The 144,179-nt window shown below is 37.7% G+C and overlaps 2 protein-coding genes and 1 non-coding gene across 7 annotated transcripts in view; 1 reads left to right on the top strand and 2 right to left on the bottom strand.

The window, feature by feature from the left end:
- Nucleotides 1-214, bottom strand: part of LOC129558559 (double-headed protease inhibitor, submandibular gland-like) — a 5,299-nt gene extending 5,085 nt beyond the window's left edge. The window contains exon 1 of the mRNA XM_055429811.2: nucleotides 75-214. Coding sequence (XP_055285786.2) covers nucleotides 75-141 — 67 coding nt within the window. The 5' untranslated portion in view covers nucleotides 142-214. The remainder of the gene's footprint in view (nucleotides 1-74) is intronic.
- Nucleotides 215-11,794: 11,580 nt separating this feature from the next.
- On the bottom strand, nucleotides 11,795-96,432 carry SPINK5 (serine peptidase inhibitor Kazal type 5). Of its 5 annotated transcripts, none has more exons than XM_055430708.2 (34): nucleotides 96,312-96,432; nucleotides 94,988-95,019; nucleotides 90,830-90,957; nucleotides 89,209-89,281; nucleotides 79,199-79,326; nucleotides 76,777-76,843; nucleotides 69,254-69,381; nucleotides 67,525-67,606; nucleotides 66,044-66,171; nucleotides 64,773-64,854; nucleotides 63,550-63,677; nucleotides 63,030-63,111; nucleotides 62,566-62,693; nucleotides 59,409-59,457; nucleotides 54,257-54,384; nucleotides 52,581-52,668; nucleotides 47,199-47,326; nucleotides 45,463-45,544; nucleotides 44,358-44,485; nucleotides 43,702-43,765; nucleotides 40,781-40,908; nucleotides 39,152-39,248; nucleotides 37,510-37,637; nucleotides 35,791-35,863; nucleotides 34,762-34,889; nucleotides 34,559-34,613; nucleotides 31,889-32,016; nucleotides 31,011-31,083; nucleotides 30,223-30,312; nucleotides 29,986-30,113; nucleotides 28,974-29,073; nucleotides 21,027-21,157; nucleotides 18,583-18,661; nucleotides 11,795-12,101 (listed from the first exon to the last, which is right to left on the bottom strand). In XM_055430708.2, the coding sequence occupies exons 1-34, from the start codon at nucleotides 96,364-96,366 to the stop codon at nucleotides 12,093-12,095; spliced, it is 3,255 nt and encodes a 1,084-aa protein (XP_055286683.2). In that variant the 5' UTR covers nucleotides 96,367-96,432; the 3' UTR covers nucleotides 11,795-12,092. The 5 variants fall into 5 exon arrangements, with proteins under 5 accessions (XP_055286683.2, XP_055286682.2, XP_055286684.2 ...); XM_055430707.2 differs by having other exon boundaries at nucleotides 45,463-45,547; XM_055430709.2 differs by lacking the exon at nucleotides 30,223-30,312 and having other exon boundaries at nucleotides 45,463-45,547.
- A 22,747-nt stretch (nucleotides 96,433-119,179) lies between these two features.
- On the top strand, nucleotides 119,180-119,290 carry LOC129559629 (U6 spliceosomal RNA). The gene has a single exon (XR_008686582.1). It is a non-coding gene; the product is annotated as a U6 spliceosomal RNA (small nuclear RNA).
- The last annotated feature ends 24,889 nt before the right edge of the window (nucleotides 119,291-144,179 follow it).

Below are 144,179 nucleotides of genomic sequence, written 5' to 3' on the forward strand. Positions count from 1 at the left end.
TCTATAATTAATGAAGGCCAAATATACTACAGGTAACATAAGAGAATGAATATTGAAAAGGAATCCTAACTCACCAGGTGGAGTGACAGCCCATGTCAAGGCTGCCAGAGCAAGGATGGCAAAAGTAGTGATGCTGTTCATAGTGATGATGAATGATTGTATTTGAGAGCCGCTGCCCTGAGTCAAGAAGTTCAGAGAGAAACAGACAAAAAGCAGTCTGACAGATGCATGTATATATACACTCAGAGCAGGGTTCTACCCTCATTAAAATTGGTCTTTGCAGTGATGATTGGCTGTTAATCCAAGCAAGGTTGTTTCTTTTCATTTGTCAAAGAAATTATCTTGAGTTATAGACAGTTGGAATAGTTACACCCTGATAGCAATTACCAGATGTTTTCCATAATAAGCCTTTGATCTCTCAGCAGATATAATGGCAAGGCTCTATTTGAGGATAAATAAAGTCATAGGTGAAGTGAATAGCAAATAGACTTTTAAATGACATGTAAAAAGATTTTATGGATATGTGAAATGCAAGAATGTTGAAATAGATCAGAGAAGCGATGAGGACATTTCTTTAAAATGTACTGTAGTAGACAACATTAATAGCACCATAAACCTTGCTTTTCTAGAGAATGAACACACTTTACAACATTCTGTGAAGGCTTGTTAAATGATTAACCTTATGAAATGTGAAGACGAGTATTATTGCTATTTTGCAAATAAAATAACAAAATCAGAAATTAAGTATATTCTTTTTAGTCACATTCTTAACAGTTAGGAGAGCTGGTCCCTTCCAATTCTAGGCCTATACTTTAAAAAAACAAAAACAAAAAACTAGGATATACTACTTCGGTCACTGAAATGGATATTTGTAATAAAAACCCATACTTCAACATGTTATCTCATGCCTTTTAAGATCATACCGTGATATTGTGTGTGACCCATTCTCCTGTACCCATACCTATAAATATTCTGTTTATCCACATGACCAGCATTTTTTCAGTAACACAGGCCCAATGATTTCTAATTATTTAGCATTTTCACCTCTATTATTTCTTGTGGTCTTCACATCAGCTCTCCAGAAGACAGAGTTAATATAAAGGAAAAATTCATTCTCAAAGGACAGATTCAGAGATTAAAGGAAGTAAGCAAATTCCCCAAAATAGACAGCTATTGTGATCTTCACTGAAACCAGATCTTCCAGTTACAGATCTTACTGTCTTCCAGTAATGACTATTTGTTTCTAATTTTTTAAGATATGTTTCTCTCATTCATACTTTCCATTTTCCAATACCACCTCTTTTCTCTCTGAATTCTACAGTTTAAGTTTATTGTAAAAATTTGAATACTTATATTTCACGTATATTTCAAGGCTTCATCAACATTTGAAATATGTATACCACAATGAAGTGCAGTCCAGAAGGTTTTCTGAATGGGGTAAATGGTCATATTTCCAGGTTGTAGTGAAACATCTGTTTAGAGGGACTGTGTTCTAAGTAGGTAACAGAAATGAGAACAGTGACTCACAGGATGTGAGAATTGGTGAGTTCCAGAACAAACATCAGGATCCATGGTCTTCAGACTTTCTGTTGTTGCTGTTTAGTGGCTAAGTTGTGTCCAACTCTTTGCGGCCCCTGGACTGCAGCACACCAGTCTTCCCTGTCCTTCACCATCTCCCAGAGTTTGCTCAAGCTCATGCCTATTGAGGCAGTGATGCCCTCCAGCCATCTCATCCTCTGTCACCCCCTTCTCTTCCTGCCCTCCATCGTTTTCAGCATCAGGGTCTTTTCCAGTGAGTTGGCTCTTCGTATCAGGTGGCCAAAGTATTGGAGCTACAGCTTCAGCATCAGTCCTTCCAATGAATATTCAGGACTGATTTCCTTTAGGATTGACTGGTTTGACCTCCTTGCTGTCCTAGGGACTGTCAAGAGTCTTTTCCATCACCACAGTTCAAAAGCATCAATTCTTTGGTGCTCAGTTATGGTCCAACTCTCACATCTATACATGACTACTGGAAAAACCATGGCTTTGACTGTATGGACCTTTGTTGGCAAAGTGATGTCTCTGCTTTTTAATACGCTGTCTAGGTTTGTCATTTTTGTTATTGTTGTCAAATTTAAAAAGAGAACTTTTTCCACACTCAAATGTACTTTTATGAGGCAAATGATAAACAAGCAGTTTTGTTTTATTTTTAAGCTAACTTAAATGGAAGCAATATAGGGCTCAAGAGTACCTGCATTTCTACCTTGCGCTTCAAGGTTCTGTGGAAATCAATTTGGAAAAGAAAAAAAGAAAGTGAGGCCCTAAGAGGAAGAGTACCATGATGAGGCCATTCAGTGAATCCGATCACCTGATAAGAGTACAGGATTCTTCCTGCTACTTCATATCTTCTCGCAAGCACACAGCTCTAAATCAACATGTCTGGCCTGACTTACTTTCCCAAATAAGGGGACAATAGAGGATGAGATGGTTGGATGGCATCACTGACTTAATGGAGATGAGTTTGAGTAGGCTCTGGGAGTTGGTGATAGACAGGGAAGCCTGGTGTGCTGTAGTCCATGGGGTTGCAAAAAGTTCAGACTGAACTGCCTGACAAGGTCTGCAAAGGGAGTGCCAGGAAGGAAAGCACCAGGTACAGGATATAATTTGCATAGAGTTAAGGGGTGGTAGGTCTGGGATGTAATTTACATAGTGTCAGGTTAGTTTTGTGAAATACAGACTATGAAACACTAGACTTAAAAAATTTTTTTTGATAGGGCAGTCAAGAAAAAAGCATTCTTAGTGAAATTTTCATACTTTGTGTTGCCATTTCCTACTGTGCTTATATGTCTTTGTTATATAATATCAATTTTTCAATAATATTTTTACCTCATCCTATGATTTCTCTTCAAGGTTGATCATGACTATTTAATGAGAATATACTATCAGTCACAGTGAAAATAAAGCATCATTTTACTAAACATTTTTTTTTAAAAATAAAATAACTAAAAGAATATAAAACTAGGTGTTACTAACTCTTTCATGCCCATTTATGTTTCTTCTTTAGTCTGTTCTTTGTTCCCTTTACTTTCCTTGTTCTCGGGAGAGGAAAAACTCCATTTCTATTTTTGCTGCAATACTAGGAGTAATATTTTACCTATTTTTATGTTTTTGCCCAGTTTATTTTCACACACCCTCTAAGGCAAAAATTCATATCATTTTTTGCAAGCTTTGTGCTAGATGGTGAAGGAAAGATACAAAGAAAGCTAGTTAATAGCTTTTAACTACTGCTTGAGTTGTTGATGCTATGTTACTATTTCTTGTTTGACATACTGACATTAAAATGACTGTATCAAGATTCCATTCTTCTTTAGAGTCTTATCTTGGGCTTCCAGTTAAGTGCTAATATCAGGGGGAAAGAGCTCTACCAGAAAATCTTCAGCGGGCAATTATAACTGGAGGTTATCCAACTGCCTACCCATCTGAGAGCCTGGCACAGCGTCTGGGCAGAGATCGGATGTGGCATTTCCTGCTTGATTCATCAATGCCTGTCTTGTGACCAGAGGCTGGGACCTAAGCAAATATCCTTTGTAAGCACAATTGTCGACAGCTCATTTTAGAGACTTCTGCAATGGAGTTTTGGCAATTTTTCTTATTTAAAATTTTAGGAGCAAAAAGAATCGAGATAAGAATATACTAGCTGGCAGTTTTCTGTTTCATTACGATTCCCAGGACTTCATGTTAAGTCATTAGAATTTACTTTTCATTGTTAATTCTGTTACTCTTTGCTAACAAATCTGCATATGTACTTTCTCCTGCCACATACGCCATAGATTTGGAATTGAAGTATTCCACAAATGAACAGAAGTGAATTTCTGTAGGTAATGAACAGTTTTCTAGAGTCACTGGATATAAACACCACCCTTTTGTCTGAAAACATAATCGGATGGATAGTTATTTGCATAAAAATTGTAGAACTATGGCTCATGAGGCCAGAGGGAGTGGTGTAAGGGACATGAAATTAAAAACCATTTACTTGAATTTATATCTCACTTACTCCCATCTGGGTAAGCTCAGAAAATCATCTCCTCTCTTTTGGCTTTAGGATTCTTACATATTAAGCATGCTGGATAAATCATGGGTAGTTTTCTTCTAGCTCTGTCAATCTAGGAGTTTATCAACCTGAAATAAAATAATTGAGATTTTCTTTATCACTATCATATATTTAGCTGATTAAGAGCAGTTAATCAGTTGAAAGTAAGGTTAATTATAAAAATATACTTCATGGCTTTTATTTTTTTTTTCTGTGCTCCTACTGCTTTTCCATTCCTCTTTAGCTTCAGCCTTTTCTAATATTTCTGAGAAATATCTCCTGAATCTAGCCTTTGTCTGGAGAGGAGATACATTTTATAAGTTCATATTTTCATTTAACTAGCTTGTTACCAGCCATCATTGCCAGCAGTTTTTGAAAAGTCCTTGTAGGCTTTATATCATTGTCAGTAACTAAAAGGGCCTGTTCTAAATTTCCTTTTAAAACTCTAAATGAGTATAGCTTTACCCAACAACTTTAATAAGTAATAGCTCCAAGTTAAGTATTACAGTATGTATGAACTACAAAGAAAAGCAAGAATATTAAACCATCTCTTCTTCTCTTAAAGCAGTCACAGTCTAGTGAGAGAGACAGACTTGTAAATAAGCAACTAGGAAACAGAAACAGCTGTTAATCTGGGTGTAGGGAGTAGAGGTTATGGGAGCATAAGAGAGGAATAATTAATTCACATTCACAGGGGAAAGAAGTTGTGGAAGGTTTCTAGAAAAAAAGCTGCACCTTTAATGAGGTGAGAATAAATTTATCCTAGAGTTTAAAGGAATGAACCTTATGAGATGTAAGGAAAAAATGGGAGAAGGACCAGAGGTGAATAAAAAGGATATGTTAGGAGAGGACAGATATAAATAAATTCCAGGAAATTATTCAAGGGTAGAAGGGAAAGAGGATAATAAAAGAGCTGAGACTAAGGAGGTAGACAGAGGCCTTACATGTCAGGGGGAATTTGGTATTCATCTTGTGGGCTAGAGAAACCACTTAAAGCTTTTATGCATAATACTACCAAATTTGGGTTTCAGATCAGTACTCTGCAGGGAGATCATGTATAAAGTTGTTACAGTTAGTCATAAAAGGATGGTGGCTAAAACCAAAGAGTTAATAAATTTAGTGATAACTGAATCGAGGGAAAAAGGGAGAAGAGAAGACAGTGCCTTGGTTTCAGGTTTGTCTTGTTTTACTGTGCTTTAGTGCACCCTGACTGCTTAGTAGGAATTTTCCAAAAAACAAGCAAAAAAGTTAAACTGGGGAATTAAGCAGATCTGTGTTTCAAAGAGGTCATTGGAAGATTTTTTTTAAGAGAGGGCTGTAAAGGATGGTGACAAGCACGTCTGTTAAGCTATTGAAAAAGTCCACTGAAAATGTGGACTAAAGAAGGTTTAAAATTCATTAAAGAAAAAAAAGTTAAAAAGTAAAATGTCTTTAGGCTTGAAAGATACTTAAAAGGACTGTAATAGGACAGAGTGTATAGAATAGCCTGGAGGAAGACAGCACGTCATCCCTCAAAATAATCCACAAGGAACTACCATCTTGTGAAAAGTCCCTCAAGGATGACTAATGTTTTATTAGATTTTTTTCCCTATGACCGATTTTCAGATGAGCAAGTCTTTCTCTCTGTTCTCCCTTCATGCTTGAAGAGTGACTTATGGACACATATTATTTATATTGAACTTTAATTACACTATTGGAAAGAAAAAGGTATTTCTGTGCCAGGATGGTACCAGGGAAAGAATAAGATGTCTTGTTATGCTCTTTACTATGAGGGAAACAAATATTATCCATTACTGGTAAAGGTCACAGGGAGTGTTATTTGAGGGTGCGTTCACTTCATTTACCATAATCTGCATTATATATGAGCCTGGCCTTGGTCAAAGTCAACCAGCAAGGCCACAAAGAGTGTTGGAATGGGGTACAAATGTGAGTCTGACTATATGCTTGTCTCAGTTTTAGGCACATATTAAATGTTTAAATGTCAACATTTGTTACTTTTTATTATTATTTTCATCGAATAAGAAGTGTGGTTTGTATGTAAATGTATAGAAAGGAGCAAAGAGAAGACAACTACTAATAACTTACAGAGAAGGACAAGAGATTCTTTTTTAAAAAAATAGAAATGTAGTTAATGTACAATATCACATTAGTTTCCGGTATATAGCAAAGTGGCTTGGTTATCTATCTATATAGATATATATTTTTCAGGTTATTTTTCATTAAGGTTACTGTAAGGCATTGAATATAGTGCCCTGAACTACAGTAAATCCTTGTTGCTTGTTTATTTTATGTAAAGTGTCTGTGTGTCTGTGTGTTCAGTTGCTCAATTGTGTCTGACTCTTTGTGGTAGACTGTAGCCCCCCAGGCTCCTCTTGTCCATGGAACTTTTTAGGCAAGAATACTGGAGTGGGTTGCCATTTTCCTCCTCCAGGGGATCTTCCCAACCCAGGGATTAAATCCCTGTTTCTTGCATCTCCTGCATTGGCAGGCAGATTCTTTACCCTGCGCCACCTGGGAAAGCCCTTATATGCAGTAGTCTGTATCTGTTAATCTCGTATTCCTCATTTATCCCTCCACCCCTTCCTTCCACCTTTGGTAGTTATAATTTTCTTTTCTAGGTCTGTGAGTCTGTTTCTGTTTTGTATGTAGATTTACTTACATTCTTTTTTAGACCTCACATATAAGTGGTATCATATAATACTTTTTTCTTTGTCTGACTTAGTATGATATTCTCTAGGTCCATTCATGTTGCTGTAAATGGCAGTATTTCATTCTTTTGTGGCTAATATCCCATTGTGTATATATAAGGAGATCCAACCAGTCCATTCTAACGGAGATCGATCCTGGGTGTTCATTGGAAGGACTGATGCTAAAGCTGAAACTGCAATACTTTGGCCACCTCATGCGACGAGTTGACTCACTGGAAAAGACTCTGATGCTGGGAAGGGTTGGGGGCGGGAGGAGAAGGGGACGACCGAGAATGAGATGGCTGGATGGCATCACCGACTCTGTGGACATGAGTTTGAGTGAACTCCGGGAGTTGGTAATGGATAGGGAGGCCTGGCGTGCTGTGATTCATGGGGTCGCAGAGAGTCGGACACGACTGAGCGACTGAACTGAACTGAACTGATATATATATAAGCCACATCTTCTTAAACCAATCATCTATTGATGTATACTTAGGTTGCTTCTACGTCTTGGCAATTGTAAATAGTACAGCTGTGAACACTGGGGGTGCGTGTGTTTTTTTGAATTAGCATTTTTGTCTTTTCTGGCCATATACCAAGGAGTGAAATTGCTGAATCACATGGTAGTTCTGTTTTTAGTTTTTAAGAAACCTACGTACTCTTCTCCATAGTGGTTGAGCCAGTGACATTCCCACCAACAGCATACAGGTGTTCCCTTTTCTCCGTATCCTTGCCAACGTTTGTTATTTGTATGTTTTTCAATAATAGCCATTCTGGTCAGTGTGAGGTGATAATTCATCCTGATTTTGATTTGCATTTCCCTAGTGATTAGTGATGTTGAACATCTTTCCTTGTGCCTGTACACCATCTGTGTGTCTTCTTTGATAAAATGTCTGCTTAGCTCTTCTGTCCATCTTTTGATTGGGTTTGTTTTTTTTTAATGAGATGTTTGTATATTTTGGAAATTCCTTGTCAGTGACAATGTATCCAAATATATTCTCTTGTTCCCTAGATGGTCTTTTTATTTTGTTGACACTATCTTCGCTGTGCAAAGATATTTAAGTTTGGTTAGGTCCCATTTGTTTATTTTTTCTTTCTTTTCCTTGGAAGACTGATGTAAGAAAATATTTCTGATTTATATCAGAAAATGTTTTGCCTATGTTCTCCTCTAGGGATTTTATGCTGTTATATTTACATCTTTAAACCATCGAAAGTTTATTTTTGTGTATGGTGTGAGGGAGCCTTCTAATGTCATTGATTTACATGTAGCTAAAGAGACAGATTCTTAACCATTACTGAGCTACAGCCCACAGGTCAAACTTGGCCCACCACCTGTTTTTCTAAATACAGTTTTATTAGAACACAGTTGTGCATATGAACTTACATAATGTAAATTCATATATTTCTACAACAGCAGCAGTGAGTGGCTGTGACAGGGACTGCGTGTCTCACAAGGTCTGTCTGGCTCTTCAGTGGAAAATTTGTTGGCCTGTGTACTGAACTGAACTGAGCTGAGTCTACGCAAGTGCTCTCTGTACTTGTTTCTGAAGCCTTGAGAGAGACAGGGAGACTTCAGGTGAGTTCCTTACAGGAAATATAAGGAGTGTGACAGTGGTAGTTCTCGGAAAACCCACATTCTGCAAATGAAATCTGAAATATCAGTTATAGAGAAATGCGTCAGTCTGTGGTAGTGACAGGAAGAGATAATAGAAATAGTTTGGCTTTCTTTAGTTCCATTTCAGGATCGTTTGTCACTTCCTGGTTTAGAATTTTAGGCCTGGTTTGGGAAACCTCAGTGAGATGGGTCTGGTCTTCATTTGCCTCCCACATGGATATCAAGATATAATTCAGGAAGCAGCCCAGAAATTAGTTTACTTAATGCTTAATGCAGCTATTTTCTTGTGACCCTTTGGACACAGGTGAAATTTTATGTTTGCCTCCAGGTTGTGTCTCCAAAATAAACAACTTTCATTTTTTTTAATCCCAAGGGCTGGAAGAAGCACAAGCTGGAATCAAGATTGCTGGGAGAAATATCAATAACCTCAGATATGCAGATGACATCACCCTTATGGCAGAAAGTGAAGAGGAACTCAAAGGCCTCTTGATGACAGTGAAAGAGGAGAGTGAAAAGTTTGGCTTGAAGCTCAACATTCAGAAAACGAAGATCATGGCATCTGGTCCCATCACTTCATGGGAAATAGATGGGGAAACAGTGGAAACAGTGTCAGACTTTATTTTTTGGGGCTCCAAAATCACTGCTGATTGCAGCCATGAAATTAAAAGACACTTACTCCTTGGAAGAAAGTTATGACCAACCTAGATAGCATATTAAAAAGCAGAGACATTACTTTGCCAGCCAAGGTTCATCTAGTCAAGGCTATGATTTTTCCCGTGGTCATGTATGGATGTGAGAGTTGGACTGTGAAGAAAGCTGAGCGCCGAAGAATTGATGCTTTTGAACTGTGGTGCTGGAGAAGACTCTTGAGAGTCCCTTGGACTGCAAGGAGATCCAACCAGTCCATTCTAAAGGAGATCAATCCTGGGTGTTCATTGGAAGGGCTGATGCTAAAGCTGAAACTCCAATACTTTGGCCACCTCATGCGACGAGTGGACTTATTGGAAAAGAGTCTGATGATAGGAGGGATTGAGGGTGGGAGGAGACGGGGATGACAGAGAATGAGATGGCTGGATAGCATCAGTGACTCGATGGAGATGAGTCTGAGTGAACTCCAGGAGTTGGTGATGGACAGGGAGGCCTGGCATGCTGTGGTTCATGGGGTTGCAAAGGGTCAGACAAGACTGAGCGACTAAACTGAAGTGAACTGAATGTGTTCCACACAGTCACATCCTTAACCCCAACTCCTGAGCCTCCTTGGTCCCCATTCCATTCCTGACCTCTGTATCCCACTTCACCCTTGACTTTCACTGGGTCCTTAGGCGTTTCTCCATTCCTATGTCTCATCCAGTTCTAGACTACCCTATCCTTCACTTCACAGTATCCCTGAGCCACACTCTTTCCTTGGTGCTCAATATGGTTGTCAAAGTCTGCTTAAGTCTCAACTGTGCGATAGCATAGTCTTTTGTGCATGTAACTTTATGACCATAATCACGATAATGATCCAAGGAGTACAAGGAATTTGCTGTTTTTATCTCAAAATATTCATAGTGATATAATAAAGTAACTATTTCTCAAACAATTGTATATCTTGGTCAGGAAAATAGTCTTTTTGGATTTCCCAGAAATAACCAGGAAAACGATACAATCTCATATGTTCTAGAATCTTAAAACCCATTCTGTATGTCCTGGAATTACCAAAGAAAATAGTAGTGTTGTTTTCTCACTTTTTCCCCCCAAAAAATGGCTCTGTGTTTTCATGCTTGAAAAATGATATGTAAGCCTTCTTTGTTTTTTCTTAATGATATAGGGAATGATTTATCTTCACTTCAGTTAAAAAGGACAAAGATCACAAAATTTTGCTATAATTGGCTTAGTGGCAGCTTATCTAAAAGAAAAAGGACAGCATAATAAATACAAAATTAACTTCCCAAATCCAGGTAAGCCAACTATTCCTGGCACAGCTCTAGAGCTAAGAACAGTTTGAAGCACAATGGGTTGCCCGTAGCTTCCTCCATCTACCATCTGAGCCACCAGGGAAGCCCAAGTCCTTGCATCAGGAAGATCCCCTGGAGAAGGGGATGGCAACCCACTCTTGCCTGGGGAACCCGATGGATGGAGGAGTCTGGCAGGCTACAGTTCATGAGGTCGCACAGAGTCGGACACAACTGAGTGACACACACTTTTACTTTCCTCCATCTATAGTGTGTTCAGCATCGGCCCAGAATCTGCATGTGAACAGTAACTAGGTACAAGCTGTAGCAAGAGTGTGAGCTTGACAGTGTTTCAGCACTGAGGCAGGAGCTTACACACTGTCTGTCCCACTCGTGTCTAGTGCTTGCTTCCTCTAGTGGATTTCTCGTGTGTGATAGGTCACTAGTAGCTTCCGGCTACAGTAGCTCATGAGCACTTGAAATGTATCTGGTCCAAATTGCAACGTGCTAAAAGTCTAAAATACATACCATTATCAAAGACTTAGTAACAACAAGTTTATATTGATTATATCATGATTATAATATTATGTATTTTGAAATGATAATAGTTTTGATATATTGGGCTACATAAAATATATTCCTAAAATTTATTTTACCCATTTCTTTTGTAGCTACTAGAAAATTTGAAATTACACATGTAACTACTATTATATTTCTACTAGTCAGTGCTGCTCAGACTTGCATACATTGGTTACTCTTGTTGCATTAGTCTTCCCCCAGACTATGTATGGGTTCAAGGCTCTGATACAGAAAATTATCAAGAGGTAGCATGATTCAGTTCAGTCGCTCAGTCATGTCCGACTCTTTGCGACCCCATGAACTGCAGCACACCAGGCCTCCCTGTCCATCACCAACTCCCAGAGTCTACCCAAACCCATATCCATTGAGTTGGTGATGCCATCCAGCCATCTCATCCTCTGTCGTCCCCTTCTCCTGCCCCCTGTCCTTCCCAGCATTAGGGTCTTTTCCAATGAGTCAACTCTCCACATGAGGTGGCCAAAGTATTGGAGTTTCAGCTTCAACATCAGTCCTTCCAATGAACATCCAGGACTGATCTCCTTTAGGATGGACTGGTTGGATCTCCTTGCATGATCACTCTGAGAAATTACTAATTTGTGTAATTGGATGAGACCCAAGTAACTGAGATAGTTATGCTATCCATGGAAATACAGAAGCTAGATAGAGGAGCTGGTAAGGTGACAGTGAAGGTGAGGTTGAGACATAGCTGGTTGTTTGACTTTAGATAGCTGTTGGCTGCCTAGGAGCCCTTACCTCCTCACCTCTCTTCTAGACATTTCTTCCAAACTCTGAGAGCAACTAGAATTTGAGAAAAAGATTAAAGAAAAAAAGGGTATAGTTAAGTGAGTTCCTTAAAATAAAAAAAAAAAATCCTATTATCCAGACAGTGACCAAAAAATCCCAGAAATGGCATTCTGCTGGGTTTACTTTTATTGAGCAAGCAATTGAACAGACAGCATTGTGATCAGGAGGCTTCCACAGCACAAGCTGGTTAAGATGTCTCTGTGCCCTTAGATCACAGAATCTAGGAGGAAAGAGATGGAGTAGACTCAAAGTCAGTGAGTCCATTCCCCCAACAGTTCTGTATTGCTTTCTATTGTAAATAAGATGAGCTCTGAAGAATTCTTTGTATATACAGATGGTGAAGGTAGGTCATTCAGAATTGGGGTACACATTTTCCCTCATGGCTTTTACCAACTTTTGCATCATTTGACCTAGACAAGAAGATGAAGAGGTTAGATGTTAGAAACTCAAAGACATTTTAGAAATGCTAGCTATACATTTATGATTGTAACATAGTCAAAGAAATCCGTAGATTCCTGCATTCTGCCAAGAATACAGGATTTTAAATCACTTTCACATTTTAATTGATTAAATGAGTATTTATTGAGTATCTAGTACATTTTATCTATTGAGGTGGATGCAAAAATGACCTCTGCTCTTGATTACTTGTGACTGTCATGATAATGAAAGAAGAAAAGTGTCATTCATATCTTTTCAAAAAGGAAGAAATTGAGCTTCAGAGAAGTTCATTGACTTGCCAAGGTCTCGCATTTGGTCAGGACTTAAGTCTAATTCCTCTAACAATTAATGCTTTACTATTATAGTCTTGAGAGTCCCTTGGACTGCAAGCAGATCCAACCAGTCCATTCTAAAGGAGATCGATCCTGGGTGTTCATTGGAAGGACTGATGCTAAAGCTGAAACTCCAATACTTTAGCCACCTCATGCGACGAGTTGACTCACTGGAAAAGACTCTGATGCTGGGAAAGGTTGGGGGCGGGAGGAGAAGGGGACGATGGAGAATGAGATGGCTGGATGGCATCACCGACTCGATGGACATGAGTTTGAGTGAACTCCGGGAGTTGGTGATGGACAGGGAGGCCTGGCGTGCTGTGATTCATGGGGTGGCAAAGAGTAGGACATGACTGAGAGACTGAACTGAACTGAACTGATTACAGTTTTAGGCCATAAGCATTTAATTAGATATCTTCGTGCCTGACTCATTCATGTATATTCTTAAAATCAACATTTAAAAAAATCAACAAATAAAGAGACTTTTTCACGAGTTGAGAAAGAAGCCAAAAAAAAAAAAAAATTAAGTCAACATTTAAAGTTTTTAAAGTGGTAACTGCATCTTGTCTGTTGGTACTACCTGGAATACTCACAGCATTATTATTACAAATTCAAACCTCTGTTTTAGTTCTCACATTGAACCCATTGCTTTGATTTGAGTTGGTAACTTAAGGTCTTGTTGAATCCTTGAAAATCTTTGTCATGGAGTTGAGAATAGTCATTTCTTCATCTTAAAATAGTATTGATATTTTTCTTAATATACGGATTTCCTTCCAGTATAGCTAATCTTTATTTAGTTCAGATAATGCCTTTTCTAGAGCCCTCGGTTTTCAGAATCTCCTGACAACTAAAGGATGGTGGCAGAGCACAAGAAATGAAATCAGGTCTACAGTGGACCCAGAACTTTGAACTTGTGGTAAATGGCAGGATTTCTCCCAGGCTGATTTTCTTTAAAATGGCAAAGATAATGATCCCTGCTCTAAATACAGATCTACTATGAGGATGCAAAAGGAAAGAGCACAGGGAACTCTCTAAAGAGTTACATAAATCTTAGAAGCTACCATATAATGAAAAGTATTTCTTAGAATAGGAAGTAAAAGTTGGGTTTTCAGTATATTTTTCCAGGAAAGTTGTGACTATCGGGTCTTTTATTCATTGCTGGGATTCTAGACTCTCTTAGAGAATCATCTACTCATGAACTAGGTTCAGGCCATAAGTTTCAACCTCTAGGATTTACACCCATAATAGTTATCAGAGCAATGCTGGGCCATGACCCACCCATACCACCTTGGTGTTTCCAAGATCACATAACAATCATACAGCCGGAACCGAATCCATGCCCGGGACGCCTCTTGCTCTAAAGATTTGTTCCATCAGATAAAACCTTAAGTAATATCCGTTATATAACTCCAGTGGAAAGAAAACACCCTCAAATGAAAGGAAGGAACTTACAAAACGTTTTGTTCTTATCTCTGGCAAGATACTTCATTATTTGAATAAAAACATCTTAGTATTATTTTATGGCAAATGCCTCATAAAGTAGTTTTCACCAAGTTGTCTACGTGAGATTACAGCAAGGCATTGTCTAAGGTGTGGTCTGTAGGACTTGCATAAAGATTATTTTTACCTTCCTGTTTTGAGATATACGTGACCAGATGTGTTTGTAAGATGGGGAGACAGTATATTCTGGCAATAAAATGAGAAGCAAACCACTAACAGTTTATATGTAGTAAGATAGCAAACACCATATAGGGACTAGGGCAAAAGTTTAAAACCTCTCTTTATACATGTGTAAAGACCCAGAGTAGACAACTGACTTTTTTAACCCAGAAGAAGAAACAGCAAAGATCTCCTCATTTCATTCCAGTCCCCTGCCTTCCAGCTGCCAGTGTAAAAGCAGAAAGACCTAGTTTATAACTCTTTTGTTTTTCCACTTTCCCATATCAGTGCTTACTGAGTAGTTCTTCTGAATATGGTTTCATCTAGTGTTGCTTGAGATCCTCAAATGTGGTAGAAGCGTTATTGTCAAAGCGTTATTGCCAAATGCTTAAAAGTATTTACTAAAAATTTTCAGTAACTCAGTGAGAACTTTGGTTTACATATTTATGTGATTTGCCAAAGGTCTCATACATGAAAAACACCAAAACTCTGAACTTATACTTATCTGGTAAAAAAATTTTTCTCTTATTTGAAACTTCCTAATATTTTTACCCAAGTCAAATACCTCTTGCTTGAGGAGGAGATTACTCAAATGCCATCACCAGGGACAATGTTAAACTCAATACGGTAGTTCTCTTTACCCCCAAGGTATACATTCCAAGACCCCCAGTGGATACCTGAGACCATAGATATACTGTGTGTAAACTAAATCTCATATATATTGTTTTTTCCTATACCTACACACCTATGATAAAGTTTAATTTATAAGTTAGGCATAGTAAGAGATTAACAGCCATGAATCTAAACAGAACATTATGTGAATGTAGTCCCCCCCCCAAATATTTTATTTCACTGTACCCACCCCTTTTGTGATGATACAATACAATGCTTGTGTAATTGAGATGATGTGAAAGAGGGAGGTTTTGTGACATAGCACTAGGCTATCACTGACTTTCTGAATACATCAGCCAGAGGATCATCTGCTTCAAGCGATCCTGTATCATCAAACTGTGATGGTGTGCATGACTGCTTGCCAGGAGCTGATATCCATGGTTAGGAATCTTTGATAGCAAAAGGTTTTTTTGAGGAAAACTTTTGAAATGATATTGTAGTTAGAAGTTGTTGCTCTTTCTGACTCAAAGTGTTGCTGCAGAACTTGCAATCCTTTGGTGATCATATGGGTGACTTTAATGCTGGCTTCCATTCAAGGATTATACACCATAATTTTGCCTGAATATCTGTACAGCATGAAACACTGGAAAATTTTGCCAATGTTTACATTGCTGGTTCTACGTCTGTTTCTTCCTTGTCTTCCTCTCCCTCTGCTGATGACTCAGTAAGTTCTTCTAGTTCCTCATTGTTGGATATTTGTCGATGGCCTTCAACATGTTCTTCCACTTCATCAAGCACATCAGAATATCCTTCTCCATCAACTTGTCTTGTCCTGTGAATGAATTTCCTAACTTCTCCATCAATCCCCAGGAAGCCTTTAAAATGATTCACTCCATTCATTCAACTTCACTCCATTCATTTTTCCAGAAAGCATTTATACTTTCTGGTTCCAATTTAGCCATTGTAACTTTGAGGAATGTTACTGTGTCAGCAATAGTGAATGATTTCCGGCAGTGTTTTTTGTCCAGATGAGGGTCTGCATCGATTGCTGATCAAATGTAATTAAACACCAGGCAGGTGTATGTGACTTTGACAAACTCAACAATGCTCTGATCAAGGGGCTGAAGCAATGAGTTGTATTTAGAGGCAAAAATACAACCTCAGTGTTTTTATTTTCATAGCAGATAGATTCAGGATGTCCAGGTGCATTGTCTTTTATTAGTAGTATTTTAAATTCCAATCTTTCCTCTTCCAAGTATTTTTAAATTTCTGGGATGGTGCACTGGTGGTGTAAGTGTTAGTCGCTCAGTCGTGCTCGACTATTTGCGACCCCATGGACTACAGCCCACCAGGTTCCTCTGTCCATGAGATTTTCCAGGCAAAGATACTGGAGTGGGTTGCCATTTCCTTCTCCAGGGGATCTTCCCCACCCAGGGATCGAACCTGGGTCTCCCGCACTGTAGGCAGATGATTTACCGACTGAGCTACCAGAGCACTGTTGGTACTATTCCATAAATAAGATGACTGTCCCCATGCTTTCTGATTTTGTTACCAGAACATGGGCAGTTAATATTTGTTCTTCAGAGCAAGTGTGTTATTTGCTCTTCACACTTTGCTGGGCTTAATCCCCTGTGGCATTACTACATAGTAGCAGAGTTAATCTGTCCTTCCCTGCTTTTATGACTTGGTGCCTCCTTTGTGCTTCTGTCAATGTGGTTCTATTGGATATCGTCTTTCAGAGGAGCCTGGTCTCATTGTAATTGAAGACGTGACTTGAATGATGGTCTTTCTCTTGAATTAACCTTTCAACTCTTCTAGAAATGTGGCAGCAGCTTCATCATGGCAGATGCATCCAGTCCACTCATTTTTATATTTTTCAGTCCAGACCTATTCCTGAATCTGTGTAACCATACTTTACTTATAGTAAATGGCTTGGTGTCACTAATTTCAGGGGATTCCTTGCTGAAATCTCATTATAGTCTTAATGCTTTTTGGCCAAACACCTTGTCACCAGTCACAACTCATTTGCTGTTCATGTCTTCCATCCAACAAATATAATGCCTTTTCCATCTTAACTAAGCACTTATCACATAATGTGTCTTTAACTTTTGCCATTTGAGATGGAGCAGCAAAACTAAAATAAATTTCTTTCTCCTTCTTCACAAATTCATGGATAGAAGATTCATTTCTACAAAAGTCCTGAGCAACCTCAGCACATAATTTTTTTCTTTCCTTATTAAGTTAAGAACTTCCACTTTGCATATAAAGGAACTTTTTGGCCTCTCTTTGGCATATACGAATTGCCAGTGTCACTACCCTTGGACTCTTAGGGGCATTATTTAGCAAAATAAGGGTCTCTGGAACAAAAGACTGTGATATTGCAAGAGTTGATCTGATAATCTAGATAGCTATTAAGTGACTAGGAGATGGGATGTGCTGGACAAAGGATGATTTACCTCCTGGGTGAAATGGAACAGGAAGGTGCAGGATTTCATCATGCTACTCAGAATAGCAAATGATTTAAAACTTATGAATTATTTATTTTTGGAGTTTCCCATTTAGTATTTGTAAACTTTGGGTAACTAAAACTATGGAAAACAAAACCTCAAATAAGGTGAGATTACTGTAAAGTGTGTCAAAACATCCTTCAGTTCAGTCACTTAGTCATGTATAACTCTTCGCGACCCCATGGACTGCAGCACACCAGGCTTCCCGGTCCATCACCAACTCCTGGAGCTTGCTCAAACTCGTTTCCATCAAGTCGGTGGTGCCATCCAACCATCTCATCCTCTGTCATCCTCTTCTCCTTCTGCCTTCAATCTTACCCAGCATCAGGGTCTTTTCAAATGAGTTAGTTCTTCATATCAGGTGGCCAAAGTATTGGAGTTTCAGGTTCCAACGAATATTCAGGACTGATTTCCTTTAGGATGGACTGGTTAGACCTCCTTGAAGTCCAAGGGACTATCAAGCCTCTTCTCTAGCATCACAGTTCGAAAGTATCAATTCTTCTGTGCTCAGTTTTCTTTATGGTCCAACTCTGACATCTATACATGACTACTAGCTTTTACTAGATGGACCTTTGTTGACAAAGTAATGTCTCTGCTTTTTAATATTACTGTCCATGTTGGTCATAACTTTCCTTCCAAGGAGCAAGCATCTTTTAATTTCATGGCTGCAGTCACCATCTGCAGTGATTTTGGAGCCCAAGAAAATAAAGTTTGTCACTGTTTCCATTGTTTCCCCATTTATTTGCCATGAAGTGATGGGACCAGATGCCGTGATCTTAATTTTCTGAATGTTGAGTTTCAAACCAGTTTTTTTACTTTACTCTTTCAATTTCATCAAGAGGCTCTTCAGTTCCTCTTTGCTTTCTGCCATAAGGGTGGTGTCATCTGTATATCTGAGGTTATTGATATTTCTCCCAGCAATCTTGATTCCAGAAACATCCTTATAGGGACTTAAAAGGTCAATTAAACTGTTGGGGAACAGTTTAATGCAAAGTACAAGGATAGAAAGTTTAAGTTTGCTTCTATCTCTGTCTGACCTCTCTTGGCCTCTGTATCATAGATCACAGAAAATAAAAGCTACTCTAAAGAAGAGCTGGTGACATTATGTACATTGCTCATAAACAGTCTGTTATTAATCCCAGTAAACTATAAACATTTAGAAATGTTAACTACTATATTTTTATTCCCACACATTTCAGTAATTAATTATCTTCACAATGAAGGTAGTTCTGGGGTTACCTGACCTACTGTCATCTCCCTGGCCAGAGAAACATCCGTCACTTAATACAAGAGAAACCGAACCACCTGGTTCTAAGACTGATTCTGAACGCCCGAGTACTCACGCCAAGAGGTGGTGTTTCTTTGATGCTATTCTCCTCGCACCTTCCTTTACTGCGTATGTGTGTATTCGTTTGGCGTATTCTAAAACAGAACAGGAAGTTTCAAAGCTGGGAAAACTCACAGTTATAATGAAAACAAAACAAAACACAACCAAGCATCAAAATGAATGACATTTGGGCATCAAATCAGAACTGAAATCAGGAGTAGGAATGGTATCCATTTTCTAGTAGGCGTCATTCAGGTTTATTCTCCCTCTTCTGATTTAAGTCCATATTTTTGCCCCAGGCCTGGATCTATTTCATCATACTTCATTCTCCTATATACTATATATTCATGAAATTGTTGAATGTTAGAAATAATGGCAACCCACTCCAGTACTCTTGCCTGGAAAATCCCATGGATGGAGGAGCCTGGTAGGCTGTAGTCCATGGGGTTGCAAAGAGTTGGACACGACTGAGTGACTTCACTTTCACTTTTCACTCTCAGGCATTGGAGAAGGAAATGGCAACCCACTCCATTGTTCTTGCCTGGAGAATCCCAGGGATCGCAGAGCCTGGTGGGCTACCGTCTATGGGGTCGCACAGAGTCGGACACAACTGAAGTGACTTAGCAGCAGCAGCAGCAACACAAAAGCCATTATTTTATAGAGGAGAAAACTGGATCCCAGAGAGGAGTTTGACTTTATTTGATATCTATAATGTGACTTGGGGATTAGAAAATAGGATACATTTTACAAAATAAGTTTTACATAAATATATATAAATTATGTATATATTTTATAAAACATAAGTATATGTTATTGTGAATTTTATACTTGGAAAGAATCTTAAGATATATGAATTTTAATGCCTTTCTCATAAGAAATATTATATAGGAAACATTTACTTGTTTGCTTTGGTGATAGGAAACTAACTGTCTATCAGGACAGTTCATCTGGTCTTTGAACAATGCAAAAGTTGAAATTTCTTCCCTCTAGCTTCTTCTAAGACCTCAGAAACCAGTAATGTTCCATCTTGCCTGGGGCAGCCTAAATCTTCTCTTTATAACATGTACTTTCAGTTCTTTAGCTAAACAATCCATATTGAGGCATCCTTTATCAGTATTTTTATCATGGGCATTTCTGTAATTTATAAAGTTCCTTTGAAAAAAGTATAACTCATTATAGGTTTAAACAGTTAATGGAATGCTTGCAGAGCATTGACTGGACAATTTAGGGCCTGGCATTTACAGTAAAGAGAAACTGAAGAATTTCTGGGAGGGAATAAGACACATATAGTAACAGATTCATTAACAGTTTTACTCATCCCTTAAATGTTTAAGACATTTAAGAATTAAGATTCCTAGTTATTAAACTGTGTAATATCCATGGATGGACTTCAAGAGATTTATGTGCCCACAGATATTATGCATACAGATTTTTAATGTTTCATCATTTTTTCTTTTGTAGAAAGAGGTAACTTTCTCCATATTATCAAGGGAATCTTTGATCTCTTTTTGTATACCTTTGATATAACAGTAGTGTAGTAGACAGAAAAGCAAACTATATTTAAACCCAAATCAACAAGGTTACAATCCAGTCCATTCTACTTCCAAAACCTTGTCATTTTAAACAGATTACCTGGACTCTCTGAGCCTCAGATTAACCTTCTGTACAATGAAAATAATACCACTCTATAGTAAGTAGTGAGGATTCAGTGAAACTGAGAACATTAAAGTGTCTTACCTACAGATATAACACATAAAGCACTCATATTCAAATTTTAGTCTACATATATGAACTGTAGACTGTTTTTTTCTTTTGTGAGTTAGTTGATTTTAAAGAAATAAATGTAAATTCAAATATCTTTCCAGAATTGAAAAAGAGAATATCAGGCCCATCTTAATATTCTGGGCCTTGTTTATAGTGTTCTAAGAAGGACAGGATGAACAAACAGGGACTGCATGTTCCTGAGGTGGGATGTGGTAGAAAAGGCAAGATTTGCCACCATGCCCTTATTTAAAGCTGGAGAAACAAAGGCTGGAAACAGGTAGAGAATGGAGGGAAATCTGTGACTGGAAGCTAGTCATAAGGTTATTAGAGATTAGAGCCTGGGCTGACTCTGTACAGCAATGATTGTCAACTTTTTTCTCTTTACACGAAGTATATATGATGTTCACACTCCCATGAGTGACCATGGGCTTAGAGAGAATTCCTCTAATTACGTTGTAACCCCACCACTGTTTCCTTTCTCTTCCACTCAGTAAAGTATATGAACAATTCTATTAAAGGGATACCCATAGATATTCTCTATTTTATGCATGAACAAGAGCATTCACAACCTCTGAATTTTAAACTTCTACGATTAGTTGCAGTACCTTGCATTCATATCAGTACTCTACTGTGGGTCAACACTGTTGTTGAGAACCTCTACACTAGAAGATGGACTAGGTGGACTTGTATACTTACAGATTTTCATGGCAGAGCATGCAGGGATTGTTGTATGTCTGGCCGTCATCACCACAGACAGGCTGTAAATTCTTTGGACAAAGGTAACCCATCCTGGGTAATATTCGGTAGTGTTTGCACATCTCAGAATTCTGAACAAACAAAACATAAAGTAGATTTGTTCAGTGGCACTTAAGAGATATGGACTTGGTGAAAACCTCTTTATTTCCTCAATCATGTGTGACTAAACAGTCAGTAAAGGAACTGTAACATAGGTTATACAAACTCATATATTCATTTCACATCACTGTTAGGTAACCTCCTGGGTTTAGCTTCTTTTTTACTAAAGTAGCCAAACCAAGATACAAGGAAGAACAAAGCAATTAGAAAGCAGAAATCCTGCAAGACAGTGCTGTGCTTTGGAGAAGGCAATAGGCACCCTACTCCAGTACTCTTGCCTGGAAAATCCCATGGATGGAGGAGCCTGGTGGGCTGCTGTCTATGGGGTCGCATAGGGTCGGACACGGCTGAAGCGACTTAGCAGCAGCAGCAGTGCTGTGCTTAGTCGCTCAGTCATGTCTGACTCTTAGCAACCTCCTGGACTGTAGCACGCCAGGCTCTTCTGTCCATGGGGATTCTCCAGGCAAGAATATTGGAGTTGGGTTGCCATGACCTCCTCCAGGGGATCTTTCCAACCCAGAGGTAGAACCCTGGTCTCCAGGTTTCCCGCGTTGCAGGTGGATTCTTTACCATCCAAGCCACCTAGGCACAGATAAACTGAGGTATACCCATAGGGAGAAAATTCCCATGCAAAAAATAACACCTTTTTTTTCCCCTTTTAAATGAAGATATTGGTTATATACAATCTAGAAAGGAAAGACTCAAAATAAATGCTAGGTAATTACATGGATTTTTGAGTTCCAGCTCTGCCACTAACTAAAGGAGTGATTTACCTGACTTCTGTGAGCCTTAGCTTCTCATCTGAAAAACATGAGTAATAATACCTCTTGCCTCATATTGTTGTTTTAGGGAATCAAATCTGATAATGTACTTATATGCATACATAATACAGTGTTTGGCACATACTAAGTGCTCAGTATATGATAGCTGTTAGTTTCCTAAGGTATAAAATACATAAATGTTTCATGTAGAAAGAGGAGCATATTTGTTCTTAGTAGTTTTTTGGAACTGTGAGTTTCATGATGATGATAATAAATTTATTAATCTTAAAAGAAGCAGAAAAAGGAAAAAACACAGAAATTTTAAAAATAGGATTATGGAAGACAAATTCAGTGGTGTCAAAAATTACATTAAGTATTAGTAGGACTAACTACTCCAGATAAAGAACAGAGACTCTTAGTGGGGAGTAACAAAATGACTCAATTTATAATATTTAAAAGAAGTATACTTTATATCTTTATATTTCAACTAATAGGGTGAACATAAAAGGTTGGAAAATAGATATGTGCAAACACTCATCACACAAAAGGAGATATAGCTATATTAATATCACACAGTAGAATTTGGATAAGAACTAATGGCAGAGATAAAGAAGAGGATTTCTAATTATAAAATAGTAGATTCCATAATTAACAATCTCAAACATTTATGTACCTACAGTATAGTCTTAAGATAATGAGGCAAAAATTAACTGAAAGGAAAAAAAGGCAAATTTATCAAACTTTACGTTTATGTTTAACATACTTCTTTTTGTAATTAATACCACAGACACAAATATCAAAATATGTATTTGAAAAACAATATAATCAGCTTGACCACAATGATATTTGTAGTTCTCTACATCTAACAACTGCAGACTACATATTCTTCTTAAGTAGACATGAAATTGTTGCCCAAATAGAACCAAATTCTGGGTCATTAAGCCAGTATTGATAAATTTGAAAACTGAAGTCATAAAATGCAAGTTTTAGGATCACAGTGAAATAATTTAGTAATATATATGATAGCTATGAAACTCCTAGGTATTTAGAAGTTATGCGACATACTTCTAAATAAATCATGACTCTAATGTAATCATAATGGAATATAGAAATGTTTTTAACTGAATGATAATGAAAATAAAAAATACTCAGTAGTTAATGCAGTAATTTGAAGGAAAGTTTTAGGTAGATATGTAATTAGAAAAAATCTTCAAATCAATCTAAACCTCCATCTCAAGAAGCTAGCAAATAATAGGCAAAATAAGCTCAAAGAAAATAGAAGAAAATGAACAAATTTATGAAATAGAAAACAGAAGGCCAAGTGGTTGTTTGAAAAGATTAATAAATTGATAAACTATTTGAAAAATTGATAAAAGTCAAGAAACACACATTACCAATATTAAAAAGTGGTGCCTTATATATAGATATTAAAAGGATAATGTGAAAATGTTATGAATAACTGAATGTCAATAAATTGACAACTTAAGAAATTCCTTGAAAACTAATTTTGGAAACAGACACTGAGTAGATATTTAATAGTAGTATATCTATTGATAATCATTTCAGAGGTATAAAGAAGTATTTGCTAATTTGTGTTCTAAAATAATTCAGACATCTAAAGGGACTGCTTTAGATTGAGGTGAGGTCCATATCAATAGAGATATTCAGGGAGAGTTTAAACAAGCATCTTCTGTAAGTCACTGGCAAAGATAGGACTGAACCAAGTATATCCTTAGTATTTTTCAGGTATTTGCCACTCCAAGGTTGAAAACTACCAAAATAAAGCGTGATAAAGTAGCAACAAGCAGAATTATGCACTTCTTTTCTTACATAGTACATCAACTCTGAACAAATTATCCACCTTCAAAATAGACCTAGGATTCAGCTACCTCTTATGGCCTCCACTACTACCACCATAAACTAGCCTGTCTGGTTACTGCTGTGGCTAACTAGCTGTCCAGCTTTTGCTCTTGCCTTCCTGCAGTGTATTTTCAATACAGCAGGCGCAGTTTCCTTTTAAAACATAGATCATGTTACTCTTCTTTTCAAAGCCTTCATTCAGACTAATAGACAACATCCTTAAAATGGTCCACACAACCTTACATAACAGGGCCTCCTGTTATTTTAATGACGTCTTCCTGTATAATTCTCACTGAGGTCACTCCGTGTCAGCTGTACTGGGCTTCTTGCCATACTGTAAGCCCTATCTCAAGGCTTTGCTGTTCCTCTTCCTGGAATATTCTTCCCTCAGTTACATGTATGGAATTAATCTTCCTAGGAGGTGCAAATGGCACCTTCTCAGGGAGCTCTTTTCTGTACAAGATACTTAAAATTGTATCTCATTTTTCTATTGACTCACATCATCTGTGATCTATATTTTTCCAATATAAACTCTCTAAGTGTAGAGAGTTTTGTCTGTTTTGTTTATGGCTATCATTCTCATAAGGCTTCTCTGTTGGCTCAGTGGTGAAGAATCCGCCTGCCAGTGCAGGAGCCTCAGGTTCAATCCCTGGGTCAGGAAGATCCCCTAGAGAAGGAAATGACTACCCCCTCTAGTATTCTTGCTTGGGAAATTCCATAGACAGAAGAGCCTGGCGGGCTGCAGTCCATGGGTTGCAAAAGAGTCGGACACAACTTAACGACTAAACCACCAGCACCACCATTTTAATCATACATATAGTAATGCTTGGAAAATAACAAGTGCTCGATAATTATTTGTAGCATGCATAAATGATGGCTAAATGACAAACTGAATGAAGAATGTTGTTCTCTTCTCCAAGAGAAAGCTGGGCTCAAAACCAGGTTACACAGGAAGAAGCACGATATTTAGTTGTAAACTTATGATAGGTATACTTTTTCTTTATGACTATTATACCGCAGTAAAATGTTAAATAACAGATTTTATTATAATAGCCAAGATACACACACACACACACACACACACATAGAAACAATAGGATATTATTCAGACATGAGAAAGAAGAAAAGCCTTCCTTTAATGACAACCTGGGTGAACCCTAAGGATGCTATGCTAAGTTAAATAAGTCAGACGAAGAAAGACAAATACTGTACAATAAAGCCAATCGCATAGAGACAGAGAATAGAATGGTGATTACTAGGGGATTGGAGAAAATAAGGAGACATTGGTCAAAGGGTATAAATTTTTAGATACAATTTATGGCACTCTAATATATGGTGTGGTGATTATAGGCAATCAGTTCAGTTCAGTCACTCAGTCGTGTCCAACTCTTTGTGACCCTGTGGACTGCAGCATGCAAGGCCTCCCTGCATCAGTCATCATCATCTCTTAGAGTTTACTCAAACCCATGTTCATTGAGTCGGTGATGCCATCAACCATCTCATCCTCTGTCATCCCCTTCTCCTCTCACCTTCAATCTTTCCCAGCATCAGGGTCTTTTCAAATGAGTCAGCTCTTCACATCAGGTGGCCAATGTATGGCAGTTTCAGCTTCAACATAAGTCCTTCCAACGAACGTTCAGGACTGATCTCCTTTAGGATGGACTGGTTGGATCTCCTTGCAGTCCAAGGGACTCTCAAGAGTCTTCTCCAACACCACAGTTCAAAAGCATCAATTCTTCAGCACTCAGCTTTCTTTATAGTCCAACTCTCAAATCCATACATGACCACTGGAAAAAGCATAACCTTGACTAGATGGACCTTTGTTTTCAAAGTAATGTCTCTGCTTTTTAATATGCTGTCTAGGTTAGTCATAACTTTTCTTCCAAGGAGAAGTGCTTTTTTATTTCATGGGTGCAGTCACCATCTACACTGATTTTGGAGCCCAAAAAAATAAAGTTAGCCACTGTTTCCACTGTTTCCCCATCTATTTGCCATGAAGTGATGGGACCAGATGCCATGATCTTAGTTTTCTGAATGTGGAGCTTTAAGCCAACTTTTCCACTCTCCTCTTTCACTTTCATCAAGAGGCTCTTTCTTTTTCACTTTCTGCCATAAAGGTGGTGTCATCTGCATATCTGAGGTGATTGATAGTTCTCCCGGCAATCTTGATTCCAGTTTGTGCTTCATCCAGCCCAGCATTTCTCATGATGTACTCTGCATATAAGTTAAATAAGCAGGGTGACAATATACAGCCTTGACATACTTCTTTTCCTCTTTGGAGCCAGTCTGTTATTCCATGTCCAGTTCTAACTGTTGCTTCCTGACCTGCATACAGATTTCTCAAGAGGCAGGTTAAGTGGTATGGTATTCCCATCTCTTTCAGGATTTTCCACAGTTTATTGTGATCCACATAGTCAAAGGCTTTGCCTTAGTCAATAAAACAGAATTCATGTTTTTCTGGAACTCTCTTGCTTTTTTGATGATCCAGCAGCTGTTGGCAATTTGATCTCTGGTTCCTCTGTCTTTTCTAAAACCAGCTTGAACATCTGGAAGTTCACGGTTCATGTATTATTGAAGCCTGGCTTCGAGAATTTTGAGCATTACTTTGCTAGCGTGTGCGATGACAGCAATTGTGCAGTAGTCTGAGCATTCTTTGGCATTGCCTTTCTTTGGGATTGGAATGGAAACTGACTTTTTCAAGTCCTGTGGCCACTGTTGAGCTTTCCAAATTTGCTGGCATATTGAGTGCAGCACTTTCACAGCATCATCTTTTAGGATTTGAAATAGCTCAAGTAGAATTCTGTCACCTCCACTAGCTTTGTTCATAGTGATGCTTCTTAAGGCCCATTTTACTTCACATTCCAGGATGTCTGGCTCTAGGTGAGTGATCATACCATCGTGATTATCTGGGTCATGAATATCTTTTTTGTACAGTTCTTCTGTGTATTCTTGCCACCTCTTCTTAATATATTCTGCTTCTGTTAGGCCCATACCATGTCTGTCCTTTATTGAGCCCATCTTTGCCTGAAATATTCCCTTGGCATTTCTAATTTTCTTGAAGAGATTTCTTGTCTTTACCATTCTATTGTTTTCCTCTAATGCTTTGCATTGATCACACTGAGGAAGGCTTTCTTATCTCTCCTTGCTATTCTTTGGAACTCTGCATTCAAATGGGTATATCTTTCCTTTTCTCCTTTGCTTTTGCTTCTCTTCTTTTTCACAGCTATTTGTAAGGCCTCCTCAGACAGCCATTTTGCTTTTCTGCATTTCTTTTTTTGGGGGGATGATCTTGCTCCCTGTCTCTGTACAATGTCACAAACCTCCGTCCAGAGTTCATCAGGCACTCTATCTATCAGATCTAGTCCCTTAAATCTATTTCTCACTTCCACTGTATAATTGTTAGGGATTTGATTTAGTTTATACGTGAATAGTCTGGTGGTTTTTCCTACTTTCTTCAATTTCAGTCTGAATTTGGCAATAAGGAGTTCATGATCTGAGCTCCTGGTCTTGTTTTTGCTGACTGTATAGAGCTTCTCCACCTTTGGATGCAAAGAATATGATTAATCTGATTTCGGTGTTGATCATCTGGTGATGTTCATGTTCTGAGTCTTTTCTTGTGTTTTTGGAAGAGGGTGTTTGCTATGACCAGTGCCTTCTCTTGGTAGAACTCTATTAGCATTTGTCCAGCTTCATTCTGTACTCCCAAGGCCAAATTTGCATGCTACTCCAGGTGTTTCTTGACTTCCTACTTTTGCCTTCCGGTCCCCTATAATGAAAAGGACATCTCTTTGGAGTGTTAATTTTAGAAGGTCTTGTAGGTCTTCATAGATCCATTCAACTTTAGCTTCTTCAGCATTACTGTTTGGGGCATAGACTTGCATTACCATGATATTGAATGGTTCGCCTTGGAAACGAACAGGAAAACTATAGGGAATAGTAATGTGTAATATACTCAGAGTTTGTGAGTAGACTTTAAATATTCTCACCACAAAAAAGAAATGGTAATTATGTGAGGTGATGGAGATGTTAGCTAACACTATAGTGGTAATCATTTTATAATCTATAAGTCTATCAAATTAATATGTTGTACACAAGTTTACATATAATGTTACATGTCAACACACATACAATAAAGGCTTTGCAATGGCTCAGCAGGTAAAGAATCTCCCTGCAATGCAGGAGATGTGGGTTTGATCCCTGGGTTGGGAAGATCCCCTGGAGAAGGAAATGACAACCCACTCTAATGTTCTTGCCTGAAAAATCCCATGGACAGAGGAGCCTGGTAGACTACAGTCCAAAGGGTCTCAAAGAGTCGAACACAACTGATCAATTAAGTGCACACACAGCACAATAAATCTGGGGGAAAGGAGCAGATTTTGTGGCTGGTACTTCTCCATGCTTAGGGATCCCTAGTCTGATTTACTAGAAATTTGTAATTACTATTTTGTTAGTGTAACTCATCTGTTATTGTACTTGATTTGGGAAAATAGAAAAAATTCATGTTTGATATCTTTCTTTCTTCTTTTTTGGGTCATCACGCTAGGTGCTAAAGTCTCCCTTCTAGGGACCAGTTTGAGATTGACCTTTGTGAATGAATATACTTCATGCTCTTATATCTTCTTCTTTCTACTCCTGGCCTTGACAAAGCTCTAAAAAAGCAATCCCAAATAGGGTCAGTGTAAATATGTAAATTTAAGTATGTCATTTTACACTTCTTATAAGTGTATAATAAGTATAAATATGTTCAGCATCAATTTCCAGGTTATTGGGAAAAGGACTAGGTTTGGAGGGGGAGTAGAAAGTGGGTGAGGAGCCTTTCTGGTCTGCTGAAATTATAGGGTTGAGACTCCTAACTACTTATTTGACTGCATGTGCCAGAAGTTACATGCATTGTACACCCACTTTTTAAAATTTCAAAATAAATTCATTTAGAGCAAGACTGATAATCTCAAAGAGCACAGAATAATGCACCAGTGAGTAATCTGGAGACTTTTACTAAGCATGAACTCCACAGATTCCTTGAAAGGACTTGAGGCTGTACTGAATCAGTCTTTCCTAGGCCTTTACATGAAATGAGGTTTATGGAGGGCAAGTAGCAACTGCAGTGCCCCCCAACCCCCAGAATAAGTGAATTAATAAATAACTTTTTAGAAACAGCAGTTCTTACCAGAGTAGAAATGGAAGAATCTGGGCTGTCTTCCTCTTCAGAAGATCTAAAATGGGATGGTTTTTCTTCAAATCTTATCCTTTCCAAAGCTTCTTTTTCACTAGAAAAGAAGACAAAAGTAAATTTACGTCCACAAGACTGGCTCCTGTAATTTCTAGTTGGAAGTTAAACATTTCTAATAAAATATGATGGAACCACAGAACATTGAATGAGAAAGTGGCCAGGAAGACCTGTTAAGAAAAGTACACAACTGGGAGCTGGCTTGGCACTCCCTTCACTTAACAGATGTGTGACCTTGGACAAGTTGTTTAAAGTATCCTTTCTCCAGGGGATCTTCCCAACCCAGGGATCAAACCTGGGTCTCCTGCATTGCAGGTGGAGTCGTTACCATCTGAGCCACCAGGGAAGTCCCATAAAAAGATGATAGTTTTGGTAATTCCTTCCTCAAGGAATATACTGTGAGGAGCTAATATATACATATATATATTATATATATAATATATATATAACTGTTGTGTTCATAGTGTTGTTTTCAGAACCATCATCATCCATCATGTCCATAGATCCCCAAATATAGTTGTTCATCAGAATAACTAGAAACCCTTTTGAAAAAACAAATTCCTTAGCCTTGGAGACTCTAACTTATTTTGAAGGACTAATCTTTGTGTGTGCATGCATGTGTGTGTGTGTGTGTGTAAGACCTCTCTTACGTATGATCTAGTTGTAGAACAGATTTGGAATAATTTCTTGTAACTATGATCCTGAGGGTTGGAAAACATTTTTTAAGTGACATATCTAGTAAATATCATGATTAGAACTTCCATCTGGATTTCCTGTCTTCAAGTCCAAGTGTTCTTTCTCCTGTACCAGGTGTTGTCAGCTTAAAAGCGTTTCATCTAAAGACTTGGTTTAAAGCCTGCATGGATTCATGAGCACATGAGTGTTTAATCAACAGTCTCTTAAAATGCAGTCCCCTTACTCGCTGAAGCGGGTGCAGGATCCTATTACTCACAAGATACTTCTGCACATGTAGCACTTGTTTTTGTATAACTTTCCATCAGCACCAAGCACAGGGTCATTCTCTCTAGTGCACATGAGCTCGTCATTCCTCACTTGCTGTCGAAAGTTACTGCACTCATCCTAGAAAATAAGAAAAGGGAAGTGGGCATGCCTTTTTCCCTTTGTGACTTGGTTACTTTCTTAAACTTGGTTTTAGGAGTTCCTCTCTTGGCTCTGGTCTCAGACTCACTGCACTTATCCTGGCAATGGAGGCCAAGGAACGCCCAGACTCTCTAAACTTCCCATCCTCCGCTTCATTCCGAACCTCTCTGCACTGGTCCTGGAAATATAGGGAAACATAAAACAGTACTTGAAAGATCTCCTCGTCTTGCTCGCCCTTTCCATCAATCTTTCTTTTCCTCTACTTTTCACGGGAGATACACTCTTGACCAGAGGACAATCCCACAGTTGTCTGACTCTATGTCATTATCACTGGTGAAAGACTGACTGAAGATGTCTTCTTTGTGATCTTGAAAAGCAAATAGAAAAGGCGGCATCAGGCATGTGCACTACTGATTCACTGATGCTCAGAAGACCCTCTGGAGAAAATGGGAAAGGCATCAAGGAGAGACGCTAAAAGAGAGACTTTGAGACTAATTTATTTTACATAAATTGTTAAAAATCAATGTCAACAAGCAACATGAAGCCTCATTTCACATTTAAAGTGTCAGACATAAGCATGCAGTTGAGGTGGTAAGGAATTTTACCCACTATTTTTCAGTCCACAATTCTCCCAAACAGGAGAGACCAAAGCAATAATCGATACACATTGCAGGAGAATTCTCTATAAAATTGAGAAAAAACATTAAACTTCAAAGCCAGGAGATAAATCTTATTATAACCCAACATGACAATATTGGCAAAATCAACTTTCTTTGAAGCAGAAGATTAGCAACTTTATTATCCAAAAAGTGAAGGAGAAGACAAGAATCTGAGGATGAAAGGTAAAATAGTTATCTTCGTATCTTAAAAAATAACCTTTGCATCATTTGAGGGCTTGGCTCTTGATCTTTCTTCTTCATTCTTTTTTCTTTCATTAGCTTCTCGCTCACTGAAAAATTTTATGAAAGGGATAGTTTTTCCAGAGTTATTATTGAATTGTTTAACCAAATATTTCTCTAATTCTAAACATTAGACTATCTAACACTGTTTTCTAATATCTAAAAAATGCATGATACTTTTTAAACAAATAAGTTCTGATCATTGGGGTTTTCATAATATATTTGTGACAGTGCTGTCAACTTTCATAAACCCAGTTTCTAGACTATCATCTAGAGTGATATACATCTGAAGGGTCATTACATTTTTTCCTAATAGGATTATTTATGACTCTCAGGTAGAGAGTTGCTTCATTTCTCCTTTTTATTTTCTTATTGAATTACAATAAAACTCTCCTGTATTGATTGTTCTTTATATTGCTATTATGCTTTAAAGTTTATAAACATTTAAAAAATATTATCTCCTTGAATCCCTACCAAAACTCTATTGTGTAGTCATTATTCTCTTTGTATACAGGAGGAATTGAGGCTCTGCAGAGTGAACGGATTTGTCCCATGTCACTTATCTGAGACACTTCCTCTTTGAAGGAAGTGTCAAGGTCAGTGATGTTGGCATGATACATCAGGGTGTTCTCCTATCCCAGCTGCTCCTGGAATGATTATGCTTCTCATAATATTCAAAATAGAAATTTCTTATGGAAGTGCTTTAGAAACTTACTGTCCTCTTCTAAACTGAGGAGCTATTAGTATATATTTTTAATGTGTGATGCCAAACACCATAAGTTTTAAATCAAAAGGAACTGATTTCTGGGAAGCAGACACAGCATATCAAACTGATTCATGAACCTCTCTACTCACAAGATGCTCTGACACATAGCACACTTGTTGGCATGGATCTTGCCATATGGGCCTCGAACAGGGTTGTTTTCTTTGGTGCAAATAAGCTTTCCATCTCTCACCAAGTTCCGGAATTCATGACACTGATCCTGCCAATAAGAACAACAACAAAAAACAGATGTTTCTACAATCATCTGATCTTTAAAACAGAAAATATGATTGGTTGGTTATATGTAAACTCATAACTGTTGAGGAGGAAAATACAAATCTGGAGCAAGTAAAATTTTAGAGATGAAATGTATTTTAAAGCAGCGGTTCCCAACCTCTTTGGCACAAGGGACCAGTTTGTGGAAGACAGTTTTTCCATGGACTGGGGCTTGGGGGATGGTTTTGAGATGATTCAAGCACATTACATCTATTGTGTGCTTTATTTCTGTTATTATTACATTAGCTCCACTTCAGAGCATCAGGCATTAGATCCCGGAGGCGGGGGACCCATTTTACGAGCACTATGTTCAGTATCTGCTTAAGAAGTCTGAATCCTCTCCAAAGCATCCCTTTCAAATACTTGTCAGCCCCAGTGGAATTTCACTACCACCTAAGGCAGCCTGTGCCATTTTTATATAGTTTCACTGGGTTGAACCCCAAATCTGTTGCACTGCACCTCAACTCATTACTTCACACATTAAAAAGCCCTAGAATGAATTGAAAGACACCCTTTGGCAAGGCAACATATAAACATCTAAAGTTTTAGCTTTGTTCCTCAAGAACAAAATTTTTTTAAATTGTTTCATCAAATCTGTATTATATTCTTAGCATTTTGTTGTATGTGGTAATGGATTTCTTTTGGTTGTCATTAAAAAATCTATAAGATAAGCACACATTATCCCCATTTTCCAGATGAGAAAAAAAAAGTTCACAGATATAAGTGATTAAAATCAGTGTTGGAACAGAGGTCAGAAACCTATTAATAACCAGGCTATAGATTCCTTGCCTTCTTTGCCTTTACATGGCAGAAGATAAGATTCCTGGTACATCTCTAAGAACATGGAACTAGCTGCCTTCTTTACTCCTTGAAACATAAGAACCTTAAAAAGAAGGCAATGGAACTGGGCCCACAGGATTTGACCCCTGCTGAAATTTTTGAACATCCATAGACGTTTGTCTTAAACTTTTTTTTTTTAAGCCCAAAGAGTTACACTATATGGGAAGATTATCTTTAAAAATACTATCAATAACCTAGATTGGAATTACCTTTCTTTAAATTGTGGTACCATGAACAACTCCAGACCTATTTTTCTCTGTTTAATAGCAGTTGAACTGTTCTCTGGAATTGAATGCCTGGTCAACAAATGAAATGTCTCATAGCCATCATTTTTAAATTTGCTAGAATTTTTTTTTCCTCTTCCAGGTGCCTAAAGTGCCACATACATCTGTGTTTGTGATAGCACCCACATGAATAAATTGTAGCCTTTGCTCTTTGGGTGCAAATCTCTAGCTCTTCTATTTGTTATCTGTGGGTAGTTAACTTCTCTGAATTTTTTCCTCAACTGTAAAATTGGAACACCACCACCTACTGCATTGATTGTGGGCAGATTTAAATATGATGGTGCATGTACTTTGTAAAGCTTATTTTAGTTTGCATTTGTAGATTGGACTGTAGCTTTCTTTTCGCCACAGGCACAAAAAATATCTGGGTATTTTCTATACGTACATATAGTTTTTTTCCTTGCTTGAAATTCCTGAAATAGATATTGTAAACTTGAAAGAAATTTACCAATCTAGAATAGATGTCCAGTAGAGATCATTTGAAGTTGTACAATAAAGTATTTTCTCAAAGCCATTGATCTACCAACATATGGGTAACAGATATTCCCAATATATTTTTCAAAAATGGCCACTACTACTAATGTTCCATTTTGCTTAGTCAGTATAAAACGAATGAAAAGTTGCCTCTTTAGTGGGAAACTTTCCTGGGGAAATTTCACTCTTTTACTTTCCTCAGTCCATCGATGGATTAGAAGAGGTTGCATGGTGTCATCGTCTCTGTGCTGGTGTTCTAAAGCATTGAAGTTTATTTTTAAAACCCCAAATTGAACACAAGATGGCACTAGAGTGCCAAGTCAAGAATTTACCATCTGGAGCTCCAAGCTTTTGATCCTTTTCTTGTTTGTAAATTTGGCATCTGTTTACATAATTGTTTTTAAACTTCAGGGGGGAGATCAAGTTGATAATAACAATAATTTGACAAGTGCCATTGTTCCTATAATGTGTGGTAATGCATCGGAGTTGCCCTGAGGACAATTAAATTCCATGCTATTTCTCTGAATATCTGTTCATGTCTTTCTTGTTTATCATCATGTTCACAACTGGGGCAGAGTATGCTTTCCACAATACGCATTCTGTTTATCTGTTGAATAAACCGAGCTTGCAACCACTCAAACAAATTTAAGTATGAGCATGCTCAGGTGACACTAATGGTAAAGAATCCACCTGCCAATACAGGAGATGCAAGAGACGTGGGTTTGATTCCTGAGTCGGGAAGATCCCCTGGAGAAGAAAATGGCAATGCCCTCCACTATTTTTGCCTGGGAAATCCCATAGACAGAGGAGCCTGGCGGGCTGCATCCACGAGGTTGCAGAGTTGGATGTGACGGCAGTTGAGCACAAGACGTGTCCAATGCATGTTACCTGTTTTTCACTGTCCTTTCCGGTGGTGTTTGTTTTTTCAGCTGCTTCCCTTTCCCTTGAAAAGAAAAATGAGAAGAAACGTTTCAACCAAAATGAACAAACACCTCAGGTATGCTTAAAAAAAAAAATGTTGTCTTGAACGGATGAGTGATTATTTACTTTAAGACTCAACAATTAAAAGCTCCTTTTTGAAAAATACTTACAGCTTTTCCTTACACATAGCACACTTGTTACCATGTGTCTTGCCATCTGGACCCCGTACAGGGTCGCTTTCTCGGGTACAAATAAGCTTTCCATTTTTCATTTGACTTCTAAACTCATCGCATACATCCTGAAAAGAAGGAAAAATTATATTGGAGATGGCTATTTTCACATAGTATTTGACTGAGCTTGAAAATTTTGAAGATCTTGACTAAGGAGTTGGGCAGCCACCTAATCTTGTTGTGGGAGGCTCTTTACTGGACCAGAGAGGTGTCCAAGTGGTAATTTCTGAAGATGAATTCCATCTTCAACCTTAATTCCTGCTTGCCATGTAAGGTTACATATTCCAGAAATGATCACTTGGACACCTCTGTGGTCCAGTGTAGAGCCCCCCCCCCCACAGCAAGTTTAGGTGGCTTTATAACCAGGTTACTTTAGAATGGGATGATTATCCTGGATTATTTGGGTGGGCCCAGTGTAATCAAAAAGATTCTTATGATTGAAACAGGAAGGCAGGAAAACCAGAATCAGAATGATACATTAAAAAAAAAAAAAAAAAGGCAAAGAAAAAGATCTTCTCAGAAACTCCAGCAAGGAAAGCAGCCTTTCTCTGACACCTTGGGTTTAACACAGTAAGACCTGTTTAGGACTTCTGAACTCCAGAAATGTATGATGCTAAATCAGGATTGTTTTAAGTTACTGTTGGTAATAATTTGTTATAGCAGCCAAACCTCATTTTCCCCATCTATAAAATGAGATTGGGAAAATCTTAGTTGACCAGGCTATTGAGATAATTAAACAAACTACTCTTTATAAAAGTGTTTTATAAAGTGTTAGGCTGGAAAATTTCCATTTGGTGTTAAATTTCCGGACTGAACAAGTTATCAGTGATATTCACATCCATGATGACTTCTGAGCTTCTAAGCACAAGAACTTGACTGGCAACACTGGCATGCTCTTTCCACATTTTTGATAGTCAAGTAATGACTTACAGAAAGACCATTCTTGCCAAAACCTAGCTAATGATTCACCTTTCCTGATGCTGAATCAGTCCCATTTGATCTGTAGCCAGATGGCTTGTTTTTTTCCTCTGCTTCTCTTTGCCTAAAAAAGAAAAGAGTTCAGTAGTCATGTTGTTAACACATATCCAGGTTTGGAAGAAGCCTAAGAGTTTATATATCCTAATCCACCTTCTTCATAGAGAATCTCTCTGTACCTCTCAGAGATGGACAGTCACCTTGGGTATTAAGAAGCTCCCCATTACAAGATAGATATTCTAGGGAGATCAACTCAGTTAATCTCGAAGTCTCCTTTATATATGTCCAAATTAATCTCCCTGTAGCTTTCATCCTTACTTCACATCCTCAGGAAAGCATGGAACAAGCCTGCTAAATCCATTATCTCTCCCTGATATTAATCCTTCAGATATTTAAAAGCAAGCTTCAGATCTTCAAGTCCAGCTTCCTCAGTTCTTTCACCTTTTTTCCATAAGTTGTAGTTTTAATTCCTTTCCAATTCACCATTCTTGTTCCTTGATTTGTAGGTCAGTCTAAGCTTCCCTGGTGGCTCAGATAGTAAAGAATCTGCCTGCAATGCAGAAGACCCAAGTTTGATCCCTGGGTTGGCAAGATCTCCTGGAGAAGGAAATGGATGGCAATCCACTCCAATATTCTTGCCTGAAGAATTCCATGAGCAGAAGAGCCTGGTAGGCTATAGTCCATGGGGTCACAAACAGTTGGACATGACTGAGTGTTTAGCATTAATATTTCAATTTATCTAGGTTATCATTGGATCCCAAGGTAGAAGACAAGTGATATAGGAAGTGCCTTAGGAGTATGGTTTGGGGGGTTTTTTCTTTAATCTTTTACCTTTCTGATAAAATATTTATGCTAGTGGTTCCTAAGTTTTCATGTACATTAAGAATAACCTGTGAGATTTTAAAAATCAGATTCACTGTCAATCCCAACAGTTTTACTGACAGTATCTACATTGAGATTCAGTAATCTGACTTTTAATAAATCCAGGTGATTCTGATCCAAGATCCAAACAGTACAGAACTCTGGTACATGTATATCTCTTTCAAAGTTTCATTTGGCTTTATGCTTAAAAGAAATGTATATGAATATATATATAACATGAATATATGTGTGTGTGTGTATCTTAGGGAGCTCCCTTTTCATATGTAAGAAATACGTTATATGACTTAGGTTCTCTCAAACAACCTAGAGGGGTGGGATGGGGAGGGAGGTGGGAGGAATGTTCAAGTGGAAGGGGACATGGGTAAACCTATGGCTGATGGATGTTGATGTTTGGTAGAAACCTATACAATACTGTAAAGCAATTATCCTTCAATTGAAAATAAAATAAAAATAGGGAAGTGGTAGTCAATGTAACCTGAAGATTCAAACAAACATAAAGTCATGGAACCTTAACAAAATACTAGGAAAAAGAGACTACCTGTAATGATTCAGTCTGGTGGAATTCAATTTACAGTCACGGATCTGATAACAAATCTCCAGTGGCTTATAGTTCACAAAATTATGGTACAAAATAGAGTAGGAATCAGCCACAGGTTAGCTGCCCTTGCTTGGGCTCATTGTTCCTTAGGGGATTCAGAAGGAGATAATATTTGAGAATTAACAGAAAGGGTAGTTTTCATGAAAGAGACTACAGGCAAATGAGAAACAGCCATTAATTCGGGAGGAATATGTGGCTATCTTTTAGACAAGCAGGTTGAGAAAAGTACTTACAGTATCTCTTTACACATGGTACACTTGTTGTTGTATGATTTGCCATCTGCGTCACGGACAGGATCACTCTCGCGAGTGCAGCTGAGTTTTCCATCTTTCATTTTTTCCCGATACTCCGCACATTGGTCCTGAAAAGCGAAAAGAGAGCAGGCCCCCTGGATGACTTGGTCTGCTGTATGTTTATTAAGTTTGTTAAATAATCTGAGTCAGAATTTCTTATCCATCTCCTCTTATACAGCACGTAACACCTAGGATTGCTGTCAACAGAAGGGGGGCTAGAATCATCCATATTCTAAGAGGGCAGCTGTCATGGGTAATGTTGCTTTTAAGGTTTTACACAAGGAAATTATAAAGCTGGCTGGGATTTAACTGGGATTCCAATTGGGATTTAATTGGGATTCCAATTGGGATTTAATTGGGATCAAAGGGCAGCAGATTATGGCCTACAACACTAATCTGCCCTGCTGTCTGTTCCTATATAGGAAGTTTTATATATAAAACTTGAAATACACCTTCACTCATTCATTTAAGTATTATTTAAGGCTGATGTCCCATCGACATGGCAGAGTTGAATAGTTGTAACAGAAACTGTGTAATCTGCAATGCCTAAAATATTTGCTATCTGGCCTTTTACAGAAAAAAAAAAAATTGCTGACCTCTAATGTAGATAGAAGAGAGAAAGACGTGCTAGGAGAAAGCATAAAATCTTGCAAAATGCCAAAGAATACAGGCTTCAGTAAATTATAGACAAGATAGACAAAGGGTCTTAACAAGTCTATACTTGAGAGTAAGAACTCAACCTCCTACAGGAGGAAATATGCACAAAGAGAAAAGCCAAAATTTTTCAAAGGCAAACACTGGGCCTATGTCAGATCTGGAGTCAGAGAGAGTCTTGACATCCCCAGGGCATATGACTGGCGATAAGATGGCTGTGACCATGTCATACGACTAAAGACAAAGTGTCTGTGATCTTAGCAGTTGTGTTCACATGCCTGAGGAGTGGGCTTGTATGCAACATTGTCATAGTGACATTTAAAACGTCTCAGGAAATGTGCCAACACTTGCCTAAGTTACTGTACCCCTATAAGAGTACTGCTCAGTAAGAGAAACTATAGAGTTGAGTGAGATGAAGTGATTTATTCGATGCTTTGCAAGTCCAGGTGGCAAAGGTAGGATCATACCCTAAACTATCTGACTCAAAAACCTATGCTCTTTCACTATATTATCCTGTCTTGGAACAATAGCAAATATACCTCCAAAAAGTGTCTCCAGTCAGAGAGAGAGCCTAAAGAAAGGAACTGAAGAGCACATGATGTGGAACATCATTACATTTATGCCACTTACTCTCCTAGGATCATGCATTGGCTTCAAAGCTAGATGATAGAAAGAGGAGTCAGGAGACTGGGATCAGGTCATCGTGTTAATTATTTTCAAGTTCAGAGAAGTCAGAGTGAGCCCTAGAGAAACTAAAAACTGCTTGGATATTACTCTGCAGTCATAAGGGGAAATCCCCTGTCCTTCCAAGGATGCTCACCAGCTCAGTGCTGTGTACACTCATAGCCTTTGACCACAGGCTCTGCCATGGCCCCAGTGCCACTGAGTTGAGCCCACTCTGGTTACGGAACTTAGAGGCAGCTCTCACCTTAGCTTTCCCTCCTCCTCCACCACTGGAACCATGGCCCGCAGCATTCCGCTGATCTTCCTCTTCTTTTCTCTTTCTTTCTTCATCTTCTTTCTGGCTGAAAATTAGAAAGTGGGAGGTAGGGAATAATAGATTACAGAGAGTGGAATGCATTTCTACGAGTTTCTCATCCTACGACCAAATTAGGTTTTTATAGAATTCACCAGCATTTACCGAACATCTGTTACATTGCAGGCCCTCTTCTTCGAAAATAGAAAAATGCATTATATTGTATCCCTTTGCCTGGAAGACTCTTATTGCAGTAGAAGAAAACTAGCATTTACGGAACCACAAGCAAGACTTGGTGAGCAATTAATTAGCATTTTGTAAATGCTCATGTGAATCTCCAGAGGGATTTCTCTCAAACACCTCATATTAAAGAGGTCCCAACATAATTATTTCCTCTACCAAATGTGTTCTTCGTCCTGCATTCTCCTTCAGAGAGAGCAAAACACTGGCGCCATCCCTACTGCTCCCTCTTCTTCAGCTCACAGAGCTGTTTACATTGGTTTCACTTTCCTGCGTCTCCCATGTTGATGTACTCACCTTCTGTTCTAGCTCTGTGCTCCAGTTACCTCTTGCTGGATTACTGTAATTCCCTACTACCACCAACAGCATTCTGAATTTTGGTACCTTGCTTTTCTTTTTACTGCTAACATATAAATCTTCCAAAAAGGAACCACATTTATGCCACTTACTCCCCTGGCTGAAAAATTTTAGCAACTTGCCACTATATACAGAATTGACTTCAAAATCCACTATCTGGCATTCAAAGCTGGTGAAGTGGATAAGTTCTAACTAAAATGATTTGCTCTTTTATGTACATACTACGCCTTCCTTAATTTTAGATTTTACCTATGCTGTTCCCTGTTTTATCCTCATTCCTTCCTGTACTGTTCACATATTATCCAAATTACCAGATCCAGTTTTATCCCTCCATAAAACTTTCTATTAACTCTCCCTTTCCTGAGCTACCATAACACATTGTATACATCATTTTTCATTTAGCAATTACTCCTTTGTATTATATTAATTTATTCCCATGTCTAATCCTTACTGAACTATATCATTTCTGGTAATACTATTTCATTCATCTTTGTATAACTACTATACATGTAAACATTCTAGATGTTCAGCAAATGACTGTTAAATGACAAATATTTCAGATTTACTTCCAAACCTTATGTATAGAGATATCTTTAATTTCTTAAAAATGTGATTTAAAAAAAAAAAATGTAGGTAGAGGAGTCAGATTGGTAGTAAAATCTGTGCACTCTTTCCACTGAGGATTACAAAATAATCCAGAGAAGGGATCCACCTGACAGCAAAGGACTTAGAATTTTATCAAGAAAGATGGTGTGATCCACTGTGAGGCATTGCCCCAGAGCTAATGGAGAATGTAGTATAATAATTTGGTCATCTATTGTCTGTTTCTGGAATTGTGAATCTGAGCCTCTGTAAAGAGTCACCCTAAAATGATTTACACATGATCATTTGTTGCTTTTACAGTACATGTAAGGAAAGGACCAACACTATATATTATCCTCCCAGCTCTGCCACCCACAGCATGGACTTCATCTGCACACTCACAAGACTGCTTTGCACATGGCGCACTTGTTGCCGTGGGTCTTGCCATCTGGGCCACGCACAGGGTCATTTTCTCGAGTGCAGAAAAGATTTCCATTTTGAAGAAGGCTCCGAAATTCACTGCATGCATCCTAAAAGGAGGAGAAAAGGCAAGAGTTTGGGTATTTTCTTGAAAATAACTCTGCTGGGTCCCTACTAAGTGCTTCCTGGGGGAAAAAAGGGGAAATGAAAATGACCTATGAATGTTTCTTTCTGGCAGTTGTTTTGTTCAATTCCTACTAAAGACCACAGGACTTAAAAAGAATTTCCTGTTTCTTTTTGCTTGAGATTTAACTTGGAACTCCAGACTGAACCTGGCAGTCACACATAAGCAAGAATCTCTTAATAAACTGGGTTCTCAGAGGATTGGACACAATTCTTAATCAAGACTTTATTGTCTATCTCTATTATATTACAATGCAATAAAAACACTGTATATAGCATAGAATTTTAAAGAATTAAGGTTTAGGTAGAACTTGGAAGTTCACCTGATATCCCCTTTATGTCACGCCTGCCAATAAGTTGTGTAATTTGCACTGGAACACCTGTAGTGATAAGGAGTTCATTACCCTCCAGATAATTCATTCCAGAATTTCCCACAAATTAGCCATGTGCTACTTAGAAGGCTCTTGAAAAGGAACTCTAATCACTCTTATAGGAGTGATATTATTCATAGGGTTTTATTTTTCTGAGATGTCACAGCAAATAGGATGAGCGTGTTCCTTCAAACCAGTAAGCAAAGTCAATATATCTTACTTCCTTCAGAAAAACTGAAGATATTTTTCTTCTTCCACCCGGACTCCTTCAAATATCTGGAGAAAGTCCTCTTGTCCTTATCCCATAGCAAAGCATCCCAGATACTTCAGTCATTCTGTTCTAGTCTTTTTCAGTCATTTGCACCATTTCTCATTCTGATTTCTTTCCCTTTCCTAAAGAATTTCACATAATATTCCAGTGTAGAACCTAATATAGAACTTAATGCTCCTGCAATGCATTTTTGCTTCTGTACTTTGCTTGCCGCTTGTAGAACCAAAGTTAAGGTTGTTTTAAGTAAAGATCCCTAGAATTGTTTGTTGAATAAGGATGAGAGAGGATTCCTAGGAAGACAGCAACCTAAAAGAACAAGTTAATCTTAAACACCAGAATGTGGGCGGTTGTGACACAGAGATCAGGCAAATAGGTCAAAGGGCCAGATGGGCTTATCTCGTTAAACCACCAGGAGGTGAGATATACAGCTGTGTGTAGAGTGTGGAAAATTACTGTGTGTAAAAAGATTACTATGTGTGGATGTTTTAAAACTAATATGGTTTGAAAATGCTATATAACCCCTTGGCTCTGAGTGCTCAGGGTCCTTGTTGAAACCCACTGCGTTGGGCAGACACTTGGACCCCTTTAGCTGGAAATAAACCTCACTGTGTGTCTTGCATTATTGTGAGCGTCCTCTGTTCCTTTGAGGGAAGGGCAATTCCGGACCCTAACACCAGGTGTGTCCAGACAAACCCAGTGTGTTGATGGCTATTTAATATTATTAGTTAGATTTTTAATCTGTTACCCTGAGACCTTGGGTGAGGGGTCTTGCCCTCTCTGTGCCTCAACTGCCTTTTCTATAAAATGAAAATAATATTAATTCCACACAGTTAAAATAATAATGGCCAATATTAAGTATTCAGTACATGTGCTGAATTGTCATGACAATAATGTGAGATAATATATTTCTACACATATCTACAATGACTGACATCTCGGAAGTACTCAGTAAATTTATGAGGAATTGAGATAGACTAAGTAAACACTTAAGATCATATAATTAATTACCAATGGCAAGTAAGATTGACTTTGTATTTTTTTCTGTATCTTTTAGTTCAAATCGAAACTCAGTGAAGACAAGAGTGACTTTTCCTAGCTCTGCTTCACGGTTCACTGCCAGATTCCCTAACTGGTCATATTTAGCAAAAGAAATATGAGAGGATAGTTTATTGGTAGTAGCTAATGTGAAATCAGAAATCATCTGATGCCAAAGACTAGTCTCCTGCTGATGTTGAAAAGGAAAGCATATGAGCTAATATTTTTTAAATTCAGATTCTCAATTGTGGGAAATACAATTGTAAAACAAACCAAATCATTCAGAATTCCAAGTGATATTTCTGAGAGATTATTTTTAACATCAATAGTTTTTGATGGGGGCAAGGAAATGACCACAAACCTGGAAAAATCTACCTGGAGTCAGTACTTTTGGAACCAAGAACATATTATCTGGGAATGTTGCTCTAATGTTTGCCCAAATGCTGGCCCCAGAAATAATGAAAGCAAGGGACACTCCTGGTTTGACCAAATGTGTTCATCTAAAGCTCCATGTTGTATAGAAGTAATCCTAGGTTTGGTGTCATGAAGTCCAAGTTTGAATTCTGTTGTTCCCATTTTTCAAGTGTGAGAAATTTGGAAAAACAAAGATTCTGATACCAATACTCTCACTTCCTTTGTACGCAAGTTCTTCCTCTCTCTGGATTTTAAATCTTCATTTAAAAATAGGGCAATGGAGTAAATTAGAAGTTTGCAGACTATGGCCTGTGAGCAAAACCTGGCTCACCACCTTTTTGTATAAATAAAAAGTTACTGGAAATTTTTATTTATGCAAAATAAATGCCCATTTGTTTGCACATTATCCACGGCTGCTTTAGAGCTACAGTAGTAGAGTTGAGTAGTCGCGACAGAGACCGAATAGTCGCAACCTAAAATATCTACTGTCTGACTCTAAGAAAATTTTATCAACCCCTGGACTCACTGAACCTTGAGTTCTCGCACATAGGCCTTCAGTGATCCCATGAGTTATTTTTAAAGAGAAACTACAAAGCTTCATTGTGGTATGAAGCTTCCAGGATAACTACCTTTTCAGCTTCTCTCTTAGCTTTTCTAGATTTAGCTGCTGCTTTTTCTTTTTCTTCTTGCTGGCTGTAAGAGAAAGGCAGGGGATCAATCCATTCCTAGTACCCAGTACATATTATCCTAAAGGGAATCTCTCTAGATAGACATATTCCATTACTTCTATCTCTTATTTTTAGTGTTACCTAAAGACACAGGTGTTGTGGCCAACCAATAAATACATTTTCACTGCTCTACTTCTTTTGGAAATCAAAGATGGGGTCCTTCCTCCCAGGAAGCAATGAGGATACTTAAAAAATTGATGAGATGATACGGTACTTTCAATTTGTTAGCACACAATGATTACATCTTTGGATTATTCATGACAGTTTGTATGCAGAACAAAAATGGCCAATCCTTGTATGCCATTAACTCTGGGGGAGTTTCCCCTTAGTACATGGTCCCCCCTTAATAGCAATTCAAGTACGTTTCAGAACACTGAGAACACTACAAAGAAATGCACGAAGTAGACAGCTTTGTAATAGTAAATCCCCGTACTCAGTGAAAAGGTCACCTTCACTGTCTACCTCAGAAAGGAAACCTTCAACATGCTCGCTCTCACCCACCACATCCTCTATCCTCTCCAGCACTTAGGAGGACCAGTGACCGCAGCTCTACTCACAAGAGGGCCTCACACATGGAGCAAGTGTTGCCGTGGATTTTCCCATCGGGGCCCTCAATGGGGTCGTTCTCTCTGGTGCACGGAAGTTGTCCATTCCTCATGTAGCTGCGATATTCACTGCACAGCTCCTGCCAAATGAGGGAGGAGTTAGGCATCAGGTAATGAAATATTGAATGCTTCCTCCACGTTACCCCTTTGAAAACTAGGATATAATGCCCCAAACATAACGGATGCATCAAGATGGTGACGCAGAAGGTCAATACTAGACAAGACACATTATTTGGAATATAAGATTACTGTCACTTATCTCATTAGAAAACCTTCAACTTAATCCAAATATTATTCTGGGCTAGGCACTGTGAGAGATTAAAAACAGTAATTTATTGTCCCTTTCATAAAGCACACATTATTTGAAATATAAGATTACTGTCACTTATCTCATTAGAAAACCTTCAACTTAATTCAAATATTATTCTGGGCTAGGCACTGTGAGAGATTAAAAACAGTAATTTATTGTCCCTTTCATAAAGCAGTTTGTGGTTGGCAGAATATTAGCTCCTGACCCGAAATCTGTCCAAATCTTGATATCCAGGACCTATGAATATGTTTCAGAGCAAAGGGGACTTGGCAGATGTGAATAAGTTAAGCACCTAGAGATGGGGATATTATCATGGATTATCTTAGTGTGCCCAATGAAACCACAGGGGTCAAACCTTAAAACTGGACAAGTTAAGACTGAACAGTAAGAGGGAGCTGTGCCTACAGAAGAACAACTAGAGATGCAGTGTTTAAGGATGATGCAAAGAGTCCAAGACCCAAAGCACATGAAAGGCCTCTAGAAGCTAGAAAAAGCAGAGAGACAGGCCCTCCTATAGAGATTCCAGAAAGGAACACAGCCCTCCCAACCCTGTGATTTAGCCCCTTGGGTCCATGTCAGAGTTATAACCTAAATAATCATAAAATCATAAGTTTGTAATGTTTTAAGCTAGTAAATTTCTGATAATTTGTCAGAGAAACAATAAAAATACTAGTACATGGGGCCTCTCTCTCCCTTGCCCAGAGAGAATGGGGTGTTCATGCAGCTCCAAGGACCTGAAACAGTTACCTGTGCTGCTTCTCTCTTAACTTTCTCAGTCTCGGCTTTCTCCTTTTCTTCCTCGCCAACATTTTTCTTCTCTTCTTCAAGTCTGCTGCAATAAAAAAAGAAGAAGATACAAACTAAATTCAGTTTTCCATTCTCTTTGGTAATATATTTTAAAAAGGAATGAGAGTTTTCCAGACCAAAAATCAGATTCAGTCTTCAGTACAAATTTATCCAATCAAGAGGTGCTAATACTTTGCCCAATAATGCAGATAACTTCAGTAGTTAACACTTGCCCTTAAAAATACAAAACTAGTATTTTTTTTATCAGTATGTGACCCTTGGGTGGACTTTTTTCTATCAGTCAGTGACTTCAATTAATGATCTGAAAAAAAGCAACAATTGCCTTGATTTTTCAAAATTGCTATCTAAATAATTACAAGTATAATGATGACACTAAGGAGTGATACAATCCTATGATGGACCCATAATCAAAATAAACCATGTCTCACTATAAAATTAAAAATTTAAATATTATTTTAATGGAATTAAAATTCAATTGTGAGTTCAAGTTTTAGAGTATAATAATGATTCAAGTCCAAGAAGATTTGACAGCTGATATTTTGAGGGAAATCATAAGCCTAAGATTTTGACATTCTAGCTATGTCCTACTGACATGTACCATTATCAGAACTGGACAAATCCTTAGCTTATATCACTTCTAGTATAGTCATTAATACAGCACTAGCTAATCAAGCATGTGAGAGGAGAGCCCTGATTTCTTGAATCTCAGGCACTGTTTAATCTACTGGCTGCCTCTGTCAATCTTTCCTCTAAGGAACTATGTGAATATACTTATATTAGACCAAAACATGTGAAAGTTAAGGGGCAATAACTCTGCACCTCTTTAAACAGGTATATTTTTTAAGTGTTTTTTTCAGCATTTATTTTAGAGTGGGGCTCACTAGAGGACTGAGAATCTGAGGAGGAGAATCAGAGGTGACAATGATTGCACTTCTATATTGTCCAGCACAGTGGAGCTCTGGCCCCACTCAGGAAAACAGTGACCAAGAGGAACATGGATATTTCTTAAAAAGAAGAGAGTTCAGTAAACATCTATTATGTGGCCCTAAGTCTTAAGGCTTTCAATCTTTACAGTAATTCACTTATACAAATACTTATTTCATATGGTAATAATGTATATGGTAATGACCCTGAAAAGATAAATACAATCCATTCTGTTCCATTTTTTGTTCAGGCTATTTTAGAAGTGTTTACACATTGATCCCAGAGACCTCTGTTCAGCTGGTTTTCCCTTAACCAGTATCCGAATATACTCAAGAATCATAAAATGTCAGGGGTGGGAGAAGAACCAAAGATATAATCCCACCCAGATCATCCAATTTCTGCTTTTGGTTATGAATGATGATTGTCAAGCGTTAAAAACAGTTAATCTCACCCAGATCAGTCATCAAACTTCTGGTCTCTTTTTGTTACAAATGATGATTGTCAGGTGTAAAAATATATTTGCACTAAATTAAGACTCTTCCTATGCTTTAGGTAGAAGATAGAGAGATAGCTGAACAGAGAATAACATTTGTCACTGTGATTCAGTGTTACTTAATGTCTTTTAAATATGCTTTTAAAATTGTCTAGCATCCAAGTAATAGTCTATATCCTACACATTTATGAAGACACTGAGACACAGGGCTCATAAGTCATGAAGAGCTTGAAGGGGAGAGAAGAGCGTAGACACTCACAACAGGCTTGCACACATGGCACACTTGTTTCCATGCATTTTGCCATCCGGGCCACGGACGGGGTCACTCTCTCTGGTGCATATGAGCATTCCGTTCCTCACCTGGCTCTGAAACTCACTGCAGAGTTCCTGGAAAATGAAGAAAACATGCTCTCAAAGAGTGGTTTTCTACCCTCTCTACACTTCTGTCTGTCTTGAAGAATAACTAATGCAGAGTAAGAAGAAAAAAGTAATTACATGTAGCAGTAAATCAAAAGCATTTAAAAAGTTTCTATCATGGACTCAAAATCGTGCTGACTCTCTAGTGGATCTGAAAATGTTTAATGTCAGCATCCTCTTGAGGGTACTTACAACATAGGTGCAGAAGAAGGCTGATAAAATTGGTGGAGATCAATATAAAATATATATGTTTATGATGTGTTGCACATCACAGTCTATAAAAGCTCGGAAAAATCAAAGGGGAGGAGACTCAGGCCTAGAAGGGGAGGATTCCTAGAAAAACTTAGAATATTACTGGGCCTTCATGAGAAGGAAGGAAATCCTGCCATTTACAATTTGGATAAAATGAGTGTATTCTCTCTGACATAAATCACAGCAAGATCTTCTATGACCCACCTCCCAGAGTAGTGGAAATAAAAGCAAAAATAAACAAATGGGACCTAATTAAACTTAAAAGCTTCTGCACAATGAAGGAAACTATAAGTGAGATGAAAAGACAGCCTTCAGAATGGGAGAAAATAATAGCAAATGAAGCAACTGACAAAGAATTAATCTCAAAAAATATACAAGCAGCTCATGCAGCTCAATACCAGAAAAATAAACTGCCCAATCTAAAAATGGGCCAAAGAACTAAACAGACATTTCTCCAAAGAAGACATGCAGATGGCTAACCAACACATGAAAAGATGCTCAATATCACTCATTATCAGAGAAATGTAAATCAAAACCACAATGAGGTACCATCTCACGCCGGTCAGAAAGGCTGCTATCAAAAACTCTACAAACAATAAATGCTGGAGAGGGTATGGAGAAAAGGGAACCCTCTTACACTGAGGGATTACACTTAGTGGGAATGCAAACTAGTACAGCCACTATGGAGAACAGTGTGGAGATTCCTTAAAAAATGAAATAGAACTGTCATATGACCCAGCAATCCCACTGCTGGGCATACACACTGAGGAAACTAGACTTTAAAGAGACACGTGTACCCCATTGTTCATTGCAGCACTGTTTACAATAGCCAGGACATGGAAGCAACCTAGATATCCATTAGCAGACAAATGGATAAGAAAGTTGTGGTACATATATACAGTGGAATATTAGCTATTAAAAAGAATACATTTGAATCGGGTCTAATGAGGTGGATGAAACTGGAGCCTATTATACAGAGTGAAGTCAGAAAGAAAAACACCAATACAGTATATTAACACATATATATATGGAATTTAGAATGATGGTAACTATGACACTATACGTGAGACAAAGAGACATGAAGAACAGACTTTGGACTCTGTGGGAGAAGGCAAGGGTGGGATGATTTGAGAGAATAGCATTGAAACATGTGAAATAGATGACCAGTCCAAGTTTGATGCATGAAACAGGGCACTCAGAACTGGTGCACTGGGACAACCCACAGGCATGGGATGGGGAGTGGGGTGGTTCAGGATGAGGGACACATGCATACCCGTGGCGGATTCATGTCACTGTATGGCAAAAACCACCACAATATTGTAATTAGCCTCCAATTAAAATAAATAAATTTTTAAAAAATTAAAATCTCCCGCCAATGCAGGAGACATGGGTTCGATCCCTTGTCTGGGAAGATCCCACATGCTGCGGAGCAACTAAGCCCTTCACAACTATGAAGCCTGTGCCCTAGAGCATGGGAGCCATAACTACTGAGCCCATATGCTGCAACTACTGAAGCCCATGTGCCCTAAAGCCTATGCTCTGCAACGAGAGAAGCCACCGCAATGAGAAGCCTGTGCCCCACAACTAGAGAAAAGTCCGAGAGCAATGAAGACCCAGCACAGCCCCCAAAATTTAAAAACAAAATTTTTTAAAAAATGAGTTATGAAGCTGAAATAATATAAAATTTAGTAGTCATTATAGTGTACAGCAGTAAGACTATGTGACAGTATATTGTCCAACTGTTGGCCTTGACCTCTCTCTACTTTAGTCTCCTTAACTGTCAATTTATTACGATATCAATAAGCATCATATATTAGATCAATAAATGTCATATCATAGAGTCAAAAAAAAACCCTTGAATGTATTATGCTAAGTAAAATAAGTCAGAGAAAGACAAATACTACATGGTATCACTTATCTGTAGAATCCCCAGAAGCCAAAATTCACAGCAATAGAAAGCAGATGGTGGTTACATGTGTGTTTGTCTGTGTGTGTCTGTGTGTGTGTGTGTGAGCGAGAGAGAAAGTAATCAGAAGTACAGACTTGCAGATTTAAGATGAATATATTCTAGTTCATGGTGATTATAGTTAAGAATACTGTATTATATACTTATAAGTTCCTAAGAGATCCCATATTCTCCATACAGAAAACAGTTGCAATTATGTGACATGATGGAACTTTTGCTAATGCTATGGTGACAAACATTTTTCAATTTATAAGTGTCCGGCATATACACCTTCAATTTACCCAATGTTATAATCCAATTGTATCTCAATAAAGTTGGACATTTTTAAATTAAAATAATGTGCCCAAAAAACAAATATTATGACCCTTCTTTTGTCTTTAAAAGGCTGAAAAAGAAAAGACATTCCTAAGCTTAGAAATACATATCTGAAATAAAGATATGTGGAGAGAAAAATATAGGTACGATACCTAGAGAAACTGACAACTCTCTGGGAGTTTCTTAAAGTACAGGGATGGGAGATGCATATTTGAAACAGAATAACAGTGGCAATGGAGAGAAGAAGATTGTGTTAAGACCATTCAAAAAACCTATGAGGATTTAGAAACTCTTCAGACATTATGGATAAAATACTTTCAGTTCTGAATTACTAACAAAAAGATGGTTACAAGTAACAAAACATTATTAAGAAAATGAGTCAGTTTAGAGGCAAACGTTTAGGCTGTGTCAACTATTCCCCCCCCCCAAAAAAAAAACAATTATTAGAATTATACTTTAGCAGCTGTTGTTAGGAAATAGAATAAACAAAGGTAAACCTGTGAAAGACTTATGCGAGAGTAGACACAGAGTTTGCTCTGCTACTTGCAAATTGTAAAATTATAAAATAATGTGAAGTCGATATAGTCAAAGGATTTACTGAATAATCATAACTGAAGGTGGGAATACTGGTATTCCTTCATAGCTGGATAATGACAAACATAAAATATGATAATATATGTGCACTTTGTTTTGTAAATTAAACTAATGTGAACGATAGGGCTCTTGTACCCTGTCTTTGAAATAAATAAGAGGTAGAACAATTAGAGATGCAGTGTTGTCAGCTTTGAAGATAATGGAGAGAGTCCAGGAATCAAGGAACAACAGCCTCTAGAAGCTAGAAAAAGCAAAGAACAGGACCTTTCATAGAGATTCCAGGAAGGAAGCCAGCCCTATTACTTAGCCCCTCGGGATCCATGCCAGATTATAACCTCAATAACCATATGATTATACATTTGTGCTTTTTTAAGCTACGAAGTTTGTGGTAATTTGTCAGAGAAACCATAAAAAAAAAATCTAGAATGCAGGTTTTAGTTTCTTTGGATAAAATATGTAGATGCATCTATATGTTACAATTTAAAAATGCTATAATTGAGAATAATAGATAACAGAGCTATTACATCTATGGAATAAATGGCAAAAATCTTTAAGGAATAGAAAATACTTAATCTGAGTCATGAGAAATGGTCAGAATTTTGACAGCTGGTGGAAATAAACACTCATGACTGAGTAGGAAGAAAGTCACATAGAAGGTAGAGTTCATTGTATGTACAATACTAAGGACCTAATATGTGTGTAGAACTATGCTGTTATTCTTGGGTAGGTTTCTGGGGACTCCATAAACATAATATACATAATAATAAGAAGGAAATGGTAACCCACTCCAGTATTCTTGCCTGGAGAATCCCATGGATGGAGAAGCCTGGTAGGCTACAGTCCACGGGGTCGCAAAGAGTCGGACACGACTGAGTGACTGAACAGAACAGAACAGAACAGAACTATATTATTATTTTATAAATGAGACAAAAATGCATAGATGTTAACTGTCTGACCTTACTGGTAGGGAGGTGGAGTCAGTATTGAACCCTGACAGTCTGAATCCAGAGCCCAGGACTCTAACCACAGTGTTCTTGAGTTCACAGGCTGGGAAGCCAGGACTCAATGCCTGGCATGTACATGAAGCAACCAGGTGACCAGTACGGCACTGGATAGAAGAGCGGGAAACTGGGTCTGAGAGGTGACAGAGATCAGGTTCCATATAGCATTTTCAGTCACTAGAAGGACATTGGTTCTTACTCTGAGTGAGATGAGAAGCCACTGGGTGACATAAATAACCTGCCTTACATGTGTAAATAATTAGTCTTTCTTCAAAGTAGGAACCAAAGATGAGAGCAGAAAAAGCAGTCAGAAATGAGATCGTCCAAGTTACATAAGAATAAAGGAAAGGAGTGATGAAGACCGGAAGCACAGCCTTCAGAAATATCACACATGGAGGTAGGGGGCAATATCTAAAGAGCAGTATAGGCTTCAGAGCCAGAACATGTGGTCCAGTTGTTAGCTCCCAAGTTACTGTGTGTGTGTATGTACGTATGTATATATACACACACTTATAGTCATTAAATATATATTTCCTAACTTGTTACCTAAGCCTCCAGTTCCTTTTTTAAAAAAAAATACAGATAATAGTATATACCTTGAATGGTTACTACAAAGATCAGTTATAAAATTTTATACAACAGGTCATACAGTAGCCACTACATAATTAATAGCCATGACCACCATCATTGTTGTCATCATCATGTGAGATGTTATAGAATGTAAACTTGAGGCTGAAAGATGCTTTTAAGTAATTTTCTCAAGATCTTACAGAGAATTAACTGGGATTTTGTTCTAAACTAAACATTCTACTACAAAACAATGTGGAGAAAAGTCTAAACTCTTCCTCTGTTGGTTTACATTCAGATACATTTTTCCAGGATTACTATAATTCACACGGTCAGTGGAGGAAAGGGTGGTTATCTTCTTAAATGCACAAGCACTAGATCAGATATGAGATAGATAAGCTGAGTAAAGAAGAAGTATGAGGATCCAAATATAGCTCCTCAGTTTGCAGTCACTGAGGATAGTGGGAGCAGAAGCCTTGCCCAGAGAGAATGGAATATTTATGTGGCTCTGATGACGTGAAACAATTACCTGTACTGCTTCTCTCTTAACTTTCGCAGACCCGGCTTTATCCTTTTCTTCATTGCTACTATTTTTCTTCTCCTCTTCTTCAAGTTTGCTGCAATAAAATACAGAAGATACAAGCTAAATGCAATTTCTCATTCTCTTCAGAAATATATTTTAAAAAGGAGTAATAATCTTCCAGACCAAATATCAGATTTAGTCTTCAGTACAAATTTATCCAATCAAGATGTACTAATACTGTGCCCAGTAATGCAGATAAATTCAGTAGTTTACAATCATCCTTAAAAAAAATAAACCTAGTATGCTTTTTTATCAGTATGTGAACCTTGGGTAGTATTTTTTTCGGTGAGGCAGTGACTTCAATCAATGATCCGGAAAAAAAAGTCACAGTTGCCTTGATTTTCTTTTTAATTTTTAAAAATTTTTAAAATTGCTTTTTATATCTAAATAATTCCATATTAATGATGAGAGAAAGGGGTGATACCATAGCATATGAGGGGCTTATAGTGGCAATGAACCATGTTTTAATATAGAATTAAAAATTGTAATATTATTTTCATGGAATTAATATTCAAATTGAAATTCAAGTTTTAGAGTATAATAATGATTCAAGTCCAAGAAGATTCAACAACTAACATTTTGAGGTCAATCATGAGCCTAAAATTCTGACATTCTTATTATTTTCTACTGACATATAGCATATCAGAGCTGGAAAAATCCTTAGCATTTATCACATCTAATATAGTCATCTAATACAGCACTAGAAAATCAAGCAGATAAGAGGAGAACCCTGATTTCTTGAATCTCAGGCACTTTTTATTGACTCTCCCTCTTAATCTTTCCTCTAAGGAACTATGTGAATATACTTAGATTAGACCAAGACATGTGAAAGTTAAGGGGCAATAACTCTGCACTTCTTTAAACAAATACTATTTAAATATTTTTCAGCATTTTAGTGTAAGGCTTTAGAGGATTGAGAATCTAAAGAGGAGGTGAAGCAGAGGTAGTAATAATCCATCTCTGTATTGTCCTACACAATGGAGCTCTGGCTCCACTCGGAAAAACAGTGGCCCAGAGGACCTGGACATGGCTAAAGAGGAAGACTTTTAGTAAACATCCCTCATGGGGCCTGCCTCTTACAGATTTCAGTCTCTTACAGTAAGCCACTTAGCAAAGCATTTATTTCACCTGCATATGGTAATCCCCCTGAAAAGATAAATGCAATCCATTCTATCCCATTTCTTGTTTAGGCTATTTTAGAAGTGTGTACACACTGACCCCAGAGACTTCTGTTCAGCTGGTTTTCCCTTAACCAGTATCTAAGTATACTCACAGAATCATAATATGTCAGGGGTGGGGGACCAAACAGTTAATCTCACCCAGATCATCAAACTTCTGGTCTCTTTTTGTTACAAACGATGATTGTCAGGTGTTAAAAACATATTTGCACTAAGTTAAGGCTCTTTCCATGCCTTAGCTGGAAGATAGAAAGATAGCTAGCTGAACAGAGAATAACAATGTCATTGTGTGATCCAGTGTTATTTAATGTCTTTTCCATGTGCTTTTAAAATTGCCTAGCATTCAAGTCATGGTCTATATTCTACACATTTATGGAGAAACTGAGACTCAGGGCTGATAAATTATAAAGAGAACGAAGGGGAGAGAAGAGCGTAGACACTCACAACAGGCTTGCACACATGGCACACTTGTTTCCATGCATTTTGCCATCTGGGCCACGGACCGGGTCACTCTCCCTGGTGCATATGAGCATTCCGTTCCTCACCTGGCTCTGAAACTCACTGCAGAGTTCCTGGAAAATGAAGAACAGACACTCAGAGTGGGTTTCTACTCTCCCTACACTTCTGTCTGTTATGAAGAAGTAATGCAGAGTTAAGGGAAAAAATAGTGATTATGTATAGCAGTAAATCACTAAGCATTTAAAAGTCTTCTACTGTGGACTCAGAATTGTACTGACTGTATAGTGGATCTGAAAATGTTTAACGTCAGCATTCTCTTGAGGGTGCTTACAATAGAGGTGCAGAGGAAGGCTGATAAAATTGGTGGAGATCAAAATAAAATACATATGTTTATGATGTGTCACACATCACAGTATAAAAGCTAGGAAAGATCAAAGGGGAGGAAGTTCAACAGGCCTAGAAGAGGAGGCTTCCTGGAAAAAATGGGAATATTACTAGGTCTTCATGAAAAAGAAGGAAATCCTGACATTTACAACAATTTGGACAAAACTTGAGTGTATTATGCTAAGTAAAATAAGTCAGAGAAAAACAAGTACTGTATAGTATCACTTATCTGTGGAATCCCCCAAAGCCAAATTCACAGAAACTGAATTAGATGGTGTTTACTGTGTGTGTGTGTGGGAGAGAGAGATAGAAAGTAATCAAAGGATACAATCTTACAGTTATAAGTTCTAGTTCATGGTCATTATAGTTAACAATACTGTATTATATATGTAAAAGTTCCTAAGAGAATAAATGTTCTCCACACAAAAATCAAATGTAATTATGTGACATGATGGAGTTGTTCACCAAGGCTTTGGTGGCAAGCATTTTCCAATTTATAGGGCACTAAATCAACAAGCTATACACCTTACCCAATGTTGTGATTCAATTATATCTCAGTAAAGCTGGACATTTTTAAATGAATGTGCCCCCCCCAAAATAATATTATGAGCTTCCATTTATCATTAAAAGGCTAAGAAAGAAGAGAAAAAACATTCCCAAACTAAGAAATAAAGACATATCGGAAATAAAGATCTGGGGAGAACAAATAGGAGAGTATGATGCCTGGAGAAACTGACTGACATCTTTATGAGAGTTACTTGAGAGTCCAGGGTTGGAAGATGCATATTTGAAACAGAAGAATAACAGTGGGAGTGGAGAGAAGGAGGAATGTGTTAAGATCATTCAAAAAAGAGGATTTTAGAAACTGATCAGACATTCTGGATAAAACAAATTTTCAATTCTGAATAACTAATATCAATAAAAAGATCATTCCAGGTAACAGAGTTATTGAGAAAATTACTCAGTATAAAGGAAAACTTTTAATTTCTGTTGACTTCCCCCCTCCCCAAAATTATTAGGTTTATACTTTTGCAACTCTTGTTAGGAAACAGAATAAAGATAAACTTTCTATAAGACTATTTGAACTGTGGTGGTGGAGAAGGCTCTTGATAGTCCCTAGGACAACAAGGAGATCCAACTAGTCAATCCTATAGGAAATCAACCCTGAATATTCATTGGGAGGACTGATGCTGAGGCTGAAGCACCAGTAATTTGGCCACCTGATGCAAAGAACTGACTCATTGGAAAAGACCTTGATGCTGGGAGAGATTGAAGGCAAGAGGAGAAGGGGACGACAGAGGATGAGATGGTTGGATGGCATCACCAACTCAATGGACATAGTTTGAGCAGCTCCAGGAGTTAATGATGAACAGGGAAGTCTGGTGTGCTGCAGTTCATGGGGTCTCAAAGAGTTGGACATGACTGAGCAACTGAACTGAACGGAGAGAAATCCAACAGAGTTTGCTCTGCTACTTGTAAAAATGTACAATTACAAAATCATGTGATGTAGATTCAATAAAGAATCAAAGGATTTACTTAATAATCATAATTGAAGGTAGGAATACAAGTATTCATCCATAGATGGATCCTGACAAAAATAAAATATGATATTATATGTGCACTTTGTTTTGTAAATAGAACTAATGTGGATAGGTGAAGTATAGTTGATTTACAGTGTCATGTTCAGTTCAGTCGCTCAGTCGTGTCCGACTCTCCGCGACCCCATGAATCACAGCACACCAGGCCTCCCTGTCCATCACCAACTCCCAGAGTTCACTCAAACTCATGTTCATCGAGTCGGTGATGCCACCCACCCATCTCATTCTCTGTCGTCCCCGTCTCCTCCCACCCCAATCCCTCCTAGCATATTAGTGTACAGCAAAATGAGTCAATTATATATATACATATATAACATATATTATGTATTTATATAAATATAAAATATTATATATATATATATATAAAATACCAAAATCAGATTGATTCTATTCTTTGCAGCCAAAGATGGAGAAGCTCTATACAGTCAGCAAAAACAAGACCGGGAGCTGACTATGACTCAGATCATGAACTCCTCATTGCCAAATTCAGACATAAATTGAAGAAACTAGGGAAAGCCACTGGACCATTCAGGTATGACCTAAATCAAATCCCTTACAGTGGAAGTGACAAATAGATTCAAGGGATCAGATCTGATAGACAGAGTGCCTGAAAAACTATGGATGGAGGTTTGTGACACTGTACAGGAGGCAGGGATCAAGACTATCCCCAAGAAAAAGAAATACAAAAAGGCCAAATGGCTGTCTGAGGAGGCCTTACAAATAGCTGTGAAAAGAAGAGAAATGAAAGGCAAAGGAGAAAAGGAAAGATATACCCACTTGAATGCAGAGTTCCAAAGAATAGCAAGGAGAGATAAGAAAGACTTCCTCAGTGGTCAATGCAAAGGAAAGCAATAGAATAGGAAAGACTAGAAACCTCTTGAAGAAAATTAGAGATACAAAGGGAACATTTCATGCAAAGGTGGACTCAATATAAGCTCAGAAATGGTATGGACCTAACAGAAACAGAAGATATTAAGAAGAGGTGGCAAGAATACACAGAACTAAGCAAAAAAGATCTTCACGACCCAGATAATCACAATGGTGTGATCCCTCACCTAGAGCCAGACATCATGAAATGCAAAGTGAAGAGGGCCTTAGAAAGCATCACTATGAACAAACCTAACAGAGGTGATGAAATTCCAGCTGAGCTATTTCAAATCCTAAAAGATGATGCCATGAAAGTGCTGCACTCAGTTTGCCAACAAATTTGGAAAACTCATCAGTGGCCACAGGACTGGAAAAGGTCAGTTTTCATTCCAATCCCAAAGAAAGGCAATGCCAAAGAATGCTCAAACTACCACACAATTGCACTCATCTCACACGCTAGCAAAGTAATGCTCAAAATTCTCCACGCCAGGCTTCAACAGTACATGCACTGTGAACTTCCAGATGTTCAAGCTTGATTTAGAAAAGGCAGAGGAACCAGAGATCAAATTGCCAACATCTATTGGATCATCAAAAAAGCAAGAGAGTTCCAGGAAAACATCTACTGCTTTACTGACTATGGCAAAGCCTTTGACTGTATGGATCACAATAAACTGTGGAAAATTCTGAAAGAGATGGGAACACCAGACCACCTAACCTGCCTCTTGAGAAATCTGTATGCAGGTCAGGAAGAAACAGTTAGAACTGAACATGGAACAACAGACTCTTTCCAGATAGGAAAAGGAGTACGTCACAAGGCTGTATATTGTCACCCTGCTTATATGCAGAGTACATCATGCGAAATGCTTAGCTGGATGAAGCACAAGCTGGATTCAAGTTTGCCGGGAGAAATATCAATAACCTCAGATATGCAGATGACACCACCCTTATGGCAGAAAGCAAAGAAGAATGAAAGAGCCTCTTGATGAAAGTGAAAGAGGAGAGTGGAAAAGTTGGCTTAAAGCTCAACATTCAAAAAACTAAGATCATGGCATCTGGTCCCATCACTTCATGGCAAATAGATGGGGAAACAGTGACAGACTTTATTTTGGGGGGCTCCAAAATCACTGCAGATGGTGACTGCAACCATGAAATTAAAAGATGTTTACTCCTTGGAAGACAAGCTATGACCAACCTAGACAGCATATTAAAAAGCATAGACATTACTTTGCCAACAAAGGTCCATCTAGTCAAAGCTATGGTTTTTCCAGTTGTCATGTATGGATGTGAGAGTTGGACTCTAAAGAAAACTTGAGTGCCGAAGAATTGATGTTTTTGAACTGTGGTGTTGGAGAAGACTCCTGAGAGTCCCTTGGACTGCAATGATATCAAACCAGTCCATCCTAATGGATATCAGTCCTGAATATTCATTGGAGGGACTGACACCTAAGCTGAAAGTCCAATACTTTGGCCACCTGATGCAAAGAACTGACTCATTTGAAAAGACCCTGATGCTGGGAATGATTGAAGGCAGGAGGAGATGGGGATGACAGAGGATGAGATGGCTGCATGACATCACTGACTCAATGGACATGAGCTTGAGTAAACTCCAGGAGTTTTTTATGGACAGGGAGGCCTAGCATGCTGCAGTCCATGAGGTCACAAAGAGTTGGTCATGACTGAGTGACTGAACGGGACTGAAATTTTATATACAGAGAGAGTTCCCTGTACTATACAGTAGGTTCCTGTTAGTTATCTATTTTATTTATAAAAGAAAAGAAAATGAAGTCGCTCAGTCGTGTCCAACTCTTTGCGATCCCATGGACTGTAGCCCTCCAGGCTCCTCCATCCATGGAATTTTCTAGGCAAGAGTACTGGAGTGGGTTACCATTCCCTTCTCCAGGGGATCTTCCTGACCCAAGGATTGAACCCTGGTCTCCCTCATTGCAGGTAGATGCTTTACCATCTGAGCCACCAGGGAATCCTAGTTTTTATATATAGTAATGTGTATATGTCGCTCCCAATCTCTCAGTTTACCGCCCCCCCGCCCCGCCAACTTTGCCTCTTGGTAGCTTTAAATTTGTTTTCTACATCTGTGGCTCTATTTCTGGTTTTTAAATAGGTTTATTTGTACCACTTTTTTAGATTCCACATATAAGAAATATCATATGGTATTTGTCTTTCTGTGCCCCATAAAAATTAAACAGGGGAGCATTTATGCTGAGATACCTAGAGTGTTACTGTAGAGAAATCATGTCAGGGTATAATATAAGAATTTGTGAGAAAATTACCTTTGCATCTTCTCTTTTAGCCTTTTCTCTTGCTCTGTCTTCTTGCTGACTGTAAGAAACAGGAAAAAAGAGAAAAGAAATAAATCTTAATATGGTAGATTCTTAACACTCACAGGTTGATCATTCATTGCTTTCATTATTCTCAAGCAACTCCAATGATCCAGTTATAGTAGGTGTTATTTCGTGCTGTGATTCATGGGGTCGCGGAGAGTCGGACACGACTGAGCGACTGAACTGAACTGAATAATTAGAATGATTTATTTCATCTCAAGAGAATGGTATTCAAGAAATAATCACTTAATTAACAAGGAAACCTATTTAACTTCTCAGCAAATTACATGCAATAGGACTTTCTTACTTGCTGATTCTTTTGCATTTGCAAAAGGTGCAAAACTCTTCATGCAAGTCAAGGTGTTAGTGGCTCAGTCCGACTTTTTGCTACTCAATGGATTTTAGCCCACCAGGCATCTCTATCCATGGAATTCTCCAGGCAGTAATGCTGGAGTGGGTTGCCATTCTCTTCTCCAGGGCATTTTCCAGACCCAGGGATTGAACCTGGGTCTTCTGCGTTGCAGGCAGATTCTTTACTGTCTGAGCCATCAGGGAAGTCCCCCTCCAAAAAAAACTCTTGAAAAAGTGGTAATATTTAGCTTCTGGGAGGAGTATAGCATGATGATTAAGAAGAAAGATTGTGCAGCACAATTGAACAAGAAACACAGAAAGGGTCAACCTGTCTGTGTTTTTGTCATCTTTAAGTGCGGGAGATAGAGTGCAAGGATTGGAGAAGTAATGAGAATATTTCTCTCATAGGACTGTTGTGAGCATCACATGAGTTGATACATGCAAAGCAATTAGAGTAAGTATCTGGTATATAATAAAGGGATTGATAAAAGGGATCAGAATCTCAGCATTGTCAACATTATTGAAAATTAACTCTCCAAGAACAGGCATATGTTTCAATGAGAGTAACAGCTCTTAGCCATTTTGGAAAAGTAACAGTGTTGCAAATTGAGTTTAATATGCTCAGTCTAGAGCATAATTTGATCTATAATGCAGATAATCCAATCATGTTATAGAGACAAAAATAATTTTTATATGTTACAATCAGCATAAATTCTCATTAATCAAATTAAAACTTAAAAAGTTTAGAACTCTATTTGTATATGCTATTAAAGTGTGCAAGAAATGACTATGGAGGAAAGTATGATTCTTAAGAAAGGCAATAACATATCCTTAAAATATGAGATAATAAAATTTTAATTGAATAAATAATTTTTACATTGATGGAAGAAGCTAATTAAAATAGCTCCAAAATTGTGGAGTTTCTTAAACTTCATTATTTGAAAACTGATCCAAACTTATACTATGAATCTAAGTTGTCTGTAAGATTTAACACATTTTCCTTTCATAATGAAAAGTTAGGGGAAACAGCAGAGATGACCACTAGGTGGCAGTCTTACTTCCTTATCGCTGAAAGATTACTATTAAGGAAGAAAGAAAGTGAAAGTGAAGTCGCTCAGTCGTTTCCGACTCTTTGCGACCCCATGGACTGTAGCCTACCAGGCTCCTCCCTCCGTGGGATTCTCCAGGCAAGAGTATCAAGGATAATAGACTGAAAAAGCCTAAATACATGTAAATGTTACTACCAAAAGTTGATAATGGCTTTGCTAAATAATTATACCCTGTCTACACCCTACAATGAGAAATCTTATCATTTTCTTCGTTTTTCCTGTGCCAAAATTTATGTCATCCTCATCTTCTCTAGGCCTTAATATTTTTTCATCTATAACTTGTGATGATACCAAACCCATTACATATGGTTATTGTGAGGATTAAATGAGATTGGGCAGCAAAGCCCTCAACAAGTATATGCTGATTATATGCATTCAAGGTCCATCAAGGCTATGGTTTTTCCCGTGGTCATGTATGGATGTGAGAGTTGGACTGTGAAGAAAGCTGAGCACCGAAGAATTGATGCTTTTGAACTGTGGTGCTGGAGAAGACTCTTGAGAGTCCCTTGGACTGCAAGGAGATCCAACCAGTCCATTCTAAAGGAGATCGACCCTGGGTGTTCATTGGAAGGACTGATGCTAAAGCTGAAACTCCAATACTTTGGCCACCTCATGCGACGAGTTGACTCACTGGAAAAGACTCTGATGCTGGGAAAGGTTGGGGGAGGGAGGAGAAGGGGACGACCGAGAATGAGATGGCTGGATGGCATCACCGACTTGATGGACATGAGTTTGAGTGAACTCCAGGAGTTCATGGTGGACAGGGAGGCTTGGCTCGCTGTGATTCATGGGGTCGCAAAGAGTCAGACACAACTGAGCGACTGAACTGAACTGATGATAATTATATAGTTATTGTTGTGATTTCCATGTAACAGATTTTTTTTAATGCTTCCATGGCTCGCTCACACTATGGGACAAATCACCTGGGTTATATTGCCCTCAGCTAGGGAAGATGGAATGACTGAGTCCTTTCAGAAATTCTAGGCATATAGAAAATAGAGTATCCCTTGGGACAAAGAGCAAAAGACTTAAGGAAAATCATTGACTCCAGTTTAAGAGGACATGCCACGTTGTCTATTGAGAATAGAGTCATACTTTAGTCCCTATAAATGGGGTATTGAACTCCTGCACAATAAAATCATCATTCCTGAAGCAGTCCTTCTCTAACTATTGCAGAGTTCATCTTCATGTTGTATCCAAATCTGTCTCCCTGTATTTCTCATCAGTTTTAATCCTGTTGCTTGCGGTCACACCAAAACAAAAAATTCCTAAAATCCACTATATACCATAATGATATCAATATATGTAATCTCATGTATTTCCTCTTTCACTTAATAATCCTTCAGAAAACTAAAAGCATTTAATGTGGTTTTCACAGAGTAGTCTCTTCTCTGAAAAAAAGATCTTTCTGAAATGTCATGAAATGATTCTGCATTCTTTGTGTCACAGAAGTTATCATCTGAAAATTCTCCATTTGTTTTTTAGTTTTGGATTTTTTTTGTTTTTGTTTTTCAGTTCATTTAAATGTGACACAGAAAAAAACGCTAGCTATGCCTAAGAGGAAAATGTGTTATTCATAATTATTTGAAAACTTCCCTTAGCAGTTTCCTGTCCCCACTGCCTCAGAAGCCCTGGGCTCTACTCACAAGAAGGCCTCACACATAGAGCAGGTGTTGCCATGCATCTTCCCATCTGGGCCCTGGATGGGGTCGTTCTCTCGAGTACAGAGAAGCTGTCCGTTCTTCCTGGATTTGCGGTATTCACTGCACAGCTCCTGTGAAATCAAGGAGGGAAGTCTGAGCTGTTGAACACAAGTTGGATCAGTTGCAAAAAATCCTGAAGTTGAGACTTTTTTCCTCAAATGGGGTTCAGCAGTTGGTAAATTTCAGAATAACTCTGAAGACACAAGCAATTTTAAATGATGGAAGTAATAGACCCTCAGCCTAGAAACAGTTATCCATGCACATGTGTGCATCCACACATAAACAAAAACACAAACACACACTGTCTTTGTGTTTCATGTGGCTTTAGAGAATTTATGGGTGCCCCGAATGCCACCTATGGATCCCCGGTCCATATGCCTCTGACTTGTTGCAGAAGGTCCTCTTACCTCAAAGGAAGGTGTAGTCTCAGTTTGTCTTTTATTTCTTGATTCACCTTCCTTCTTTTTCTTTTCTTTTTCTTCTGCTTGGCTAAAAGAGAGTCATTTAAAGAGAAATGAGTAAGAATTCTAGAATATCCAGATTGAAAGTTATCTAAAGTACTCAAATATTTGATTATTACAGTTGATATATATTATGAACTATGTATGAACTGTTGGGCATATTGGTATGTTTGCTAGTGATCTGTCACATGATTTCAGATGATTTCATATCCCACTCCACAAGGGTGTGACCCTTGTTTCAGATCATTTACACTCCCATGGGAACTCAACCAGCAAGTGATATGCAGGAATCATCCTTGGATTATTACAACATTGTGCTAAAATGTGCCCCCCCCCCACACAGATACGAACGCCATTGACAAGAAACAGACACAATTTAAGAAAGAGAATAAAGCTCCAAAAGAGAGAGAGATGAAGTAGAAAGGACAGAACCCTCCCTCATTTTCCCAGCAGCAGCTCTACTCACAAGAAGGCCTCACACATGGAGCAGGTGTTGCCATGCATCTTCCCATCTGGGCCCCGGATGGGATCGTTCTCTCTGGTGCACGGGAGTTTCCCATTTCTCACAAACTGGCGGTATTCACTGCACACCTCCTGCCAAAATAGAGAAGGTAATCTAGAAATACATTTCATCCCCATTCAAAGCATCTCCACTGGTAGAAACTAATCTTTTGAGTCCAGGACTTTAGCTGTGTTTCTCTCAAATATAAAATTCAACTCAAGGAGCAAAACTCATGACTTGCTAAGAGATGGAAACACACAAGACATCAGAGGATGCGTGATAAAAGAGGGAGGAAAGTAAACTCTACTAAACATAGGAGAAAATAAGCACAAACATACAGGTCCAAGAAAATCTGAGAACTCAAATGTTGGCACCATGAAATCTGATTGTGGAAATCAGGGAAGATGTTTTCTGGGAATTCGAATAACTTGAGTGAGACTTTGAAGAGTAAGTAGGATTTTCCTGGTTAAGAAATAGATTGAGAAATATACATTTTAGATTGCTAAAATGAGCTGAGGGGCACATGTTGGAAACTACACGGCATATATAGCAGCACATGAATTTCTGAATGGCAGTAAGGAGCCAAATAAGAGAGCTAAGGCGATTAAAATGCATCCATTAGTTGATAATGAGTTATTTGTGCATTTTAAGAAAATAAGTATTATGATCTGGTTGATATTTTGAAACTTTAGTCCAGCTGTGTTAGGGAAAATGGCTGGATAAGAAAAAAGGAATTAGAAAGGGAGGATTAGACTTTTATCATTTAAACAAGTTACGATAACTTACACAGGGCCATGAAAATGAATACTGTAGCATTTCAAAGGTAAAAACCATGTTTTTTCCAGGTGTGCAAGGTATGTTTAACCCAACTCAGAGGTGAAATTTCAAAAATTCACCTGTAGAAAATACACACCAAGTGTTTCCGAAAACAGTAGCAAAAGCTAGCCCAGTATGTTACATGACAAAAGTAGAACTAGCACTCTTTTTTTTTTTTCTCCAGAGTGCAAATAAGTCCTTTTCATTGTACAGAGTTAGTCTCTGAAGCAGCAAGAATTGATCAGTCTCCCACAGCATGCATCTCAATGTCATTTCTAGATTGAAGGGTTAAGATTTTTCTGGGGATTTTTGCAGGGCAGTATGCCAGCATTTAGGCTCTTTGAAGTGTGTTCAAATTATAGTCTACTCACTGCATATGAGGGTGCTTTTCCAGATTCTCTTTCACTTCTTGCTTTTGCTTCAGCCTTTTTCTTTTCTTCAGCTTCTGCTTGGCTGAATGAGGGGGTGGAAAAAGGACAGATCCATAGAACCAAACCCAGGCAATGGCTTCTCCATGTCCCTACACTGCTAATCTGTCCTCCCGCCTTAGGAAGGAGCAAATTGGCCCCTTTATCACTACATATTAATGAGAAATAACACACAACACATTATGGTAAAGTACCATATCTTCTTCATAGTTTCTGCTTAACATTGAAATAAAGATAGCAATACTTGTGGCTTTGGGAGACTTGCTTTCTGAAAATTACCTTTCTTGACTATGCTCAGAAAAGGAACATCATCAGCATTCATCAAGGAGATACCAAAACTAGTAGTTGGTGACATTATACCTTGTGGCTGAAAGTGGCCTTAACAAAGCACACTGACTGGTCCCCTTGTTTCACAGAGACAAGGGGAAGTAGTGAGGGCTTTGCTTATAATCTGAGGATACGACCACAACTAACCAAGAGCTTTCATCTCAAGTCTATGTTCAATCTACCACCTCATGTATTCCCTAGCTTTTATTAATTCAATTTATGTGTACTGCCTACTCATGACTGTGTTCTCTATAAGGAAATGTAGGGTGGATAGAAAAAGATTAATAATTGCCACACCTTGACAAGACAAATGAGCCTTAGTTTGTTTTGTACAATGGAATTGTATGATATGTACAGCTAACTGATGGTATTTCAACCATACACGGTTGTCAGTCAAAACAACAGGTCACACTAAATGTAGTGAACTACTTAATCTGAACTCAATCAAATCAACTGAGCCCAATTTTGAAACCAAACTCAATTATAACTTACTGAGAAATGTCACATTATAAAAAGCAACATGTACTGTTCTTTTATGAGTTCATGGATGTTTCATGGACAACTTCAATAATCAATTTCTGCAGTTTATGTGTTAATTTTGGGAAGACTAAATGCCTATAAACTTGTACAACAGGTTCACAATATGAAGCTTCAGCAGTAGGAGAATTTGATATTTGTGTAAATCAGGATGTTCCAGTGCTAAGGAATAGATTTGGGGGGAAACAGACATCTTGGCATAATTAGCTCTAGATACTTACTCCCACCTCTATTATTAACATTCTCTGTGTAACTTCTTCAGCTCCCTCCCCAATTCTGAAAACAGGCTAGTTCTATTAAATCACTGTAGGATCCTTTCACTCCTCAACATTCTAAAAGTCTGTACTCACTAGAAGGCTTGACACATGGAACACAGGTTGCCATGCATTTTCCCATCTGGTCCACGAATAGGGTCATTTTCTCTGGTACAGAAAAGTACTCCATTCTTGGCACGATCCTGATACTCACTGCACAGTTTCTGAATAATGGAGATCAGACAGTTTAGAGATGGTTCTTTGTTTATAAATGTATGATATTCTTTATCAAAGATGTTAGAAAAGAGGAATTAAGAATAAAAAAATTAAACTTTTAGGATTTAGAATTTTCTAAAATTTTTGTGATATTTCTCCTTAAAAGAGTCATTCACTTAGTATTCAACAGATGTATTAAGTTAGAGAGATTAAATATGAATGTGATTTGGCCCTTTTATGTTGAATGAAGAGGATAAGGGATTACAATATAAAAAGCTAAGGGATATGACACATGTCTAAATTAATTGTGCACCAGTATAAAGGAAAGAATGATTCAAGGAAGTTCCCAGAAGAATTTATACATGAGTTGTATCTTTAGAATGTGCCTAGGAAAGCAATGTGGCAAAAAGTGTACTCCAGGAGGAATTATGATATGCAAAGGCAGAGGTGTAAAAGAACAGGTTATTTTGAGATAATCTATCATAGCCATGAGTACAGTGGCTAAAGAATTATCAGGACCCAAAGAGGAAGGTTTGGGAACTGGTCAAAAGGAGAATTTGAAGATAAGTCAGAATCAGACCATTAAACTTTGAAAAGACTTCTGCACTTTATTCATAGGAAACAGGAAAACAATATTTATAGCAGAGAAAAATCTAATCAGATTTTTGTTTTAAAAATATTATCCAGTCAGGTGTGTGGAGGGTTTAAATGACTAAAGACTGAAGTTAGGGAAACTATAGAAGACAAGGGAGGGCGGGAGGGAAAGGGAAGGAAGGAAAGTAGGAAGAAAGGAAAAGAGAAGAAGGAAGAAATTGAAAATGAGACATAAAAGGATAGCTGGGGGGCATTTGATAGCTAAAATTAAAAGGCCTTTGTAACATAGAATTGAAGGGAGAAAGCAATTGAAACTGAGACCTTAACAATAAGAGTTGCATGAAGACAGAAGGGGATTAAGGTAGTGAGCTATTTTAAGTAGAGTTTCTTCATGGAATGAAATGGTCCAATATACTTTACATTAGATTTCCATAATGCCATTGGTTCATGGATGTTTCCTACTCTGAAAACAGTATGGAAGATGAATCTTGAGGACTGAGGAGGATGCTGGCTAGAAGTAGAGACCAGGCAGGATGCCTATGCATCAGTGCAAAGGAAAGCTGGTAGGTATCTGAGCTAAGATGGTGAGTGAGTGAGTGAAAGTCGCTCGGTTGTGTCCGACTCTTTGCAAGCCCATGGGCTACATACAGTCCATGGAATTCTCTAGGCCAGAATATTGGAGCAGGTAGCCATTCCATTCTAGAGGAAAAGACACACACACACACACCCATAAAAGTCGTAACTAAGTTGATCAAACTCATCCTTACCTCAGTATCTCTTTTAACTTTTTCATTAGCCTTTCTCAAGTTTTCATCTGCTTTATTTTTTTCTTCTGAAAATTGCCATTTGCTGGAGACAGAAACGAAAATAAGGGAATGAATATAGATGTTTTGAATCTTCAAGCAGCAAAACAGTCATTTAGATGCAGGTAGAAATAACCAAGTGTTCCTGAGTTTTAGAACAAACATTTTCAAATCACCCTAAAGCCCTTGATTAAATTGAAATCTTTACTATTTTCCCAAAGAACCCCTTTCATTTTGCCTTCAAGTTTGCTGTTTGCCATTTCTTCCCATTGTAGCAATCTTTTTTTTTTTTTTTGTCATTTCTCTTTTAAATCTCCCCCAGCTTAAATTCTACCTTCTTTAAGAAGACATCCCATACCTCAGAGTGGAAATAAGTTATACATCTTTTACTGTGCTTTCATTTTGGACACTCTTCTTTTATAGGACAGTTTTCATTCTCCTTGGCAGAGAGAGTGTGTGTGTGCGCACACACACATGTGCATACGCATCCATGTATTGCTGTTAGCCTTAAACTTCTTGAGAGCAGGGATCTTTGTCCATACATTCATCCATTATTTATTCAACATTTGGTTAGTAATTATTTTTTGGCAAGCATTAGATAGTACCCTGGACATATAGTATAGTAGTTCGCGATATGAGCACATACTCTATCTTCTTAGAACTTACAGACCAGTAGAGCAGAGTGATGGTCAATAGATAGTCCTAGAAATAATTATACAAATATAAACTATTCTTATTGTTATGAAATTATTAAATGTTATAAAGATTGAATTTAATCAGTGATTTTAACAGATCTTATCCAAGGAAGTATAATTTTGATATGAAATACGCAGAAGAGACATTAGCTGACCAACAGAAGAACTAGCAGTTCAGAGGAAAGAGCTTATAGAGTTCAAGGATCTGAAAGAAAGGGTGATGAGATCTTTGCTGAGCCTTCTTTATATGTGTCCTAATTTAGGTGTTGTGGTTTGTTCTTTTCCCAGGGCCAGATGTCCAAGATGAAAAGATAGAGTTAATCTAGTTCACATATGAACATGAAATTTTTGTGGGCATCCCATCTATTCTGCCACAGTGGGGTAATGTATGTATGTGTGTGCTCAGTTGCTTAGTTATATCCAACTCTTTTGTGACCCTAAGGACTGTATAGCCCTCCAGGCTCCTCTGTCCATGGAATTTCCCAGGCAAGAATACTGGAGCAGTTTGCCATTTCCTACTGCAAGGGATCTTCCTGACCCAGGGAACAAATTCACTTCTCTTGTGTCTCCTGCATTGGCAGTCAGATTCTTTACCACTGCACCACCTGAGAAGCCCTAATGCGGTAATTACTGAAGGAAAATAATCAGTCCGGTGCCTACTTTTAACTCTCCATCTGTACATAGGGTTGCAAAAAGTGGGACATGACTGAGAACACATACACTGTGACCAGCTCACAGGAAGGCTTACAAAGGTTATAGGAAGAAATGTTAACAAGTATTGTGTGATCCAGTCATCTTACTGGAAACTAGAATCCACTTGTATTAAAAAAGAAATATTAGAGCTTGCTTGTTAGGTGGTATTATGATTTGTAGAGGACACTACATTACTCAGAAGTTCTCAAAGCAAATCTTCCCATAAAAACTGTTCTTGTCCATCATTTTAGTCAATCTTCACTTCACCTTTTGAGTCACTCCAAAGAAACCACATCTATACTTACAAAATTTCAGCACACAGGGCACATTTGTTGCCATGTATCCTGCCATCAGGGCCACGGACAGGGTCACTTTCCCGTGTACAGAAAAGTCTTCCATTCCTCACTTGGTTTTCATATTCCTTGCAAAGATCCTATTAAAAAGACAAGTAATTACATTTAGTACCTTTCTACCCTTTAACCTAGAAAAATGAGATCATGTATTTATAGTCAAAGAATGTTATATCCAGAAGGTGTTTGTAAACACATACAATATATTAAGGAGAGTTAATGAGAAAATAGAAATTATATTGTCAAATTACTTGGTACTTGTATCTACTATGTGGTACATACACTAAAAGGTAAAAGAGTCTAGGAAAGAATCAGTTCAGTTCAGTTCAGTTCAGTCGCTCAGTCACGTCCCACTTTTTGCGACCCCATGAATCACAGCACGCCAGGCCTCCCTGTCCATCACCAACTCCCGGAGTTCACCTAAAGTCATGTGCATCGAGTTGGTGATGCCATCCAGCCATCTCATTCTCTGTCGTCCCCTTCTCCTCCTGCCCCCAATCCCTCCCAGCATCAGGGTCTTTTCCAGTGAGTCAACTCTTCACATGAGATGGCCAAAGTATTGGAGTTTCAGCTTTAGCATCAGTCCTTCCAATGAACACCCAGGATTGATCTCCTTTAGAATGGACGGTTGGATTTCCTTGAAGTCCAAGGGACTCTCAAGAGTCTTCTCCAGCACCACAGTTCAAAAGCATCAATTCTTCAGTGCTCAGCTTTCTTCACAGTCTAACTCTCACATCCATACATGACCACTGGAAAAACCATAGCCTTGACTAGACGGACCTTTGTTGGCCAAGTAATATCTCTGCTTTTTAATATGCTATCTAGGTTGGTCAAAACTTTCCTTCCAAGGAGTAAGCGTCTTTTAATTTCATGGCTGTGATCACCATCTGCAGTGATTTTGGAGCCCCCCAAAATAAAGTCTGACACTGTTTCCAGTGTTTCCCCATCTATTTCCCATGAAGTGATGGGACCAGATGCCATGATCTTAGTTTTCTGAATGAAAGAATAAGGCTGAGGAATATTTTCTAAGATCAGATAGTTACTGTTAACTTTCAAATCTGTGAAAAAAAATAAATAAAGATCTGTCATGGGGTTCCAAAAAAATAAGAACATAATAAAACACAGCCTCCAAGACAAAAGAAATGTTGCCAGTAAGCAGAATATAGAATCTGTGAGATAAGATATCTAAGAGCTACTTAATAGGAACAAGTCAAGAACAGTCTGCATAATCTGCAAGGGGAAAGAAACACGACGGTATCCAACAGCATTATGCTTACTCTGTTTTTTACTCTGGATCATTTTAATTTACTCTTCCCCCTTTATCAGTGTTCATTTCTAACATTGCAGGTGGAAACCTCAGAGAGTGAACCTAATTTTCTTCACTCTTCACTTAGAATTTTGGGCCATCAAGACTAATCTTTATCTTTTGTTGTTGTTCAGTTGCTCAGTTGTCTCCGACTATTTGTGACCCCATGGACTACAGCACTCCAGGATTCACTGTCCTTCACCATCTCCTGGAGTTTGCTCAAGATCATGTACATTGAGTCAGTGATGAAAACCAACCATCTGATCCTCTGCCATTCCTTTCTCCTCCTGCCTGCAATCTTTCTCAGCATCAGGGTCTTTTCCAGTGAGTCAGCTCTTCCCATCAGGTGGCCAAAGTATTGGAGCTTCAGCTTCAGCATCAGTCCTTCAAATGAATATTTACGGTTGATTTTCTTTAGGATTGACTGGTTGGATCTCCTTGCAGTCCAAGGGACTCTCAAGAATCTTCAGCACCACAGTTCAAAGGCATCAGTTCTTTGGCGCTCAGTCTTTTTTATCGTTCACCTCTTACATCCATATATGACTATGGGAAAAACCATAGCTTTGACTAGACGGACCTTTGTAGGCAAAGTAATATCTCTGCTTTTTAATACTCTGTCTAGGTTTTTCATAGCTTTTCTTCCAAGGAGCAAGCATCTTTTAATTTCATGGCTGCAGTCACCATCCGCAGTGATTTTGGAGACCAAGGAAATAAAGTCTGTCACTCTTTCCACTGTTTCCCCATCTATTTGCCGTGAAGTAATGGGATGGGATGCTATGATCTTCATTTTTTGAATGTTGAGTTTTAAACCAGCTTTTTCACTTTCCTCTTTCACTTTCATCAAGAGGTTCTTCTGTTCTTCTTCGCTTTCTGCCATAAGGGTGGTGAAATCTGCATATCTGAGGTTACTGATATTTCTCCTGGCAATATCCAGCCTGGCATGTCATATGATGTACTGTGCATATAAGTTAAATAAGCAGGGTGACCACATACAGCCTTGACATACTAAAGGATTACTGGTCCCATTTTGGAACCAGTCTGTTATTCCATGTCTAGTACTAACTGCTGCTTCTTGATCTGCATACAGATTTCTCAGGAGGCAGGTAAAGTGGTCTGGTACTCTCATCTCTTTAAGAATTTTCCAGTTTGTTGTGATCCACACAGTCAAAGGCTTTAGCATAGTTAATGAAGCAGAAGTAGGTTTTCTTCTGGAGTTCTCTTGCTTTTTCTATGATCCAGCAGATGTTGGCAATTTGATCTCTGGTTCCTCTGCCTTTCCTAAATCCAGCTTGTATTTCTGGAAGTTCTCACTTCATGTACTGTTGAAGCCTAGCTTGAAGGATTTTGAGCATTACTTTGCTAGCATGTGATATGAGTGCTATTGTGTGGTAGTTTGAATATTCTTTGGCATTGTCTTTCTTTGGGAATGAAAACTGACCTTTTCCAGTTCTGTGGCCACTGCTGAGTTTTCCAAATTTGCTGGGATACTGAGTGCAGCACTTCCACAGCAACATTTTTTATGGTTTGAAATAGCTCAGCTTGAATTCCATCGCCTCTACTATCTTTGCAGTGATGTTTCCTGAGGCCCACTTGACTTCACACTTCAGGATGTCTGGCTCTAGGGGAGTGATCACACTATCATGGTTATCTGGGTTATTAAGATCTTTTTTGTATAGTTCTTCTGTGTATTCTTCCACTTATTCTTAATTTCTTCTGCTTCCATTAGGTGCATACCATTTCTGTCCTTTATTGTGCCTATCTTTGCATGAAACGGTCCCTTGGTATCTCTAATTGTCTTGACGGGATTTCTAGTCTTTCCTACTCTATTGTTTTTCTATTTCTATTTTTTCTATTCTTCTGTTTTTCTATTGTCTTTCCTATTCTATTTCTTTGCATTGTTCACTTAAAAAGGCTTTCTTATCTCTCCTTGCTATTCTCTGGAACTCTGCATTCAGATGGGTATATCTTTCCTTTTCTCCTTTGCCTTTTGCTTCTCTCCTTTTCTCAGCTATTTTCAAGGCCTCCTCAGACAGCCATTTTGCCTTTTGCATTTCTTTTTCTTAGGGGTGGTTTTGATCACCACCTGTACAATGTTATGAACCTCTGTCCATAGTTCTTCAGGCACACTGTCTATCAAATCTAATCCCTTGAATCTATTTGTCACTTCCACTGTAATTGTAAGGGATTTGATTTAGGTCATATCTGAGTGGCCTAGTTGTTTTCCCTAGATTCTTCCATTTAAGCTTGAATTTGGCAATAAGGGGTTCATGATCCGAGCCCCAGTCAACTCCTGGTCTTGTTTTCTCTGATTGTTTAGAGCTACTCTATCTTTGGTTACAAAAAATATAATCAATCTGACTTAGGTATTGACCATCTGATGATGTCACAGTGCAGAATCGTCTCTTGCTATTACCAGCATGTTGTCTTGGCAAAACTGTTAGACTTTGTCCTGCATTATTTTATACTCTAAGGCCAAACTTTCCTGTTATTCCATGTATCTCTTGACTTACTACTTTTGCTTTCCAATCCCCTATGATGAAAAGGACATCTTTTTTTGGTATTAGTTCTAGAAGGTCTTATAGGTCTTCATAGAACTGTTCAACTTAAGCTTCTTCAGCATTAGTGGTTGGGGTATATACTTGGATTACTGGGATATTGAATGGTTTGCCTTGGAAATGAACTGAGATCATTCTGTGGTTTCTGAGATTGCACTCAAGTACTGAATTTCAGACTCTTGTTGACTAAGAGGGCTAAAAAGAATAAAATACCTAGGAATAAACTTACCTAAGGAGGCAAACAGTTAGAACTGGACAAGGAACAACAGACTGGTTCCAAACAGGAAAAGGAGTACGTCAAGGTTGTATATTGTCACCCTGCTTATTTAACTTATATGCAGAGTACATCATGAGGAACGCTGGGCTGGAAGAAGCACAAGCTGGAATCAAAATTGCCAGGAGAAATATCAATAACCTCAGATATGCAGATGACACCACCCTTATGGCAGAAAGTGAAGAGGAACTCAAAAGCCTCTTGATGAAAGTGAAAGAGGAGAGTGAAAAGGTTGGCTTGAAGCTCAACATTCAAAAACAAAGATCATGGCATCTGGTCCCATCACTTCATGGGAAATAGATGGGAAAACAGTGGAAACAGTGTCAGACTTTATTTTTTTGGGCTCCAAAATCACTGCAGATGCTGATTGCAGCCATGAAATTAAAAGACGCTTACTCCTTGGAAGGAAAGTTATGACCAACCTAGATAGCATATTGAAAAGCAGAGACATTACTTTGCCAACCAAGATCCATCTAGTCAAGGCTATGGTTTTTCCAGTGGTCATGTATGGATGTGAGAGTTGGACTGTGAAGAAAGTGGATCGCCGAAGAATTGATGCTTTTGAACTGTGGTGCTGGAGAAGACTCTCGAGAGTCCCTTATACTGCAAGGAGATCCAACCAGTCCATTCTAAAGGAGATCGATCCTTGGTGTTGATTGGAAGGACTGATGCTAAAGCTGAAACTCCAATACTTTGGCCACCTCATGCAAAGAGTTGACTCACTGGAAAAGACTCTGATGCTGGGAAGGATTGGGGGTGGGAGGAGAAGGGGATGTCAGAGAATGAGATGGCTGGATGGCATCACCGACTTGATGGAGGTGAGTTTGAGTGAACTCCGGGAGTTGGTGATGGACAGGGAGGCCTGGCGTGCTGTGATTCATGGGGTCGCAAAGAGGCGGTCACGACTGAGCGACTGAACTGGACTGAACTGAAGGGATTCTTGCCCACAGTAGTAGATATATCTATTCAGAAAACCTAAGAAGGTTGTGACTTAATCCCAAAATTCAGAAGATGTCTATATCCACAAATTTCCTGATTGATGCTTTCAGTATTTTAAAGTTTCTCTCTGTGTTTTCAAAATTCTATTTGATGAGGTCATATATATATATATATATATGAATAATGATGTATATAAGTAATATTTTGGAATAAATATATATTTTAAAGTTTTTATATATTTATAATATATAGAATTAAATAAAACTATTTTGGTATATATATGTATATCAAATCACTATGACGCATACCTGAAACTAACATGATGCTTCATGTTAAATATACTTCAATTAAAAACCTTATTTAACAAAATTGTGTGATTTGAAATCAGAAGTGAAATTAAATTGTGGCTTTAAGTCACTAGGAAACCATAGCAAAGTCCCATCACCTTTGAGATTTCAGTTTCTACTAACACAAAGGAGGTTTTCAGAACAGCTGCTCTTTAGGACCTTTCCTAGATCTAGTATTCTCTAATTAAAAAAAAATAACTCATATTTCACTAGGATACTTTAAAAGTGAATCTAATGAGAAGATACTTGTTTTTGGAGGAGTAATGGGTATGCTCTCAACTTCCTGATTGTAACAATCTAGGAATATAGACACAGAAGACTGTCGCCTGACAATCATAGCATGGTAATAAAATTAATGCTCAATGGTTCCCATAAAAGAAACCATGATAATTTCAGTTTATAAGTTATGATTCATCCAAGGAGATTCTAAAGAAATACTGTATGATCAACCCACTGACAGGTTAATCATGGAGTAAGTATTGAGCCATCACTCTAATGCAGTCCCATTCAACAAAATCACATCGAATGACCCCATCAAAACAATGACCCCAGCCATTGAGAGTAAAAGAAGGGAAAGTAGTTGAGACAGTCAAGATAAGGGAAAAGAAACTGTCTGTTGATGAAGTAATAAAATATTGATCTCACAAGATGACCCAAAGTGCTAAACTGAAATTTAACAACCACCACAAAAGAAGTGGTTTTGAAATCTCAGTGAGTGTTGAACAAAGTATTGATAATTATCAATGTTCTGTGTTTCTTAAACTCTGAGTGCCCTATTTAGGGTGGGACATTTGATTCAGTGAATTGCATTATGAAGTGGAACTTCAGCTCTTAACTACCAAGAATTGGACCTGTGTGTCCCTTTAGGAAAATACAGGCTCTATAATTCGCAAAAATAGTAGCCTTATATTAGCACAAAAGAGCGCAGGACACAGAATCGGAATCCAACAGGAGGGTAAGATTGAAATCATTTACCCAGCCTCCATATTTTACTAATAAGTAAACTGAGACATGGACAGAAGAGATGAATTGCTCAGCTTCACACACTCACAGCAGGACTAAAACTCAAGTGTTCTCACTTCTCAGCAAGAGACTTTGTTGTCGCTGTTTAGTCACTCAGTAGTGTCTGGCTCTTTGTGACCCCATGTAGCCTGCCAGGCTCCTCTGTCCATGGGAATGCTCCAGGCAAGAATACTGGAGTGGGTTGGCATTTCCTTCTCCAGGGGACTTTGCCAACGCAGGGATTGAACTCTCGTCTTCTGCATTGGCAGGCGGCTTTGTTACCACTGAGCCACCAGGGAACGTTATTACCAAAATAAATACCATCATTTTCATTGACAGTAAGGTTTAATAACCTTGGTGATTTAAAGAATCCATGCTACGTTACCTACAATGAGTATTCAATTAACAAAAGGAATAATTATTTTATACTAGATTGAAAAGCTAAATCATCAAATAATTTGAAAAAAACCTTAATTTTAAAGGTATTTTAAAAACCACAATGTCAGTATTTGATGTTTTTGTTTAATTAGAAGCATGACCTTTATAAATGCAGGCCTCTCTGAACATAATAACCATGATGGGAAAATGAATAACTAACTTGTATTAATAGGATTATACATAAAATACACCAGTGAATATACAGTTTAAAAGACTCTGGAATTGTTTTAAAGTTATTTCTGTCATTTATAATGTATTGCTTTTTAAACTAATCTAGTCAAAGCAAAAGTAATTTAAGCCAAAGAGAAGACTGGTGGAAACTAAATAATATTTAATTTGCATAAATTTTGTCTTTTTTTTTTTTTTTTAAGCAAGGAGAGAAAAAGAACGTTTTGAGCTTTAGGTGGGAAAAGCTATTTTAATGTTGAATCTAATGATTAATATACTAGGAATATTATTCTAGGAGTAGTATAGTAGGAATTCAACTTGAGGAACTTTAAGGAAAAAAGCTCAATATAATAATGGACAGTGACATTACTGAATTACCTTAAAGGTTCAAGTATAAGTTGTTAATATTTATGTCCACAGGAACTAAATTATGTTGATGAGAAATTTACCTTTTCAGCATTACGTCGAATTCTAGTTTCATTTTCTTGCTTGGCAGTTTCTTCAGCTTCTTTTAAGCTGTTAAGAAAAAAGTTGATTGATTTATGACTGTATCAGATTTTCAATGCCCAGTTCTGTGCTAAGCAGTTCTATATCCTGTGCTCTAGCTTGCTAAACCCATCCACTTACATGAGACAAACTTTCCCCTGTCTTGAATCTTTGAGCCAGAAAATTGCCAGAGATAAGGGTGGATGTGAAACTGACTCATTGACAGTCAATTAGAAGCTTTGTTCTGTAAAACTGGATGGGTGTGACCGCTTGATTGACAAACATAAGACTGTCAGGAAAACTCGCTTTAACAGGCAGAACCAAGAGCTTTAAAACAATACTGTGACAAGGGTGAAACCAAACTAAGCATCTGAAGTACATGTTGTCAAACACACCCTTATGTATAGCTTTTTATACCTTGTAAAGTATTTGTCTTCACTTGTAGAAGCACCCTTGTCACTAAAAAGTTACATTGAGCAAAGCTTGGAAATCCTTTCAGATCTATTATATAATTGCAGTCTCATCTTAGAAATAGGCATGACTATCTATTTCTATGGAGCAAGAAACCAACCAGGAGTCAAGGAGGTCAAATTCTCTTTTTTAGCTAGGGAATGAAAAGAAACACAAAATCACAGAATTAGGGCAGGTTTGAGCACTGAAAGTCATGCCTTGTAGATAAGAAAGTGGAAATGAGGATGATTTACTGTCTGGAAGCCAGTTCAGTTCAGTTCAGTCGGTCAGTCACGTCCGACTCTTTGCGACACCATGAATCACAGCACGCCAGGCCTCCCTGTCCATCACCAACTCCCAGAGTTCACTCAAACTCATGTCCATCTCGTCGGTGATGCCATCCAGCCATCTCATTCTCTGTCGTCCCCTTCTCCTCCTGCCCCCAATCCCTCCCAGCATCAGAGTCTTTTCCAGTGAGTCAACTCGTCGCATGAGGTGGCCAAAGTATTGGAGTTTCAGCTTTAGCATCAGTCCTTCCAGTGAACACCCAGGATTGATCTCCTTTAGAATGGACTGGTTGGATCTCCTTGCAGTCCAAGGGACTCTCAAGAGTCTTCTCCAGCACCACAGTTCAAAACCAGCAATTCTTCAGCAATCAGCTTTCTTCACAGTCCAACTCTCACATCCATACACGACCACTGGAAAAACCATAGCCTTGACTAGACAGACCTTTGCTGGCAAAGTAATGTCTCTGCTTTTTAATATACTATCTAGGTTGGTCATAACTTTCCTTCCAAGGAGTAAGCATCTTTTAATTTCTTGCCAGTTAGTCTCTGCTTTTTAAACCTGAGAGTACATGCCCTTGAAATCCACAATGTTCTGTGCTTAGTCGTTCAGTCATGTCTGACTCTTTGCGACCCCATAAGTAGCCCATCAGGCTACTCTGTCCATGGGGCTTCTCCAGGCAAGAATACTGGAGTGGGTTGCCATGCCCTCCTCCAGGGGATCTTCCCAACCCAGGGATCGAACCCAGGTCTCCTGCATTGCAGGCGGATTCTTTACAGTCTGAGCCACCAGGAATACCCAAGAATACTGGAGTGGATAGCCTATCCCTTCCCCAGGGGATCTTCTTGGCCCAGGAACTGAACCTGGGTCTCCTGCGTTGCAGGCAGATTCTTTACCAACTAAGCTACCAGAGAAGGCCTGAATTCCATAATAGCATACTGTGATTTTCAAAGACAGGTGCAAAGTTATTTAATCTGTTGAATCTTTCTCTGTCCTGATTTTAAAGATCCAACGATGTAAACAGAGCACTTTAAGGCTTTCTAACACACAGATTAGAGAGTCTGTGCTTTGTTTAACAGCCAGAATATTAAAGACTAACTGGATCTTACTCATATCTGGGGCTCAATGCTCAGGGTAGCATCAGGCACTGAGAAAAAGATTAACCCAAGAGTTCTTCCCTTTCATAAAGCCCACCCCACCTTTTGTACAACTAATACATTTAGGCACATGACATAATTATTTTTGACTGCCATTTTCAGTTCGAGTATCTACACACGCCTGAATAAAGCAGTGCATGTCAAATGACTTATTTAGATTATTCCAGAAGAGAGCACCTTTTAAATTTTGAAATATTGTGCCTTAAATGACACTATGCATTTAAGTCATTATAATTAAACAAATTAACAGTCTTGAATTAGATAACAAGTACAACCACTTTATCCACTCCTTTTAAGAAACATTATCAGATAATATGAATTAAAAAGAGAAGAAGACACTGTGGGAGCAGGGACCATTTCACCCTATAAAGGCCAAGGATAACATGCTTCAGGAAAAGGACTTCCTTGCTGTGTGGGGTGGTTCTCAGAACATTAACCAAGTGCATCCTCAACAGACTCACCTGCTAGCCTGCAAGGGGGTGAGGATACTTACAAAAGCTCCGCACACATCGCACACTTATTGCCGTGCGTCCTTCCATCAGGACCAAGAACTGGGTCATTTTCCCTTGTGCATCCAAGTCTTCCATCCTTCACATAAGGCCGAAAATCACTACATATATCCTGAAGAACAGAGAAAGGAACTTGACATTTACCATCTTAATGGTAATGCTTACAACACTATCTTCAGAAATTTTATAGAGCTCCGGGGCTCTCTACCCAAGACACACTAGCTACCTGGAGCAGTGCCAGTGTGTAGAAGCAGGTCATTGAGTGCTGTGTAATTCACATGGTTAACTATAGAGCTCATTTACTTGTTTATTCATTTGTTAGTAAACGTGGATAATCTGTGATGTGTTAGAACCAAGGTAGAACACAGTCCTTGCCCTGAACTCATTCACAATCTACTGGGTAATACAAAATACTTTTAAAATACAGTGTGCTGCAGAGACCTGTATTGAGTATTCTGTGATAAACCATAATGGAAAAGAATATTAAAAAGAATGTGTGTGTGTGTGTGTGTGTATCTGAATCACTTTGGTGTACAGAAGAAACTGATACAACATTGTAAATCAACAGTATAATACAGTAGAGAAGGAAAATATAATAAAGAGATTGCAGTGAGGTAACAAAATCATGAATAATAAAACATGGTCCAAGAACAGAGATATAGTCTAATTTCAAAAGAAATTATTTCAGTAAGATTTCAGACACCTGCTATCTGGGTGAGGGGGCCGAGTCACCCCTCTGATATTTAGTAACCTGTTTGTCAAAGCCTGCCTGACTTCTCTACAGAGTAGTCATAAGGTCCAGTGGACAGTGGATATGAAAGCTCTCTGTAAACTATAAGCTCCAATAAGGTTTTTATAGTATTACAGATTAGAGTAACAATCAAGAGCCAGATTGCTGGGTTCATAATTCTAAATCTGCCGCATACCAGTGTGTGATTTGGGACAGTTACTTAACCATTCTCTGCTGTAGTGTCCTCATTTGTAAAATGCATATATTAGCAGATTCTCAGGATTATAAAGGTATTTAAATGTACTGACACACATACAGCTCTTAGAACAGTACCAAACATATCCTGGCCATTTGTTATTGTTGTTGCTGTTATTATTTTAAATGTTTTCTGTACTGATAAACCAACAAAGCTAAACACCTTTTAGAGATTATGAGAGAAATTCCAAAATCTCTGCTCTAATAATATGACATATACAAAGCAACAAACCTGTTTGGTGAGGAAAACAACCACACTAGGTAGCAACTGAAGACTAGTATTCAGATCTCAGTTTTGCCACCCACTCACTTCACCTCTTTGAACCTTACTTCCCTAATCTAAAATATGGGAATTCACACCCAATCCACATTACAGGCTTGTGGTGGGAAAGAAAGAAATAGTTGTGAAACATTATTTGGCAACTCATTATTGTGACATAAGCTAGCTAAAGAAGATACAGAGTTAACTTGTATTTAATCTCTATCTAAAATCAAAGAATATGATATCACATTTATCAGAGAAAATTGTTGTCATTATTGTCATAACAAAATGTTTTAATTATAGATTTGAAAACTTCGAATATGGTCCTATGACCTAGTATGCCACACAATACCAAAGATAAACGTAGCACAGACACAAATGTAAAATACATTCGTGAACCAGAAGATTTCGCTGAGGAACTCTCCTAGAAGACAATTAAAAAAGAAAAAGAATTTAAACTAGAAAAGAAAATCGTTAAAACATAGCCCACTCTTCATGTCGTATGTTTAGGAAGAAGTTAAAAATAGAAAAACAGGATGAGCCATGGCCATATGTGCTATGTTAATCATTTGGTTGTTCATTTATTCCTCAAAACCCATTATATATTTACTAGGTTCTAGGTAATTCCACTAGACTATGACCCTAGTGTAGCAAAAAAGAGAAATGGAATACATACTCCAAGGGATTTACATTCTAATGGGACAAGATAGACAGTAAACACAACAATTTTAAATTATAAGTGCTATGAAATATAGCATCCAGATGGTGGCTATTTTAAATATAGTGTCAAGAGAGATCTTTCTGCAAAGGTAACATTTACTGTGAGATGAGATTAATGAGGAGGAGCCAGGCATTAAAGATCCGTGGGAAGAAGATTCCAGGCATGGAGAATTGCAAAGGACTGGGGATAGGAACTAGATTCTCCTGCTTAAGGAGCAGAGAGAAGTGTTGCTGGAGCATAAGGAAAAAGCAGGAGTATGAAGAAAAGCTGTTGATTTTCTCTCACAAATTATTTCTGGAGAAACTTCAGAAGCAAGGGGATAAGGATCCAAGCAATTAACTTGGGGCCATCCCTCTTCTGCCCCTTCACCAGTGAACTAAACAGCAGCTACTAAGTCACAGGTGTTGGCAGGGTGATGGGCAGGTGAAAAGCCCAGCTGGGAGGTGGTGAGAACAGGTGCAAGCATTTACTACTCCACCTCCACCTCCTCCTCCAAACTCCAAGGGCTGGTGGATCACAGCCCACAGAGAACACCTCTTCCTGATGCTGACAATTTCTGAGAGCTTACAGATGGATTCCTGACCTGGTCAAGAGGCACTAAACTAGAGTTAGCAACACTGGTTCTAGAACCTTCAGCTCTGGCAATTATCCCTTGTCCTGTTCTGACACTCACCAGGAGAGGCAGAGGCTGAAGCTTGGCCTTGAATATTTTCTACCTCACTTTAGCAGAAAAAAAATTACTAAAAATAATTAAAGTTGAAAAATACACAAATATAATAGGATAAGAAAAGTAAGAAGAGAGCAGAAGCAACAACAATAATACTTAATATATAGAATTCAGTCCAAAATGCATCATAGGTAATAAAGAAGGACATTACACAAGGGAAGAAAATAACAAGAAAGCATAATAATCATGAGCATATATTCAATAATATAGGTTCTAAATATTTCAAAGAATAAGTAGTAGAATGTAATCATTACATAAATCAATAGCTGATATTAGAGGTTTTAACACACACTTCTCAGAAACTGACATATCAAAGGAAAAATTAAGATGATTAAGTTATTAGATTTTAATAGAAATCCAAGAAACAGAAAATAAACAATTTTTTCAGAATATATAAAACATTTATAAAAGCAGAATATTTATCAGGCCACAAAGTTTTATGAAATTCCAGAGGATCAATGTCAAATGGCCTATGTGCTTTGAACATAATTCAATAACATTAAGGGTTAATTTTAAATGGAAAAATTATTGCATATTTGAAAATCAAATAATGTATTACTAAATAACTTTGGGAGGGAGGAAAATTAAGAAATGATTGGCAAAGAATGACACATGAAAACACTTCAGGAGCAAATCTGAGGTAGGTGATCACTGATACCTTCAAATACCCTTACCATGAAACTTAAAAAATGAAAATTTAAAGACCAAAGTATTGCTCAATTCATTGTAAAATGAGCAGCAGAGCAGACATAAATAGGAATGAGTGACATAAATAACAGAAAATTAACTAGAGAAAATTAATATAAAAGCTAATGTTGGGCTTCTCTGGTGGCTCAGTAGTAAACTACTAAAGCACATGTAACCTAGCACCTGTGTTCCACAAGAGAAGCCACGCGCTGCAACTAAAGGGTAAACTAGAGAAAAGTCCACACAGCAATGAAGACCCAGCGTAGCCAAAAGTGAATGAATACTCTTTTAAAAATCTAAGGTTATAGTTTCTAGTACAACTGATGAAAGAGAAGATAACAGTTTAAGGATAGTGACTGAGCACCCATGCACAATGATATTAGAAATAATTTTATCAGCTTTGAGAGATACAGTTGAAGCATCCTGTGAGTATCTGTATGGATATCAAAATGGAGACATGGCTACAAAAATCATACAAAATATCTACACTGGGGTAATAAGCAGGAGGAAAGTTGAACAGATGAATAAATATTAACTGTTATATTAGTCTGAGATAATCTCTCCCCAAAATGCCCCAGTTCAAATAGCTTTAAAATCCATTTTTCTAAAACTTTGAATTCAAGGAGTATGTGCTAGAGGCACAGTTGCTTTTTTCTCTTAACATGTAACAATCTCAGCATTTTTATTGGGATGTCAAAACCATTTCACTTAATATAATTATTAATAGGATAGTATCTATATATGCTATGTTTCTATTTGTTTTCAATACACTCTTGTTCTTTTTACTTCTTTATTCTTCTACTACTGCCTTATTTTGGGTTAAATATTACTAGTGTCTCTCTTTTATTCTCATGTTGATTTTATTTATTTATTATATATGTCATTTCTTTTTTTAAATTTATTTTTAATTGGAGGTATACATGTCACTTCTGATTGGTTACTCTGGTGATTATATAAGCATCCTAAATGATCACGATCTGCTACCAATTAATACTTAATTTTGGTAAAATATAGAAACTGTGCCCTAATTGTAGCTCTATTTTCTCTATCCCTTTTTGTACTATAACTATCATATATGCTATATAATATTTGTACACCAAATAAAACAGCATTATAATCATTGCTGTATATAATATCTTCAAAAGAAGCTAGGTGAAAATAAGCATACTCTATATATTTATAGAGTATGCCATATTTACCATTTCTAGTGATTTTTATTTCTTTGTATAATTCCAGGTTATCATCTGGTGGTCATTCCTTTAAACTAAAGAACTATATTATTACTTGTAAGATCTGTAGGCAACAAATTCTCTCAGATTTCATTGATATGGGAATATCTTTATTTTGCCTTAATTTTACAGGATAATTTTTGTGGATATAGAATACTGGTTAACATTTTTTTTTCTTTCAGCACTTTGAGCATCTCATTCCATTGCCTTCTGAACCTCATTATTATAAATGACAAGCCAGTCATCAATTATAACCTGTATATATAATGCTTTTACTTTTGCTGCTTTTAAAATTCTCTCTTGATCTCAGCATTTTCATGAGGAGCCTAGGTGGTGGTGGAGGTATTGTTTAGTCATATGTCATGTCTGAGTCTTTTGTGACCCCATGGACTGAGCCAGCCAGGCTCCTCTGCCCATGGAATTTTCCATCCAAGAATACTGAATTGAGTTGCATTTCCTTCTCCAGGGGATCTTCCCAACCCGGGGATGGAACTCAAATCTCCTGCATAGGCAGGGAGATTATTTACCACTGAGCCACCAGGGAAGCCTGAGCCTAGCTATAAATCTCCTTTATCCTATTTAGAATTTGTTGAAATCCTTGACTATAAAGATTAACTTTTTCATCCAATTTGATACACGAAAGTGAAAGTCACTCAGTCACGTCCAACTCTTTGCAATCCCATGGACTACACAGTCCATGGAATTCTCCAGGCCAAAATACTGGAGTGGGTAGCCTTTCCCTTCTCCAGGGGATCTTCCCAACCCAGGGATCCAACCCAGGTCTCCCACATTGTAGGTGGATTCTTCACCAGCTGAGCCACAAGGGAAACCCAAGAATACTGGAGTGGGTAGCCTATCCCTTCTCCAGGGGATCTTCCCAACCCAGGAATTGAACTGGGGTCTCCTGTGTCGCAGGCAGATTCTTTATCAACTGAGTTCTCAGGGAAGCCCGGTAATTTGATACATTTTAAGCCATTTTTTCTTCAAATAACTTTGCTATCCAGTCTCCCTCTTTTATTTCTGACATCCCTGTTTCACATGTATTGATATACTTGTCTCAAAGACTCTGCAACTCTGTACATTTTTGGTCAATATTTTTTTCCTTCTGTACCACTTCTGTTAAGTTTTATTAATCTATCTTCAAGTTTCCTAATTTTTTAACATTTGCTTTTATTTATTTATTTGGCTGTGGCCAGTCCCAGCTGGAGCACACGGGATCTTCAGTCTTCATTGTAGCATGAGGGATCCTTAGTTGCGGTATGCAGACTCCTACTTTCAGCATGAGGATTCTTGGTCGCAGCATACAGACTCTCAGCCATGGCAGGTGGGATGTAGCTCCCAGACCAGGGATTGAACCAGGGCCCCCGGCACTGGGAGCACAGATTCCCAGCCACTGGACCACCAGAGAAGTCTCCTACTAATTCTTTTTTAATGCAGTCTCAGAGCTGCTTTTCCCTAGATCTGTGTAACTTGGCAGCAGGCCAGTGATTGGACACAGTTTATGTACAAACTTCTCAAAGCCAGTAAAGTTTTCATCCTCCACAGAAGGACCTATGTATGTATGGGAGAATATTAAAAACTCAGGCTATTTTTATATCTGCCTCATCATTTGCTTTTCTTCGGGATATTCTTGTGTCTTTTAAGTGCTTGCACACAGCTTCATGATTGGCTAGGACTTTGTGAATTGCTTAGTCCCTTTTTGCCTCTGCTGCCCCTTTATGAAGACTTAGGCAGAAATATGCTTACCGCTACAACCCTAAGATCATTCTCCTTACTGGAGTAACCAAAAATATCTCTGGATATGACAGTTGCCCACAACTCCAAATTAAATAAACCCCTTTCAACATTGGCCATGCAGTTACTGATCCACATTGTCTTCTCTTCTTTGGTAGACCCTTCATATCAACCAAGCCATGGGGGTGAGATGTGATTATCATTAAGCAAGAGGACCATGGACTCCCATCATTCTTACCCAAAGTTCACCAGTTTTTCAAGCATAACTGATTATCAGATTAACATAGGCTGCTGGTCAATTTCTAGAGTGCTAAAGTGGTTATTTTACTCAATTTTGGGTAGCATTATTGTTGTTCCTTGCGGAGGGAATTTACTGAACTCCTGATTCAGCAATAGTTTGAAGTGCTACCCCTCAGGGTAATTTTACATTGATTCCCAACCCCATGAGAATAATTAAAAGGGAAAAGTAGAGACTCATTTCACTTATAAAAATAGCTTCAAATTTTCTAAATATTAACAATGCAAATTCAACAGTGTACTAAAAATGCTATGTGATTAGTATGATTTACTCTGAGAAAATAATGATTTAACATTAGTGTGGTTATCCAGAAATGTATTGTAATAATTGATTGAAAGAGAAAAATTGTAAAATCATTTTAATAGTTGCCAAGAAGGCATATGATAATGATTGAAACAAATTCAGAAGAATAAAAACAGAAAGGAACTTCTAAACTTACTAAAGTTTACAGAAAAAAAATACCTATAGTAAACATTATATATAATCAAGAAACTTTATAGATATATAGCATTTAAGATAGGCCAAGAAAGGGCAGTTTGAAGTTCATAATCATTGCTACTGTTGAACTACTGTATGAACGCTAGATTGTTGCCAATGATATAAGGAAAGAAAAAGAAATAAAGAAGTAACAAAATTGAAAAGAAAGTTATAGAACATCTATTATTTGCGGATGATGTGATCAACTTCCAAGAAAAAGATATGTAAGAAATAATAATTAACAAGTTATCATAAAGGTTTTTTAATATAAGATCAACTTATAGAAATCAATAGAATTTGTCTATGCCAACAATAATCAGGTATAAATACCATAAACAACAAAAATATCACTCAAAAGAGCAGTAAAATTGCCAATTTTCTAGGTCTTAGCAAAAACATAAAAATACCTGTGGAGAATATTTTATGGATCTCATAAGATATACAAAAATTACATGAATTAATGATATGATATTCTATGCCTTTGGTGTGGGCAAGTTACTATGTTAGAAAGTTAATTTTATGCAAATTAATTTATAAATTCTCGGTAGCCTGAACCATACTGAGTTCCCAAACTCAAGTTTAATATTTTTTATAAACTTAGTCAATTTTTTTATTTCAAATATTTATGTGGAAAATATATTACCTGTACATAGGTAAGTCAACTTTGAAAAAGTGAGAAAGAGGAATTGCCTTATTAGTTATTAAAGAAATGAACTAATATGAACAAAAAAGGAACTTGGAAACACATACATGTAACCCTACTTAATATACTAGAAAGCTTGGAACCTAAATCAATGAGAAATACTGAATGAATGAACTGATCAATAAAAAACAAAAGTTTCTACATAGACCAAAGATGTTAGTGATTAGAAATTATAGAAGTTCAGAAAACTTGGGTGGTAGGAATGGAAATCACGAAAAGGAGTCAAACTGAAATATTGGTTGGAGGAAAAACCAACAAGTCTTGTTGATGGAATGGATATCAGAATTATAAGGTTAAAGAATGACAGATACACTAATGAAGAATAGATTGATGATGCAGGAGACAGGATGTCTGTAGGAGAAACTTTCTTGAACAGGTAGAGCATCTTAGTCTGAGAGTAAGAGGCAGGGTTAATTTTTGATGGGAGAAATCTAAACAGAGAGAGTGGATTGTTTTCTTTTATAGTAAGGAGAAAGATAACAACAATATAGCTGTATAGTTGCATTAATCTATTCACAGACATGTAAAAATCTAGACAGAAATTAAGGCACACAGCCAAATATTAACTGCCTTAATTTATAAGTAAATCATTTCCTAGGTAGCAAAATATGTAACCATAAGAACTTTATTGAGAGGTCAAAATTATAATTCAGCCATAAAATGATAACAGAGAAGTATAATGTCTCAATATTCTAGAATTTTCTTAAAAATCTTATTTTAAAATTCAGCAAATATATGTCTATATATGAAGACATATCACTAGTAATGTTTTAAAACAGTAGTATTAAAAATGATATGTGTGTGTGTGTGTCTGTGTGTGTGTGTGGTGTATTTGGGAGATTTTTGTCACTTATTTGTATTTTGTATTTTTTTAAGCACCATTGATATATAGGCTTTTCAAGAAGAAAAAAGAGGAGAAGGAGAATGGATTTTACATTATAAGCCTCACTCTAAATGTGACAAAGAAAGGCAGATTTGAAAAATACAAGTAAACTTTACTGACCCTCACAGATTTGGGGAGCACAAAAGCAGCCCCCTTTTCCTCAGTTTGTCGTTATTGATCAGTTGCCTGGTGACTGTGTTATTGTTTTAAAAGTGAGACTGTTTGAGCCCAGGCAAAGACTTTGATTGACTAGGTCTATTGTGGAAGCTGAGGTGCTCAGACAGTCCTGAGTAACACTGACAAGGAAGATGTTAGCTTGGTTAGACCAGGGATATTAAGGTAATTTGGGTGTGCCTTCCTTGAATGATCATTTTAGTTATGTGTCAGAGGCACGAGAGGAGGAAGAGAAAGAAGATATTGGAAAAGAAGCTACATAGGAGACCTAGAATGATATGACTAGTTGTCAGAAGACCTTGTGATAGCCCCAGCTTCGTCAATACCTTATTGTGAGATGTTGTAGGCCAGCCAGAGACTTTGCCCAAGCAGGGCTTAGAATTTTTATTTTTTTATACAAATAAAAATTTTTGTATAATGAAAAATTATGTATAAAGGGAAGTGTTTGTGTGTTGGGTTTCATCTGTATAGTTTTTTTTCATTTTATTAAACTTCAAATTTTTTTTTTACCACAGAACAGTTTTCTCCAGCAAATATTAACCTGAATCCCAGTTTGCAAAATAGATATACACAAGCCAGTCTACTTGAAGTAGAGGAAATCTCCAAGTGTTAGAAAATATGTTCAGAGGAAAAGAGAAAGGAAATGAGTCACATGCCTGCTAACACATGTTAAACACTGTAGCTGACCTTTTAAATTTAGATTCTCATTTGATCCATGTTCCATATCAAAAGTGAATAAACTGAGACCCAGAGATACATAAATTGTCCAAATTCTGAGACTTGAACTTACTTCTATAGTCCCATGAAGGCCTTGCTGGAACCAAGATAGGATAGTAGGAACAAGAAAAGACCATGCAAGGCAGTCATCACACTGGTTTACTCTTAGCATCTGTTAGTGCCCAGAATGTTTTCAGAGAGTTGGGTCATGGGTTGGGCCTATGGACAAGCTGTACCAGATATTTAGCCCACCCCTGGACTAAGCCCTGTTCCCTCCCTTCTAAGTAGCTGGCTTCACAACAGGTGATGACCTAGTAATTAGGAAATAAACAGATCTGAATAGAGTTGAATGTGATCTCCAAAGCAAATATGACAAGTTGACTCAAAATAGTCTCACCTTTCCTGGGGCAGTAGTCCTGGAGGCTCTTGTTAAAAGCCTGGACCTTTTCTGGGATTTTGCTTCTTTTTCCCTGGAAGATAGCAAAGAATGGAATAGCTCAGACATGCTTGCCCAATTTTTAGGACTAACATCGTACATGGTAAACTGAATTTTGGCTGTTCTCAGCCCAGTCTAGCTTGTCAGAAATGGAAGTGTGTCCAGAAATGACCACAGGTACCACAAACTTCTCCTCGGTACCGAAATATATCCATCTTAAATGTATTCCTATTGAAGGCAACAATCCCTATTGTTAACTGCACAACACACTACCCACCTTAAATACTGCCAATATCCAGGTGGTCACCAGCTCTAAAAGCCACTTGTACTATTTTTAGAATGCTCCCTTTGAAATACTATATTCACATCAACCCAAACTCTACTCACCTATCTTGGTCTTATGTTCCAGCCTCTTAAGGACCCACAGAACAAACTGAGCAATTTAAAGAAAACCTTAATGCCTCATACAGTCTCCTTCTTCCCAGGTTAAGAAACCAAGTTTATCTCAATATAATTTACATAAATAATATAATAATTGACTGAGTGGCTTCAAAGCGATAAATAACCTGCCTTGTATATTTAAAGGCATTGTATTTTTGTTTTATTTTTCAATAAATTTATTCTACTCACAGTTTCAGTCTCCTATCAAAACATCTTATATTAACAAGTAGAAAACTCTTTAGTAAGTAATACATCTACTGGTTTACATTCAGCTTTCAAAAGACTAAGGATTCTTCAGATTGCCCTGGGAGTCTCCCCTCCCTAAATTTTGCCCTGCCTTCCTTCATCTTCCAAAATGTCTTCATTAGAAGCATATGTGATCAGAGCGCATATAACTAAGTCAGATAAAATCCCTTGACACATTACCAGTTATAATATAATTATCTTCAATGGGTTAGCTTAGTGTTGTCTTGGTACCAGAGTTGAAGTTTTGACGGTCAGAAACTGAGAATGAATTCTCTGTTCAAAAGTAAATTAAGTTTCTTTGATTTGAGGATTTTTCCTTTTCTAACCTAAACTTTTTTTGGGTGTCACTGGAGAGAAGGAAATCAAGTTAGAAGTATTGCAAAGATGTCAGAAAACTTCCAGGATATTAATTCTGTGTTGCAGGCAGTTAGAAGCCACAGTCGATTCCAGAGTCCTTTCATGCTAGCATAACCCTAGATGTCTAAAGCCTTACTGGCAGCTCCGAGAGTCAGGGTATATCCTGCTTCTCCTGGTTGGTTCTCACATCATTCTCAGGGGTACAACAGTGTCAGGTCTTAACAGGCCCAAGAATCCTTTTCTCCCAAGGTTAGAAAACTCAACTTGGAACTACATCCTCAAAAGACTATTAAGTACTACATAAGGTACTGATACTGAGCCCTCTGGGATATTTTGGAATACCATGAGTGATTATTAAAATCTTTCTGGGTGGGTGGCATTTATCCAACTTTACTTGACAGAAGGTATCATCTGCTGAGCATTATTATTAACCCACTTAGATTCAGAAAAATATACGTGACAGAAAATAAAGATAATATATTGAGTTCACAGAATAGTGGTAATTCAAAACACTTGAATGAAAGAAAACTTTACTCACAATATCATTTTGCACACAGCACATTTGTTGACAAACATTATTCCTTCAGGACTTTGAAAAGGATTTTTATCTTGGGAACAGAACAGTTTTCCATTTTTCATCAATGCTCGATATTCACTGCATGTTTCCTTAGGAAAATATGAAAAAAGTGTTTACAGAAACCTCATCACAGCAAGTTTTACCTTCTAAGAACAGTGTTATTTCATAACCACTACCCATACTAAAGGAGATCAATCGTGGGTGTTCATTGGAAGGACTGATGCTAAAGCTGAAACTCCAATACTTTGGCCACCTCACGCGACGAGTTGACTCACTGGAAAAGACTCTGATGCTGGGAAAGGTTGGCGGGAGGAGACAGGGACGACAGAGAATGAGATGGCTGGATGGCATCACCGACTCGATGGACATGAGTTTGAGTGAACTCTGGGAGTTGGTGATGGACAGGGAGGCCTGGCGTGCTGTGATTCATGGGGTCGCGGAGAGTCGGACACGACTGAGCGACTGAACTGAACTGAACTGACCCTCTTTGTATGGAAGACATTCACTCAACTTGATACAGATAATACAAATAATGAATCTGGATTGTCTGTTGGAGATTGAAAATTCATCTAAAAGCATTCATCTAAAACCATTATCAAAATGGAAAGAACAAGGGACTTGGAGTCAAAAAATCTGAGCCTATATGACAGGGTTCTCATTTATAAGTCCAATAGTCATGGCAAATGAAATTCTCAAAGGCCCACTTATAAGTATACATGCTTCATAAAACGTGTGGATTAAATATCACAAGCATGTAAATCCCTCAGAGGGCCTGATACTTTGTAGACATTCAGTAATCAGGGTCTCTACCTCACCTCTTCTTCCTGCTTAGTATAGTCGTTGTTGTTGCCATGCTTATTACTGGAATATGCTAAGCTCATACATATAAAAATGTCTAATATCCTAGTTCAATAATAATTGTCATTGAAAGGTATATGTAAAAGTTGCTGAGAAGGTTAATTCAATATATTTAAAGAAAAAAACAGTTTTTTTCTAGGAGCTTAGTATTAATGGTGCATTTGTACTACCTAGGAAAGCACTGATTTAAAATATTACATTACCTATTAGTTTAGGAAATTCACTGGTCTATATTTTGTTTTGTTTTGACTTTGAAAAAAGGCTTCAATATCCTTGTAACAGAAAAAAATTAGTAATTAAATCAAGCCTTTGATCCAATGCTGACAAATGCACCTCATCCAAAGGATTGATTATAGAATTCTATTCAACCTCCTATGTCTTTATACTAATATCCAGTCAGTCAACAAACACTTACTATGAGGATACTATACTCTTCTAGGTGTCATGGATATAGCAGTAAATAACGCAGAAGGATCCTTGGCCTAAATGGTGTTTACCGTCTAATGGATAATGATGTACCTAACCCAGCATCCTACACTTGGGAGGCAGGTGATAGCACTTGCAGAATGAATGATTAATGTTGAAGAAGAATACATAATTTCAGAGACCAGCCCTGGGAAATTTTGCTAAGGGTAACCTACTAAGAAATCTTTGAGGTTATCATCACCAAATCAGTGATTTTATCTGAGTCGCACAACAGCAATTTATGGCAGCAGACTGACAACTAGGTCTCTTGAGATCCATGTCTGGTCTCTGATTCTGTAGTGTTTTATGCCGATATTGCAAGTTACTGCATAACTGGCTGGATATAACTGAACCTATAAAGTCCAGATAAAATTTCTGTCATGGAATGAGAGAAAAGCCTGGTGTCTTTGTAACAGAAATATATTTCTTGTGAGGCAGGTCTTAAAGAACATACAAAAAACAAAAATTGATGAAAAATGAAGCTTTAAATAGTTTCTAGTGGTCAATTGAAAAAAACATTATCAACCAAAATAATTCCCAAATTGGATTTCTCCAATATCACAATTAGATAAATTCCTAAATCCGAGAAAGACCCACTTTCTACTTTTTTTTTTTTACACAAATGGACAACAGAGTCCCAGAGAATAGGTTTAGAAATTTGTTCACAGTTATTAATCAGTAAAGATGGAACTTTGCTATTTTTCTGAGTTATGAGGTTATTCAGTGTATTCTCGTGGGCGAGAGGAAAAGTCCATAAAAATTGAAAGAAACAGTTGCATTTTTCTCTGGGAAAAGTGAAAGAGCTTCCCAATGACCATAATAGAGAGGGTTGAAACAGGAACAGGTCTGGACCATAAAAGGTTCCTGAGGTGGTGAGATGACGTCTCTGAAACTGTTTACATACGATGTAATTTCCAGTCTGGCTCATTTTTGTTTTGTTTGTTGCTCTCTGTGTTTTCTCCACTTATCTCAGAAAAACTGGAGCCCTGTAGGACCAAGCTCTTTCTGTTTTCTTTCACTGGCTGTGATATCCATCTCATTGTCTTCCTTTGTTCCTCCCCAGGCATCAAAATAAACCCCCAGGAGCTGGCATCACCCCTGCGCTATGTTAAAACACCAACAAGGTTGATGTGGCTTTGTAATTACCCTTCTGGGATGACAAATGTAAGCATTTGGTAAAGATCCTTGTAGATCACTCCGGTGCTTTTCTGTGCTGCTCTGGCTCATGTTTGTAACATTCAACATGTTTTTATGGTACTAGAAATACCTCGAGCTACCAAACTCGGACAATAAAAGAGAGTCCAGCATTGTAAGGAAGACCAAATCAACAGTTTTCATTTCCGACAAAATATTCAGACTATGATCTGAATTATTTCCAGATAAATAATCACTTTTAATATTCTTTTTGCTTTTGCCAACATAAGAGGAGACTAAATTTCTGTTTTTAAAATGCTTTTCAGTGAAATAAGAATTTAACAGTATGAGAAATATCAGTGCAAAATTTGAAGTATGCACTGGAAACTACCACCCATTATCATAGACTCTGAAAAAAGAAATGTATTTCTTCATGCCAGTGAGATTTAAACAATACCCTTATTTTTTTAGTATAAAATACCCAAACAAGCATGCTCTCTGATTCTGAAAAATCCAGTATTTTTTCCTACCCTATCATCCCACTCTACTTGTGCAATGGAAGTTTCTGAACCTCTTTAATCAGCAAACTTCAATGAAATAATAGAGACTATAATGGAATTCTCTAGAATATTCCTGTAAGAAGTTTCTTTAAAAAAAAAAGTTAATAAAATACAGCAAGAGTATTTTAATCATGTTTATGAGTTTTGGTGTAGAAAATAATCTTTGTACTATTTTATTCTTTTAATGTTCATGATCTTTGAGAGACATAGTAAATATCTGCTACATAACCAGAAATATTTTAAATCTGAAATAATGGCACAGTTATACATGCATGTGTGTATGTGTGTGTATAATTGGCTCTCTCAATGTGGCTTTTAAATATATTTAATTTCTATAGAAATTAAACACAGGTGCTTCTGCTCAGTCTCCTGTGAGTTGCAAGTATCTTCATGATTCACTCCCTCTGCATCTTATGCTATCCTTGTTCTAAGGCTATCTTCTCAGAGGAAACTTACCTGACTATCTATTGAGAAGAACTGATACCATTTTCAACCACAGAAATTCCTATCTTCTATCCTTGTAGCACCAGTCATTATTTAATGTACTGTTTATTTTGCTAAGTTACTTATTAACTTGTCTGTTTTCTTCCCTTACAATGTAAGCTCCATGATGGCAGAATTCTTTTTTGTTTTTATATTCCCGGCACCTCAAACAGGATCTGACATACAAAAGATGCTCAGTAAATATGTACTGAATGAACTATATATATTGAATATATACAAGATATAGACAACTTCTTTTTGCATAGTGATCACAAGAAAACTTATTTCAGCTTCCTGTGTGTGTCATGACTTTTTCAGCTGTTAAGTTGAACAAGAGTAATTCACTAATGTATTTGTTTGTGGAATTCTAAAACATTCCTTTAGTGTGATAGACAACCTCTTGCCAACCTCTGTTATCATTAATGCATTGACATGTGTGTGTGTGTGTGTGTGTGATTTATACCTTGATTCATAAAGACCTGTATCTGTGTTTTTAACAAAGCTATTAGTGCCCATCAGTATAATATATCTGTATTATTAATATGAAGGTGTTGGTCACAGAACATTTTTCTTCAGGGATCTTGGAATGAATTCAATGAACAGAAAAAGCAGGACTAACCTGATTTACATCTTCACTGGCAGCATCTGGGACTAAAATACAGAAACCAAAGTTAAGGGAATGTACAACATTTAATAAATAAAACGAACAATCCACTGAGTGTAGTATCTTGCTTATTTTAACAACAATATATTTTAAAACCACAAATTGATTTGAACACATTAAAATGCACCATGGCAAATAAAGTGAGGGCATTGCACCAGCAGTATATACAATAACAAAAATCTCTCACTCATAGAAAGTGCCAATTTCTTCGAAAAATAGTATTCTTATACTTTCTGACCCCCTCAAAATATCTAACTTCTTAAAAAATCCTTTCAGAACAAAATATTGTAGGCTTCTTTTAAAATTATAACACACATATCCAATATATCAATCAGTTTTAAGGAATAATGTAGCATAAAGTTTATATCATATATACATAAAATTAAATTTTCTGGATTCTGGTAATACTGTCTCCTCATCAGAGTCATAAAATTTAGAGATCTGGTAAATATTATGATTAATTAAAATCACAGACTAATATGCTCTCTCATTAACAGACTTTTTTTGGTACCAAGACACTCATTTTAGGAAAGTGGGTATCATTTGTATATAATAGTTACCTCACTCTCCATCTCTGAAGTTTCCTTTTAAAATACGTAAACACTTCATAGCAAGTTAAGTCTAGGTAATCTGCGTTCCCTTCAAATTCAGATAGCAAAAGCAAAAATCTATCTCTTGACACCCATAGAAGACCCTTACCATGTAGAAGAAATATTTTCAATTCATTTAGGATTTGAAAACACGAAAATAAAATTTGCTAGAAAGCATATCGGTTTAAAACCAGATGATTGAATTTGATTTTTTAATGTTTATTTATAAGTAGAGTATTAAGGTATACATATTAAGTATGTCTAAGTTTCAAATATCTGTTGTAAACATAATTCATATGTTTCATACATTTAATATTCTAAATATGTATAATTCATATCACTATGAACTGTTTGGTGAGGGGAATACGGATAAGACTCTATTAGCTTTTCAGAATTAATGTTGAATTAATGGAAGAATTTCTGATAGATAAAAATTCAGATTATCTCAAACTACATGTCCTTTTTAAAGATACCCTAGTTCTAAAGTTGCATATGTAATTCTTCAAAACTATGTCTGGCAAGATAGTTCAGGGTTTTGTATACACACACACACACAACACACACACAACACACACACAACACACACACAACACACACACACACACTGAGGAGGGAGGAATGGGGAGAAGTCCCTGCCTAGAGCTTTGGAACATGCGGCAAGAGGCTTAGATTACAGGCAGATTGCTCACCTTGTATGAGACAAACAGCCAGGGTCAGAAGCATTGGCACTGTGGTTATCTTCATGTTGATGATGATGTAAGTTGGTTACCAGTCTGCTCCTTGCATTGCTCACCAGCTGGTGCTCTAAGACTGAAGCCGTGGAGATACAGCTCACTTTTATAATATAACTGTGGGTAACACCCACAACAGCCAACACTGCAAAACCAGTTGTTCAAGGTCATGCTAAACTTAATATACCACATCAATTTAGTTTCCATCTTTTAGGATCCTATCAAGGTGGCAGATTTGCACAGAAGCTATTTCTAAAGTAATTCTAATATGTTTTCAAGATACCTGCCTTTCTAGGGTTAGGCAAGAGATTATGTCCAAAACTCCAAGTTTAACACTCCAGAGTCCAATATGAGAACTGAATTTCTCACCAACACTAGACACATTTCCTCATACACAAATGTGTTTCTAATTCAGCTCCCTTCATAAGTGAGAAGGGAGGGGAAAATAAGGCAGATGGGTTGTCCTACAAGTCAGGTAAAGATTTCAAGACATCTGGAGAAAGCTGCTCATAGCAAGAGCACCTAGGTTTCCTTTTGCTTCCATCTACATCTGTTCTAGAGTGTTTCAATTCAGTGTCACAGACTCCTATATAAGTTATAAAATGACCCTAAGGGATAACTATCAAAATTCAAACACAAGACATGGAGAAACAGAAATGAACAGAAGAAGCTATGAGTTTCCCAAAAGCACACCGCTGAGATGGAAGAGAAGACCACAATGTCAACATTTTTTCAACTCCATACGCTGCTTCACCACTATACGTTAGTAAAGGCAGAAAGATGTGAAATCGAAACTTGTGCATAGCTACTCACATTCTCCACCAAAAAAAAAAAAAAAGCTTGCACACAGCTACTTTTAAAGTTTTTCAATCTGAGACATTTTAAAAGTGCAAGCCTTATCTGTAGTCTACCCAAACATCATAATGTTTTTTGGAAATTTTCACTTAAATCAGTTTTAGATTAAGTTTACTCATGTAATACTTCATTATTTAGTTTCCCAAGAAGTAAAGAAGAAACAAAATATTCAAAAGTATAGATAACTGTTCCAGAGAAAGTATCTTCTCCTTAGTTCCTTCTTCCATTCTGCAAGTAATGCCTTTTGTCTCCTGGTTTATTTTACTCCATTCAATAAAGCACCTGGAGAAGTATGCAAAGATGACTGAAATCAAAGCCAAATGTTTGGGTTCTGGTATTCTATACATTTCCAAATCTATAGAAAAGAAATTTTGGATTCAATGGGATCAAAGCCCTTTTAAAGACTGTTCCAGAAAACTGATCTAAGGCTAGCCAATACTGAGGTCGTGTCAATATTCTGAATATACCATCAAAGCCAGACTATTTCCTTTTCTTTCTTTCATGAAAGAATTTCTTTCCTATAATATATAATCATTGGTCTCAAAGTCTGTACTGTATTTCTTTCCAACAGTTTAGTAAAATTAGTGACCATAGAAAGCAAGTTCAGATTGCATTACTATTACAGGTTAGAAAATTGACATCTGTCATAGCTTAATGGAAACAGAATGGGACAGGGAATCAGAAACATTTTCTGTCTCTGTCTTTGTAACTATACAGTGTAATGGAAATGAACATGACTTTGGCTCATAGTAAACCTGGGTTCAAATCTTGATCATGAGTTACCAGCCATGTTGCCTTGGGCAAATCACTTATTTTCTTTCAGACTGTTTCCTGATATGTAAAGCAGGGATAGTAAAACTATATTGTACAATTGTTATAAGAGTTAGAGGTAAATCATGTATGTGTGTATGTGTGTGTAATGTTCAGGAAAATGCCAAGTACATGTGATAAGCTTTATAGTTGATAGCTGGTCTTGCATTTTCATCTCATTATAATGATGAGACTAAGACTCCAAGAAAAGTCAACATCTCCTAGACGTGGTCCACAATGACAGATTTAAGTTTGCTCAGCACAGAAATAACAATCCCAAAACACTCTGAAGTAAAATCAAAAAGTCAAGCTGCAAGCTCTCTTTTTCATCCCATCACTGTGTTCTGAACCATGATACCAAAAACAAATCAAAGTATTCTCCATTTAAATTTGCCAAAGCTGTTACTAGATTTTGGTCATCATTGATTCCTGTAAAATCTTATTCTGTATAATGACACGCCAATACTAATTTTTTAATCTTCCATTTGCTCTGGTAGAACATATGAAATGTGTCCTAACCATACACTCTTACTGATGCTGTGTGCATGGGTGTGTGGTCAGTCATGTCCAACTCTTTGCAACCGCATGCACTGTAGCCTTTCAGGCTCCTCTGTCCATGGGATTTCCAGAATACTGGAGTGGGTTGCCATTTCCTTCTCCAGGGTATCTTCCTGACCCAGGGATTGAACCCATGTCTACTGCACTGGCAGGCAGATTCTTCACCACTGAGCCACCAGGGAAGCCCATTATTGATGGTAGGAAAGTTTAATGCCTTACAGTTGAATTGGTGACTGTGTAATATGCAATGATGAAAATCAAATCTAGCCCAAATGGACAGTCTTCCCAGGAGTGGAAGTGGTGAGAGGGTGTAACAAAGAACCAAAAGATGATTGTGTCTCTAAAGTATCCCAGCTATGAGGAAGGATTGAGGGAGTTAGTTTCCTTCTTAATGGAAAAGAGTTCCTCACTGACACCCAGAACCTTATGAAATGATGCATAAGAGGATTGAAACTGATAACCTCTTCCAGGAGAATAAAATAGTCAAGAGAAGATTCAGTGAGCACTGCAATACCAGAAGAACATGTCAGCTGGCTCTTGTCATCAGAGCTACTTCTCCATTTCATTTTAGAAATGTAAATCCAGAGGTGATTGATCACACACTCTGTTAATCACTTCTTACTTTGAAAACCATAGACTTGAAATTTGAATGAAAGGAACTGAGGTTTTAGAGAGCTGGGTTAATAGAGTACTTTTGTATTAGGTTGTCAGAATACTTCCCTTAAATTCTAAAATTTTTCTTCCAGCTCTTTTAGTTTTTCGTCAAATATGCACAACACTTTTCCTTCTCATTAAAAAGGAATGGAGTTAGGTTGCAAAAAGCATAGAGTTTACAATTCAACACAGGTATCAGGTGGCCCAGAATCTGAATTCTCATCAAGGATATTGACACAGGGGGAAGAGACGAGAAAACTAGGAAGGAAACAAGACTTTGCAGATCAGCAGTGTTACAAAAGACAAAGGTTACTTCTGAAATCCAAAGTTAGCAGATCACTGTTCAGATGTTCTCTTTTTCTGTGCTGAGATTTCCTTGATGATCACCACAGTTTAGTAAATAACTAGAGTCCCTTACAGTTAAACCACCTTCTGCATCTTTCCAAACAGTCTGTCTTCCATTAGCTCTCTAGATTTGTTTATTCAATGCTGTAAGGCAGCAGAGCAGGTGTCGTTGTCCTTTCCTTACCTGCCAAAAACGGTGCCATTCATAAACCTCAGAGTAGGAACTAGCCTCAATGGTAGTCCCAGCCCTGCCACTTTCTTATTTTTTCCACTCCATGTTGCCAGCGCATAGACTTTCAGGCAGTTCAAGAGAATATGGACATTATAGTGCTTTAAACTAGGTACAACGTTCTATTGCTAATGTAGTCCTTTCTATCTATTGCCTGCTCTCACACATTCATGCATACACACAACCATAAACCCATAATGGAAAAAAGAAGCATGCTGTGACCACGATTGACAAAGTATATAACCTAACAGTTCTTAGAAGATGAATTAATTTTTTATTTTCTTAATTTTTTGTTTCCTTTCCTAAGATTCCCATGTTTTTCCTAACAAGTCTGTATTCTCCTTTTCTGAAGACACTGATTGGAAAACAGCCTTTACCCTCACCCCTTTCTTTTTTTTGAAAGTCCTATTAACAGGTATTGAAACCAATTGTGTTTTTTTCCGGAGCTCTGAAGAGCTCTGTTACCACAGTCCTTTATGTTTCAGTGCAGAGAAGAATTCAGTGTGAGCAGAGTGATAGATAAAGTGATTTTTTTTAGAATAGGACTCTTGTGAAGTTTACAAGTGGGTAAGAAATGCCATGCTCTGAGAACTTATGCAGTTACAGTTTTATAATCAAAGGAAAAGTGGGGAGAGGGAGAAGACCTTCTTTGTCTTTCTTAAGTAGATGTCATGCTTCCATCATCAGCTCCTCCTCCAGGTTGAGCAAAGGAATTTTCTTGCCCCTACATAGTCAAGCTAGGTCCACAAATTATTGTGTTCTATGTGTGCAGAGAGCAATGTCCTGGAGATCATTAACTTACTGAGCTTATTGTGCAGGATGGGGATCTCATGTAACCACTGTTTTGTTGTTTTGGGGTCTGTCTCATGCATCCTGCCTGGTTTTATTGCTAAGTAAACTTGGTTTCTTGAGTAATCCATTAACTTATAGGGGTCTCCCATACTTTTTTTTACTTACAATCCCTTATAATGAATAATTAAGTCACCCAGTCATGTCCAACTCTTTGAGACCTCATGGACTGTAGTCTACCAGGCTCCTCTTTCCATGGTATTTTCCAGGCCAGGGTACTAGAGTGGGTTGCCATTTCCTTCTCCCTGGGATCTTACTAACCCAGGGACTGAACCTGGGTCTCCCACATTACAGGCAGATGCTTTACTATCTGAGCCACTAGGGAAGCCTACAATCCCTTACTGGGATTATCTATTTAATCACCTCTTTGTACCTTCACTCCCTCTACAAGAATTTCTGTTTGTTTAGAAAGGCTAAGAGACTATAGAGAAGAGCATATCATTTTATCTAAGAACAAGATGAGATGGGTGCTGTTTGATCACTAAGCATACAGACCTTACTATTTATAGATATAATTGTTGCTTTTGTTAGATTAGGATTAAGAAAACAAATGATTCAATACCTAATGTTTAACCGTATTAAATTTCATGCATTGGGGTAATATTTCATTCTTAAATACAATATCTAGCTTCTCCTACAGTTGATACTAATGAAACCCCTGTTCCATGACACTATACTATCCATTACCTGGGTATTCTGTATGTTCTGAAGTCTTCCAGGATTTATTCTGACTGTAGAAAACAGGTTTCTGGAACTATAGTCCTTTGGGGGAAAATTACAATGACTTAATTCTGAAGTAGCTAGTATACTGAATTTTGGTAAAAGAGTAATGCACATTTTATACTGAAATATTTTATGTGCATATTTACAATAAGAAAATTTTCAGATTTGTAAGTAAAATTAGGAAAATATCTTGCAGTTCAGTTCAGTTCAGTCACTCAGTCATGTCCGACTCTTTGCGATCCCATGTATTGCAGAACGCCAGGCCTCCCTGTCCATCACCAACTCTGGAGTTTACTCAAATTCATGTCCATTGAGTCGGTGATGCCATCCAGCCATCTCATCCTCGGTTGTCCCCTTCTCCTCCTGCCCCCAATCCCTCCCAGCATCAGGGTCTTTTCCAATGAGTCAACTCTACGCATGAGGTGGCCAAAGTATTGGAGTTTCAGCTTCAGCATCAGTCCTTCCAATGAACACCCAGGACTGATCTCCTTTAGAATGGACTGGTTGCATCTTCTTGCAGTCCAAGGGATTCTCAAGAGTCTTCTCCAACACCACAGTTCAAAAGCATTAATTCTTCGGCGCTCAGCTTTCTTCACAGTCCAACTCTCATATTCATACATGACCACTGGAAAAACCATAGCCTTGACTAGATGGACCTTTGTTGGCAAAGTAATGTCTCTGCTTTTTAATATGACATCTAGGTTGGTCATAATTTTCCTTCCAAGGAGTAAGTGTCTTTTAATTTCATGGCTGCAATCACCATCTGCAGTGATTTTGGAGCCCCCCAAAATAAAGTCTGACACTGTTTCCACTGTTTCCCCATTTATTTGCCATGAAGTGATGGGACCAGATGCCACGATCTTAGTTTCTGAATGTTGAGCTTTAAGACAACCTTTTCACTCTCTTCTTTCATTTTCATCAAGAGGCTCTTTAGTTCCTCTTCACTTTCTGCCTTATGGGTGGTGTCAACTGCATATCTGAGGTTATTGTTATTTCTCCCAGCAATCTTGATGCCAGCTTGTGCTTCTTCCAGCCCAATGGTTTACATGATGTACTCTGAATATAAGTTAAATAAACAGGGTGACAATATACAGCCTTGACATACTCCTTTTCTTATTTGGAACCAGTCTGTTGTTCCATGTCCAGTGCAAACTGTTGCTTCCTGACCAGCATATAGGTTTCTTAAGAGGCAGGTCAGGTGGTCTGGTATTCCCATCTCTTTCAGAATTTTCCAAACTTTATTGTGACCCACACAGTCAAAGGCTTTGGTATAGTCAATAAAGAAGAATTAGATGTTTTTCTGGAACTCTCTTGCTTTTTCCATGATCAGGCGAATGTTGGCAATTTGATCTCTGGTGCCTCTGCCTTTTGTAAAACCAGCTTGAACAACTGGAAGTTCACGATTCACGTATTGCTGAAGCCTGGGTTGGAGAATTTTAAGCATGACTTTACTAGCATGTGAGATGAGTGCAATTGTGCGGTAGTTTGAGCATTCCTTGGCATTGCCTTTCTTTGGGATTGGAATGAAAACTGACCTTTTCCAGTCCTGTGGCCACTGCTGAATTTTCCAAAATTTGCTGGCATATTGACTGCAGGACTTTCACATCATCATCTTTCAGGATTTGAAATAACTCAACTGAAATTCCATCACCTCCACTAGCTTTGTTCATGTGATGCTTCCTAAGGCCCATTTGACTTCACATTCCAGAATGTCTGGCTCTAGGTGAGTGATCACACCATCCTAATTATCTGGGTCGTGAAGATCTTTTTTATACAGTTCTGTGTATTCTTGCCACCTCTTCTTAATATCTCTGTTTCTGTTAGGTCCCTATTATTTCTGTCCTTTATTGAGCCCATCGTTGCATGAAATGTTCCCTTGTTATCTCTAATTTTCTTTAAGAAATCTCTAGTATTTCTCGTGCTTTTGTTTTCCTCTATTTCTTTGCATTGATCACTGAGGACAGCTTTCTTATCTCTCCATGCTATTCTTTGGAACTCTGCATTCAAATGGGTATATCTTTCCTTTTTTCCTTTGCTTTTTGCTTCCCTTCTTTTCAGAGCTATTTGTAAGGCCTCCTCAGACAGCCATTTTGCTTTTTACATTTCTTTTTTGGGAGGGATGATTTTGCTCCCTGTGTCCTGTACAATGTCACAAACCTCCACCCATAGTTCATCAGGCACTGTGTCTATCAGATCTAGTCCCTTAAATCTATTTCTCACTTCTACTGTATAGTCAAAAGGGATTTGATTTAGGTCATATGGAATGGTCTAGTGGTTTTCTCCACTTTCTTCAATTTCAGTCTGAATTTGGCAATAAGGAGTTCATGATCTGAGCCACACTCATCTCCTGGTCTTGTTTTTCCTCACTGTAGAGAGCTTCTCCATCTTTGGCTGCAAAGAATATAATCAATCTGATTTCGTTGTTGACCATCTGGTGATATGAGGTTTGGTGAGACTCTATTACTTTTCCCAAGTCATATAGCCTGTAAGCAGTGGTTGTTGCAAATGCTAATAGTCAGTCCAAATAGAGGCATTTAAATCCAGAGCCCAAACTCCAAACTACCACACATTGTAGTGACCACACTATCTACACCTATAACTAATTTATCTCAGACACTCCCTGCAATAGACTGAACCAGGTCTCTCCAAAATTCATATTTTTAAGTCTTAATCAGCCCCTAGTATCTGAGAACATGTCTGTATTTAATAAAAAGTCCTTCAAAAGGTGATCAAGTTAAAATGAGGCCATTAGGGTTGAGCCCTAACCCAATTGATTGGTGCCCTTTTAAGAAATTTGGACACAGAAGCTCGAGGGATGCCTGTGCACAGTGACTTACACCAGGCCACATGGTTTGTACGTGGTCAAGATGTAGCTCATGTAGGTTTTAAGACTTAAAATTATGTTCTAAAAGTAGCAAGTTAAATAGCACCAACCATTGTGTCATACCACAATTTTGATTCATTAGACAGTAAAAAGGATTAACAAATTAGAGAATTGTCAAGTATGGGACTAAATTAATAAAACGTGGTTTTAAAAAGTTTTAAATGTAAGTCCAAAGTTAGGTGTTAAGGTATTCCAATAGATTCCATAATATTGCCCACATGAATATAACACATATTCACTAAATGCCCACAGTTATTTGATATCATGTGAGAGCCAAGTGTTATACTTGTGAATAAAAGATGTGGTCTCTAATCTCTAAGAAAATATAGTCTAATTGAAGAAGAAAATAATCATGCAAATCACTGTTGACCTGAATCTGTGAAAATATTTTTAAAAAGATGTCCATCAAGTCAAACTAATATAAAATAAGATATCTGACCTCTAGAAGGGGGTTCCCTGATGATAATCTCAATTCTAAAAAATAAGCTGGAGTTTAAAAGGTATATAGACTTCATCCATATGAAAAATTCAGTAAATCAAAATGGATCATGTCTTGTAAAAAAATAAACTTATGGTTATTAGAGAGTAAGGGACAAGGAGGAATAAATTGGGAGACTGAGATTGACATAAACACACTACTACATATAAAATACATAACTCATAAGGACCAACTGAATAGAATAGAGAACTCTACTCAATACTCTGTAATGACCTATCCGGAAAAAGAATCTTAAAAACGAGTGGTTATATGTATAAATGATTCACTTTGCTGTACACTTGAAATTAACATAACATTGTAAATCAACTATACTGCAATATTTTTTTTTGTTTTAAATAATGAGTCACTCCTTAAATAATTAAGAAAACCAAAATTTTGCTTTAGTAAATTCTTTTATCTGCATTTTTAGCTTCCACTGTATCACTAACAAACACTAAAAGTTTTAGTTAACTAATGGTATTTTGGGGAGATGAATCTAAAAGTGAATGTAGAAATTATTTTGCACTTAGTGGGGTTTTGTTTCTTTTGAGTGGTACCTCCTGCATGATGTTAATGCATTGCATCACCAAGTCCTTACTATAAAACACCTCTATTTAAGAAAGTATTTTCCAGAAAGTAATTTTAATATTTCTGAGCAAGAAGTTGTATGTAGTGAATGTTTATCTACATAAACAGCCTTGGAAAATGCATTAATCAGCTTTAGTCTACAGTGTAAGATAAGATTATTTTTCTTTCACTTCTAGACAGAAAATACTACTTATACTTCTGAGAAGTATTATAAGAGGGTATAGGAAATTATTTGAGAACTGTATGCACTTACTCTTCGCATGAGCTGGCCAAAGTATGCCATGATGGTTGGGGGCAGTTGGAGAAGGGGACGACAGAGAATGAGATGGCTGGATGGCATCACCAACTTGATGGACATGAGTTTGAGTGAACTCTTGGAGTTGGTGATGGACAGGGAGGCCTGGTGTGCTGTGATTCATGGGGTTGCAAAGAGTCGGACACGACTGAGCGACTGAACTGAACTGAACTGATGCACTTACTAACATTAATAAAGGCACTTACATTATTGTATTTACAGAGCAATTTTGTATAAGATTTATAATATTAATATTTATAGAATAATACAGTACAATAAGGATGTTGCCAGGTGACACAGTGGTAAAGACTCCACCTGCCAAGTAGGAAATGGAGGTTTGATGCCTGCATCAGAAAGTTCCCATGGAGGAGGAAATGGCAACCTACTCTGGTATTCCTGCCTGGGAAATCCCATGGACAGAGGAGCCTGGCATGCTACAGCCCACGGGGTCACAAAGAGTCGGACATGACTCAGAGACTAAACAACAACAATAGTACAATACCAATTTGTACACAATATGTATATATAGAAATATTTATATATTGTCTATATTTTATATACCTGATCCTCACATTAACTCTTTCAGATAAGCCAATAATGTCTTATTTCCATTCATAGTCAGTAAAACTGAAAATCAGCCCAGTTGAATGATTTCCCTCATGTCTATTAGCCATAAATGGAATCACTGTCAGGAATTCAAGTCTCCTATTATCCATATATATACACACATATACGTGTATATATATACATTCTGATATATGTATTCTACACTCTCCCATGAGGTCTAAACACCAATTCAGTGAGATTAGGATAAGAAAGAAGAAAACATGAAAAGAGTACAAAAGAGAGGCTGGTATTCAGAAAGAAAATAAAGAGAACAGAAGGACACCAAGTACACTGAAAGAGAGAAATAATTAAACTTGAACCAATCTTGGTGATGAAGGGCAAATATTAACATGTCAAATGCTTTCCAAATTACAATTTTTAAAGATTTTTTTGATGTGGACCATTTTGAAGGTCTTCATTGTTACAACATTGCTTCTATTTTATGTTTCTGGGTTTGTTTTTGCCACTTGGCATGCGGGATCTTAGCTCCCTGACCAGGGATTGAATGTGCACCTCCTACATTGAAAGGTGAAGTCCTAACCACTGGACCACCAGAGAGGTCCCACAAATTAAAAAATCTAATACATATTCTCATTTGGGCCTCAAGATCAACTTTTCAGCTGGCTGGACATACATTATTGTTAACATTCTCATTTTAGTGAAACTTAGAAATATAGTAACTTTCTCAAAGATACAAACAGTAAGTGGTGAAAGCTAGAGCTCAACAGAAGTCTGTTCAATCAAGATTCCATTGCCTTTTTCCTATGCCCTTAGGCTTTTCTAACACTGTGAAAGATGTTTGAAGGTACAGCTTTCATGATTTCATTAGAAAGGAAATGATGAGAAGGCAAATAAGAAAACTAAAATACCTATTTTATTCTCTGAAAAGAGAAACAAAAAATATGTATGCTAAGAGATGCGTACTAAGTCACTCAGTCATATCTGACTCTTTGGGACCCTATGGACGGTAGCTCACCAGGCTTTTTTGTTCATGGGATTCTCCGGGCAAGAATACTGGAGTGGGTTGCCATTTCCTCTTCCAGGGAATCTTCCCAACCCATGGATCGAACTCGTGTCGCTTATGTCTCCTGCATTGGCATGCGGGTTCTTTACCACTAGCACTACCTGGGAAGCTCATGCTAAAGGATACACCAGGGTTTTTGTTTTGTTTTGTTTTATTGATAAGATTTCTGTTTCTGGCCAAGATACAGGAACAAGGAAAGGAGATTTCCTCCCCCGAAACAATTTTTTTTTAAAATTAGGATAAAAACATTAAACAATAGTTTTCTGATACTGGACATTAGATAATGCAGGTCATGATCCCTGGGAGTGAGAATAAAACGCCAGTTAGATCTACATTGCCACAGTTTACTCTCTATAGTTTCTAGGCTGTTGCATAGAGAGAGAAAATGCAGGTAGAGCACAACAGTTTCCCTGAGATGAGGATACAAAGCTGCGAGTTGGGGAGACCAAGAGAACTAAAATTTACGTGGCATGGTACCAAGAAGAGAGAACTTCAAGGAGAGATTTGTAGCAAATTATCCACCTAGAGTCTTCAAATGAGTGATAATAAATAATTCTACATGTGAAAACTACTCAAGGCTGGGGGGAAAAAATCACCCTAAGAAGTTGAGGGAATAATATTCAAGTTTAAACAGGAGAGGAGATGGCTTGTGTTCCCACCAATAAAATGGGGGGAAAATCTGTCATTCGGTTAGAAATCTGAGAAGGTATTTCTCTAGTAGGGGGACAAAATAATCCACAAAAGTCTGCTCTGGTTCCACCTAACAAAGTTTAAAAGCAAGGCTAGAAATTATCTAAGTATTTTCAAATAACTTTATTGAAAAACTTCAAGGACATTTAGAGGAAAGAAAAATATGCATCACCTAACAAAGTAAACATAAAATGACTAGCATACAATCCAAAATTACCACAAACCAAGAAACAGGAAATGGAATTCATGGTAAGAAGGAAAAATCAATCCAAAGGATTGGCTGGACTCATGATTCCAGCAAAGTAATAGGAACTGGAGATATAATTCTGTAGTAAACAAATAAAAACAAACACATAAAATATATGAAACAATGGTTTTCAAGATACTGAACAGTAGTTTCTTGAAATGGAGACAAGTGACCCATGATAACAGATAGTAAACAAACAAGGTGAACCTTAAAATTGCCCCAGCTTATTGTCCTTAGAAAATTTACAGGTCACAGAGAATGGAGGAGAAACTCAGGTACAGCCATGCAGACCCTGTGTTAAGGAGACATTTATCAAAACAGAATAACGGAGATGAGAGAACTGATCAGTGGAAACCCTAGAAATATGAATAACGCTTAAGGATTCCGCGGAGTACTGATCACCAAACACATATGAATAACTACTCAAGGTCAAAGAAAGGTCCATCTGAAATCACTGAAGAGAACAGTATCCTATGTTTATACAGGATTAGGACTAGTACCTGTGCCTATCAACCACACTGGAAAAATCTCAAAATTCATAAGGCAACTCAACCCTACTGGACAGAATACTCAAAAGTGCTGTGTCACAGTAGTAGGTGATAATTAGCTTTAGCTCTAATGTGACTATTTCTCCCCTCTTACCTAACAAATGGTAACAGCAAGACCCAAAAGAATTCACAGTTTTCAATGAGCAGAACTGTATCCGAGAACAAAATTAAAAATTATTTACAGAAATAAAAAAATCATTCACTACTCAATAATATAAAACAATGTCTGGTATTCAATAAAAATTACCAAGCATGCTAAAGAAGCAAGAAAACAGTGAGAAAAATCAATCAATTAAAACTAACTCAAAACTGTCACAGATGTTGTAATTATCAGACGAGGACAACAAAACAGTTATAACCATGCTCCATATGTTTGAAAATACAAAGAAGAGACAAGGAAGATACAAATTACAAAAAATAAAAATTGGACCTTGGAGTACAAAATTTAAAATATACTACATATGATTAATGGTAAATTGGATGTTTTCAAAAAAGATTAATTAATATAAAGACATATGATATAAATGATACAAAATAAAACCCAGAAGAAAGATAAGCGCATCAGTGGTCTGTAGGACAACTAATATAAGAAAACTGATATAAATGGAACTGGAGTTCTCAAAAGTTGGCCTGGGAAAGCAGAAAAAATATTTGAAGTAATAATGGCCCCAAATTTTCCACACTATAAACCAACAGGTCAAAAATCTCAATGAACTCTAAACATAAATAGAAAGAACCCATAACAAGGCATATCATTAACAAGTTGCTGAAAAACAGTGAGGAAGTCTTTATAGCAACTCCAGGGCCAGAGGGTGGGTGTAGAAAGGCACTGTTATATATAGAATAATAAAGACTAGGAGAACGACAGTTTTTCTCTTTGGAAATAGCACAAATAAAAACACAGTGAAGCAACATCTTTAAAGATCTTTAAAGCATGAAAGAAAATACTGTCAATCTAGGACTCTGTGCCCAATAAAAGTGTCTTTTAAAAATGATGTTGAATAAAGGCTTTTTCACATATATAAAAGTTGAAAGAATTCATCCCTTACAGCATACCTTTACTAAAAGAAATTTTAAAGGTAGACTTTTAGGCAAGAGAAAAATACATATCACATGAAAATATGGATCTACACAAAGGAAAGAATATCATTAGTAAGAGTAACTATTATGAGGAAATATATAAGAATTTTTCTCATTATTTACAAAAATGTAAATATGTTTTATATAAAATTTCAAGGAGATCAAACAAGTCAATCCTAAGGAAAATCAACTTTGAATATTCATGGGAAGGACTGTTGCTGCATTTCCAATTCTATGGCCACCTGATGCAAAGAGTCGACTCACTAGAAGAGACCCAGATGCTGGGATGGATTGACGGCAGGAGGAGAAGAGGGTGGCAGATGATGAGATCATTAGATAGCATCACCAACTCAACAGACATGAATTTGAACAAACTCCAGGAGACAGTGAAGGATAAGAAAGCCTGGTGTGCCACAGACCATGGAGTTACAAAGAGTAGGAAATGACTTAGTGACTGAACAACAAAAAGTATATTAGACATAAAATATGTGTGTTATATATAAGCGTGTAAATTGAAAGACAGATTGTCAAATTAGATGAAAAAGGAAAATCCAACTATTTGCTGCTTTCAAGAAACGCACTTTAAATATAAAGATAGAAATAGGTTAAAAGTAAAAAGATGATTAACATTAATCAAAAGAAAGCTTGATTGGCTATATGAATATCAGAAAATGTAGATTTCAGAGCATAGAATATTACCAGGGATAAGGAGAATCATTTCATGACGACAAGAGATCAGTTTACCAAGACGACTCTTACCACTCTTAATGTTTGTACCTAACAAAGGGGACCTAGACTTATAAAAATTACATGAGAGAATTATTTCTTATTGTTTCATTAGATGAAAACTATTCATATGTTTATAAGTCATAATATCTGTTTATAACTCACTTTAAGCCAGAATTGTTACCCACTGGCATTTTGAATACTTAGGAAAGTCTTGAAATTCCTTATGATCAAGTAGAAAAAAAAGTTTTACTCCATGTAATCCAAGAGAGTAAAGCTAGAATCTGACCAAAGTTAGAGGCTGTTATGACTCCACTGAAAGGGGAAGCTCTCTAGCAATGAAATCTATCCAGAAATAAAACAGGTGGTTGTCTTAGAGAGATTGTCTTTTATACCTCCAGAGATGGCAGAAAAACCACAACTAACACTTAGGAGATCACATGCATGAGATGCTACTATTTGAGCCTGGGTAGAATAAGTGGATTTTAAACTATAAAACCTGAATGCTATATAGAAACCTATGTAGAAATTAACTAGAAACAATGAAGTTGGTATAGGATTAAGAAAGCGTTCAACATAGAGATTTGAAATTAAGCATTTTTCTCTTGGATCCTTATATATAAGGATACTAATGCCAACCAAAAATTTAGATCAATATCAATTTGTAGGCATCATGTTGAATTTTATTAACTGAAAGCTTGAAAATCATAGTTGCTGGAAGTAAGGATAAAAAAATTTAAAAAATTTTTTTTCTGCATTAAGGAATCTAGCACCCTGGTAAGGAAGCCAGTAATTGCCTCAGAAATGATTCAACAGAACATAAAATATTAGCATGTCATAAAAGAAGTACAAGTGAAGTGTCCAGGAAAGATATATTATTTCTATCTGGAAGATAGCAGTGGGCCTTGAGGGTTAAGAATATTTGAACATGTGGGGATGGTAATGTAACTGATTTTTCAGCAGAATGACACACACAAAATTCCAGGAGCAAAATAACGTGGGGCTATGAAAGAATATGTAGTACTCTTTTTGACTGTGTTGATACATGAGAAAGGAAAGAGCAGAAAGTAACTTTAGAAGAGTGAGATGCCAGAATGACTAAAATAAACAATAGTGACCATAGAATGCTGGCAAGTATTTGGAGAAACCAGATCTCTCATATGTTTCTGGTAGGAATGTAAAATGGTTCAGCCGCTCTGGAAAGTAAGTTGGCATCTGCTTACAAAACTAAACATATACTAATTATATTACCCAGTAATTGCATTCCTGGGCAATTATCCCAGAAAAATGAAAACTTACATCCACACAAAAACCTGCACACAATTATCTACAGTAGCTTTATTTCTAATATCTCCAAATTGGAAACAACTACAATGTCCCTCAATAGGTGAATGGTTAAACAAACTTTGGGCTTCCCTGGTGGCTCAGTGATAAAGAATTTGCCTGCCAATGCAGGAGATGCAAATTTGATTCCTGGGTCAGTTGAAAAGATCCCCTGAAGGAGGAAATGGAAACCTACCCCAGTATTCTTGCCTGGGAAATCCTATGGACAGAGGAGCCTGGCGAGCTATAGTCCATGGAGTTGCAGCAAGTTGGACACAACTAAAGTGACTGAGCATCTAAACAAATTTTAGTACACTGAGCCATGGAATCCTATTCAGCAATAAAAAGGAATTATGTATACACGTAACCACTTGGATGGATTTCAAGGGCATTATTCTAAGTGAAGGAAGGCTGTCTCCAAAATTCATATACTACAGGTCAATTTATATAACATTCAAAATTACAGACATGGAAAACAGATTGTCAGAGGTTAAGGATGGCTGTTGGAAAGGGAAAGGAGGGTATGGATGTGACTCTACTGAAGCAGCATGAGGGAAATCTTTGTGGTGATGGAAAATCCTATATCCTGATTGATGACAAAACTATGCATTTAATAAAATAACATGGAACCACTCACATACATTTCATCAAAATAAAATTCCTAGTTTTGATTTTATACTATAATTATGTAAGATTTCATTATGGGGGAAACTGGGTAAAGAATATACAGGACTTCTTCATATGGTAGTAGCTTAGCAAAATTCCAGAAAAAGCTTTTAAAACATGTAGATTACAAAATCCTACTTTTTTTCTATAAAGCTAACCATATACTTATCATCGAACTCAGAAATCTCACTTTTAAGCATTTATTCAAAAGAAAATTAAAATATATGTTCATATAAAACTTATAAAATAATATTTATAGCAATCTTGTTCATAATCACTGAGAAACAGACATGACCCAAATGTACGTCAGTTGGTGAATGGATTAAAAAAAAACTATTGTACATCCTTACAGTGGATTTTTATTCAAGAATAAAAAGAAATTAACTACTCCACCATGGATGAACAAACTTATTCTAAGAGAAAGAAACCAGATACAAAATTCCATTCATATGACAGTTTTAAAGTGACAAAATTACAAGGGCAGAAATCAGATCAGTGGCTTCCAGGGACCATGAATTGACCACAGAAGTGCACATGAAAATACTCTGTGGTGAAGTATGTTACACAAGTGACTGTTAATCATAACTTACGTGACTATACACCCCAAATTTTGAATTTTGCCTTTGTAAATTTCACTTCAATAAACACAACTTTAGCAAAAAATTTGACATTCAATATCATACTATTTCAGAAACATGTATATATTTATATATCAAGGAAGACAGAACTGGATTTACATGACAGTCCTAACATTTGTTATCTCTGGAGGAATTACCAATGATTTTTCATATTTCTCTTTCATCTTTCTTGTCTGATAAGTTTTTTGCACCAAGTAGGTATTATATTTAAGAACAAAAATGCTATTTTTAAAAATTAGTTAACCATTTTTAGGGCAGGATAGGATACAAAGTCATTCAGCTCTCTCGTTTAGTTTACAGATGAAGATATGAGGGGTAAGGCAAACAGAATGGTTTTTCCTAATTACTTAAATTTAAAGGGTTTACCAGGTGGCTCAGTGGTAAAGAATCTCCCTGCCAATGCAGGGGATGAAAGAGATACAGGTTCAATCCCTGGGTCAGGAAACTCCCCTGGAGAAAGAAATGGCAATGCACTCCATTATTCTTGCCTTTAGAATCCCAAGGACAGAGGAGCCTGGTGGGCTACAGTCCATGGGGTCACAAAGCACCATTTGCTATGACAAATAGAATGATTTTTCCTAATTATTTAAATTTAAAACCACACATCCACAGTACCTTGATCTCCTAAGCTGTATGATCTAACTGCAAGTGTCATAATTTATTTTTATAGAGGTGGCAATTTTCACCCTTCCAGACTCCCGCTTCTTAATGCCAAAGCAAAGTGTTTCAGGATTCCTGGCCCATCTCCCGCAGGTGGATCCCAATACTGTCTGGGCAGAGATTAGTTCTCTAACCTGCACCACAGAAGACGAGTAGTTTTTGGAAATGTGTAACTTGCTAGCATATTGATCTCAGCAAACATGATAAGAGAATCATTCACTTTACAGAATTGTTGAGCAGACTGACATGATTGTGTGAAAAGGTTAAAACACCTACTATTATTGGTAGCAGTTCAAGTTATACATGCTGAAGCCTACTTGAGAGTCAATGGAGATATAACTTAGAAATGTTGGCTTTGGAGCAATGCTATCTGAATTCAAAAACTGGCTTTTTGGCTGTGTGATCAGGGACACTTTTCCTAAACTCTCTGTCTCAATTTCTTCACCACTAACCTGAGAAGTGTTACATGATTGCCATGAGGATTACATGAGGTATTTCACGTAAAGTCTTTAGATGGTACCTGGAGTATGGAGAGTGCCCACTGTTATCGGTTGTTAGAAAGGTCTTCTCGTTAGGCTGCTGACTACATTGAATTAGAGACCACAACTGGGAAATCCACTTCTGGGTCTTTTAAAGTGTTGAAATATTTTGTAGGAAGTGCTAAAAACCAGTTTTTAATTTTAGGTGCACACCTGATAGACTTCAGGAGAGGGGAGTTATTTCCTTCTTGGTACCCCTTGCTTTGGACAACTTATTGCACTCCAGCTGGTATACTTTTGTAAGGAACTGGGTCACTGTCAATGAACAATAGCCGCACATGGCTGGATGGACTGACAGGTCATCTGAGTCATCCAGAAGCGACACCTTTTCAAATAGTTCAGAAAATCAAACAGCTCACTCTAAGCCCATAAGTTTTCAAATACTTCACCTCTTGAAAAGAGAGGAAGTGGCTTGTTATCCAGCAGGAAATGAGACCGCAAGGAATGCCTTTTCTCTCTGTTACCAGTCTCTTATGTCTTTGGCTCATTTGCAAGTTCACGAATAAAGTCAAAATAGCGTTTGATGTGAAATTAGGAAGGCTTTTAATTCTAGTCCTCACTTTTACCCAAAGTTCAGTTCAGTTCAGTTCAGTCGCTCAGTCATGTCCGACTCTTTGTGACCCCATGAATCACAGCACGCCAGGCCTCCCTGTCCATCACCAACTCCTGGAGTTCACTCAAACTCACGTCTATCGAGTCGGTGATGCCATCCAGCCATCTCATTCTCTGTTGTCCCCTTCTCCTCCCTCCCCCAACCTTTCCCAGCATCAGAGTCTTTTCCAGTGAGTCAACTCGTCGCATGAGGTGGCCAAAGTATTGGAGTTTCAGCTTTAGCATCAGTCCTTCCAACGAACACCCAGGATTGATCTCCTTTAGAATGGACTGGTTGGATCTCCTTGCAGTCCAAGGGACTCTCAAGAGTCTTCTCCAGCACCACAGTTCAAAAGCATCAAAATTCCTAAATTACTAATGAGGTGAGGCACATTGGGAAATGAAAAAAGGGGACAAAAAGAAGGTAGACCAATTAAACTGTACTAATGAAGTGTATCAATCAATATAATAAAATATTGCTTCACAGAGGATATTTAAGATAGAGAAAATACTCTGTATAATCCTATAATGGTGGAAACATGGCCTTATACATTTTATGCATTTGTCCAAACCTATAGAATGTACACTTATCAAGAGTGAGCCCTAATGCTCGTGTATATATATGGCTGAGTCCCTTTGCTGTCCACCTGAAAATATATTCCAATATAAAATTAAAAGTTTAAAAAAAATAAAAAAGTGAACCCTAATGAAGATATAATTAAACAATATAAAAGGAAGGAATTTCTGAGCTATAAAGTGTTAAGAAGAAGCCAGTCACTCTTCTTGGTGAATACTGGTATTGTGTGCCTCAATTTCTGTCTTTATCAGGTATTATATATTCACCTACAAGTTTAGCTCATCACATCTCAAAATCTCGAACAAGTATATGAGGTTTGGAAAAGAAGAAAGAGAAGCTCTGACACAATTTTTTTTTTTTTTTTGCCTCTAGATGAATGACTATATGCAATTTTTAAATTAAAGTTAGTCCTTAAAAAATACAATTTGTTGTCATCTGGGCGAGGTTGCATTGTAAGATGCCACTGCTGTGAGGATGACTGGCTGCGGCACCAGGCCAAATCCATTGTGGGTGTGGAGACATCCAGAATAATAAAGTATCACTCCACCCTGTTGTCTTGTCACCTAATTAACTGGTGTGCTCTGAAAACAACTCTTGGGAGTCAGAATAATCTCTCATCTTAGACTTGTGATGCAATGGGAAAATGGCAGCCTACTTAGGGCGGAAATGCAGAGCATCCTCTGACGTTGGTTTTCTGGGAAGGGAGGTAAGTGGAGAGAAATGGGCGCAGTAATTCCCATGGAAGTTCACTCTTGATTCCTTGCCAGCTCAGCAGAAGGTTTGCATAACCCAAACAGCTTAGCCCCAGGCCTCTTCTCTAGGGGTGGAAAAAATTAATATCATCTTAGGGCCAAATAAATGCCTTTGTCAGAGCTCACTTTTTCCTTTCATTTCTCATGGAAGTAAACAGTGAGAGTAGATATGAGGTGAATCCTCTCACCAAAGGAAAAAATACTGAAAACCTTTCAGGTCAGGCCCTAACAAGAAAACACACAGCCCTCTTGAGTCTCCATCTTTGAGAGAGTTCAATACCTGAAGAACCAGGTGTATTGATATACAAATTTATGAATAGTCACAAATGTGTCATAGTCTTTAAGCAGGAATGGGTCATAGTATATTCTAGTATATTAAAATACCTTCATTCTATCAGTAAGACCTGACAGGGGAAGTCATAGATTCAAGGACAAATAGCTAGAGACTAGGAGAGCTGGAACCTCATTTCACTTCTCCTGACTCCTAGCTTCATGTACTTTTCCCCAATCACAACTTTTTCACTCACTCATTCATTGCCTGATTTGAGGATTGACTCTTTATTCAACACCCTGTATGCCAGGGAATAAACTCGGACTCATAATGGGATTTGACTGCTCATTTACATTTTAAATAGTTTTAATTTATTTTAAGTAGAGGCAGTTTTGCCCCCCAGGGGACACTTAGCAATGTATGGAGATGTTTTTGTTTATCACAATTAGGGATATTCTATGGCGCCTAGCAGAAAGTGACTGGGAATGCTGTTAAACATTCTGAAAGGCACAACTCTCCCCACCCAAACAAAGAATTATCCAATCTAAAATGCCAATAGAGATGTTCAGAGACTCTACTCTAGAACTATTAACCAGAACTAACTACAAAGCTTCATTGATTATCTTAGTGATTATACAGTTGATTCCGGAACAAGGAATTGGGCTATATTCCACAGGGAGTATAATATACTGATAGAAAAGTCAAGTGATACTTATTTTTGACTGTTTTACAGGATTGGCCAATTTCTTATTTCTGATTTTAAAAATAAAATCCTCCCCTGAGTGCAGAATATATGAACAAATCTTAAATCCATCAATAACACATTTTTGAGAGAAATAACCATTAAAAAAAAAAAAAAGATGTAGAATACTGGACATTTTACTTAGGTCTTCTGTTTCCTCCATGCTTTCCAATCATTACTTTTCATAAGCATCTCCAGAGCTGAACTTCTTGTAGATCTAATGTCAAGATCCTTTCCTTCCAAAGATCTTTTATAAGTGACTTTTCACCATGGATGAAACTTCACCAAATTACCTAGGGATTCACAGCTGGTCACATACAAAGTTTTATTTGTATTTCTGATCCTTTTCACTGTTAAAACCATGGTTTACCTTAAATTTGCATTCCAAAGGATGCTTTACTCACTTCCATTCTTCCTGCTTCTTCAGAAATTTCCTAAGTGTCTTCTGTTCTTACTTAGGAGATGGCAACATTTCTGTCTTTGCTATATGTAGTTCAATGTTTAAACAACAGAATTTTTTCAATTATAATCTTGAATATAACTATGCAAGTGAAAAAGTGAAAATGTTAGTCACTCAGTCGTGTCTGACTCATTGCAACCCCATGGACAGTAGTCCACCTGACTCCTCTGTCCATGGAATTCTCCAAGCAAGATTATTGGAGTGAGTTGCTAGTCCCTTCTCCAGGGAATCTTCTGAATCCAGGGATTCAGCCTGGGTCTCCTGTAGATAAACTGCAGGTAAATTCTTCACTGTCTGAGCCAACAGAGAAGCCTGAATATAACCATAACATACATAATAAGTAAAAGCGTTTTGTTTCCAAACAGACATGGGATTACTAGTATGCTTCACCTAGCCTCCCCCTATATTACAAGTACAGTTGTTCAATCATTAAGTCCTGTCTAACTCTGCGACCCCATGAACAGCAGCACACCAGGATTCTTTGCCCTTCACTATTTCCCAGACCTTGCTCAAACTCTTGTCCATCAAGTCAGTGATGTCATCCAGCCATCTCATCCTCTGTTGCTCCCTTCTCCTCTTTCCTGGCACCTCAATCTTTCCTGGCACCAGAGCCTTTTCCAATGAGTAGGCTCTTCATATCAGGTGGCCAAATACAGAGACCATAACTTTTCAAATCATTTGTACACATCTAGCATTTAGGATGGGGGTAACTGCCAAGATGTATATACTTACTTTATTGATCAAAATGAAAGAAGAAAAGATATAAACTGTTTGAAAATCATAACAATGTCGTGTGTACTTTTCTCCCTATTTTCCTCCTATATCGCAGTTGCTCAGAGGTATGCTAAATATTCCTGTTATGAAGAACTGTATTTATCTTCATTGAACACATGATTCAGATTAGCCATCCCTTCTCTTCATTTTTAAAGATGTCTTCTCATTTCCCATTAAATCAAAACTATTCATTCACTGTGCTTGCTTCACCAGCACACATAATGAAACTATTCATTCACTGATTTGCTGAGTCATTACTGAACATCAATTTCAAAGTTGGTGGAAGTTACCGAAGATGAATCACATACAAGTCTTGCCTTCAAGGATCTTATAACAGGTAGGCAAGGTGCCCAATGTAACTCTATTTTGAAATAAAAAGTGTTAATTGCCAAACAATATGGTGGCATGGGAATTTAGAATGAAAAATTGTACTATCAGCTGAAATATGAAGAAAAAGTTTATAGGAAACATGAAATCTGGAAAAACAAAAAAGGCCTTGAGAAATGAATGGTGTCAATATACAGATGTGTGGGGTAAAACTCGGGAGATATATATCTGGAGGAACAGTGATATCACAGAGTTTAATTTGACTATAACAAAAGGTGAATGAAATAACGACAGATACAATTAGGAAAAGATATCGGGTGGCAAAGATATTTGGCAGCACATATATTAAAATTGGAATGATACAGAGAAGATTTACATGGCCCCTGCACAAGCATGACATGCAAATTCGTTAAGAGTTTCATATAAAAGAGAATTAAAGGGATATTGGGACCACAATGTAAAGGACACGATACCTGGATCTCAGGACTCATTCAGCTTTATCTCTCATGGCTTCTTCTACCTGATATTTTTTAATATCAAATATTTTATAGGAAGCCTGAATGCCAGATTGATGCTCTATGAAAAGAAACTTTGTTACCTCTTCTGCTTTAAATATTTGTTACTTATTCTGCTTTAAATATTTGCTGAGTATGGACAACTTTTGGCATGCCAAATTGAAGAGCAATATGATATACCTTTATAAGTTAGAGAATATAATAAATGGAAACTGTTCTCATTTACATATAATCAATAAGGAAATATTATTTTAGTACTTGGCCAAAGTTAGAACAAATGACATTTTAAAGTGGAGATGAAAAAGATATTTTACTGGAAATGAACTAAGCTTTATGAATAATATTTGGAAAAAAAGTAAAATGAAAAATTATCAGTTGTTTGAAAATAATATTACAAGTTGTGGTTTTAAAATATATTTAAGAGAAGTGAAAGTCACTCAGTTGTGTCTAACTCTTTGGGACCCCATGGAGTATACAGTCCATAGAATTTTCCAGGCCAGAATACTGGAGTTGGTCACCTTTCCCTTCCCCAGAGGTTCTTCCCAAACCAGGGTTCGAACCCAGGTCTCCTGCATTTCAGGCAGAGTCTTTACCAGCTGAGCCACAAGGGAATCCCAAGAATACTGGAGCGGGTAGCCTATCCCTTCTCCACAGGATTTTCCCAACCCAGGAATCAAACTGGGGTCTCCTGAATTAGGGGCAGATTCTTTACCAACTGAGCTATCTGTATTCTATCTTCGCCTCTTTCTATCTATCTATTCCAATATTCAGTCATGATAACAATTACTATGGCAAATGCCATAACAGATTGGTGGTGCTAAGAAAAAGTGTTGCCATGTGATAATTTCCCTTAACAATGCTGATTACCATGCCAAACATACCTGCTTTAAGAGAAACGTTGGAACATTGACTAATTACAAGTCATCTGGCCTTGGACAAGTTACATTGTCCTCTTAGAACAAAGATTATTCATTTATGCCACACAGAGACCAGACCAAATGTCTCCTAATTTCAAACAATAACAATAATAGTAATTTTGTCTTCCATGATATATGACCTGTCTATGAGGAAAACTGCCCTGCCCAATTCATCTGAGGAAAAAGAAGCTCTAGGCTATTTTTTGAGTATGGAAAGAGAAGGGCACTAACTGGACAAAAGTAGACATATGGTCCTAGGGCAGTCAATCCATAGGCTGAGGATACTTTGCTCAAAGACTTCTGAATAAGAGAGGCAATGGATGTTATTTTACCTAAATAACTCTCTATTTTAACTAAATTTTCCTGATGGAATTTGAGTGGTACAATATGGAGAGAATCAAAATACTGACAAACAAAAAAATAAATAAGGCATTAAAAAAGTAGCTTAAAGCTAGGATGATAGTGAAGTCAGAAGAACTAATGAAAGGGTTGAGGAAAGGAAATCTGTTGTTCCCAGAAATAAAGGCAGGACAGGGGTTTTAAGTATTGCAATTGCATCAACAGAACTCTCGACAAAATATGAAATTCAAAATTGTAAAATTACTAAACACCAAAACATGTCTACAGCAGTTCAACACACTTGAATTTTACCTTGGTGACTATGCATTGATTGTAATGTAATATCAAAACCTTAAAAAACAAAACTCTGGTACCTTAGCTTTGTAGGTCCCTTAAGTATACTGTCAGTTTCCCTATTGGATCATTTATTTGAACTGCTTTCAGTCTTCAATCAAAGCCTTTTGAGGGTTCCCCTAGTATCCGTCTTTCTTCCTTTTTATTCAACTTCGGTAGAAACTACATAACTTCAGTTTCACCCTCTTAAAAAAAGCTTCAGTGTACTGTACAGTATTAACTATAAGCACAAAGCTGTACAGCTGATCTCTAAGATTTTTTTCATCTTGCATGACTAAAACTCTAAACTCATTAAACAACTACTTCCCATTTACCCCTCCCCCTAGTCCCTGGAGGAGAAGGCAGTGGCACCCCACTCCAGTACTCTTGCCTGGAAAATCCCATGGACGGAGGAGCCTGGTAGGCTGCAGTACATGGGGTCGCTATGAGTCAGACAAGACTGAGTGACTTCACTTTCACTTTTCACTTTCATGCATTGGAGAAGGAAATGGCAACCCACTCCAGTGTTCTTGCCTGGAGAATCCCAGGGATGGGGGAGCCTGGTGGGCTGCCCTCCATGGGGTCACACAGAGTCGGACATGACTGAAGAAACTTAGCAGCAGCAGCAGCAGCTATTCCCTGGAACCCAGCCTTCTACTTCCCATTTCAATGAGTTTGACTAATTGACTACTGTAGATAAAGTGGAATCATGGAACATTTGTCCATCTGTGTCCGTCTTGTTTCACTTAGCATAATATCATCAAGGTTCATCTATGTTGTGGCATGTGATAGGACTTCTTTTCTGTGGCTAAATAGCTTCCCATTGTATGTATATACCACATTTTCCATCTATTATCCTTCTTTCTTATTGGCACATGTTATCCTCACAGTATGTTCTCATTACTAGAGGTAGCTTGGGTAAAACTTCTCCTGAGGGCCTAGAGAACTATGTTTTTCACCTGTCATCTGATTTAATGTTCCCCATAGACCTATGAATTGTTTTTTCTCCATTATAAAATTAGAAACTGAGGCTAAGAATCTTAACCTAAATCATAAAACTAGAGAGTGGCACAGACTGGATTCAAACCTAGAGACATGTGACCACAGAGGCCATGCTATTGTGCTGCCTTCCAGATTTGAAACACCAACACTGGGAATGTAAACTGGTGAAGCCTATGGAGAACAGTATAGAGGTTCTTAAAAAAAAACTGAAAACAGAGCTAGCATATGATCCAGCAATCCCACTCCTGGGCACGTATTTGGAGAAGACTATAATTCAAAAAAAAATACATGACCCTAATGTTCACAGCATTATTTACAATAGCCAAGGCATGGAAACCCAAATGTCCATAACTGAAGGATGGATAAAAATGTGATTCATATAAACAATGCAATACATACTCTCAAGAATGAAATAATGCCATTTGCAGCAACATGGGTGCAACTAGAGATTATTATACTAAGTGAAATAAGTCAGAGAAAGAACTACCATGTATGAAGATAAAGTTCCACTTCTAAGTAGAATCTAAAATATTGTACAAATGACCTTATTTATGAAACAGAAATAGACCCACAGACATAGAATACAAACTTATGGTTACCAAAGGGGATAGGGGGTGGGGAGGGACAAATTTAAGATTTAAGATTAGCAAATATAAACTACTATATATAAAACAGAAAAACAACAAGGTGTTACTGGTCCTATAGGACAAGGAACTATATTCAATACCCTGTAATAGACCATAATGGAAAAGGATATGAAAATAATATATTTATACATGTATAACTGAATTACTTTGCTGTATACCAGAAACTAATATAGTGTCATAAATCAACTATATTTTAATAAAAAAAAATTTTTTTTTATGCCAGCATGTTGTAATCACACACTTCTGGCTGAAAATAATAGCATAATATTTTTCAAAATACTTTCATATCTTTAGTTCATTGAAAAATAAAACTGTTTTACATTCCTATGTGGAAGATAAATGAGAAAGGTAATAACATTCTCATTTTACAGATGAAAAAACCTAATATTCCACCAAATCTAGAGACTGTATAAAGCAAACTAATTCAGAGGACACGACACATGCTTTAGAGCCAACCTTCTCCATATACCAGCTATATTAACTATGGCGTCTCTTCAGAAGAGGAGAAATAACGACATTGATCTCACAAAATAATGTGAGGATTAATGTTAAATTAAATCTAGCTCAATAATTGGCAACTAAAAGGTGTCTAATAAATGACTGTTTTCTTCCTCTTTCATTCCAGATCCCACCCAATTCTTTTAAGAATTAAATCACACTGTCCTTTACAGCCACCAAACTCTCCAAGGTCAAATCATAATGTGAAATGCATGGAGTATGATTCATCATATAGGATTTCCTTAAAGAATGTCATTTCATCCAGGACTACTCATGTCTATTTATGTTCACTTGCTAATTTATTTCTACCCCACCTTCTTCTAAAAAGTATTTGAGGCAAACAACTCAACTTCTAAATCAAATTTCCTGAATATAAACAGTAACATAAGCATAAGACAGCTCATTCTTTCTGAGTTCTTCCAAGGAAACAATTGCCTATAGAAAAAGAAAGAAGTGCTAAGGTACAAAGATCTGAAAGCCACATACATTTAGAAATGAGCACTGATTTCATCTTTGAGATAGTGGAGGAGCCTGATAGGCTACAGTTCATGAGATCGCAAAGAATCTGACATGACTTAGCAACTGAACAATAACAACTGATTTCATCATCAAAAACAACTTCATCCTAAAAATCTGCAGTTTCTGAGCCCTAATTTCCACATTGGTGAAATAAGGAACGGGGATTAGAGGATCCTTCATTTTCTTCTCAATTTTATGATGTAACAATGTCATGTGGGAAGAGCATCAATCAGAATTCAAGTGGAGGAGAGTTCCAGCTGCTAAAAAGAGCCTCCCCTCTCCAGCTGGCCTCAGAGAACACTCCCTGCTCTGACCTCCTCTAGCATATACATACTGATTTGCTCACCCATTTGACACATTATTTTAATGATTAAATTATAATTTCCTTTTGTTTTTAAAGCTGTATATCTAACAGAACAGAGTCAATACCTTATACATTTTTCATAACCAAAATACTTAATAAAATATCAAATAACAGTGAATACTTGCTGATGAGGGAAAACTTTTTTTCTCCCCAAATTAAAAAATTTAAATTCCTTGAATCTGCTTACAATTATAAATGTTTCCTGGTCCACACAGATAATTTTCTGTCATTCTATTGATCTCAGACATTGTAACAATAAAACACTTTTACCTTAATTATTACATTTGATACTTCCAATAATCTTAGATCATGCACAGTTTTGTCTGATCTACATTTTTATAACATTTTATAACCAAGGATGCATGCCAAGTGAAGAACAATAGATAGATTAGGTTTTGGGGTCCAAACCCAACATTACCAGCCATCAAAGCTTCAGAAAATTACTTAAAATTTCTGAGCCTCGGTTGAGATTAAGGTATTTCATAGAATTACCATGAGGATTATTTAGAAAATATTTGAAAATTCCTTGGACTTTGTAGGTGCTTAATAAATGATAGCTATTAGTTCCATTAAAATAAAGGTATTGAAAAAATTAAGGTATTGGGAAGGAAAACATAAAACCATGTTTATTCAGAAATGATGTGATTGTCTCCACAGGAAGTTCAAAAGAATCATAAAAAGATTCCTGGAACTAATAAGCAATTATGACAAGAGTCTTCCAAACTTGATCCATAGATTCAATGCAATTCCAATCAAAATTTCAGCAAGTTATTTTGTGGATATTGACAAACTGATTCTAAAATATATATAAAGAGGTAAAAACACAGAGTAGTCAATACTCTGGTAAAGACGTAAAATAAAGTTTAAAGAGTGATGTTACCTGACTTTAAGACTTAAAAGCTACAGTAATCAAGACAATGTGGTATTGGCTAGAAGACATACAGATCAATGGAACAGAATAGACAGCCCAGAAATACACACACATAAATATAGTCAACTTATCTTTGACAAAAGGAGAAAAAGGCAGTAAAATGAAACAAACATAGTCTTTTAAATATATAATGCTGGAACAAGTGAACATCCACAAGCAAAAAATAAATAAATCAAATGGATTTTACACCCTTCACAAAGATTAACTCAATAGAAACATTACCTCAAAATGTAAAATACAAAACTATAAAACTCCTAGAAGACAATCCTGGAGAAAACCTAGACAACTTTGGGTACAGTGATGACTTTTTAGACATAACACCAAAGGAATGATCCATGAAAGAAATAATTGATAAGCTGTAGATAATCAAAATTTACCTGAATCTTCCCCTTAATTTTGCTGAGATTCTAAAAGCTCTAAAATATTAAGTCCTAATTAAAAATTTAAAAAAAATTCCATTCTCAAAAGTCTTCCAATGACTCCTCCAAGCTTCAAAATCTTCCTACTCATCTCTGTTTTGTAAAGGTCACATAATTTGCCTATGATTTACTTATTGGAATATATGTGAATCTATGTGAGTTCTTGGACCTTGATCACACCTTGGCTTATGAATATATCTGCTATTCCTCTAATTGTTACTGTAAGAAGAGTAAGAATTTTAAGCTAGATACAAACTGAGTTTGAATCCAGGTTCTGCCTCTTCATACCCATGGACTGCACACATTTCATTTAACCTAGCTTCATCTGTGAAAAGGTGATGGTAGTGTAAGAGTTGATGATAATACCCATAGTGCTTATAACTCAGGACGTGACACACAGTAGGCACTCATGCAGGGACTTTCTAGAGGGCACTAGTGGTAAAGAACCTGCCTGTCAATGCAGGAGATTCAATCCCCTGGGTCAAGGAGATCCCCTGAAGGAGGGCATAGCAACCCACTCCAGTATTCTAGCCTGGAGGATCCATGGACTACGTCCATAGGATTGCAAAGAGCTGGACATGACCTAAGTGACTTAGCATGCACATACAGACACCTACTAGTTGAAAGTGATGGTAATACTGAGGATGATGGGTTTTTGCCCACTGAGCAGATTTTTAGAGTAGAGAAAGTCTCTCTCTGCATAAAAACTTCAACCAAGTCCTAAGTTAATCAATACTTATTTATTTAGCTCACATGTGTTTTTCCCTAACTACTAGAATCAGTTCAGTTCAGTTCAGTCGCTCAGTCGTGTCCAACTCTCCGCGACCCCATGAATCACAGCACGCCAGGCCTCCCTGTCCATCACCAACTCCCGGAGTACACTCAAACTCATGTCCACAGAGTCGGTGATGCCATCCAGCCATCTCATTCTCCGTCGTCCCCTTCTCCTCCCGCCCCCAACCTTTCCCAGCATCAGAGTCTTTTCCAGTGAGTCAACTCGTCACATGAGGTGGCCAAAGTATTGCAGTTTCAGCTTTAGCATCAGTCCCTCCAATGAACATCCAGGATTGATCTCCTTTAGAATGGACTGGTTGGATCTCCTTGCAGTATAAGGGACTCTCAAGAGTCTTCTCCAGCACCACAGTTCAAAAGCATCGATTCTTCGGCGATCAGCCTTCTTCACAGTCCAACTCTCACATCCATACATGACCTCGGGAAAAACCATTGCCTTGACTAGATGGACCTTGGTTGGCAAAGTAATGTCTCTGCTTTTTAATATACTATCAAGGTTGGTCATAACTTTCCTTCCAAGGAGCAAGCGTCTTTTAATTTCATGGCTGCAATCAGCATCTGCAGTGAATAACTGATGTCTAAACCCTATATTCAATCTCATATAGCTCCTGGAGATGGTGAAGGGCAGGGAAGCCTGGCGTGCTGCAGTCCATGGGGTTGCACAGTCAGACACGACTGAGTGACTGAACTACAAAATTCTATCTCATGCTGTTGTCTTTATGTAAATAAAACATTCACTAATCAGATGCTTTGGAGACTGTCGATGGAAGTTAATGATTAGAAGTATGGATTCTGGAAGGATTGTATCTGCCACCAACAAACTGCTTAAAACTTGGCAAGTTACTTTATCTCTCCTTGCCTCAGTTTATTTATACATAAATTCTGAATGATAAAAGCAGTTCTCATAATTAAATTAACACTTAGACAAAGTAATTAGAATAGTTCTTGACAATCAAAAGCCCTCATTTTCAGATAGTATTTGCTTATCATTATCATTTCATTTTTAGTTCTATTTGATAACCTTCTCCCCAACTCCCTTCCAAAAGATTTAGCATTATCTGGTCAAAGAAAGGGTCCTTTAGTACTTAGTGACTTGAAATAGGATTCAGTTTGGGTTCACAAAGGTTAAAAAGAAAAACACTGACAGTGCCAGGAGAGTTTGTGGAAACCAGCAGAATTTATACAGTTTAGTGTACTAAACTCTGGCAGAAGTGTGAATTGGAAAAGCCTTTCTAAAGAGCATTACAGAGGAAATTAACTTTGCTATGCCAGTGAAATAATTGAGCAAATGCACTAACCTGAACATATAAGATTGGTAATTGCACACCTTTATATAAAAGGAAATATCAACTTCAACCTATACCAGAAGGAAAATGGTAAAATAAACTATAGAATATTCACAAGTGTGTGCCCATAAGCCCCTGAAGCCTCACTCTCCATTACTATAGCCTATCTCAGTAAACATCTCCAGCTTCAACTCAATTTCTCCAGCCTACGGCTCCTACCTGACTCCTTTCTATATAATCTTTCGGTAAGTCCTACCAATTCTTCTATTACATACTCTAAATTACTCAGTTGGTAACAACTGAGCTAAGCCATTATTATCTTTCACATGCACTGCTGCTATAGCCTCCTCATCAGTTTCTTTGCTTCCATGCCAATGAAGTTTTCACAGAGTAGTCTGAGATGTCTTAAAAATATAAATAAGATCAATTAAAACATCTTCTTAGAGCTTCTGATTATTTCCCATCAAACCTCACATGCAGAGATAGATACAGACTTTCAGCTGTGGTCTACAATATTCTAATGAATCTTTCCAGTATCATCCTGTGCTGTTGTTTCTTCTGGTGTACTCTATTCCAGTACCATCAACCCTCTTACTGTTTCTCCAACATGCCAAGCTTGTTCCTACCTTAGAATCTTATACCAGCTTACCCTCTGATAGAAAGTCTCTCCCCTAGATTTGTGAGTGGCTGATTTCCTTACAGGGTCAACTTAAATATTTCTTCTCAGATCTTTCTTCACAACCAAATCTAAAGCAGTCCCTCCATCTACTTCATCCCCATTCCCAGTTATTTTCATGACACAGTTTATTGTCTTTGTAGAATAATCCTATTTGGAATCCTCTTTCTATTAACCTGTTTGTGTACATTACTTGCTCAGTCATGTCTAACTCTTTGTGACCCCATTGATTGTAGCCCACCAGGCTCTTCTGTCCATGGAATTCTCCAGGCAAGAGTACTTTAGTGGATTGCCATTCCGTTCTCCAGGAAATCTTTCCAACCAGGGATCGAACCCAGGCCTCCTACATTGCAGGAAGATTCTTTACTGTCTGACCACCAGGGAAGCCTGTTTACTTCTTCACTATTAACTTGTTTACTTCTTTACTATTTTTCTTTTCCTAGGAAGATCCCCTAAAGAAGGGAATGACAACCCACTTCAGTATTCTTGCCTGGAGAATCCCATGTACAGAGGAGCCTGGTGGGCTACAGGTCCTTGGGATCACAAAGAGTCAGACATGACTGAGTGACTAAGTCCAGTCCACTTGAATATAGGCTCCATAAAGCAAGGACATTACCTAAGAGAGAACTCTGGGTTATTTCTTAGATTTTACTCCATGAAAAGGTATTTCATGATTATTGTTATTATTATTATCATTATCATCATTATTATTCCTTATTGTCTGACTTAAGAATCTTGACATAGTTTTCACTATTTCAGAGCAAAAACCAGAGCATTTCTTTACATAGATCTCATAAACCATATAGCTTTTCCTACTTATTTTTTTTTACACTCCCATTTAAAAAATAGTAAATCCATTAATTTGGTGCTGATGATTTTTATTTTTCCTTAAGTCTTCTCATCACAGTCCTATTTTTATAAATTAGAATATTTATATATAACAATAGGGCTTGAAAAATCTTTAAAAACTGTGTCAGTCATTTAACCTACCTTATTTCATATAACTATATTTAACAATCTGAAAAGACAGGAAATATTATGTCTTTGAGTAAGAGTTAACATTTGTTGACTAAGTGGTAAAGAACCTGCCTGCCAATGCAGGAGACATGAGAGACATGGGTTCAATCCCTGGGTCAGGAAGATCCCCTGCAGGAGGGACTGGCAACCCAGTCTAGTATTCTTGCCTGAAGAATTCCATGGACAGAGGAGCCTGGTGGGCTACAGTCCATAGGGTCTCAAAGAGTCGCACATGACTGAAGTGACTTAGCACTTAGCACAGAACACTATTAAATTTGTTCTCCTTATGTTAACCAATCTTCAAAACAACTAACAACACATTCTACAGATCAGGAAGCCAAGAAGCAAATAAATTAAGTTGTCCAATATTCTGCAAGTATTATTAATGTCAATGTCAGAATTCAAACCCAATTCATCTGACTCCATATATTCCTTTAACTTCTATAGTATGTTGATTTTAACTTCTATATTATATTAACTTCTTTATTATATTGCTTAACTTCGTTTCTTAACTTCTCTTAACTTCTATATTACTTTCATGTGTGAAGAAATTTCCTTAGAGTTTGAGGAATTTGAGAGTACATGGCAGAACAGGATTTGAATGAAAAACATGTACCTCTTAATTTATTAAACAATCCTGTCTATTCCAAAGAGATTTGGTGCCTCAGTCAAGATAATGAAATGTTTCGTGATGAGAGATGCTGTCAGAACCCACTGCTTACCTCCCATTCACTGCTTGCTCATTCTCTATTGAACGTTTTCTTCCTCATGGGATTGATTAAAAATCTTGTGGTTGTCCACTACCACTGTTACATCCACTTTTGTGCCAGCACATGTGAGAAAATGGGACTGGCATAGAAAAGGAACTTCATGGAGAATGTGTGGTCTCAGGAGCTATGATGGCAGTCTGGGCTGAGAAGCACCAGCAATAATAGCTGTCCTGGATGGAGCGCTATCTGTATTACAAGCACTCTGAGCACTCGGCATGCATTATCTCATTTGGATCTTCATAATAATCCTATGAGGTAGCTATAATTACCTCCATTCCCAAGTGATACAACAGAGTTTAAGACTTACCCAAGGTCATGCACAGGGGTAGAAGTAAAATACCAGGATTTGAATATGAGTTTCTATAATGCCATTGACTACTCTTAAATACTACTCATATGAATTCCTAAACAAAACTAGGAGGGAGCAGAGTGCTCTACACCAGAGTCATATTTTAAGCCTGTTTATAAATGACTTTTTAAATTGCAATATGGAGAGTAAAACTTTTAATTCACACAGGGAGAATGCTGGCTAAGGGAGGGCTCAGAAGTCAATGAGGGCATCCTGAGATAGAACAAAGTTTCTGTCCTTACATAACACAGGTGCATCAAATGTTTCCAGCCTAGACTTGCAACATCAGTGCTGTCACTGGATTACACGTTCATAGCTGTCATTCCCAATATTATTATGGTATCATGGCAACTGATTCAGGTCAGAATTTCTACATTTTAATTCTTGCCAAACAGTGGAAAGAATGTCTCACTTATTGTCAGAAGTCAAAAACTCCTTAGAGTTCATCTAGCCCAACCCATTCATTGTATAGATTAAGAAATGGAATCCAAACTGACGTTAAAATGTATGGTAGCAACTTGGATGAATCACAAAGACAGTATGTGGGGTGACAGAAGCCAGATACAAAAGATGTGGGCCACCATGTAAAATTTTACAGGAAAATTAAAGCCTACTGTTTTTAAACTACATGATATACAATTTCTTTAATATAAAGTTCCAGACAGATAAAACAAATCTGTAGTGATAGGAATTCAAATAAGGATAACATCTGTGACTGGGGGGAAGAGACATTTGGTATAAACAGGCACAAAGAAACCTTTAAGGCAATAAAAAATTTCTATACTTTGATCTGATGATTAAAAAGATATATACATGCATAAAAGTCCTCAAAATGTGCACTTAAGACTTGCAAATTTTAGTATATGCAAATTCTATCTAAAAAGAAAATGAAAGAAGAAAACAAATCCCTACATATTAAGATGCTTGTCTTAGTCTTACATCATCCTAAGATGCTTGCTCATCTTCCACTGAATAATACCCAGAGACTATTTCTTCATATATTTAGAATTACATTTAGGATTGTATACAAAAAAAATTACTCGGTACCACAGGGAAGAAATTTACTCAAGATCATGTAATAAGGAAAAGACTAGGTTTGGATTTTACATTTCATCTCATAATGGCTTAGAAATGCCTGAAATTATAAGTTTTTAGTGAAGTGCCCAGCAACACTTTTGGAAAACACAGTACAAAGTACAAAAGTACTAAGTCTCAAGCTAGATAATTTGTATTCAAAGGTCAACTTTACCATCATTTGTACAAATTACACAGTCTTTCACATGATAGGCACTCAATTTATTTTTGGGGAGGAGCAGTGCGAAAGGCAAATTTGGAAAACTCAGCAGTGACCACAGGACTGGAAAAGGTCAGTTTTCAATCCAATCCCAAAGAAAGGCAATGCCAAAGAATGCTCAAACTACCGCACAATTGCACTCATCTCACACACTAGTAAAGTCATGCTCAAAATTCTCCAAGCCAGGCTTCAACAATACGTGAACCGTGAACTTCCAGATGTTCAAGCTGGTTTTAGAAAAGGCAGAGGAATCAGAGATCAAATTGCCAACATCCACTGGATCATGGAAAAAGCAAGAGAGTTCCAGAAAAACATCTATGTCTGCCTTACTGACTATGCCAAAGCCTTAGACTGTGTGGATCACAATAAATTGTGGAAAATTCTGAAGGAGATGGGAATACCAGACCACCTGACCTGCCTCTTGAGAAACCTGTATGCAGGTCAGGAAGCAACAGTTAGAACTGGACGTGGAACAACAGACTGGTTCCAAATAGGAAGGGAGTACATCAAGGCTGTATATTGTCACCCTGCTTATTTAACTTATATGCAGAGTGCATCATGAGAAACGCTGGGCTGGAGGGAGCACAAGCTGGAATCAAGATTGCCAGGAAAAATATCAATAACCTCAGTATGCAGATGATACCACCCTTATGGCAGAAAGCAAAGAAGAACGAAAGAGCCTCTTGATGAACATGAAAGAGGAGAGTGAAAAAGTTGGCTTAAAGCTCAATATTCAGAAAACTAAGATTGTGGCATCTGGTCCCATCATTTCATGGCAAATAGAGGGGGAAACAGTGGAAACAGTGGCTGACTTTATTTTTGGGGGCTCCAAAATCACTGCAGATGGTAACTGCAGTCATGGAATTAAAAGACACTTGCTCCTTGGAAGAAAAGTTATGACCAACCCATACAGCATATTAAAAAGCAGAGATATTACTTTGCCAACAAAGGTCTGTCTAGTCAAAGCTATGGTTTTCCCAGTAGTCATGTATGGTGTGAGAGGTGGACCATATAGAAAGCTGAGCAGCTAAGAATTGATGTTTTTGAACTGTGGTTTTGGAGAAGACTCTTGAGAGGCCCTTGGACTGCAGAGAGATCAAATTAGTCAATCCTGAAGGAAATCAGTCTTGAATATTCATTGGAAAGACTGATGCTGAAGCTGAAGCTCCACACTGTGGCCACCTTATGGGAAGAGCTGACACATATGAAAAGACCCTGATGCTGGGAAAGATTGAAGGTTGGCGGAGAAGGGGGTTATAGAAGTTGAGGTGGTTGGTTGACATCACCGACTCAATGGACATGAGTATGAGAAAGCTCTGGAAGATGGAGAAGCACAGAGAAGCCTGGTGTGCTGTCGTCCACAGGGTAATAAAGAGTTGGACATACCTGAGCAACTGAGCAACAACATAGAACTCAATAACCTAGAAAACAAAAATCCAGTTGAAAAATGTGCAGAAAATTTAAACAGACATTTCTTCAAAGAAGAAATACAAGTGACCAATAGTTCAACATTGCTAATTATGATAGAAATGCAAGTAAAAACTATAACGAGGTACATGGCACACTAGTCAGAATGACATTGTTAAAGTCTACAAATAACAAAAGCTGGATAGGTTGTTAAGAAAAGGGAATCATTCTACACTACTGTTAGATAGCAACTCAGTGTTACATCCTTTGTCAGTTGGTGTAGCCACTTGGAAAACACTATGAAGGTTTCTCAAAAAACTAAAAATGGATATCATATAATCTAGCAATCCTATTCTTGGGCATACATCCAGAAAAAAGCTAGAATTAAAATACTACTCAACCACGAAAAATAATGAAATAATGCCATTTGTAGCAACATGGATGCAACTAGAGATTATTGTACTAAGTGAAATAAGTCAGGAAGAGAGAGACAAATACCATTTGATATCACTTACACGTGGAATCTAAAATATGACACAAATGGACATACCTATGAAACAGAAACAGACGTGCAGACACAGAGAACTGACCTGTGGTTGTCAATGGGGAGCAGGGGTGGGGTAGGGATGGAGTTTATGGTTGGAGTTAGCAGATGTAACCTGTTATATATAGAATATATAAATAACAAGGTCCTACTGTATACATATAGCCCAGAGAACTATATTCAATATCATGTGATAAACCTTAATAGAAAAGAATATGAAAAAGGAATGTGTATATATATTAAAACTGAATTGCTATGCAGTAGAAATTAACACAACATTGTAAATCAATGGTTCTTCAAAAAGTAATATACTATAAAGTGAAACAATTTATAATAGAATTTTTGAGAAAATCAAACACTTAGGAATAAGTCTTAAGAAAGTTGTGCAAGATCTCTGAACTAAAAAAAAAACTTCTGAAAAAAATTGAAGACCCACATAAATGGACAGATATTCTGTGTTCATGGGTCAAAAAACTCAGTATTCAAGATGTTAATTCTCCCTAATTGGTCTATAACTACAATGCAAACCCATTTTAAAAGGCCAATATACTTTGCTGGCCTTTATTTTGTAAGTTTTTGAAAATTAATATTCTGATTCCGAAGTTTATCTATAAATTCAAAGGATATAGAACAGCAAGGAAAATATTAAAAAGGGAGAACAAATTTGGATGACTTAAACTACAAGGCCTTCTAGAAATCAACAAGCTAAGACAATATGAATTTGATGCAGAGATTGAAAAATAGACCAGTGAAAAACAATACTGAAACCAGAAATATTATATGAACTAATAAGAAAAGCAACCTAATAAGTAAGTGGGCAAAAGCCTTAAATAACACTTCAAAAAAAGGAATATCCAAGAGGCCAATGTGCATATCAAAAGGCACAAAACATTATAAATAATTAAACGCAAAATCACAATAATATATCACTATTCCTCCACCAAAAGAGCTAAAATTTAGAGGACTGATAATGTCATGTATTGTCATTACTACTGTCACTACTACATCATGTAGTATATTGAGCAACTTGAACTCTCCTGCATCCCTGGTGGGAGTTTAAATTTGTTCAACCACTTTGGAAAACTATTGCCTACCTTGTGATACACCCATTAAAATTTTAGGTGTAAACTCAAGAGAAACAAAGTGTACTTCCGCTAAAAGACATGTACAAAATGTACATCAGCTCCTCCATAAGAGAAAAATCAAAATGCCCATTAACAGTAAATAAATATATTGCAGTATATTTATACAGTGGAGGTGATGGAATTCCAGTTGAGCTATTTCAAAACCTGAAAGATGATGCTATGAAAGTGCTGCACTCAATATGCCAGCAAATTTGGAAAACTCAGCAGTGGTTTTAATTCCAATCCCAAAGAAAGGCAATGCCAAAGAATGCTCAAACCACCGCACAATTGCACTCATCTCACACACTAGTAAAGTCATGCTCAAAATTCTCCAAGCCAGGCTTCAGCAATATGTGAACCGTGAACTTCCAGATGTTCAAGCTGATTTTAGAAAAGGCAGAGGAGTCAGAGATCAAATTGCCAGCATCCACTGGATCATGGAAAAAGCAAGAGAGTTCCAGATAAACATCTATTTCTGCTTCATTGACTATGCCAAAGGCTTTGACTGTGTGGATCACAATAAACTGTGGAAAATTCTGAAAGAGATGAGAATATCAGACCACCTGATCTGCCTCTTGAGAAACCTGTATGCAGGTCAGGAAGCAACAGTTAGAACTGGACATGGAACAACAGACTGGTTCCGAATAGGAAAAGGAGTATGTCAAGGCTGTATATTGTCACCCTGCTTATTTAACTTATATGCAGAGTACATCATGAGAAACGCTGGGCTGAAAGAAGCACAAGCTGGAATCAAGATTTCCAGGAGAACTATCAATCACCTCAGATATGCAGATGACACCACCCTTATGGCAGAAAGTGAAGAGGAACTCAAAAGCCTCTTGATGAAAGTGAAAAAGGAGAGCGAAAAAGTTGGCTTGAAGCTCAACATTCAGAAAACTAAGATCATGGCATCCGGGCCCATCACTTCATGGGAAATAGATGGGAAAACAGTGGAAACAGTGTCAGACTTTATTTTGGGGTCTCCAAAATCACTGCGGATGGATTGCAGCCATGAAATTAAAAGACGCTTACTCCTTGGAAGGAGGGTTGTGACCAACCTAGATAGCATATTAAAAAGCAGAGATATTACTTAGCCAACAAACGTCCATCTAGTCAAGGCTATGGTTTTTCCTGTGGTCATGTATGGATGTGAGAGTTGGACTGTGAAGAAAGCTGATCGCCGAAGAATTGATGCTTTTGAACTGTGGTGTTGGAGAAGACTCTTGAGAGTCCCTTGGACTGCAAGGAGATCCAACCAGTCCATTCTAAAGGAGATCAATCCTGGGTGTTCATTGGAAGGACTGATGCTAAAGCTGAAACTCCAATACTTAGGCCACCTCATGCGAAGAGTTGACTCACTGGAAAAGACTCTGATGCTGGGAAAGATCGGGGGCGGGAGGAGATGGGGACGACAGAGAATGAGATGGCTGGATGGCATCACCGACTCGATGGGGGTGAGTTTGAGTGAACTCCAGGAGTTGTGATGGACAGGGAGGCCTGGCGTGCTGTGATTCATGGGGTCGCAAAGAGTCGGACTCAACTGAGTGACTGAACTGAACTGAATATTCATCAATAAATAGCAACATACATACATCCATTTAAATAAATAAATTTCAAAAAGGTTACATTGAATGAAAGAAGCCGGGCACTAAACCATGATTAAACTACGTGATTTCATTTATATTATGTTAAAAAATAAGCTAAATAATATGTATATCATTACAAAAGTAAAAGAAAATAGAAGACAGTAACAGCATAGAGAAAGAAAGTGAAAGTGAAGTTGCTCAGTTGTGTCTGACTCTTTGCGACCTCATGGACTGTAGCCTACCAGGCTTCTCCATCCATGGGATTTTCCAGTTAACAGTTTTGGAGTGGGTTGTCATTTCCTTCTCCAGGGGATCTTCCCAACCCAGGGATCAAACCCAGGTCTCTGGCATTGCAGGCAGATGCTTTACTCTGGGCCAACCAACACCCAGATTTAAAAAGAGCACTGAGAAGTCTCAGGTTAAGAGCAATCTAGAGTCCCTTTTGGAAAAGGGTTCCGGGCATTGTGTCCACTCCACAGGTGAGATTTTGAACTGCAATTTTGGAGGTTCCCACTTACAATCCCAGAGAGCAGATATCATCATCAGTTTGCATGCAAAATGCAGCTCTCATTTTACTTTAACCTTTTTACAATGCTGTTTGTTTTGTCTTGTGAGTCATATATTTTATTAAACCCCAAGTGGTTGCCCAGACCTCAAGAATTCCAAGACCCAATCTCTTTCTTATCTAAAGTGCCACCTGATGAGCTGTGCTTGTGGGCCAGCATGGGATCTGAGCAGTGTCCAGGTAGGTCAGAAGTAAGGTCAGAGCCAGTCCCCCTGCCTCTGAAGCCTGAACAAGAATTCCTCCATTTCCCTAACACACGAGAATAAGTTAGAAATCTAAATCACCTGACATACATTAAGAAAATAAAAACTGTTAAATGTTTCACAAAGAAAGAGGAAAGAACCATTAATTCTGCTTATGAAGCCAACATTACATTAACTCCAAAACTGACAGAGATAATACAAGAAATGAAAATTAGAAAACAGATCTCACATGGACAGAGACACAAAAACCCTTAACATATTTAAATATGAGGATGAGGAGAGAGAAAGAGGATGATATATTAAAACTGAGTTTTCCCCAAGTATGCAAGGAGATATTAAAAATATATATCAATGTTATTATCATATTAGCAAAGAAAATAAATATGCCACGTGATCGTATAACCACAGAAAGAGCCTGAACGACTCAGTACATACTAAAAACAATCAGAAAACCAGAATCTTGTAAGGAATCCCTAGAGAAAATTAAAGCAAGCATTATTCTCAATGGTGAAATATTAAAAACTTTCACTTGGAATAGGGAACAAAGCAAAGATTTCTGCTAAAGCCATATGTATCCACCACTACACTGGTGGTTGTCCTAGTCAATGTAACAAAGTAGAAAAAGGAAATAAGAGGCACAAGCATTAGAAAGGAAGAAATAAAACTGCTGTTATTTAATAGACAACTCAAATGTGGGCACCAAAAGAATCTATAAATAAATTAGAATAAATATGTGGATTTAGCAAGCTTGCTATACATGTCATTTTAAAAATCAATTACAGGGAATTCCCTGGTGATCCAGCGGTTAAGACTTCACCTTCCAGTGCAGGGGGTGTAAGTTTGATCCCTCCCTGGTCAGGGAGCTAAGGTGCCACATTCTGTGGCCAGAAAACCAAAACATAAAAATAAAAAGCAGTATTGTAACAAATTTAATAAAGGCTTTAAAAATGGTTCACATCAAAAAAATCTTTTTTGTTGTTGTTCAAAAAAGGACTAACTCAAAAATCAATTCTAGCTATATAAACCAGCAATAACAAACAGTATGAAACGTAAAATGAAACATAAAAATTTTAAGAACCAATATAATGAAAGATGTGCAAAACATCCACATCAAAAACTGTATTTCAGAGAAATGTTTCAGAGAAATTTTAAAGTACTGAAGTAAATGGAGAAGCACACATTCATGAATAAATAGACTCAATACTATAAAAATTTCAAATCTCCCCAAATTTAATATATGAAGTCAACTCAACAACCTTTAAAATTCTAGCAAGATACTCATAGGAAATGAGTAGCTGCATTTATATTATATATTGAAAATCTATATTAATGATAAAATAACTTTAATTAACAAAATAATTTAAATGGTTTAAGAGTAAACAAAATGACCAATGAAACAAAATCAAATCCAGAAACAGATCTACACAAAAACAATATCCTGATTTATGAAAAATGCAACACTGAAATGTATTCCCATATTAAGGAAGATCTTTTATTTTTTTAAAAAGATCTTTTCAATAAAGGGTGCTCAACAATTAGGTATGCAGGTAGGAATGAATACACACACATACTATATATATATATATTTCATACCATGCAAAAATAGCAATTCTATATTGGAGATCAAAACTTGAGAAGTAAAATACTAAATCTTTTAAAGAAAATGTAACGATTGCGATTTCTCTCTTGTCATTAAATTTTTAAAAATTAAAAATTCTCTAACTATAACTTTTTCAAAAGATAAGTGGAACTATATTAAAGTTAAGGAATTCTGATCACTAAAACACCTTTGGGGTTTACAAAGGGTGACCAGATATTTGCGGTGCATTTATCCAACACAGGATTCATAAACTCTTACAAATCAGTAAGAAAAAATATAGGCAACTCAGTAAAAATTCTGAACACATCTGTCACAAAAGATGTGAAAAAAAAAAAAAAAGGAGATGTCCAGGTGATCAAAAAATGTAACAATGCTTTAAAAAGAAACTTATGATTGCCAGGGGGCAAAGGATAGTTAAGGACTTTGGAAAGCTCATTTACACAGTGCTGTATTCAAAAGGGCAACCCACTCCAGTATTCTTGCCTGGAGAATCCCATGGACGGGCTACAGTCCACGGGGTTGCAAAGAGTTGGACACGACTGAGCAGCTTCACTCACTCACTCACATATTCAAAATGGATAACTAATAAAAACCTATTCATAGCACATGTAAGTATCCTCAACGTTTTGTGCCAGCCTGGATGAAAAGAGAGTTTGGGGGAGAGTTCAGTTCCGTTCAGTTGCTCAGTCGTGTCCGACTCTTTGCGACCCCATGAATCACAGCACGCCAGGCCTCCCTGTCCATCACCAACTCCTGGAGTTCACTCAAACTCATGTCCATCAAGTTGGTGATGCCATCCAGCCATCTCATTCTCTGTCGTCCCCTTCTCTTCCTGCCCCAAATCCTTCCCAGCATGTAAATATAGGGCTGAGTCCTTTCGCTGTTCATCTGAAACTATCAGAGCATTTTTAGTCAGCTATACCCAAATACAAAATGCTTTTGGTGTTAAATAAATAAGCAAATAAAATTTTTAAAAGAATGCTTTAATGGTGGCTCAGAAGGTAAAGAATTTGCCTGCAATGAAGGGGACCCAGATTTGATCCCTGGATCGGGAAGATCCCCTGAAGAAGGGAATGGCTACCCACTCTAGTATTCTTGCCTGGAGAATCCCATGATGGGCTGCATGACTAAGCAACTAATGATATAATTAGTCACAAAGGAAATGCTAAGTGAAATCACAATGAGATAATTTAATATCTACCAGATTGTCTAAAATGAGTAAGACAAGAATTAAAAAGTGTTGGTGAGCATATGAAATAACCAGAACTTTTAAACACTGAGAGCATAAATTAGAATAAATATTTGGGAAATTGTTTGGTAGTATGATAGACCCCTGCATTCTTGAAATCTGTAACTGCACATTGAACAAACTGCAGAACAAAATTATTTTTTAAAATACCACTTTATAAGGGACTTGAGGATCTGCAAATTTCAGTATCCACAGGAGAGTCTTAGAACCAATCACCCCAGATACTAACAGATGACTGTTTCTGAATACATGCATACGCTTTGCTCCACCAACTCCACTCTCGATTATATTCCCAACAAAAATGCATACACAGAATGGCTAACTGTTGCTATGGAATGGATCTAGTATATTCACATAATGGAATGTTACATGGCAATGGGATTGAACAATCCACAAATATAAGCACCAATTTGGATGTCATAAATATAACACTGAATAAAGGAAGCAAAACATAAAAGCTAAATACAGTATAACTCCATTCATATAAAATCCATTAAAAAACAATTGTTCTACAACATTACAAATCAACGAATTGGTCATCATTGACAAACAATGATCTGAAGAGAGTGTGAGGAAATGCTGGTTAAACAGGTATGTTCAGTTTTTGGAACCTAATTGAAAATCTATTATATGTACATTTTATGTATATTATAAAAACATAGCAACTTTTCAGTATCAACATTGTTATTGTTCAGTGATGGCAAACAGATTCTAACTTTGGAGAGGGGAGTGATGTGATATAAAGAGAAATAGGATAGCTGTTATGATGGATGAGGGAATCAAAGCTTTAATTTTTCTCTCAGGGCATAATAATTTTGCTTTTAACTTAAAATATAAATAAAAAGAATTTTAAAAGTTAAAAAATATACAAAGTTTACAGGTTGGACTTAGAATCAAATTAAAATAAAACAGAATAGGTAATTATGGGTACCACTTACAATTACTGCAAATCATATGAATGAGACACAATGTTTCAACTCTTAAACTTCAAAGAGCCTGTAACTACCCTTCTTAGTTCAAAAATTTCTATTACAAAGTCCTTGATGGACTCTATCAGATCTATGCATTTAGAGGTACAATTACTATAGGATTATCACACACACACACAAAAAACTCAGTAGCATATTATTGGAACATAGGAAGTGATAGCTGCATTAGTCCATTAAACAGAACACATTTAAGTACCGTGACTGGACTTTCCTGGTGGCACAATGGATAAGAATTCACCTGCCAATGTAGGGGACATGGTTTCAATCTGTGGTATGGAAAGATTCCACACGTGTGAAGTAATTAATTAAGCCTATGTGCCACAACTACTGAGCCCAGACACCACAATTCCTGAGCTTGCATGATGCAACTACTGAAGCCAGTGCCTGGAGTCATTGCTCCACATCAAGAGAAGCCACCACAATGAGAAGCCTGCACACTGCAATGAAGAGTAGCACCCACTCACTTCAAGTAGAGAGAGCCCATGCAAAGCAACGAAGACCCAGCACAGTCAAAAATAAATAAAATATAAAGTACCATGCTCAATTATAGATTTGATTAACAAAATCAGGCATATCTAGAGGAGGGTTATTTCTACAAGAGAGTATGTAAAATATGTCTTATAAAATAATAGAAAAAAAATAGGGACATTGATGTTGACGCTGAAACTCCAGTACTTTGGCCACCTGATGGGAAGAGCTGACTCATTGGAAAAGACCCTGATGCTGGGAAAGATTGAAGGCAAGAGGAGAAGGGGACGACAGAAGATGAGATGGTTGGATGGCATCATTGACTCTATGGACATGGGTTTGGGTGGACTCTGGGAGTTGTTGATGGACAGGGAGGCCTGGCGAGCTGTGGTTCATGGGGTCGCAAGGAGTTGGTGATGGACCGGGAGGCCTGGCGTGCTGCAGTTCATGGGGTTGCAAAGAGTTGGACTCGACTGAGTGGCTGAACTGAACTGAACATAGAGGCAGAGGTTTATAACAATAAAAAATGTGACTGAGGGAAAAAATACTCAAAAGCTTAGATTTCTTAGTGCCAATAAAACAGACAACTACAACGGGGGTGGGGGGCGGGGAGGAAAAGCAAAAAGAAAAATATTCCAAATAATCTACAAAATAAGTCAAAATAGAAGAATGATACGTGTTTTTCTTGAGTCACTGCTGTCAGAGCCTTCTTCCTCTCTGGGAGTCACAATCCACCTCAACCTGCCTAGGATGCCCTCCAACACTGTGCTGGTTTCTGGACCTGCTGTGGGGCAGTTCAGATTCGAATCTGATCCTCCTCCTGTGTGTTCTTGCCTCCAACGTCCACAGCTATCAGAACTAGTGCGTTTTCTTTTGTGGGAACTTTCAGTTCTTTTATATATTCCATAGACACAAAGTCTGCCTTGGTGATCATGTGGATTTAATCTGCAGCTTGTACAGCTGGTAGGAAGGTTTTGGGTCTTCTTCCTTAGCCACACTGTCCCTGGGTTTCAACTGTGGTTTTTCCACCTCTGCATGTGGGTCCTCCACTGGGGTTTGCTCCTGAGGCTGCCCTGGAGGACTTGGGTCTGCCCCTGTGAGGGCCAGGTGTTGAGGTGGTGCAGCTGCTTGGGTTGCAAGGGTTCTGGCAGCCCCAGGTACTCAAGGGAAGTTGGCAACTAGGGCAGCAGGAAACATAGTGCTCTAGAAGGGTACGGCAACCAGTATTGGCCAATATACTCCAGTATTCTTGCCTGGAAAATCCCCCTGACAGAGTAGTCTGGCAGACCACAGTCCACAGGGTTGCAAAGAGTTGGACACGCTGAAGCAACCCTGCATGCGTAGACGCAAGACATTTTTTGCTTATGGCAGCTCTGCCCCAGTGAGGGTTGAGCGTGAAGGTGGCGCAGCTGTTTGGTTTGTGGGGATCCTGGTGGCGCCAAGTGTTCAGGGACACAGACTGCCTCTGCTGCAGGAGTTATGGCCCTATCTGAGTCTTTCCTTGAGCCTCCTGTAGCTGGCGATCAGGCCTCTTTGGCCAGTCTTTCTCCATAGCTCTGCCCATTCAGGCACTTGGAGGGCTCCCTTGGCTGTGGTCCTTCTCTCTCATTTGGCGTGTCAGGCACATAGAGTGGCTCCCCTGACTGGGGTCCTACTCTGTGGATCGGCACGTCAGGCACTTAAAGGTGCACCCTGGGTAGGGTCCTACTCTGTAGTTCAGTGCAACAGGCATTTGATGGGCCAGCCTCTCTCTCATTCAGCTGCTGATACTGGCATGTGGGGAGAGACTATGGTGAGGGTTCCACCCCCTACTCATGACTCAGCAGTATCCTCTTGCTTCCATGGCTGCCTGGCTTTCCTCCACAGGCATTTCCCACCGCAATCTCCTCCCTTACATCCCCTTGATCTGTCTCACCACAGTCAACAACAGCCCTCACCGAGGGATTGCTCCACAATCCCTAACACCAGCTTCCAGCCACTGCACCTTCTTGGAGACCTGCATCCCTGTCAGGGGTATAGCTGCAGCAAGGACTGTCTGATTCTCATTCCATTTAGGCTGCCACAGATCAGCTGTTTCACTCTCAGCTTTAAATGTTTCTCCTCTGACTCAGACAATTACCCCAATGTGGGGATCAGACCCCTGCTTCAGTTCCCCCACCCACCCAAGGCAGGTCCAGTCCTACTAACACCCCTGATTTTCCTCCTAGTTCTTTGGTCCTACCGAGTTTTACGTGGTTCTATATATTCTTTTCTGCTGGTCAGGTATTCCTGTCTGCTCTCAGCTGGTGTTCTGCATGCATTTCTGTGTCTGAAGGTATATTCTTGATGTATCTGTGGAGAGAGATGTACTACACACCCACCTACTCCTCTGCCATCTTTAGGTCTTCTACATTTATAGAAAGAAATGTGAAGTCACTCAGTCATATCCGACTCTTTGTGACCCCATGGACTGTAGCCTACCAGGTTCCTCCATCCATGGGATTTTCCAGGCAAGAGTACTGGAGTGGGTTGCCATTTCCTTCTCCAGGATATCTTCCCAACCCAGGGATTGAACCCGGGTCTCCCGCATTACAGGCAGATGCTTGACCTTCTGAGCCACCAGTTATAGCTAAATGCAAACTGTCTGGTGTAGCCAACAATGCCCTGCATAATCTCCTTCTTACCTATCCATTTACATCATGCTATTCTTACCTGTGTTCACCTGGCTTTGACTGCACTACCTTTCTTGGTGTTTATAAGATATCACGAACTCTCTCCTAACTCAGGGATGTTGCTCATGTTAGTTCCTTCATCTTGAAAACTCTTCTGCCTGTCATCCCTGACTGACTTCTTATCTCAGCCTTCATGTCTCAAACTAATTGTGGCTATTTTCCCTGAAAAACATATCTAAAGTTAAGGCCCTCATTATTTTCTG

The sequence above is a fragment of the Moschus berezovskii genome, chromosome 8 (genome assembly GCF_049115385.1).
Source record: "Moschus berezovskii isolate FMDL1 chromosome 8, NW_MosBer_1.0, whole genome shotgun sequence".
Lineage (NCBI taxonomy): Eukaryota > Metazoa > Chordata > Mammalia > Artiodactyla > Moschidae > Moschus > Moschus berezovskii.

Bases quoted from the DNA above. Each gene is read 5' to 3' on its own strand.
- SPINK5 (XM_055430707.2), bottom strand. From the start codon at position 96,366: ATGAAGATAACCACAGTGCCAATGCTTCTGACCCTGGCTGTTTGTCTC. The intron at 69,382-76,776 runs GTAAATTTCTCA...TCTTTTTAATAG, and splicing joins TTCGACGTAATGCTGAAAAG to GATCTTTGCAAGGAATATGA. The intron at 40,909-43,701 runs GTAGTTATCCTG...TCCTCCTTTTAG, and splicing joins CTAAGAGAGAAGCTGAAAAG to GATGCATGCAGTGAATTTCG.